Raw genomic sequence first — 144,179 nt, 5'->3', positions numbered from 1 at the left:
TGCTCGGAGAACCTTCAAGGAAGCTGAGTGAGAGGTACACTGTTTCTCCAGACACACTTTCTTTCTCCCTCTCTCTCTCCCTCTCTCTCTCTCTCTCTCTCTCTCTCTCTCTCTCTCTCTCTCTCTCTCTCTCTCTCTCTCTCTCTCTCTCTCTCTCTCTCTCTCTCTCTCTCTCTCTCTCTCTACCTCTCTAACCCTCTCTTCCATTATCTCTTTTATCTCACTATTTCTTTCTTTTTTTCTCTCTCTCATGTACTGTCTCTCACTTGCACTCTTTCTTTCACACACACACACACACACACACACACACACACGCAAACAAAAAAAACACACCCATGCACACACCTACAGTACATGCAGAGTGCACCTGACACCAAATATAGAATGCCATGATGAACTTCACAAAATTAAATCCTCAAAAAGTTCACTGATTGCACAAAATTACTTGAGGTTGTTATTTGGAAAAACTCCTGGGGCTCACAGCTGCTAGATTGTCGTGAGAATCCTGGTTATTTATGCAAATGTATCGCATTTCAAAATGTTTTTACAACATGTAATGTCATTGAGATTGTCAGTCAGTGTTCATGAAATTACAGTTCTTGCCAGTAACATTTAGATCCACAGGAAAAATATAAGTGATTGACAGTAACAACTACTTCAGGACTTCTTTCCATCTTTGAACATAACTTTGAGCATCACACCACTAATGACTTTCAAAACAGGAATGTACAAGTGAAAGCTTCAGAAAAAGTCAAATCGATTAACTCAAATTTGAAGGCGCACCGGTAATGATCTTTCTAAGATTAAAAGCAACGCCGATGTCTCCCTAACTCCGTCAATAAGAAATGGATTTCACATGCTGGTCTCCTGAACTGGAGACAATGATCTGTCAGAACTCAGACCCCAGCTGTACCATCTCCTTCACACTCATTTCATCTGGTCAGTTTCAGGTCTGACTCAGTCTCAGGTTCTCTGCCCACATCATTCTCCACTCCATGGGAAAGAAATGCATGTTTCACATAAGACAGGATTTCAAACTGTATTTGATCTGTTTGTCTTTTTTTCTTTCCCCCGTTCCTAAGTTTGTTGTCCAGATGCATTTCCCCCCAAAAAGTTTGCTGATATCTTAATGAGAAAGTCTTCAAGGATGATGAACAACACGTGTCATTTCCCACTGATAGTGTCACAGCCAAGTGTAAAGACGGACAGTAACGTAACGTTTTACATAACTCGTAAAAAACTAAAAACCTTCCCAGAAGAAGGTGATAAAGGAAAAGAGAACGATGGAGAACAGAATTCATTGAAGAGAATGGGAGTACAACGGTACTTAGGAATGTTTGGCTGGACCTGATGTTAGTTTCCTCCAGGATCACAATGACTCTTATTGAGAGACTTGTTGCTCTTGTTGGTTAGCTGTAACTGACTTACAATGATTGAACTCGCTGTGTAATATATTATTGTTGCTGGCTTTTTCCACAGGTACACTCTTGTACTTTTGAGGTTCATGTTGTTTAATTGTAACTTGTCTAACTACATGCTCTTATGGTTCTTCCTTTGGGACTTATTTGGTTTTCACAATGTATGCTTCATGTTTGGTTACCCACAATGTTTGGGGCTATCTCGTTGTTATGATCAGTGACCTATGCACTTTTGTAAAGCTCTCTCTTGAAAGTCGCTTTGGATAAACTAAATGCATAAATGTAAATGTAGAATGGTGCAAACTAAAACACACCCAAACACACTTTAACAGTTGACTTAAAACTAGACCCAGCTTTTTTTTTGTCTTTTCAATCAAGCACTTAATTTATTTCATATTCATTCAGACATCGTTTCTCCAACACCATCCAACCGTTGGGTTCCTGCATACTGCTCAGACCCAGCATTGTCAGGGGGGCTTAGAAGAGCATCAGATTGATGGCTTTTATATACTGCCTCTAATGGAGTGCGAGATCAGTGTTCAATGAAAGTGACTTATTACAATCAAGTACAGGGCTTTTGAGCAGGATTGCAGGACCTTCAGAACCAGTAAACGCTGTTGTTTAATGTCCTCGACTAGGCCGAGGCTACACCGCCTGGTGTCACTATTGAGTGCGGGGATGGAAGGACGGATGCTGAGTAGGTTGGGGTACGGTGAAGGGAAATTATTACATTGTCAGAAGATTTGTAGGCAGGTAGCTAGCATTAGCCTTACCATTGGCTAAGATAGTTGACAGTGACACCACTGCAGAGATATGGATGAATGTATGTTGGGAGCGGATTGAAGAGGGATTTGATGCTATTTTTAAACAGCTTTATTTAGAGTTTGTTTGATGAGTCAGAATATGAGTACTGGACACACTGGAATAATAGCATGGTTGGTAATCTATAGGTTTTACTCATATTGTTATATTACTCCCTGTTTACTCAGGCCCAGGGAATAAAAAACATACATTGATGTGGTGGTTACCGAATGTCGATCCTTTTGTGAAAGTCTGATAAGGCATCAGTCGGTTGTTATCCTATTTTTCATGACGATTTAGTTTCTTTTTTATCCAGGTCATGCATTACGCCATTTCCCAAAAATCGAATCTGACATGCTATTGGTCTAAATTAATTTAAATAAGGCTCTCTTTCACCTTCTCTTCTTCTATTTCTCTCCCTTGCTTTTAAAGGCAAGTACTACCTGAGGTGAGAGGACTAAAGAGTTCAGGGTGACTAAAGGTTTCAAACTGTCCAGAATGAAACGTTTTGTAAAGGATTACCACATACCTTACAAGGCATTCATTGCACACCATGATTCACTGCTTGTTTTGAGAAACAATACGCTGAATATGGATAAGACCCCCATTAGGGGTCGTATCCAATCCATTAAGAGTTCAAGAAAATCTCCCACTTTTGATTTACCTCTGCCGATAAAAAAAAAGGTATATGTGAATAATTAGAGTGATTAGAAATCAACCAATCTCTCCAGCAGTGTGTTAAATGCAAGAAAATCCCTTCTTGACCTCCAGGCTGTGTGATTGATTGGTTTGCATTGTCACCAGGACTGAACTCATCACAGATTAAACCCACTGTGCATTCTGGTAATTACCTAAAATCCTTAGTTCTCACAATGTGATGCCAGTACATTTGACTTAGTACTTATTTTGTTTGTTTTCCCCATTCAACTTGTGTTCCTCTCTCTGTATAAGTGTTTGTCCTTCTCCTTTACTCTAGCATAACTTTGCAACCCATTAAAGTGTCCTTCCAAGAGATTTTCCACTAAGCTAAATTGTGATTAATGTTATTTAGTTAATGAGTAAATGGTGATAACTTGTGTGAATATGTAAATATGCATGAGAAAAAAATTATGATTAATGTGATATATGTATCTAATAAGGGTTGCACTGCTCTGCAATTTCACCATGTTCATGTGTCTGTATCACAAACAGTCATGTCAATATTCTCAACTGTACATAATTACTTTCATGTCTGCTGTAAGCGTGATGGAAATGGGTTTATTGATGAGCAAAGCCTGCTATCGACTTTTCCAGTAAAGTAAGAATGGAAAAACAGCATTTATTTGTTACAAAGATATGCCTGTATCGGTTACGCTACATTGACTGTTGTGTTCAACCAGTATGAACTAGCAGGTCTCATTACATATTTAAAATGCACTGTTACTGTACCTAACTGACATGCACATATCAAAGTAAACTATAAAGTGTGGTGATTTTGTATGTGCAGGACACACTAGCATATAGTGCTAGTGTAACAGATCCATCATCGTGCTGTTCACTGCTAACAGTAATGTTAGCTATTATGCTAGTGTAAAATATCCATCATCGTGCTGTATGTCATTCCTCCTGTTCTTTCACCTCACTGCCTCTCGATCCCAGGACCTCTGACTCGCAAATTCGACTACAAGCCAGCTACTCCAATGAAAATCCAACCTTTCACAGGCACGGTTGTACTGTATACCTGATGAGTGAGTTTAACCAATTCACATTGGTTAAACTAGCTACTCAAACTTGAAATTAAACTCTGTTCTGATCTATTTAGGTCAGTTTTGTTTAGTCTCATTCAGTTCATTTCAAGTCACTTTTCTAATCCCGAAAGAAAAATTCATTTATTCAGGTAACTACATCTGCAGGACCATATTTACCCAGGAACACACTGGCCCCTTTATCATGTGTGTAGTTATTTGCCTTTCAAGTCAAGCTCCCCATGACAGGTAGGCAGGCAGATATTGTCGACATTGAATAAAACAGGCCACCTGTCTGGGCTGACTCAGCTGTGTTTAGTGTCTGGGCCAGAGGACTAGCTGGACAGACACCCCAGAGAGGTTGTAAAGAGGCAACTGGAACAACTCATTTCATATGCAGTGTATGCAAAGAGAAGGTTGACACCCCATATGTACACCAAGCTGGAGTCATTATGGAAATACATTTTCCACTGGGCGACGTCAGCGCCCAGTGGAACGGTGCAGTGGACGTCCGGGGGTATGCGCAGACATTCGTGAATGTTTCGCTGCACTGTTGCAAAACTGCTGTTTGAAGGTGCGGTCTGATAGATAAGTGGGGGAAGAGAGAGTGCACCATAAGGTTTGATCGGGCCTTATTGGCCCCCCTTGGTCTTTGCTCAGTGGTCCAGCTCTGCTCTGACTCTAGCCTGCTGACCCAACCACATTACACACACATTCGGAACAGTATCTCTCACCTCCACCCCTCTCCCTCCTTACCCTGCATCCCTTTGAGTGATTTGCAAGGCCCTGCTGTCCTTTAAGAATGTGTAGCGTCTGCGACTGGGTATGTTTATTCCCCAGCCTTATCTACCTCCAGCCTAATGCTGCTGACTGTGGAACAAGTGCTGAGGAACACGGACTGGGGGGAAATGTAGTAGAGGAAGATGTCCTGGGTTTCTCAGTGTGGGCGTGGAGACCATGAGGGTTGAAGTCGATGTCTGAAACTGTGGTGGTGAGCTAAACAAGAGAAAATCAAAAGCCCAATCATAGAAGTAATGTAGGACCAAAGATGTTACGGGGAGCAAAGGTCAGCAATAACATCCCAAAACATAAACATTATTGACAACCTGTTAATGGTATATCTATTTTAGATTTTTTTTTAATTATATTTCCGTAAAAATAAAATAATCTTTAGCATAGAATGTGTTTATAAATCGTGTGCAGGACCAGTCCTATAGTTCTACCAGTCTTATTTTCTGCATACTGCACATATGAGCTGCTATACACTTCTATGCACAAATCACATTGCCGCTGCGATGCTGGGTGAGGATAATTGCAGACAAGGGTCTGATAAGCCCCTGAAATGGAACCCTGTCAATCAAGTCACCCCGCCTGTCATCTCCCTCTTCTGTGTTTGCTTCAATTGAATGAAAAAATTCAGAGACCGAGGACACTTTGCTCCACTGTGATTCCAATTGTGGAAAGATTGTTTGGTTTTGATTTCATTACCAGGAGAGTCCTGGTAAATTTGCCGTAAGAAAAGCAATTACTGCTCTGCTGCCCAGCTTTTATGCAACAGGAACAAACCTCCTTCCATTCTTTGCTTTCTAAGCAACGCAGCCTGTCAGGAGTCCCTGGGTAGCTGTTAAGTGTGGGGTAAAGTAGAGGTTTGTAGGTTGAGTAGGCGAAAAAGTTAAAACACGTTTATTCCCGATCGATGATTTCAACTGGTAATCACACATTGAGCAATTCTCCTTAAGTGCTTTGGGTGTCATCTGGTTCCTGGTTGGACAATGAAAATGGGACGAAAGTTGTATTTTGTGGTGAATGTGATTTTAAGTTCATCAGTTTCATAACTTTTCACAGTGACGACATGGTATTAATCCTAACAAAGATTGTAAATATGATCAGGGGTCAGACTATTATTATAAGTGGAGCTGGATATTCCAGCAGGAAAGATTTCTGATTAATGAAGAGTGAAATCTAGTTTGTGTGAAGATTACAAGGATCATGCCTGAGGCTTTACAGTTCATCCACTTTCTACTGCTTTTTAATATCATTTTTCATTCAGTCAGTCAAGAATAATAATGTGTGTAATTCCTAAATCTTTGTGATGATAATTTTGTAGTGTCCCATATGTGGAGAGCTTCAGAGATGGATTAGGGAATTAAAGGTTGTGCGCTCGGAAACAAGGTTGAAGAAGGACAAATGAATAGGTGAGCGGCCTGATGTCTGCCGGTAAAGTCAGTGATATATAGAATGTTTGCTTGCATGAAGGGATCAAAAACAAACAAACAAAAAACGGAGATTTAAACATCCATCAATTCAGTCAGCAGTTGGCGATCGTAATCTCCGAACACTTGTCTGGTCTATGAAGCGTAGTCTGAAGATCATCCTTCGTAAACAAGGTGGTGTGCAGGGCTCGTTGAGGAAAGGCAATCAGTGCTTTGAGTGTTCCTATCAAAGGAGGGCGGGGACCCTGCACCTGACTTTCCCCAGACAACACTGACTACTAATTGAACGATACTCATGTCTGATTGAGAACATTTAAAGGGAGAGAGAGAGAGAGAGAGGGGGGGGGGGAGAGAGAGAGAGAGAGAGAGAGGGGGGGGGGGGGAGAGAGAGAGAGAGAGAGAGAGAGAGAGAGAGAGAGAGAGAGAGAATGTGGCTCAAAATTTCATGAGCCACCAGATACTGTACTTTCCATGAGTATAAAAAATACAGAAGCAAATAACTTAAGAGTAATTGTATAGCAAGCACACCATGTTTTTCATTGAAGGCCATGTTTTTCCAGCGAGTTTGTCAGCGAGTTGAAATGGGCTTCCCAGTCATAGTCTATGCGCAGACCTGTGCATGATACGGTAGGCTACATTCATCGCATAGCTCTGTCCTTCAGGGGATGCTAAACAGTTATGGCCGACTGTAGGAAAAACCTTCTAGTCTTCTAGTCACATCAGCACCGAACAGCACTTCTAATCACTTTGATGCCACCTGATTTAAAACAAAGGTCTTTAAATTTAAATATCCTATTAGAATTCAATAGATGGGGGGGGGGAAAAGTGATAAGTGGTCCAATGAAAGCAATGGATTTGCCGGGAAAAAATGCTAAGCTGATTAAACTATGCGCGGGCGGTTCACCTCCGACGAGAACATGGCAGCATTCACTAGTCCTGGTTGGATCTGTGGCGTCTCAATTCAGACTAAAGCCCCTCTGCCGCCGCCAGTATACAGAGATCTGAGAGAACAACTTCTCTTGATGGATTTGCAACGAAACCAGGAAGTGAAAGAAAAAAAAGAGAAATGAACCAAAGGATTGATCATGGCATTTTTCCACAGTGCCAAATCAAAAAATATCCAACTGCTGTTGTAAAAGAATTCCTGATATACTGACAGAACAAACATGTTCTCCATTCTTCTTCGCTTTGAACCCCTCAGAGGCGGCACAATACTCTAACTACTGGACGCCTCCCCCCCTCAGCCCCCCCCTCATCTGCCCTCAATGGGGCTTTTTAAAAAAGTGTCTCTGTGAGTTTTTATAAGTCTATTTGACCCTAATGGAGCGTGTGGTCCATTGAAATAGCTGGCCTCCATATAGGTCAGACGGAAGACTGAAGTAAGGGGACGGAGGAGAGGAATTGTGGCTGAACAAAGTCTGAATGGAGCCCGCTGGTTGTAAAGTGCCTCAGGAGGTTGTGTGAGGCTGTTCATGCAGCGCTCCTGCCCACAGGGTACGGAGGCTGAAAACAACACACATGCACGACACACATCAAATAAACCTGTCCTCAAGGTGGAACATGAAACAGCGCAAATTCAAAATGGCGTACAGTAGCCCATTGTGTACAGTAGTACGGAAGACCCTCATAGTCACACATAAATACTATCCATTAACCTTTTCATGTTCCTGTTAAATTTGCCTGAAAACGCCTAAACAGCATACCCAAAGTAAATTGGAAGCTGTTCTTGAACCATTTGGAGTACATGCATGTAAATGATCTCTTTTGAAAGCTGACACTCTGAAGTTATGTCCCCTGTTGTCAGGACCCCTGTCAGTCCTTCTAGTGTTGAGTAATAGAAGCTTGAACACAAGGAAAGTGAAAATTTCTATTTCCGCCTAGATTTTGTTTTGAAAACAGAGGCCTGAAGAGGCCTAGAGGTGGTAGGTATTATCTGGAAGACTAAATTGGACCACAGGTTGAAGCCTTACCCAATTCAAATCAAAAGTCAAACATAATACCACAATATATTCATATTTGACACATGTTTTTATAAGAGTACATCCAGGAATTTTCTAAAAGGGTCTTTTGGAGACTCCAAAATGACCCTTTGTAACCAAGGTCAAGGTCAAATAAAAAGGTATTATTTTTCATAATTGTTATCTCTGGCCCATCTCTGGTACTTAGAAATATCATATATAATAGCTAAATCCCTAATTAGTAATACTGAAACACAAAAACTGAAGCATGAACACATTGGAGTGCTTTATCTGATTCCAAGGATTGGCGCACAAAGAACACTGATTCTGTCAACCATATTGCGCAATCGACTGTTATTTTGAAGGCTCCACAGACGCATACAAATGAGGTATTGGCATTTTCAGCTAGCTGTCAGCTACAAGGCTAACGAGCTAATTTCAGAGCCAGTCGAAGCCAGTTCGAGAAATTTGTTTAGAACGAGTGTGGGGGGGGGGGGCGGGGGGGGGCAGGACGCACAGACCTAGTTGGCTTTAGAGGGCTGTCAACGGGGCATGGAAGCTCCTATTGGGTCGAACAAGGTGTCAATCAAAAGGGGAGGGTTCAACGGACATTTTGAGACCTTCATTTTGTAAATACTCCGTTGATAAATCGGAGAAAATAACACTTTTATGTGAACAAGTTGTTTCTTCCGTCGGCTAACTTGCATAATGAAACAAAGGATAATGGCTATTCATGAACGTAAAACATTGTATTTGGACGAATTACTTTACATGGTTAGATACTTTGAACCCTTGGGACTTACGCAGATCAAGTTTTGATGGCATGATTTGCACACCTGGACCTATTTGAACAACTTAGGGTGAGTACAACTTTTTTCTTTGGCATTGTTGAAGGAATGTTCACCGGAAAAAGACGTTGACTTTGCTTGCTATTGCGACTTGATCTTGAATTGGTTTATTTCAATGGAAGCACAAGAATCGTAGCTTTCCAACGATGTATAACATGTGTAGCGTCTAAAAAATATATTTTTTAGAATTTAGTGCGTCGTAACTGAGGAAGGGGGAGGCAGCATTTTTGTCTCGCGGGCGAAACAGGAGCGTAAACAGGTTAAAAAGAAATCCCGGAAACACTTGTGGGGTTGTGGAGAATACTTCAAGCAACCAAAGAAGCGTATTTAATGAGTCTATATGCTTAGCCTTAAATGGAGATTTGCTGTTTTCAGGCCAATGCCACAGAATGTTGCTTAAATTATGAACGACAAGAGTCTCCATGGAAACTGCTTTGGACTGCTGTCAGAGAGGGTTTCCTTTGTCAGTTCCTCAAGACTCACCTGCAGACACAGACACACACATACACACACACACGCACACAACACACAGAGAAACAGCCACACACAAAAAGACAGACAGAAACAGACACACATACACACAAAAAGAGACTCACACACACACACAGCCACCCACAGACACAAGACAGCCACACACACAGACATCCACACATACACACACACATAGACACAGAGAACAGTCAGTTCCCTGCATACAGACACACAGACCACAACATCAAAACCATACAGGTACAAACACACTCTCACGAGTACACCCTTCAAGAGGTGTAGTGTAGTAACAATAGACAGGGCAATAATCTGTCTCCCAAAACCTCTCTAAATTCTCAAAGTGAGCTGTCTAAACCCTTGACATCCATTACTGTCCTGTTTTAGGGCACTTTCGGGCTGGAAGGCTTGTGTGAAAGACACGCCCTGGGCACTTCCATGAGCTACGTTCACCAACTCAGAGTAACCGTTGAGTCACTTTTCTCGTCTCCAGAAGCTCGATTGAGCCCTTATCATCACTCTTCTATTCAAATACACACTCTCTCTCTGTTTCTCTCTCTTACTGAGCCCACTCACAGCGACCACAGCAAAGTCAATCCAATAAGGTATGCATTAGAAATTCAAATGCACTGTTGAATGATCAGCAGTGACGACAAAGGTCATATTCTGACAAGTGATAAGGATGTACTGTTATAAACAGGGAGAAATGATGAGGATTACATTTTCTTTTTTTTATGGTTTTGCAAAGCACTACATTTTGGACACTGTGGAGTTCTGAGAAATCCTAGGGTCAAATTGGACTGTTTGAGATTATCAGGATCTGATACAGGGATGCACCTCATGGTGTGAAAAATGCAGCCTTTTCAATACACTGTCAAGTTTTGTTACTTTATTAAAACTGTAGTTAGCTTTTTAAATGTTTTTTTTTTGCACGATGAGGCATGATAAAGATTAACATACAAAATTACTATTACAAAAACACACTTTCATTTTCACTCACCCACCCTCCTTCATTCCTAACTTTTTTTTTTTTTTTTTTACCAATTTGACTCAAATATATTATAAACTCCGAAGCTTTTCCATGGAAAACGCCTTCCCTACACGCTGCGAGCACCAAGCGCACTTTTAACTTCATCTAATGAAACAGCAGCAGAATATTCAGTGTGTGTGAAGAGGAGGCGGGTGCAGGAGGAGGGCCCCGGGGGCCCAGAGAGGGGGGCCCGGAGAGGGGGCCCGGGGGTCAGCCTGTGCCAGGTTGCTGGCATCAGCCGGAGCCCTCTCCTCCAGCCTGTCTCATTGATAGCGAAGGGGGCCATCACAGGAAGCAGTCCTGGTAACACAGTTTGACCCTGGGTTAGTGGAGGGGACGGTTAGTCCAGTAACAAAGTAATGAGGCATGAGACTTTTCTCACATAATGCTAGAAATGTATTTATTTTTGGCCTTTGAAGGCTGTGGTTGTGTATGTATATTCTCTCTCTCTTTCTCTCTCTCTCTCTCTCTCTCTCTCTCTCTCTCTCTCTCTCTCTCTCTCTCTCTCTCTCTCTCTCTCTCTCTCTCTCTCTCTCTCTCTCTCTCTCTCTCTCTCTCTCTCTCTCTCTCTCTCTCTCTCTCTCTCTCTCTCTCTATGCATATATATATACAGTATGTATACAGTATATAAATGTGTATAGGTGAATCTGTTTTTATTATTCCTTCATGGTGTTACTGTTGAATTAATCAGTATTATATATTTTTTTAATGTTTCACTTCCTGTTGGTTATGATTGGTTAGTTTCTGAACAAGTGGGGACATGTCCCAACACTACTGGGAGATTTACATACCTCCAGTATCTTCGGAAGTCCGCACAAACAAAACTCCTTAAAATATGGTGCCTAGCATAGCATTTCTGTAACAGTAGACGCTGTTTTTGTTGGTCAATGGGAGTTTCAGTTCAAAACAGATTCACGTGATGAGGGTATCAAATGGGAAACATTTGTGTTTGCATGGATGTGTGTTTAGTGATGCGGCGTGCTCTGCACATTCACATGAGTGACATACCTTCTCAGAATGTTCAATTACCGCGCGTGCCACACCATCCGTTGTTGGGACCGGAGACCAAACGGTATCATGTGTTTTAATGCGTTTTACCCCTAAGAGGTACAAAATGAATAAGTCCTTCAGAGAGATGCGAGTGATATTGAATCACTCCGTCTCAGGGTTCTAATTGTGTGTCAGGAAATGGGAGGAGAGGGAGATGAGAATCCGGGGAGGAGCGGGAGGATGATAAGAGGAAGACAGAACGATGCCTCGGTTGTCCTGACAGAGGAATGAAATGAGACACAGAAATCCTCACTCAAGAGCAAGATGATGTAAAAAAACGAAAGAAAAGAAGAAAAGAAAAAAAAAAACGCACCAAGAAAGTTGAATGAATTCCTCGATGGCTGCACACCGCTTACATCCCTCACGTGGCACCACAGTTGATCCTGCCACCTCTTTGAGCGGGCCCAGGGTTCTGTCAGGCCAGGGTGGAACATCAATCCCACTGTATTACAGGATAATACAATTGGAAGACAGGATTGACTTTGTTGCTAAAAGTGACGCCGTTAAAAGCGTTCATTAACTTGTCACTCTGGCTTTGACACTCTCTGCAGGTTAGAAGGAAGGTGTTACTTGGTTGGTCACGTGGTTGCAGCTTGAAACCGAAGCGTCACCAAAAGCTGTCACCGTCAAGTCATTCTGTTCAGCGTATCACAGATTCAAACATAGAATCAAGGGATTTTGGGGGTGACCACAGTCCGAAATATGTTATCTAAAGGCTACGTCACACCATAACGTTCTGGTCAAAGTTCTCTGAACGTTTTAATCGTTCAATTTCGAGCGTTCTAGGGCGAGGTGGACACATCAGGCGTGTGACTAACGCATGACTAGGGTGGGACTGACGCATAACTAGCGAGGGACTTACGCATGAGGAGCGTCTAACAGCGACCAAGTAAGACACCTCTGAAAACTATTAGCGTGTGACCACGTGTCACTGGCGTGTGAATAATGACAGAGTAGCGTTTTGCTACGCGCAACAAACGATTAGTCAACGTTAGACGAGCGTGTTGAGCGTGTGACTAACGTGTGAATAACGACAGAGTAGCGTTTTGCTGGCGTGTGGATTTTATGAACAAACGGGTATAAAACACTGGAAAATCAGTGGATTCATTTGTTCTGAACAGTAAACATCATGCCGCCTAGACGACATAAGGGTGCGAGGGGGGCTTCTGCTACTAGCGATTGAGTTGTTCACTTCAAAGCAAACGATGAATAACAACCAAGTAACGCTAGGGTAACCACTGTGATACATGAACTAACGATAGCCAAACGTATGCAATGTTAGTCAAATGCTCCACAAACGTTCTTCAGTGTTATCCAGCGTTTAAAATTAAACGTTGAAGAACGCTGGTCGCCATGAGAACTTTTGTGCATGTTCAAAATGTTTTTTTTGGACCAGCGTTCTCCGCCGATCACCGACGATTACCGACGATTACCAGCGTCCATACAACGCTCTTCTGGCGCTATACCAGCGACCATGGACGATTATCAATGTTTCCTCTAACGTCATAGAACGTCGACCAGAACGTTATGGTGTGACGGTGCCTTAAATAACACAACTCACAGAGGGTGTTTTCTGCTGAGAAGGAAGAGAATGAACTGTTTTAGAGGGGGAACATTGGAAAACTGGGCCACGTTCCTTTTTATTCGAAAGTTGAGTGGATGGATTCACTTTCATGTCAGGATCTGTGATGCATGTTTGATCCATTTGGCTGCGAGTGGAGCCCTGCTGAGAAGGCCCTGCGGAGCGTGTGGAAGCCACTTCTAGAGGTCAAAACACACAATGAAACATCCCAAATCCTATCAACAAATGGTTGCCGTACAGTCTAAAAAAATATATAAAAAAAAAACGTTCCTAAAAAATCCTCTTAACTCAGGAATCAATGCTAATGTCACGATACACTTCGCTGAACTCACACAACGGGTCATGTTGACTGGTTGAGAACATTTCAGGGGCCTTGCCGAAAGCGGGGTCTGTAGATACATTTACATTTAGTCATTTAGCAGACACTCTTATCCAGAGCGACAGTACAGGGACATTCCCCCGAGGCAAGTAGGGTGAAGTGCCTTGCCCAAGGACACAACACCATTTGGCATGGCCGGGAAACAAACCGCCAACCTTCTGATTAATAGCCTGATTCCCTAACCGCTCAGCCAACTGACCCCTCTAGATATAAACATGTGAGACTGTCGACATGCTGCTCCATGTCTGTATGTTTTAGGAGGAAGGAGAGTGACGATGATGTGTGGAGGATGATTTAGCAGTTCATCAGAGGTATGCCCACCTGTCTGGGCCCTTGGTTGGATATTGGCCATTAATCAAGTTGTAACAACCTTAAGCCTCTGGAAAATTCTAACCCGTCCATAAACATAGACAGTAATTTAATTTGTGGGCACCACAAGTTCGGGGGCCACAAAGTCCACTTGTTGAAATTTAATCATCTTGAATGTCAGATAATAAGGCTTTTACTGTAATTCCTCAAAACCAAAGAAACAGCTTTGTGGCATGGCTTTGGCTTAGGGGAAGATTTAGCTGTAAATCTCTGAATACATTAAAACAATGTTTCAGCAATCTCTGAAATGAAAATGTTACTGCAGGCTATCCTCTCAGTTCTCGGGATGCTGAGAGATTAATTTGGGAGGACGGAAAGATTTCATATCTGACCACTGGCCCAACCCACTGGAACCCACAAACTCCACTGAAGGGCATAAGATAATCGTTTTTATCATGTCTTTTATTCGATAGAAAGCTCACGTGCATGGGATACGCACCTACGTGTATTTTATTTTTCTCGAACTCTTCGGTTTTTTTTCTCTTGAACTATAAATCAGTGAACGGTTGGTGTGTCGGTGCAGGAGCTCTCGGCAGACCCCAGCTTCGCGTGCAGAAACCAGACGTGAAATTCTCTTCAGCCTCTAAAACAAGCCCCAGAGCAGTGTGGAGCTCAGTTCACTTTGATAACCAGGCGAGCAGATTAATTCCTGTGTTAACCACAACCCAAGCCCTGGTCCCCTGACCATGCCAGTCAATTGGTGGTTTATCGCCATGCAATATTTAACAGTCAAGTGAAGACCTAACCCCTTGTGTATTTAAAGTATCCACAAAGGGACCCGACTGTGAAAGTTAATTGTGTATGACAAAACATACAATGCTATTCATAGACGTGATAATGGGATCCCATCTTGATATTTCAACCTACCCTATTTTCTTGTACACAAAGCCAAAGTAATGGCAAGACATGAGACATGAAAATGAAACCACGAGCAAACAAATTCCCTTTCTGGTGTCTTTTGAAACCTTGTTTCATAGCAACAGGTTGGATTCCCCCCCAAAAAAGAAGCTGCCTTTTATAAGTTGTGGCAGTTCTGACCTCTCTCTTTTTTTTCCTCTCTCCGTCCCTCCTCTCTTTCTTCTCTCTCTCCTCCCTCGATGATACGTCCGTCATCTCCTGTCTTATTGTTCTGTATCTGGCATCAGGAAATGATTGCATACTGGCGGTAATATGTAAAAAAGGGTCAACGTAGACTCCATTCTTCAACACGTTTACGCGTGATGAGAGAGAGAGAGAGAGAGAGAGAGAGAGAGAGAGAGAGAGAGAGAGAGAGAACAAAACCTTGGAACTGGGAGATTGGGTTTTACTTTCATAAAACTTTCACTTTCAGCCATTGCCCTTTTGTTTGTATTTCATTCGTCAGAGAGCTAGTTGTTGTGTGAGAGATGCTTCGCCCGCCTCTGCCGAGAGAGGCTGCCTCCAGACCTTTCTGTCCCCAGCCCCGAAGAGACAGAACAAGAAGTGATTATATTTGCCGGAGGATTTCATCCCTTCATTCCTTTGTAAACTCATTTTGAAACCAGATGCTCATGCATCACGCCCCACTCACTAACAGTCAAAGTAGATTACCTTGACTGCAGTTAAAGTGAGGGTCTCAAACTTAGTTTGAGGGCTTCGCCTGAAGCGAACTTTAAGACCGATGGGGAAGCCATGGGGGAGAAAGCGAGGAGGTTGTACATTCAAAGAAAAACCGCACACACTGAATACCAGAGGAATTGGCACATGTACATGATTCTAATGAGCCAAATGAAAGGTTATGCAACGTGCTGCGAGATCGCACTGCAAACAACTAAGAGAACAAGCACATATCAAAACGATTCGCTCCCTTTGTTTGACTTCATCTGGTGACTTTGGGCTGGGGGAAATGTTCTGTCCTTTAATACGGCAAACACGTCCACACGGTTGATCCAGTTCACTCATATTCACCCATTTTGACCTGACAATTATTTCTACTTAACGACTCCCATAGTGGTCATGAGGAACCATGGAGGATGTCTACTGCATGGTGATATGGTTCTGGTGTCGGTGGTTGGCACGTACGACGGAAGGCACTGTGCGTGAGTCTGCAAGGACACCCTTATCCCCAGGACGAAGGCACCCGGAGGGAGAGCTTGTTTCACAGGGCAGGAGGGGGGATGTTGAATAATCAAACACAGTGGTACGTAGTGGTGTTGCGTAACCCGCATGGATCACACCATCGAGGTGGGCAGGGGTGCTGGTGCAAAAGGCCGAACAGATGTGATCGCTTAGGTCGCAGGGAGGAATCAAGACCCGGCCACCAGGAGATCTAAAGCCACTGTGAGTTGATACATCACTCACCAAGTATTTGTCTCCCTCTCTCTCTCTTTCTCTCGTCTCTCTATTTCCTCCTTCTCTTTGCTCCCTCCCAATTTTCAAGTCAGTGGGCAATTTATTGGCATGAAAGAACACACGTTCATATTGCCGAAGGAACGGTGGAATTACAAAACATTTTACTGTCTAAATCAATGACTGATGAGAGTAAAAATACGCTCTCTCTCTCGCCACCCCTCTCCCACCCCTCTCTCTCTCTCTCTCTCTCTCTCTCTCTCTCTCTCTCTCTCTCTCTCTCTCTTGTGCTTCTCCATCTACGTGACTGTCTCTTTTTAGTGTGACAGTTGCCGCCAGCCGGGACACCAGATGCTCCGATGTGTTCTCCTGGGCCATGCAGTTTTAATTTTTTGAAAAGGCACGCAAGCCTCTTCCCTGAGAGACCAGGCATGGTGTGAACATCCCAAAGTTGACACCTACGTTTGCATGTATGATGGGTTGAGGGGAAATCATGGTAGGATGATGGGGAATTCATGAGGGGATGAGGGGCATTCATGATGGGATGATGGATATTTCTGATAGGGAAGACCAGCGATTGAATCATAGACTCTCTGAAAGGGAATGAAACATGGTGAAGATTCAGTCAACCCTTATTACTAACGTGGACAAAAAACGACAGTGATATGGAAGGACAGTTTGGATTTCAGTGTAATGCTGTACCCAAATCCGACCTAGACAAGTTACACAAAGGTTTTGTTTAAAGTTGTCAAGTGGAAACATTGACATTTTCGTGGTCAGGGAAGACTCATCACTAATACAATTTTTTCTCATCATACATTTATAACTTGTAGTCATGATCTGACGTTTGTGTTGAGTGTGGCTGAATAATGTATGAAAATAAATCAAATGGTTTGGACTGCAGTGTAGGCCTCTCTGAGTAGCCATGTTACTGTATGCATTGGACCATCATGACCTTACCATACACAAAGAGAGAGAGAGACAGGATGGGGGGGGGGCAAAGTGGGTTAAATGAAGACATCGCAAGACAGAGAGAAAAAAGAGTGAGAGGTGAAAGAGAGACGTTGAAGAGAGAGGTTAGCAGCTCTCGGTGCCTCATGGAAGATCAAGAGGGAGAGTGTGCGGTGGGGGTGCGGGTCCCAGCGGAGGGGCATCCAGACGCGGACGCAGGGCTGGCAGGGAGGCAGGAGGAACGGGCTGCGATGGGAGAACACCTCCCTGGCCCCCTCCATCCCTCACAAGATGGCGAGCCCAGAGGCCTTTTCCCCCTCACTGTTGGCCTCACGCGCCCCTCTGAACCATCACCGCTGACTTGGGAGGAGAGGGAGGAGGAGGGGAGGATGGAGGAAAGGATGGAGGGAGGAGAGGGAGGAGGCAGGGAGAAAAGAGGTGAGGATTTGAAAGACAAAGGAGGGAAATGATGGAGGGATGTAAGGATGTATAGAATGATGAGGGTTAGGATTACTCTAATACAAATAGAACCAAAGCCTAAGAAAGCAACAACAACAACAAAAACTGAAGTTATATTGTTTGGTTTTTATTTAATTAAACTACCTTGGTAAAATCATTCAAATGTATTATTGTTTTGAGAGATGTTTGATCATGAAATCCCCCCAAAACACCTTACATCCTTTCAAATAGATTCAGCTGAACCCAAGGTGTGTGAATCATTTGATAAATAGTAGTATTTTATAAGTTATGATAAATCACATTTTATAAGTCGATGTGACAGGATATGTGACTTACGGGTAATAGGTACAGTAACAGATGGTTTGGGCGTTGTAATAGGGAACAGGAAGTAGACTGTGTAACGCATGGTAGGGCACAAAGCCCCTTGTGAAAGGCAATGGGGAGCCATTTAAGTGACGGACGCCTATCTGATCTGGTGCTGTATTCTGCATGCATGGCTGGCCTCTGTTAAACAAAGCCAGACTCGCTAACCCCCAGAGACAGAGCAGGTACTGCCACCCTCTTGAACACTCACGCGTACACACACACACACACAGAAAGACAAACACACACACCCGCCTTATCCTCCTTGAGCTGTATTTTAAACGAGTTCTGCTGTTTCTACGGTAACTTTGCCCGTGTTTCAAGGTCACCACTGTTCGGTAGGGGAGAGGTGGAGACCAGCAGGGGACGGACGTGATAGTCGCTGTGGAGTCTCACTTCCTGACTTCCTGACTGGCTGCAAAAGCCCACGGAGAGAGAAAAAAACTGGACACAGTGTTGCCATAAATAAGAGATGATAAATTCATGAAAGATTCAGGGCGTCTCTATATTGAGATTTTAGGTTCTGACTCTGTGTCACTTGTGATGTGGCGAGGCATCGTTGATGGCCTCAAGTCGCTGACATCCAGACAGACTTCTCTTTTGCGCTGTAAGCATGTCGGAAGAGCCTGCCAGGTCTGGTCGCGGGACTGTCCCCACCGCTCACACGACAGCGAGGGACCCACCTAGCGAGGGGGCGAGGCTGGGGGTCAGGGCAGCCAATCCCTGCGTGGCACTCATCACAGTAAATCATGGCCTGTGGTTCATCTTTACAGACCCAGTTTGTTGAAATATTTGTGGTCAACACACATGGTAAGGCTAAATTACAGTAATACATCTTGAAGTGAACACTGAACTCGAATCAGTACAATGAACCCAATGAAACTGTCATGAGCAACTCAAACTAGTTTTTTTTTGTTGGTGTGTTTTTGTTTTTAGTAGGTGGAGAGCCATGCATACCACAACAGACTTTTCTATTCTGTTCTATTAATTAATCAAGATAATATAAATACGGAGTGAAGAGAATTATGCAAACAAAGCTCTGAGCAAAAAGATGGGTTCTATTTACAGTGGATAATTGGTATGGGTTGTCTAGACGCAAGCCTATTAGACACAGCTTAACTGAGAACGCCAGCTCTGATACCATCGCTTGTAATAATCTGGAATAATCTAATTATATTATTTATAATAATAAATAGCAGAGGGAGGATACACCTGAGGCCAAATCTGCTGATTCGCCGAACAAAGAATGAGAGAAAAAAAGAACTGCCACGGACCAAAGCAGTCAGTCTGAGAAGACAGCGATGAGCTTTGAGATTGAACACAATCGCAAAAAAAAAATGATTAGACAGGTGTGCACATTGAACCGACAGTGTGTGCGCGTGAACACGCGTGCATGTGTGCATGCGCGTGCATCGTTGCATTGTTGCTCTCTTCACACTATCAAGGCCCGCTAAACTCTCCTCTCACAGTCTGTCCCTCAGGGTATTGGTTCCTTTTCAACATTGTTTTTGTCCCATCTTCCCCAACAAAGCTGAGAAGTGTGTCAATCTCTTGCGTTTTGAAGGAGGGCCCCATCTCCCACAGGGACTTCTCATTCCCTGGCCGTGACGTCATGTGACCATAAGAGGGACCAGTGCAGGTGACCTCTCTCTGACCTCCATAAAATCCCACTGGGAAGGTCTGGAATATAACACAAGGTCTATTGGAGGGTTACGGCTAACATTCGTCCAATCCTGAGACGGAGACAAACAAATAGTGAAGAGCCAGTTCAGTCATGCTTCTCTCTGGGATGTTTGGAGCATTCAGAGTGTGGGGTCAGCACCTGGGCAGCTGCCCTGGAGTCTGACGTTTAGATTTTCTGACGAGATGGCAGAGATGTTGAGGAGCGTTCTCTTCTCTCTCTGAGGAGGCGTGATACGTCAGAAATGTGTGAATTAAATGACTTCCACCTACTGCAATTCATTTGCATGATATGTGTTTTCACATTTTTTCAAATTGCTATTAGAGTGACAACACATTCATTTACATTATTGTTTTAATCTGTAGGTGAATTTGTTATGATAGTAATATTTTGGTTTACAGTAGATGTACTTATCTACCTATAAAGGTCCAGGTTAGAGATATCTACATACTAGGAACACATTCACAACTTCCCATTGACGCATGTCACACGAACATCTTACTAAGTTAGCTGTGTTCCTCTGCAGGTGGATGAGTCTTTATCAAAGACTCACTCATTCACTCATTCACTCCTTCACACGCCCACAGTCCCACTCACTCACTCACTTACTCACTCACTCACACACCCAGAGCCCCACTCACTCACTCACTCACTCACTCACACACCCGGAGCCCCACTCACTCACTCACTCACTCACTCACACACCCAGAGCCCCACTCACTCACACACCCAGAGCCCCACTCACTCACTCACTCACACACCCAGAGCCCCACTCACTCACTCACACACCCAGAGCCCCACTCACTCACTCACACACCCGGAGCCCCACTCACTCACTCACTCACTCACTCACACACCCAGAGCCCCACTCACTCGCTCACACATCCAGAGCCCCACTCACTCACTCACACACCCAGAGCCCCACTCACTCACTCACACACCCAGAGCCCCACTCACTCACACACCCACAGTCCCTCAAAGACCTGCAGAGCCATGCAATATCAGCAGCACAGCCATACACCAGATAAACAGCAATGGTTGATTTGATTTGCCTTTAGGGGCCACTGCAATATGCAACCACTTGACTGTGACAGAGGGATGGGATGGGATGGAGGGATGCTCTAGAGGGTTAGGAAAAGGGGCGGGACGGAGGGATGGGAAGGAAGGATGAAATAGAGGGATGGGAAGGATGGATGGTTGGAAGGAAAGATGCTTTTAATGACTTGAGAGAACCAAGGGTGTGTTTACCATAATCCTGCGCCGGAGGAAACGTAAACTTCTAATCACCTCCAACTCCTCCCACTGCAGATAAAGATCACATTCTGAAGCTCATGGAGAACCTAACCAAGCTTTCCAGCTACAGGCTGTGTTCTCACTGGTAGTCATCTGAGTTTGTGTCTTCAGCGGTATGTGTATTTACAACGTTCAATAAAGGCTGGTGTGGTAGAATTGTTTGATAGAGATAAGAGAGTGAGAATGTGTAGTGGCACTTTACTGCAACCGACAAAAGAGACATAAGTATCTTGTTTTCCTGTCTTCATATATTACTGTAACAGCTTGATGCAGTTGTGGATATTTAGATAAAGGGGCTGCTTGCTGTTAAAGACGATTGCTAGTGAAAAGATTTCGCTCTAAAATACTGAGTAATTGCTCGCTTGATTTTGAACGTTGTGAGGCTGTCGAACAAGAAACTGCACTTGAACAGGATCTGCTCTGATCCAAACCTGGCCTTGATGAGCTGCCCTCAATCTCAAGTGAGTCATGCAGCCTGAATGATTGTTTGCCTACTTGCAATCAAGTCGTTTCTAAATGGGTGAATTGCGTGGATGATAGTTCAGAGGAAAACCAGGTCTTACCTCCGTGAGGATGTTTTCACAGCCGCCAATGCATTCACAAGCTGTTTCAGTGTGCAGCTTGCTTACACCTACACTACAATTACTCACTTACATGCTCAATTACCACCAGTTGACTCTGTGTAATTACGTGAACTCCATAATTGCTACATCACACACGCACATCAATTACACCATTTACATAATGATACTCTTGAGTGCTCATGCCGTAGTGTCCAAGTGATAAGTAGCGTACCTCGTCAGTTGTTACTCCCTGCTGGAGCAGAGGCTGCACCAACAGGCCGTGAATCCTACCTCGACGTTCACCCCGGAGTCGGGGTCGGCCACCCAAACGTGTCCTGTCCAAATGAAATTTCGAAGACATGAATGATCGGGTTATATTTAGGAATTGTAAAGAGCAAAGGGGACGTTTCAGTTCCTGAGGAGAGGAAGAAAAAATAAATGTTACTCCTCCATATTGGCAGATCGAGAGAAATAATCCCTTCTTTATTTCTAATCCCCCTTCCTTATCATAAGATTATGAAAATCCCGATTCCCCTCCTCTCTCAGATATTAAATTGCGCCCGTAATGCAACCCTGGGCTTAAAGAAATCAATGCCCAGCCCTCCAGTCCAGTGCGGGTGGCTCAAGTGCTCTTTGTTTTGAATTCCTTTCAGTCATTTGTGATTCCACTTCTCTGCGCTGTGCTGCCGTGCAGTGAATAACGTCGGAAAGAGAACGTGGGATTTGGCATTCAAAGGGCGACGATCTGCACAAACAGAGGCAAATTGGAAAAACGCTTTCAGACGCATTTTCATTCATCCACAAAGGTGGTGGACTGGCTGCTGTCAGGGTCCCCTCTGAAAACCCCATCAGACCATGGTGTGCACGCTGCGTGTGTCTGAGGTGTCTGGACGTGTGCGTGCGCACAACATGTGCACGTGTCTCCATGTATGCATGTACGGGTGCTTGCGTGCGTGCGCGCGTGTGTGTGTGTGAGAGAGAGTGAAATGTCATCATTCGGTTTCATAATAAAATTGTCCGTGTTTTTGTAAACTCCGCATGATGTTTCTAACGCGCGTGGGAGTCAGTCCACCAGGGAAGCAGAGGGAGTGGGAAAGTCACGGACGTTATTAAATCTTTCACTTGGCTAATAGATCACCCATGAGGCAGACGCTGGCACCGGTGACTTTTCTAATGGCCGAAGCTGCGGTAGTGAAAAACATTTCTCTTGGCGGAGGAGCTTCAGATGGATGCATTAGAGCTAGCCCTGTATCACCTTGTTGTTTGGAAATTGATTAAAAGGTTTGATTCCGAATGAAGAACAAGGGCATGGGAAGGGAAAACACCTGTGATTGGTGACACGGGGCTGCCCGGTGAAAACACTGCGTCGTTAGTGGATTATTAGTCTCTCTAAATGTCATGCAGTCACTGGGGGGGGGGGGGGGGGGGGGAGGTGACCCCCACCCGGACCACTCCTCCAGACACAAGCAAGCTCTTATTGGGTGTCACATTCCTCTTTGACCTCTCATAAAGTCACACAGGAGATCATTATTAACCTTCTGCTGGATGTGTCAGGCACCGGGAGCCTGTGTTTGTGTGTCCCCGTGTGTGTGTGTGTGTGTGTGAGCGTGTACATGTGTCGGTGTGTTTGTGTGGATGTGTGTGAGTGTGGATGTGTCGGTGTGGATGTGAGTATGTGCGTGTCTGTGTGAGTGTATATGTGTCTACGTGGATGTGCATATGCATGTGTGTGTGTATGCGTGGATGTGTGTGTGTTTGGGTCGATGCGTGTGTGTGGGTGCGCGTGTGTGTTTGTGTGTAGCAGAAAGTCAGCCGCCAGAGTGTCTATCCATCAGGGTTGTACGGGCGGCGACAACGTTTTTTCCCTCTTCCTCTTTATTCCTCCTTGTATTTGTTCCGTGGGCCCATGTCCTCTGCTTTTTAATCTCGTCAACTTCAACAGGTCGGAAGGGGAGTGGGAGGGGGGCGGGAGGGAGGGGAGCGGGGGGGGGGGTGCGTGGTGAGGGTGTCTGAGGTGTGTGATGAGGTCTGTCGATATCTCTCATCAAACAGAAGCTGATCAAAGCCGAGCCAGCGCCCATGCAGAGAGCAGGATTAGGCCGCATCATGCCCAACCTCCTCCTTCCGCCGGAGAAAGAGATTAAATCCAGAGCCAAATCAAATTCAAGGGGAATGACAAGGCCTCCACTTCCTCTACTTCTGGTTAGAACCGGGCTCTTTTCCTCATGAAAGCCTTCTGTTCCACATGTCTTTTAGTTCACATGTGACAGTTGATATGGTAAAATAAATATATACTAGAGAGGGTACAATTTCTGGAGAAATTGTAGGGTGTGCTTGCTTGCATCGGTTGCACAGGGGTCCGTTTTTGAATGACATTTTTACAACTGATTTCTGTATATGTTATATGAAAATGCATACTTATTATTTATAAAGATTAAATAGATTTAAAAGCATTTTGTTTTTGCAAAAATTGTACAAATTGACCTAATCTCTATGACTTAAACGTCATTTTAAGTTTTTCCCTTCTCGTGATATTTTCAGGCATGTAGCCTACTCATTGCATTCATTCATTAATAAAGAACCCCTTTGAAGATTATTCTACGACGTTACCCGGCAGTAGAAGATGGAATCGCGATTCAAACAGTACCATCTGCTAACTGAAAATATGCCCCCCAAAACGTAAATAAGCTTGACATTTATTTAGTGGAAAATCGCTCATTCATAAAAAGCTCACTGGTAGCGATCATTGTCAGTAACAACGCAAAATGCGATATAGCCCTGTGTGGAGAAGCTGCCCCGTTAAACTGTACTACTACGGTACAGTACTAGACTACTGCTGTGTTCGTCTTGGTAGCGATTGCGTTGGTTGAATTGGATTTAACGTTCCGTTGTACGGTTTAGGCTGAAATTAATTATTTTCATGAACAGATTGACAACGTTTAGGCTGTGGCAATGAAGTTCAGGTTAGTAGTTAGATAGACTTTTGATTTAAGTAAGGGGAGTGCCGAACATGTTCTGTCGCCGTTTGACTTCCTAAACAGCTGTGTACTGTAGATGTTTTTGTAGTGTGTCTCGCGTAAGCTACAGCGTTGCAGTGAGCTACACTGGTTTGAAACCACAGGTAATGGTAATTTCACCAACAAATCGTTTACTAATGTCAGAATAAATCCTACAACGAAAATGTACATGTGAGGAATGTTTATTTTAACGATTTAAAACAGATACATCATAGACCACTGTAGTATGTGTTGCCCGGGCAACACAGGCTAATGTCATGATGCTAATACTTCAGTGAAATAGTAGACTACTGTTTCCGAAAGTAGATGTACTTCCTTAATAATATCAGCTTATACTGTACATTACACATCACAATTGTGTGTCATATCACAAAGTAAAATGAGTAAATAGTTATCACCCTAGCCTCTTTGCTTGTGGCGTTTCTGCAGCTGCCTTGCAGTAAAGCTATAGTTAGCCTAGCTATCCCCCAAGTTAACAGATGGGAAACGAATGTTCTGCCAAAGGTAGTCACGCGTGTTTTCGTGACGTTAGTGACGTAGTGACGTTAGTAACGTCAGTGACTGTGGCTAGCAAATTAGCCACCATTATCTTCACTTTTCGCCACAAAAACTTAACTTGAGCCTAAACCATGCAACGGAACGTAAATTCCAATAGAAGCAACTCAATCGCTACGAAGACGAAACTTTTGACACCTACGTTGTCTATGTAGGCCAAATATTGACTGAGTTTTAGGGGGGCAAAAATAAAAAAATATAAAAATAATAATAAATATGTGAGAGAACAAAGGTTGTGCTCTCGCCGAAGGCTTGAGCACACCCAATAAAAGAAATGACAGTCATTTAAATTGACAGGTAACATTTTCTTTGCAATTCTTTCTTAACAATTCACAGTTCACAGCTGTCAGAAGTAAATGGCAGTTACTAGGGGAGTTGGTGTGAGACGTCATGTTGTGAGTGCTTGCTGTCTCCACGGTGACGGGATTGTGTTGTATACAAACGAGGGGGTTCTTGAGTTTAATGTATGTCACATTTATGGCTAAGGCAGTCAAGCTGAAGTCCACAGACAATAGAAAACTAATAACTCACCATTTCTATAAAATGGAAATGATTGTTCGAAACATATACATTCATTTGATTGAACATCCTCACATAAAATGCACATCGATTCATATGAATTAGCAATTTTACGTAATAGCTGTGTATTTATCGCGACACACAATGCCGGTTCATTTTTTACAGTTCGACTTTGATTGCATCCCAATTAAATATTTACACAACAGTTTATCCAATAGAGGTGCATACAGAGGCCCTGCCCACTACCACACAGAAGGCAGATCATGGCTCCCTGGGGACCAATCAAAAGTGTGTGTTACAGAACCAATCAACTGGATGAATTAGTGGGGCTTTGATCAGTGGATATATTACTCCTTGCTCTGCCAACAGGGAGAGAGATTACATTTGTCAATGCTGAGGCATATGGTTTTTCACACACTTATATTGTCCTCTCCAATTTAATTATGGTGAATTAATTTAAGTGAATACACTATATTTTACATGTTACATGTAGAAGACGTGTCTGTCCTATGATTGTCGTGTACATCCAGGTCATCATTTGTAGGGCCTTCTAGAAGTTACTTACAAGGGACATCAGTAATCACAGCACAAGCTGCATAATCATAAACTCGTATTTATTTCACTCATACACAAAAACATGTAACAAAAAACGTACTGGGTTGTGTTGTGAACATGAGTGAGCTGACTGCTGACTGCGTGTGCATTGTCCTGTTCTGTTTCATTGTACTTAAGTTGTTTCAACGAGTGCAATGGATGGACGGTCATCCTGTATCGTTGTCGAAAAGTTTCTATGGTTACGTGGATCTTCATGGGCCCTCCCGTTCTTGAGCGCCTGCTACAAATCATTTATGAGGTCATAAACAAACCAGATCGGAAACGTACAGTCTGGAACATGACCTCACCCCTTCCTCGTCTATCAGACAGTGTTCCCGCCGCAGACCACTTTCAAGATGGTGCCCTTTCATGTGAATAAAGGAGAGATTGAAAACCCAAGACAGGTTCACCTAAGTGGATTACCACAGAGCAGTCAACCGTAAATTGAATTAATATCATGTATGTGTCAGTGCCCGTGACATATCTGTCTTTATTCAATATGTCTTTTGGGGGAAGGGGGGGTGGGCTGGCGGGGGGGGGGGGGGGGTTCAAAGGGTGCCACCGTGAAAGATTACAGGTGATCGGTTTCCCTAGCCTTGGGTTCAGTCTGGTCTGATCTGGTTAGATTACTATTCGAGGAAACAGGATTTGGGTAAAAGCATCAATTTGTGGGGGGATTTGAACCTGAGACCTCTTAATCTGCTGTCAAACCTTCTACCCACTGAGCTGCATCCATCACCTTTAGCTTTTAGTAGCTTTCACACCTGTGTGCCATATGGAGCTCAACTGGAATCTGGTCCCAAAACGTTCCCTCTCATCGCTCGCAGGAGAGAGTGATCTTCTGTGTCTGTGTTTAGGAAAGGTCACACCCTTACAGTAAGAACTGCCTGTTTTGCCACAGCAAAGTCATGAAAAGGTCAGCTTCATGCTGCAATCCTGCCATTGTCCAGGAGATGTGGAGACAAGTGACCAGCACACCATGCCAATCTAACATCAGTGGAGAAACGAACATTTCCAAAAGGACTGTGGGCTTTTCGACCGTGCTGGCGTATGGTGTTTGTGTAAACCAAACACTGTTTCAAATAATACAGCAGAAAAGTATAAACTGCATACAGAATGCTACACGGTAGATTAAGTATTTTTTTCAATACTTTAGTTCAAAAAACACCTCTTAAAACAGTTTACTGTCTTTTTGTCTAGTTTATGAAACTATTTCTTTTGTTAAATATTCAGCAGAAGTCCTTGTTTTCAGGTATAGTTTGGGTACTTTTACCTTTTTTATAGATTTGACTCGTTCTGTTCATCTTTCTATTTCAGTGTGGCAATATTGTGATGATATGGTAATATGGTACAGTATGTATGGTGATATACGATGATATGATATAACATTATTATCTCTATCCTCCATCGTGTCATCTATGAAAATACGTCAAATCAGTGTCAAACAGACCAGAAATGATTAAATAAAGACCTATTGACATCTTATACAACTGCACTGAAGGTTATTCGGTATTTTTGTAGAAATGGTCTGGGGAAGAAAAGCGGACTGTTGCGTTAACATTTTGCACACCATTAAAAGTTCCATGTGGTCATGGCTCGATCTGAGTGCACGGATGCAAAAAAGGTTTCATTAAAAGAAATCAATAATAAGGAAGTACAGCATATTCCATCGTTTCTAATCCACCCCAAACTCACCGTTTCACTGTGCTTCTAACATACAAAAAAAAAAAAACATCACAAATGTATCTTCAACATCAAGTTAGATAACGCTTTCTTCTAGCCTGTTTTCCCTGTACATGAGGATGACCCGTGTGAAGCGTTGCCTGTGTGAACTCAGGGCAGGCATCCATTCAACAATCCTAGGGTCAGTTCATACATCTACAGGCCAACTGTACAGTTGCCCATACACATACAGTACATGCTGTATGAACAGTTTCCTATGAGATGTGAAAAACATTGTATCCTGCAGGATTCCCCGTCAGTCATCGATTTATCTCCAGTCCAAGCTGTCTCTGTTAACCCAGTAAACACGCACACAGTCTCTCTCTCTCACTCACATACACACACACACACATACTGAAGATCCCAGAACCCGCCCAGGTGATTGTGCGACTCCAGGTCACAGCCAGGTGATCATCAGGGTGTGATGTGTGGGCGAGGGGGTTGAACACTGTGTCACTGACAGGCAGTTGTCAAAGTAGCCCCAGCTAGCAGTGATGTACAATCCCAACGCAAGACAACAGAATCATAAAAAAGATCCGCTTCCTTCCTCTTGGCAGTATGTCAAGCTGGGCGGATGCAGACATGGCTCCAGTCTGGGATTACATTAAGAGACTGAGACCCTAGTAAACATGTCACCTTCGCTACAGTCTCCTTAAGGGCTTTGCGGGCTTCGTAGATGTCGGCATATGCAGTGTCGTTCGAGCCCTTTGTGAGGCACAGTTGCTGGTGTTTGTAACGTGAGACCGGATGTGCCTGACACAAGAGTGAACGCGATCGTTACATTTGAACCAGAAATAATCGACACGAGCTCTGGCCTGGACTGAAATATGCAAGTCTGCTTGTTAACTGAATTTTTAATAAGCTGACAGAAGTTTCTAAATACAAGATACTCGGTACAGAACAGGGAGGGTTGCCAGTGTGGCTGGGCAGGAACCAGGGCACCGTCAAAGTTGACGTTTCTCAGTCCCGTCCCTAACGGCAGTGTGACAGGACGGTGACAGAACGCAGTCAGTCACTAATAGAATAAACCACTCTCTTCCTGGACTTTAATTGCATCAACAACTTCCAGAGAGTTCTATATGTCCGCCATAAACCACAGAGCATCCTGGCTGTCCCTGTCAGAGGGTGTTAGCACAATGGCTCCATGTCACTAAGCAGACGCAAGAAGAGCGCAAGGCCAAACTTATTAAGAGACGTAAAAACAAAGTCCTTGACTGAGCAAACTTGGACTCATTGTCCAATCAGATGGCAGGTTTTGTCAGCCATTATATTAAGACTGGCCCAATCAAATCATAGCCTCCAGGAGAGGCCAATCGGAAAGTCTTTTAAAGCATTTGTCCAAGGCAGTTTCCAAGGCAGTTTCAAAGGCAGTTTTAAAGGCAGTTTCAAAGGCTATTGAGATGAAAAATTGAATCAGGTAGATTCAAAGTCTGTTGTGTCAGAAAGGGGTGGTGCAGTGAGCCAGGTCTCCAAGCCATGTTCCAGACAGGAAGTTCAGAATTCTGCAACGCGTGAAATAATCATGTGCTGAAACAGGGTGCATCCAGTAGACATGCAGGTGGCATCCCCTCTCAGGTTGCAAACAGCCTGAACTTTAACGCAAGTGAAAATCTTGCAATTTCCTGCGCACTGCACATTACTCGATAAGTGAATGTGCTTGACTGATCGATGCTCTTCATTCAAATTGTGGTTTCGGAAATCAACGACGTCTCGTGAGAATGCGCTGATGAAGAGACCATTCCTACTCCACTGCAAACCTCTTGGCATCTCTGCAAACTGTAGGTGAGGAGGCATATCAGCAGAAACCAATAGAAATATCACACAACCGGAGTGTGAGCCGTCTGACGGCTGTGTGACCAGAGACAAGCAGCAGCTTCTGGGGCTTTCTGAGCATGGTGAGATGCTGGGTGCTGAGGAGGTGTTAGTGAGGGAATTGATCTGTTTGTGAAACAGACTTAATACCAGATAATATACCACATCATTCCAGATCATTTCAATGGACCAGAAGATTAAAGCTATAGGGAAACGTTAATCTGATTTGACGAGTCACAGGGATGAAGTATGATGAAACTGATTTGATGAAACTGATTTTGTCGAATTGTACTGGACTTATGAGGTGTGTGTGTGCGAGGGGGGGGGGGGGAGGGTAGACTTAACGCTCTCATGTTGCCTCACAGAATCCTACATTGTTTACTATCACATGTGTGCATGTGGTGTGTCAGACTGTACACACACTCAACCACACACTCAACCACACACACATGTTCAGTGCTATGCATAAAGTACTGTGGAAATTGTAGACTGTAGGATCTCTGACTCTATGGAGAATATATTCATGATGAGTAGCCATAACGTCTTCCTGGAGCTATATGGAAATGTATCTGGTGGAGTTTTGTTTTAAGTTCTGAACGAGCTTAGAGTTTAGACAAACGGTCGGAGTTTGGTCGAGGTGCCCAGGGGATTTGATTTCAAACGTAAATCCCACTGAACGCTGGTCTTTCATTGAGCTTTTGTAGACCAACAGATGTTCCCTGAGGTGGGTTTAGGTTCCCCCCACAAAGCTTCTCATGTTATGTTAAACAAATGGAACACTGTTTATTTCCCCCCGACTAACAATGTGATGACTCTCATTACCTGTCATGAATAACTGAGGTTGTTTGCTGTTGGGTGTTTGAGTTCCCTTCCACTTCTGAAGGTCAGAGGAAAACTCCCCGCTGAACTTTGAGAAGTTTTCCTGCAAGACACAAAAAAAAGAAAGAAGACTGCTTTTCTTTTCACCAATCTATTTGTTGATCTTTTTGTGTCCGGCCTAGTGAATCAAATCAGAATGCAAACCCTTAAGCTCTTTGATTCCGCCGACAAAACGTGACAGTGGCCTGGTGTGTAAGCTGTCTATCAGATGATGGTGTCGGGAGGAGGGAGGCTCAGAGCCCCCCCCCCCCTCGCTCCTCAGCAGAGAAGGTGGCCGTGCTGCATTCCCACCTGATGACCCGCCACGCCTTGGCAGCCCTGCACCCCCCACAACCCCCCCCCCCCCCACCCCCCCCGTATACTCAAGGGAAATCTCCCAAGAGCAGCTGTCCTTATCAATGTGACCGCCCCCCCACACACACTCCTCACCCCCCTCCCCTCCCCACACACACACGCACTCCTCCCCGCCCCACCCCACCCGCCCCCGCCCCCCCCCACTCTCCGTGACAGCGCCCGCCTGAGGAGCCGTAATCTGCATGGACTTTAACAAAATGAAACCGTTGTTTGGTCCACCGGGGGGAGATGCATCGGTGGACAGATTTCCTGCCGGCTGTGATTGGCCGTCAGGGGCGAGGACGATAATGTGGCCGTGCATCTGGAAGACGTTATGCTGCAGGAGAGCAGCCGGTCTCCTCTGGGTGTTCAGACCTCAGCTGGAGCAGAGGGGGGTGCTGGGGGCGGCTCACAGGACAGGATAGCGCGGGCGGGTCTTCGCGCTGTCGACCCTCTCCATCATCTTTTAACACCTTCTGTATTTGTTGACATCCTACTTGACACGTGTGGTCGTAAGTTACATTGCCAATCATATTGGACAGAATTGAGCTTGCTTTGTAGCGTATACCTTGAATTAAATGCCTGTTTTGCTGACACAAAATAATGTGTCAGCATGTATAACATAATGTAATCATCCAATATATAACAACTTCAAAAAAAGAATAGTGGATTATTCAAATATTTGAAATATCTGAAGAAATATATTACCTAGTCATCACATGATAAGGTGCAAACAACAATTAACGCATCAGTCTGCAGAAGTGAGAGAATGTGATTTTAGTCTAAAAAAATCTCAATTGCCTAAGGGGATTTCTATTATTAGAGATGAGCCTCCTCCATTTATTCTCTCTCTCTCTCTCTCTCTCTCTCTCTCTCTCTCTCTCTCTCTCTCTCTCTCTCTCTCTCTCTCTCTCTCTCTCTCTCTCTCTCTCTCTCTCTCTCTCAACATCTGCCACTGCCAGGCAGGGTAAAGACAGTGTTCATGACAGGGCTGGTTTGGATAAAAGGCCTCAGCAGTCCTCATACTGTGGAACCTGAAGAGTCTGCAGAAGGAGGGGTCACCAGCACACACTCCAGGATCGCCTCAGGATGCACACACTCCAGGATCGCCTCAGGATGCACACACTCCAGGATCGCCTCAGGATGCACACACTCCAGGATCGCCTCAGGATGCACACACTCCAGGATCACCTCAGGATGCACACACTCCAGGATCACCTCAGGATGCACACACTCCAGGATCGTCTCAGGATGCACACACTCCAGGATCGTCTCAGGATGTTGGGGAAGTTACTGATCCATGACTCTCGGAAAAGAGTTGTTTCATTAGCTGGAAAACATTTTCAATGTTATTGATGAAGCCTCGTATCGGATGGTGACGTTTTCTAAAGGGAGGTCTGTTTTGTTTACTGGTAGAACATTCAACATCTGTTTCAGGGAACTGGAAGGTGTTTCTTGAATCTGTGTCCGTCTCATTTTGGTCTGCATCAAGACCTAAGGTACAGAGGCCACATAATCTGTCTAATGTCTACACAAACGCACGCACACACACACACACACACTTCTTTGTATCCCAGACAGTCACCCACAGTGACGATGTCATAAAGCCCATAAAAATAGCATCACATATCAAAATTCCCATTATCAGTGTTTGTCCTACCTGGTATAGTGTCCCATTTATTCATATGTGTATAAATAAACTCTAATGGTATTTGTGCCCTTTGGAGTCTATATAGGAGCCGTCCTGTCTGGACACAGAGAGACGCTGGGCCAGAGAGCCCACGGCTCCCCAGAACTTAACTAACACACACCGGGTTTTTTCCAAGCTTTCGTCCAGACCCAGGGTGGATACTAAAGTGCACTTTGTTTGATCACCCGTACAACTGGGAAACATAATCTTAACTTGCTGTATCACAAACAAAAAAGAAAAAGGAAAAAAGTTATCGATTCCCCCCTTCTCCTGTTATAATGTGAGCAAGGTGCATTTATTGTAATATGATGCACGCTGAATAGTTTCTGAGGACAGATGTGCGTAGGTGGTATGTGTGGAACGGGCTTTTCTGTGGAGAGGGAGAGAGGAGGGCAGGGACAGGCCAGTCTGGTCCAGAACTCTCGACAGCCGACCCTGACACAAAAACACTGCTCAGACCAAATGTTACATTCACCTATAAAATATATATAGTTTATTTTCAAAACCCCTAGTCCACAAACGTAGAAGGTACAGGAACATTTCCTGAGATCCTTCCGGTAATTACCATAGAAGGGGCTTTTTCAGCAGTGTGAGCTGTTTTTCAGGTCACTGAAGCCGGCACTGCAGCAAGGTGTGCTTTTCTGAGTGAACTACACACACCCTTTTACTCAGGTCAAGTGTGATGTTTTGATGTGACATGTTCAGACACATCTCATGACCCTCACCACTGTCACCCAAGCACTGAGTGCAGCAGTAAAAACACTTGTCATATACTATATGTGTGTGTGCGTGTGCGTGTGTGTTTTCCCACTTACAGACCGTCCAGCATTGGCTTACCATTGCCTTCTGGTTGTCAGATTGATTGACTGAAGTTCAATATGAAATGAACTGCAACATCTTACCTCAGAATGTCAATAAATCATAGCAACAGTTCTCCGCTGGCTTATTCCTGTTCCCTTGCTCACTCACACAAACAGACACAAACACAAAACACACACAAACACACGTACATAAACGAACACCTTAAGCTTCTGATGACATCTGCAACGTTGTTATGGAGCCCTGAAGGTCCTGAATGCTCCACAGACGTATGTAGTATTCTATGGGATGAGCTATACAGGCAGTTGAAGATCCACAAAGACGGGAAACACACACAAAGAAAGCTTGATGTGCCGTGCACAGCGCACATTCATATCTGTTCATTGTTATTGGCAGCATGGAGGTTTATAGAATAATTAATGTCGATTTCACGTCTGTCTTTGCAGAATGCAAAATGCATCCATCCTGTATTCTGCAATTCATTTGACATAGTGTTGAAATCTCGAAAAAGGCTGATCCCCAAAAAAAGGCTGTCAGAAAAGGCCAAAAAAATCATCAAATAGCCTTCGACCGACCACATACAGTGTGACACTAACTAATGCTTACTGCATCCATCAAATGCAACCCATTCATTCAGCAGTGAACCGAAACCCCCTATCTTGACGCTAAGAAGCCTGCCCTATGACAGGTCCTCCCGACCGATGATGGAGTCCTCCTATCACGTCAGGTCTTAAACCGCCCATCAGAGGAGTCTGTATCCTCACCCCCCAGAGGCCACCCTCTGCTCTCCGAGACTCCCCACGGAGCCCCCCGCCCACCCGCCCCCCAGACAGCTTGGCACTCTAATGCCATCTCCCTGTCTGCCTCCCCCCCGCCCACACACACACACTCACATACATACATAAACACACACAAGCACACACACTAGACTCCCATCCATAAGCATATACACACAAACACACACTTTGTAAGGCTAGAGTTGCTCCCACGATGCCCTCTGCATGTCACCCGGGCAGAGCCCTCTCTGTGTAGCAGCTGAGTGGAATACATACCGCTCTGCATTGTGGGAAAGAGCTGTTTACAGACTGTTAATATGTGGTCACTTCCTGATGAAGGATTCGTTACCATGATATCATTTTGCAAGATGGACTTAACACTGTAAGTTAACACTCACAGCTATTCAAGGGATCCTTGGGCGCATCAACAACCGCCTAGCTTATCTCTAGTCAGCGCTAGATTAAAACCTAAAATGGATATTTAGTTAAACCGGCGATGAAACAATTCAAGGAGTACAGAATGAACTCCTTGGTGGAAACCTCTTCAAATGTGCACCAATGAGATTTCCGCCTTAATAGTCTATTCAATGGACTATGGGATGATTACAGTGGCGGCATACCCCTCGCAGCTGAACAGGCCCCGGGAACACTCGCTATGGCTGAAGATGACTCAATCAGACCATGACGTTTTCCTCACTTAGAGCCGCTGTGTTGCCCCAGCACTCTGCATGTAATCAACCCCTGTGAATGGTGAAATATGCTTCCTCTGAAGTGTGCCCCATCTCTGTCCAGACGAGCACAAATTTATCACCAGCCCTGGGTATTTACAACCGTTGAGGACATGATGATGCGACGCCGTCACGCCAGTGTTATTTAACCGGGGACAGCACACAAGCTTGTCGATAACGTCTGACTTTGAATGCGGCACAAGCCGAAAGCGGGTCAGGAGCGTGAAAATAGGAGGCAAAACTCGTTAAGTGTCCATTTTCGTTTTGTCTGGAAAATAAATATTTTAGTACTTTTTGTGATGTAAAAGGATGAGAAATGACGTTGCACTCCGGCGTTCAAAACTGCGTGTGGACATTAGGTTACTGCTCATCCTTTAGATTGGGTGACTTTGCAGGCGAGTCATTATTGTGAAGGAGGCATCAAAATGTTTGACTTAGCAGAGGGTAATCCTGGGATTTGTGTTTTTGTTTCTTATTGCTAAGTCACTAAAGTCAAGCGGTGTCATATTTCCTCAAATAATAATGATTATAATACAACACTAATTAGAGAACCACTCTTAATGAACTCATTTAGTTGAATTCACTGTTGTGAAAGTACGACTTATCAATGGGTTACAAATGTTAGGAAATGGAAATCAACATGAATTAAATACAAATGTTGTTCTTATTAAATTATGCATGGGGTTGATTGCATGCAAGCTTACTGACTATGAGGCGTGAATCCCAATCTCATCCAGGTGTTGATACCTCACAAATGCCATTGTGTACCGAGTACTGGTGTGTTGATGCTGTAGGTGCAGCACAATAATCTGTATAATACACTCTGGTTATCTAAGGAAGAAAGAAATGGAGCAGTTTAACATTTACATTTACATTTTACATTTAGTCATTTAGCAGACGCTCTTATCCAGAGCGACTCACAGTAAGTACAGGGACATTCCCCCGAGGCAAGTAGGGTGAAGTGCCTTGCCCAAGGACACAACGTCAGTTTGCATGACCGGGAATCGAACTGGCAACCTTCGGATTACTAGCCCGATTCCCTCACCGCTCAGCCACCTGATTAACATACACTGTTGGCTATAGCGCAGGTATGTATGGACCCACCAATCCTGCAGAGGTACTGTCCTGCTTGTACTGTCAACACATAGTCACAGTGAAGATGATGTCAGCCTCTTCTACACTCTACACTCCCTCTTCTAGGGAGTCAGGTGGCTGAGCGGTTAGGGTCTCGGGCTAGTAATCTGAAGGTTACCGGTTCGATTCCTGGCTCTGCTAAATGACGTTGTGTCCTTGGGCAAGGCACTTCACCCTACTTGCCTCGGGGGGAATGTCCCTGTACTTACTGTAAGTCGCTCTGGATAAGAGAGTCTGCTAAATGACTAAATGTAAATGTACACACATAGTATCCATTTTCTCCTTTAGCTCGGCCATGCAAACTGGCCATGAGGCACGCACTCTCTTTCTCTCTCTTTAATTCATTCTTTTTTTTTCTCTCACACACACATACACACACACACAGTCTTAACACTCAACTGAACACATCCTGACAGCTGTGGTGTTAAAACATTCAGGTGAATCAGGTAGGATAACTAAAATAAGATCTTGCTAAATGTGCTACACTGCATGTGCTAACAATGTACCGTGAACAACCCGGATAGCATGGAAGTTGATTCCAAGCTGTGGACCAGTTGTTCAGCCAGTCAAGGGCAGTGAGAGAAGCTGAATGGTTATTTGAACAATTCGAGTGAACACATTGTCTGGTTATGAAAAGCCAGACACACAGTTATCCAGGCCCTGTCATCACCACGGCTTATATTTGCACATTATGTAACTCATTATATATTACTTTGAGAATAGTATTGTGTTACTGTAAAAATATGTTTTTAAGTTTGTGACGTATTGTTTGAAACACACACAATGCTTGGTGAATTATTAGTGAAATAAAAATGTATTCACAAGTTTGATTTACTTAATGACTTCAACGCAATGTCCATGCCACAGTGAAAGCATTTGTTAGGGATAATCTTTTATTAGACATTGTGGTGTTATACTTTGAAGTAAGCACACGTTTTAACACCATGAAATCTGGTTACGTTCACAGTAATACCAATGTTGGTATTACTGTAATGTTGCGGAGGATGAAACGATTTCAAATCCTTCTCTGTTAGGTTAAGGGTATTGTGTAATACATTCGTCAGTCCATCCATGTACATCTTCCATATCCAGCCCTCAGCAGTGACTCAACACAACCCTGGAAACGGAAATGGATAAAGAGCTAGATCCTTTGTTCAACAGAACAGTAAAGTCATAGCTTCTACATACAACACCATTTTCCAATCCCACCAACAGACAGTCGGTTTGTTTTCGACTGTGAGTAGGACATCTTTTCGTAATAACTGAGGATGCGGCCTTTAGTAAAAGTATTTTTCTTTGTTAAAAGTGTGTGTGTATGTGTGTGTGTGTGGGGGGGCGTGTGGCAGATTTGTCATTTTCAAGTGTGGGGGGACATGTTGAATGTATAATGAAATCTATTGCCCTGAGTACAGATGTACTGTGTGAGTACTATCAACAACAGTTCTGGTGCGTAGCTGTACGGTACGCGACGCAGTGGTAACGTCGAGTCACGGTAAATCTCCAGCCCATTGCGTGTGAAACGTCTGTGCGGTAACACCCACCGGTGAACGTAATGAGGCAGGGAAGGTTCAAGACTGACACTTAGGAGAGCAGCTGCAGACCTCGGCCAAAATGGTCCACCGCTCGAACCCAACAAGCTTCCCCTTCGGAAAAGGAAAAGAAAAATCAATGTCCAGACCTCAAGTAGAATCTCCCAGAGATGGAACCGGCGCTGTTGACTCTCGCAGCCTCGCACACACGGCTTCTCCCCACGCCCATCGCGGCCCAGCGCAGTATGTCAATACGATTTCCTTCCACCTCTCCTGCCTTGCCGACTTCTATCTCAAAAGTGGCTTATAAATTCTGATTGCATGTTGTACCTTTCCCAGTCACTCCCTCCCACTCACCTACACACTTTTCTTCCACTTCTACCTTCGACAACCCCCCCCCACACACACACACACACACACCAGCAGAAACAACCTTATCCTTGCTTCTCCTCAGTCCTCCATCACTTCAGTGCCTTTGTGATCATAGTGACAGCCTTTACAATATGTCGCAGTGGATCTGCTTCACCTTGAATATTTCACTAAAATGCCAATGAAGGCTGGAGTCAAACCCAGGGGACTGTCCAACCGATGAAAGCTCTCTCTCTCTTTCTCTCTCTCTCTCTCTCTCTCTCTCTCTCTCTCTCTCTCTCTCTCTCTCTCTCTCTCTCTCTCTCTCTCTCTCTCTCTCTCTCTCTCTCTCTCTCTCTTTTTTGTTTTCTCTTTTATTCATTTATTTCTCTTTCTCTCTCTCTCTCTTTGTCTTTTCTCAACCTTTTGCAGCCAGGACACAGCCGCCACGCTTTGGAGCTAAAAACACCAGTGATTATCAGAAGAGCCCAACGCATCCTGGTCCAATCGTGGTTCTGATGCAGTCATTTTACACAGGCTTCATGTCAGAGATGTGAGCAGAATCTGGTGAACATGGCAAGGAACAGTGGATGTGAACAGTACGGAGTTTGTCATGAAACATACTGTATGTGCTCCATGTAAAGACAAGAGACATTAAAGACTCTTTCGTTAAGAGTTCTTTTTTATATTAAGGCATTTTTCAGGTTCAGGGTTCTTCGGCTCGTGATGGGCTACTCTGCTCATCACTTCCATTGGATGTAAATATTATGTGCTGTAATGTCAACAAATACAGTACAGCAGGGGTTCTCAAACTTTTTGGGGCCAGGGAACCCTTACAGGGGAGAATGTTTTCCAAGGGCCCCACCATAATCGTAACACCCATTCAGCATACCCTTTGTGCTCTTAAATGGACACAATATGCTTGTTTTACAGTATTGGTTCAAATGGTCCCCATCTGTAGATTATAATATATGTTTTCACTTTATGATACAGCACAATTTTATAGTTGATGGCAAATTATTTAGCGGACCCCCCTGGCTATGGTGCAGGGACCCCACTTTGAGAACCACTGCATTACAGTACTGTATGGACTCATTCCTGAGGATTCCTCCACTGTGACGGCGCCACAGCGCCATGGTGAAAACTGTGACAGAAATCTAATGTTTGAAAATAGCCTGGTGATCTGGTTGGTACCAGGGTTTCTGGGTTAATGACTGTGAAGACATTTTAACGACAGGTCAAGTAATGTTTGACAGGCATTAGCAAAGTGACGGGTGTTTAACGCTCACGGTAGCGAGTCCATTACAGGCCCAATTTGGGAAAATATTTCCACAGTTTAGCTCAATCCGAAGGTTTGCAAGATTATTTGGATAACATTAAATGTCTTAGACAAGGGATTTATGGGTACTAAAACCAGGCGCAGCCAGCTTAGTCTTGCTCCAGTTGTCATTTTTTCCTTTTCTAAACATGCCTCAGTGCAAACACATTCCTGCTTATTCTCATCAAACAGTTTGTTGGTACAGTCACTACAAACGCAGGTGTCTGGATTAGGAGTACAAGCCTCATCGAAATCCGGGATGAGTTTTCCCCAAAAATCTCCTCTTTTTATATTTGGGAATATTTAACATTGTGTGTCTACACTACAGTGTCAACACCACATCCGTTTACAGATTTGACCGAGGTGAGCGTAAACCACTCCCTGCACAAGACGTTCCACGGGAGTTTCCTCTACGCCGTGGAATTGACTGCGGGGTTCTGAAGTGTAAGGCCAAGCGAGTACCCAAGCCTAGCGGGGGAGGAGGTGAGGGGAAGGAAGAGGCTCCACAGGGGGGCGGAGGGAGACAGACGGCCCTCCGAGGACGAGGGGCGGGGTCGGCCTGTCTCAGAGCGACACCTCCGGGGGCCGGCCTCGGAGCGCACCAGGCCCGGCTGGGCCCTCGCCCCGTCTCCTCTCCCTCAGACGGAGGCAGAGCCAGAGGCGGCCTGGAGCCCTGACACCGGTGCTGCTGTAAGGAGACACCCTCGCCACCTCGGTGGCTCGTTCAGACATGTGTTTGATCAATGTGTCGGCTCTGTATGGACTAGGACTGCTGCCTGGAGGCGTCACTGCTCTCGCTGGTGTAAACTACTCCCCACACTTTCTCTTTTGGAGAGACTCAGTCTCGACCGATTGACTCACTGGATTCTCGGAACGCCAGTTTTCCCCCCTGTTATTTTATTTTTTAAAGTTCCTCTGGTGTTTCGAGTCCCAGACGTGGGGCCCGAGCGATTCGTTTAACGAATCCCACCACGGGGCACCCTACCCTGCTTTGATTCTCTCCCTCCACGACAACACCAGCATCTGCCACCTCGACGAGCGAATTCTCCCGTGATCGAGCATGGCGGCGCTCAGATCCCGACGACCTGAAGTCTCAGCGCAACATGGCTCCGTCCCGTCAATCCCCCCTCCCTCCCCAGTCACCACGTCCTGATCCTTTGTTTTTTTTTTTTTTTTGCATATTCATCAGTCGCCTAATCTCTTTGGCGTGGAGCCTGGGGACTTGGAGAGATAACCTGGAGAGTTCCTCTGAGCTGATGTGGATCTTGGTCGCAGTATGGGGGAGGTGTTAGGCTACCGGGCGGGTGCTGCGGCTCAGCTGGGTGTGTGCATACATGATTTATTTGACTTACACACCCAGGGAGAGATAAGAGGGTGACCTTCCTCCCTCTCCTCAGCGCTCCCTCACAGGAGACGCACGTCGGAGCACATTCGAGTACAGCTGAGGTGGTAGCGTGACCCGGGCCAAATGGACGAGGTGGTTTCGCTGTTGTTCACACACTAGTGGTGGAGTGAGGTACCGGTGTCTGTGTTATGTTGTGCGTGAGGTCAGTTGTCCTTTTTCGATCGTTGTGACTCGTAGCAGCCACAGGTTGCGGACGGGAGCGCGAATATTAAAGTGGTCGTTAGGAGCCGTGACTGCAGCTGTGTTCTGTCAACATCACTCGTTATATTCGAGGTTATTTTCTGCTATTTGTGTATTGTTACATGAGGAAGTGACAGGCAGCTCAAGATATCGCCGGAGGTTTCGGTGTGGGAAGTGATTTAGACCAAATTGAAAGATGAAAAGCTCAATTATATCTCTGCAAGATGACACATTCTAACTATCTCTGCAAGATTCCCCTTCTAACTATCTTGCAATTCCAATAATCGGTTTTGAATTTGTGTGGAGAAATTGGGTCTCCCACAATCTTTTTATCAATGGTTAAGAAATGGATTCTTCTGGTTGCTCCTATTGCCCTTCCCTCAATCCGAAATGAATTGCATTCTTGACCATGAAGAGATTTTAACCTCTGTCAAAACAGAGACATTTGCAATACATATTGTTGGATTCAATGATTGTGGTTGAAACTTTGTACTTGAGTTCAAAGTGTCACGATTGGAGTGAGAACCTTGCATTGATTTGTGTTTCCAATCTCACCCAACCCAGACACGGAACACCCACAGGAAGAAAAAAAAAACCAGCATGGCTTTGAATATGTTTCCTGTGAAACATTTGATTGCTATGATGCTTCAGGATTGTACAGTGCACCATGTAAATCAACACAGGATAATAACCTTGAGAAAGAGCCTCGTGACCGGTGATCTGACACTCTGAGGCGATGATCGTTAGTCGTCTGCTGCGAGGATTGATACTCAGTTTCAGGATCGTGTGTGTGTGTGTATCAGTATCAGGACTGTGGTTGTGTGTGTCAGTATCAGGTCTGTGTGTGTGTGTGTGTCAGTATCAGGACTCTGTGTGTGTCAGTATCAGGACTGTGTGTGTGTGTGTGTGTCAGTATCAGGACTCTGTGTGTGTGTGTCTGTGTGTCAGTATCAGGACTGTGTGCGTGTGTGTGCGTGCGTGTAGGTATCAGGACTGTGTGTGCGTGTGTCGTTATTAGTATGCATAGTGACTTGTCTCTCTGGTGAAGTATCCACACGTGCGTCATATGTGATTGAATGGACAAACACACACAAGCCAACCGTCGCTAGCCCCACCCAGGACTAGCCCTAATCTACTTCACAAGATTAGGTCGCTGTGATGTGATGCCGAGTCATGCTCCCAGAGCCTGGGTGGAGTCTGTGTTGTCTCTTTGCCTTATTTTTACATAGATTCAATTATTGTTAGGATGTCTATTTTTATCCTCAATTCATACCAGAGACCTTTACTTCTGACAGGCACATACGACCTGCTTGAGTCTCTAAAGAGTGGGAATGCAACAAGGCTGCTACGAGTCACAACGATCATGTGTCATGTGATCATCTTAGAGATTTTTTTTTACCTCAGGCTTCGTTCAACATGTCTGCAAATGTTTATGATCAGTTCACTTCCCGCTCATGTCTCATTTGCGCTTGAAAAAGCATCAAGATTAGTATCTGTCTGAAGTCTACAAAGCAGTATTAAACCAATTAGGAGAGGGACTGGTAACATTATTACCACTAGATTTACATGTTCAAGTTTTCTTCTTCACAGCAGCCATGCTCTCTCTCTCTCTCTCTCTCTCTCTCTCTCTCTCTCTCTCTCTCTCTCTCTCTCTCTCTCTCTCTCTCTCTCTCTCTCTCTCTCTCTCTCTTTCTCTCTCTCTCTCTCTCTCTCTCTCTCTCTCTCTCTCTCTCTCTCTCTCTCTCTCTCTCTCCTTCTCTGCAGGAGAGAAGCCGTCGGTGAACAGTTCTTCCAGTCAGGTGAGTGTTGCCCATAGCATCAGGACCTGTGGGCCAGACCATGCAGCAGGATCTCCTCAGAATTAATCACCCACAATCCTTTGCAAACGCGCTGTTAAGCCCTTCATGGGACTACAGGCCACTCATAGTGACATGAGCTCCTTTCTTTAACCCCGTCCCTGACAGTGCCTTAATAAGCCGTAGGCGAACACTCAGAGAGCAGTGAAAAAGGAACTCTGGCGATCCCTCGGAAAACGAGACAACTGTCACCTGCTTCTGCACCAGCTGCCGAAGTCATGAAAGTGAGGCTGCTGCACAGGCTCAGAGGGAAGGTGATATCACAGGATTACTGGGAATGTGAAGATTCCTGGCAGTGTGGTCTGGGGTGGACTCGCGGTTATCAAAGCACTGGCTGTGGAGCAGGATGAGATCAACGCACGACATGCAAACGCATCTCCCGCGAAAGATTGTTTTTCCTTTTCCAAATGTCATATCTGTGTTCGGAGGCATATCTCATAATGCCTGTGTATTCTGACGCTATCAGGGCTGTTTATTTGCACTCAACTCAGGAACGTACCTTCATGACTGTAACGGTAATGTCACATATGTAAGCGAAGCGTCCAGGACGTGTAAAGATATGAATACAATCCAAACAAAGCAGGATGAGATTATACACAATCCTCTGAGCTACGCTGACACGTCAGGAACGTCTTCCTTCTCCAAGATGAGACGATCACAGATTACAGAGACATGGCATTAAGAGAAACGGAAAGTAGTCCCCTACTCCAACCCTCCATGCCTCCCGCCTTCTCCCCCACCCTCCCCACCTCTCCCCTTCTCCCCAACCCTCTCTCCACACCCCTCCATGACAGACTCTCAGTCTATTAAAAGAGGAGCTCAAATCCTACAGGGAAATTACCTGCTCAAGATTCTCTTTATGACTGGGACGTTTTAATATCCTCCCCTAAGCAAGGGAAGGCTGGAATGTCAATGAGTTTATCAACAACAGCCGAACAGACCTTTGTTGCTTATTTACATATTGTACACCTCCTACACCACCATCCCACCCGTCCTACAATGCCCCCCGCATAGAAACGTCAATGTCGCTCGCTGCACGCATCAATGAAAAATAGTGACCAATCACAGCTATCTATCTCAGTTCCGAGACAACTGCTTTGTTATATCGTAGGTCTTAGGCAGGGTTTGCTCTGTAGTTACTATGCCCCCACATCTCCACACCAAACGCACACACATACACTTGTAGCATGATCCACACACACGCATACATGTAAACACGCAGTGTGACCCACACACACACACACACAGCATAAACCACACATACACACACACACACGGACACACGCACACAGTAGGGCACACACAGACACACGCACGCAGTGTGACCCCCCCCACACACACACGCACACACACACACACACACACAGACACCCAGTGATCCAGAAGGCAGGGGCAGGGCTGTGGACGTTGTCTCCAGTGCACCTCCCGTACGCAGAACACCAGAAGAGTTGACTCCACAATCCTCTAAAATTGATTTACTGCCCCAGACCAGTCTCTTTATCCCTGTCCTGATAAACTGTTGTTGCTGTGGCGCCCACCTAGCTGAGGCCCAAATGCCTCCTGTTTTAAAGATAATGCCTATCAGCTTTTTAAGCATTAACAGAGTTCCCTGTTAGAGAAGTCTACAGCGGTGTCCTCAATTACAGCCCTATCTCCCCAGGTCTTCGCTCTGCAGTAAAATGTAATATAGCTACCTGTCAACCGCTGGCACTATCAGGCCTGGCAGCATAGACAGCTCAGAGAAAGAAGAGAGGAATTATTTACTGATGCAGATGTGGTCTTTTTTCTTAGGAAGGTATTTTAGGTAATAAACCTACCATTGCTGTGGTGCTGCGTGATCCAATTATGACCTTGAGGGACAACCTCAATCTGGTAAGCAGGGGTGTGTGTGGATGCGTGTGTGTGTGTCGGGGGGGCGGTGGGAGGGGGGTGAGTAGGAGGGGGTGAGCTACGCAATGACCTATTGTTGTGTCCCAATCCAAATGAACAGCTAAAAAAGCAGTCAGAAGTGACCTATGGGATTTGATTGTCGCCCTCTCACTCTCAGTTTTATTTTTTTCTCTCTTTACCTTACTTAGCTTCTATCTCCCCCGGTCTTTCCTCATGGCTCTGTATGACTTTTACCCCCTCCCTTTTTGTACACCCATCTCCAACCTCGCCCTCTCTCTCTCTCCCTCTCTCTCTCCCTTTCTCACACTCTCTCTCTCTCTCTCTCTCTCTCTCTCTCTCTCTCTCTCTCTCTCTCTCTCTCTCTCTCTCTCTCTCCCTCTCTCTCTCCCTTTCTCACTCTCTCTCTCTCTCTCTCTCTCTCTCTCTCTCTCTCTCTCTCTCTTCTCTCTCTCTCTCTCTCTCTCTCTCTCTCTATAGCAGGCTGTCAGCACCTTAATCCTTGTAAAAGTCAGTCTGTTACCAACAGAAACCCAGAACGCAGTGTGAAAGATTTCCGTGGTTCAGAAAGACCAACGGTCTACTGTCAGCCTTCCTTTTCTAAGGAGTAAAACTTTGACGAAGTTCAAAGTAAAAAAAACATTAAGAAAGAAAACTAATTTTGTATTTTTTTAATGCTAACATCTGCCAAGGCCATGACAAGTCTGAGACTACGATGCTCCAGTGCATTTAATCATGGCACATCAAAATGTACAACATCTTAATAATGACCCCGTCCATGGACAACATTATCACAGTTTTTCTGCAATGAACAGCAAAATGTGAAGTCATTATGCTGTCAACTGAGCCATCATTCACAATTATATCGACAACAGCAATTGGTAGAATGGATGTCGGAAGCTGTGGACGGAAAGCTGCAGGCTTCTCGCTTCTCACCTTTACTTCCCTGCAGCTTTCTGGCTCAACCAAGTCAGTAAACCAGGCCTCTGGCTTCAGCAAGGAAGCGTCTGCACTGGATCAAACAACAGGAAAACCTATCAGCTCAAACAGACATCCAGGAACTGCTAACTTCAGCTTCTCTCTCTAATCTCCTAAACCAATCTCACCCCTCCACTGACCATGTCCTTACACATTTGTCTGTCTTTCTTTATTTACAGTAATACGTTGCCTTTTGTAGGCTACGATACTGAATGTAAAAGAAAAACATTTATGCTAAATACAATGCGTGTTGACGACCTTTGATGTGAACAAGGCGTGATAAAGACAAATGCACGAAAGGCTTTCCACAAAGCGTCTAAGTAATGTGACGTTCGGTTTCCGAGCAGAGGGATTTTTTTTGTTCACAAACCACGGGTGAAATTCAGTCCAGCTGTTTCCTCTCCTTCTGCTAACGCCGGTCACACAAGGATCTCTTTCCAGCTCACTTCACATTTCATTTGAGCTCCAGGAACACAAAGCAAGCCCCTCCTCCTGTTCTGCTTTGCTCCGATAGCTGAGCAAAAGGGACAGGAAATCATTACCGTCAAAACTTCTCAGGCAAAGGTCACTCAAATCGAGAAAATTAAATTAGTCACCTTGAAGGGAGGCATGGAATGGTGGCAGAGGTGGGAGGTACAGACATGAGATGAAACAAAGACCAAAGACCTCCTGTTAAATAATTGAAAGGTGTGTGTGTATGTGTGTGTGTGTGTGTGTGTTTGTGTGTGGGTGTTGTCTTTTATTTATTTGCAATTAAACAAGATAATTGAGTCCTTCCCACTTAATTAAGGAGGAGGAGATGATAAAGCTGCAATTAATGACTGAAATCAGACCTGGTTAACGAGAATGAATGTGCTTTTAAATACTGCTGCTCTCCCTGCCAAGGCACCCAGCGGTGTGGGAGTTGAGAAATCTGAGATGCAAACGCAAATCAACAGATTCAAGAGAAACGCTGTTTAGAAGGTCAGCACAATAGCAATAACGATCCAAAAGCACAGGCATTCGAAATGGAGATGTGCTCATGCACGGCATGCGAGCGCCCCCGCCGCTTGTAAATAAAGACTGAGACTAGGAGGATCTCTGCTCAAGGACTGTGATCAAGTTTGGAATCATTGACTTATTGAGCACATCATCTCCACTTCTTCTGGCCCCGATATCAAACCTGTCTATCTGTCTCCTCTCCTCAGACCCTAACAGGAGGGCTGTGTCTCTGCCAACAAGTACGGAGAACTAATGAGGCCCCAGCCTCCAAGCCCTGAAATCATCATTCCTCAGGTTCTTGTCTAGGTCTTTATCCAGCACGTGAAGAAAGGTTTTAAAGGTCATCTGCAGCAAATGCACAACTATTGTAGGACACAGAGGAACAGAGGCTCGGAACATCTTCATTAGATGATGAAACCACTGGCTGCTAGGGAGAGCTCATTAACAAATGTCAAACGAGTCTCCCATTGTATTTCTGTAAGCAGGGAGCGCATTAGGAGTAGTTACACACCACATATCAAGCCATGTTGATTATGCACAGTATAAGGATGTATTGGAGAATTTGATATGCACTTTATATTTCCCCCTCCGTATCAGCCTTCATCATTATTTTCCCCTTTTTCCACCGTTCTCAATAGGAAAATTAGATGAAGGGAAATGAGGGAGAGCTGGATAAAATAGCTAAGCTCCAGTGAATCTGCAGTTTTATAACCAAGCTGTATTCATGTTCTGATTAGTTTGTCTGGTGTAAAATGGTGCATCGCTGCGAAATACATAAAAGTTTCAAATCCGGGCAACCATGCTGATGTCCCATGAAAGCTTGTCTTCTCTTAGGAATAGACATTTAGTTAGGAATAATTAACTCACGTCAATCTCTGCGTAATTAAATCCTACCGGAGTTTCTTGAAGAACGTGTCTGATTCTACACATCGTACATGCCCGGGAGAAAGATGTCTTCGACTATGGAGTGGGTTGAAAAAACAAGTGCACTCATTACGCAAATCCACTCAGCCATGGAACTGAATACACAGGATGTTCTATTTTAGCCTTGGATTGTTTAAAGGAACCAGGAAGGTTCTATCGGTCTATCAGTGTACTTAATTGAATGAAAGCATCTGTCTTTAGCTCCACTCCTCATCTGAATTCAGTGCAGACATGCTAGGAAACCCGCTGGGACCGTGCATAGGCCCTTCTCCAACACCCTACCCACCAGTTCAACAACCTCAGATCCACAGACTCATCCTCTGGTGAGGGAAACACACTCATCCTCTGGGGCCATCACAGTGTTTTCCGAATCCACACGGTGTTATATCCCACACCTCTCAAAGGTCACTGTGATTCTTGTCTATAGACTAGTAGGGATTCATTAGACTCGCAGTGATTCGTTAGCCACTAATAACCCCTAAGTTATTTTACACCGTGTTCTTGCCGAGTTGCAGTTTAGTTTGAAGGCGTTAAGATCCTGCTTTCAGAGCAGCCAAAAATGGACTCCTCTTGACTTTAGTTTCAGTGGACAAGAGAACACAGTGAGGTTCATTGTGAGTGTTAATGGCCCGTACATCACATACTATCTTCTGAAGCCAGGGTGGACAAGCGTGGTCTGTTACCCCAGGGACCAATCCCAAGAGCCGTTAAAAAAGAGTTGATCCAGCTTAATGTCCCTTTATTAAGGCGCGAGGCTCCCAGAGAAAGAGGAGCGCCCCAGACCCGGGCGATTATTTACATCTTATTAGCCCGAGGCAGCGAGGTATTACTTAGCGCCACGCTGAGATGGCTGCCATCTTGTCTGCGGGCCGTTCCTCATAGCTGAGTTCTGTCACATAAACTGTGCTTCCCCCTGCCTGGACACGTTTCCTTGGACAGAGAGCCAGACTCCTCACCCGGCCTCTGGTGGGGGGGGGGGGGGGGGGGGGGGGGTTTTAACTGAATGCCCTGTGCAGTGGCCCGGAGCTGCCATTTACAGAGGAAGTGTCTCCTCCTGCCCACGCCTCGGCTCCAATTAGATGTCAGGAGCCAGCTGGTGGTGGTGCGGCGGGTTACTTCCTGTGGCTGATGCCGTCGTCGACGGCCGTACGGTGAGGATTTGTGCCGGATTTGAAGGATGCCGCGGTTGCTCTCGTACCCTCGGAGAGAGCGGAGCAAGCACAAATCCTGGTTCTACCCAGGGACCTCTGTTCTGTTTTAGCAAGCACTGCATGTACTGTCCGTGTGGCGCAGATGCTTGTAAAAGCGTTGGGCGGTTAAAAAGCAACCCGAAAACTCTGGATGAGTCGGCCAGTGGACACGCAGGGTTGAGACATTGTTGCAGAGGCATTAAATGAGCATTCTGTTGCCCCCCACACACCCCACACGAGCCTCTGCTCTGCTGTGATGTCTCCTCTAGGTTCGAAAGTTGAGGTTTCTGGACGTGAAGGCCTCGCTTCGCTTCACCGGCGACCGCTGGCTAAAGCAGCCCCGGGCTCGACGTACGCAGTCCTCACAGTGGGGTTACGTGGGGTCATTTGGCGTCATCCCCCGAGGCACTTCTGCTTCTCCTGGAGGACGCTGTGTCTGTAGCGTTTCAGAACAAAGCAAAACCCAGGCCCTCACAGCCGAAACAGACTTTCATTTGAAATGAACAAAACACTGCACGTCGGACCCCCAGTGGAATATAGGTCCCTCTGTGCTAATGTGATTCACGCGTCGGTATAATGGCAATATATCTGAAACGGTGTGTGTGTGTGTCTGTGTGCATTTGTGCTTGTGTGACCATCTTGCATTATTGAAGACGCAGTGGAAAAAAAGGTGCAGGTGGGCAAGTTAATATTTAAGAGGACTGTAGGAGCCATCAACATCATGTCTTGCATACGTAAAGATAATGTTGCTTTAGTCAAGGGAAATCCTGCAAAGTGTCCACGGACAAATTAGTCCAAATTCCCATATTTGAGTTGTTTTGATTTTAACATGCCATCAACACAATGCAAGATGTCAAAGTAATCAAAGGCATAATTGCCCATGAGCGTAAAGGGAAGTCCCATCTGGTAAAACAGAACTCTGTAATCAAGTGGTTATCGTATCACGCACATACCTGGGAGACCTAGAACACAAGCAGACATTACACATGATAAGGAAACCGGCTCCCGTCGAAGGGCATGGGATGTTTTTGAGTGATTCTGAATAAACATCTTTGAGACATGTGGATCCCTGGAGCAACATCAGCTCATATCTCTAGCGGGCACTCACTTAATTCCTGGTAAAACAGCAAACTAACCATCAGCCTGGTGAAATCATGAGTTAGGGTTAACGCTAACGACCGTGGAATAACCGCCAAACAACTGCAAAAAAACTGCGAAACAACTGCAAAACAACTGCAAAACAACTGCATGTGGACAGGACAGGGAGAGGAATATTGTTTTTTGCTGTACACTGTGACAGATTACATATACTGGAAGCTGGTTTGTAAGAAACGTGTGGATTCACTAAGTGCTACGCCATGAGCTAGCAGGAGCTAGCCACTCAGCTTGACTGGATACATCAAATGTGTTTTCATACTTATGGGATTTTAAGTTTTTCATTAGGCATTAATGCAGCAGGGTATAGCTCTCAATTGTGACACGAGCCTTGCATGTGAATGCTGGCCATGAACCAAACCTTTAATTAGACACTTTAATGCAACCTCTCGAGCAACTAAAACATATTTTCTTCAAATCCACTGAATGCATCACATTAGATAGATTTCCGTAGAATTTAATATATATTTTTTTCCCTATACTCATCCGTTTAAAATCCACAATTTCTTAATTTCATTTCAACCGGAGAGGGTTGGCGGAGGAATCAATGTGTGCAATTAGACACACAGAACCCAGCAATTAGCTGCTGTCCTAATGTGCCTCGATAGATTTTTCTAAAAGGATGAGAGAAAGCAATACTGTACGGCTGAATGTCCTGTTCTCGGTGGATCTACTCTGACAGGTCAGTGGCAGGAAGTCTGCAGCACCACCGTTACCTCGGCAGAATGTCATTCCGGGAACTGTCTTCTGTCAAACCTCACCAGTGGTGCAGTCTGATAGGATGCAGTGGGCATGCTGTCACATACAGTTTGCCCTCTACACCCATGAGGGCGTACGCATCACGTGGACGAAAGCACGGAGAGCTACAGCTGAGTGTTCGTGGCAAGAGAGACTATCTTAGCTAAACTCCAAACATATGCTGTCTCCCTTCCTGAATGGGGCTTGACAAGACCCATCACATTTGTCCTGAGGTGGCGTGAAAGTGTAGTTCAAGTGTGATGTGTTTTTTTTTTTTTAAGGTTCTCTGGGTGAACACTGGGTTAGCCTTTTCCTGTCTGTGCGTGTGTATTCCACGGATCGTTCGTTTGCCGTGGGCTTTTTTTCACGGTCGTATTATATTTTTGATATGTATTTGCACAAAGGAGGCAATCTTGGTGGGAATTCTATTTGAACTCCTTCTGGAAACAACATGGCACCTCCAGGCCTGTCCGTCAGGGCCTGTGACGTTGATGAAGCCCCCGTGGCGCCAAACCCCATCACCCAAGACGAGCTGGCGCGATGGTGACCAAGTGTCTTCTTAATCATACTCTTCTGGATAATGGTTTTCATATTTCCTTTTGCTCATTCTTTCATGCGAATGTGTGCAGACCCTTTCGCCATTCTCTCTCTCTCTCTCTCTCTCTCTCTCTCTCTCTCATTCTCTCTCTCTCCTGGAACACACCCTTCCATTTCTCTTCACCTATGCACCTAGATACTGTTCTATGGCTTATTTAGATTAAATATTATTTGTGATGCCAGTGGTTTTGAGAGAGCCTTCCCAAATGAGTCAAAGTCAATGTGTCAAAGTGATTTCTTTTTCACATGCACCGAATAGCATACCGCCATCAGGACAGTGGCATTCTCGTGACCTGGCAAGCAACATCTAAGCAGTGGGATCAAACACTCACAAGAACAAAAAACGAACGTATAGTATACATATACGCATCGGAAATGATACAAACGACTGAAACTTCCGAGCACTTCTCCATGAACACGACCACACCGGGTGTCGTCTGCACCGGAGAGGCGTCCTGGCTGCCGTGTCGACACACCGCTGCAAGTCTCTTTCTCTCCACAAAACCATTGATTTCCGTTTTTTTCCACAGCCTCAAGGTCAGACCTGGAGAGGATGTCTGCAGGAGCTCATCTCGTCAGAAGGACCAAGTCTGCTTCCCTCTTGACTGAGGACGGATAGGACACAAACACATCTGCTTTTCAATCATAAAAGGAGATGAAGGCATGACGGTTGCAAGGAGCTTCATAACAAATACGCCTTTTGGTTTATATAATACAATAAAGTATTCTATAAATATTCATCTTACCTGATCTAAGCAGTGAATTGTGTTTCTGTATTTCGCCACACTGGCAAACAACAACATACTTTTCCCTTAGGCCTATTTCTACTCACAATTTCTACTCACAACACACATAAAATGGAGGCATTTTTCTTTTTTTTTACTCATTGAAAATCCATCTAGATTCCAGAAAGTTGTACAGTAAATGTTCCTTTAGGCTCTCTGAGACAAATGATCGTGCGGCTTCCCTCAGGCTGTCGCCTGCTTTGGTGAATGTCAGTGCGTTTAATGCGTTAGCGTCGGTACACAAGTAATGGGCCTAATCATGGCAGATGACAGCCTTCCCAAATTAATTATTTCCTCATGAATGACTTAGAGCTGGTCCAAGATCCGCAGGCGGAACCAAAGACAAGCAAACAAAGAAGGTGTGCAGTTACATTTCAATCACAGGGATATAAAACGCAGTCCCGGATGGAGAGTTTGAAGCGCATGATGATGATACATACCCACCATTAAGAAATGCAAATGGTCTTAACAATGTACTCAGTCCTCGACAATTTGGGGGTCATTTACCATTGTTTTGATCACAGTGACTGATATAATACTACCAACATGTGCACAGGGAGGAGGAGTTCCCGTGACCAGTGGAGGTGGCGGTGGGAGTGGGGGTGGGGGTGGGTAGGCAGGAGGTGTACCATGCTTACAGCCACACCCATGATGGGGGAGGGGTTCTGACCTGCAAGTAACATCACACCACGGTGCTGGAACCTTCTCTGCGAACTGCAAACGAGCAAGCATTTATGGCAAAGAGCTAGCATAGCTTTCTGTGGAATGGTTTCTTTGAAGGCCACAGGCACATAGATAGGTGGTGTAGGTTTATCTTCATGTATCCAACATACAGACTGCACGTTCTGAAAGCTAGATGTTCAGGCCTGCTTTACTAACATCACCATAGATTCCATGTAATGACCACAAATGGATCAGCAAAAAGACCACAAAATATGGACTGCAACTCAAAACTGTGAATGTCATACATACAGTACATGAACGTGAGAATGAGCATTAAGGTGAGACTGGAGCGCAATACTGACTGAAGAAGAAAGAAAAAAGATGAAAAGGATTTCAAAACTCACGTCATTGTAGGGCTTTGAATTACAGCACATCACACGCTGGGGCAATTAGTGAAGCCCTTGAAGGCCATTTCAACAAACAGTAGCATCTACTTTGTGTTAAAGTGCAACATCATTACATTGTTAGCTCCTGACCACAAACACCGCAGTGCATTTGAAGCACTTTAGAACCAACAGAACCCTTTGCTCCATGACACTGTATGAATTACAACCGCCGGTGAAAACAGATGCAGTGCTCTCAGTGGTTAGGCATGATGGAACCAGACTGCGTTGGCACGCACATCTTGTCAAGTATTTCATTTCATAGACACACGTGATTAACATAACCCCAACGCAGATTACATTACAAGCGTCTCGGAGTCTTGAGAGAACGCAGGCCCGCGTGTGTAGGGCACACGAGTGGCACAGAAAAAGGGGCCCGCTATCAGATAACCAGCATCATCAATACCACATTAATTCCATTCTTACCAATTATACCGTGGAATATTATTATGCAGTCAGCACATAGCTCTACTGGTACCTTCCTGGCTGTCATATTTGCAGGTTGTACTTAGTAATTTAATCTAATTGCAGGATAATGTAACTGATACTTGGGGGGTGGGGGGGGGTGGGGGTGGGAGGGTTTGGTCTTCGGGGAAAGGGATGTAATTATTGAATTGATTACTGGGGCCTGGTTAGACGGGCCAAGATCCTGTCACAGGACTGGCCTGCACAGTAAAGTGAAGCATGGGGGAAAAGGAAGATGGGTGGATGTTGAATTCTTCTCAGGGTAGTCTCGCTGATAAATGTAAAAAAACGGCTCGCAATACAGGGTGCGGCTAAGACTTCCGCTCATCCCCCCTGTTCCAGTTGCTTTCCATCGAATGCTGCTAAGGCAGACATGGTTTCGCGTTGTTCGTGTGGGGCAGGAACCGAGAACGGCATCCCGTGTGTTTGTTTGCTCGACATTTCAATCCGCTCTAGACGACGAATTCTGTTGGGGATGGATATGTATGCAAAGACTGAAGCCATAATCGATGTTTGTTTAAGAGGAGAAAAAAAAATCGGGAACACACCACTGTGCACTAATGCGGCCCATTCTCCGGGAGTAAAATATCAAAGTACTCCTCTATTGATCGCTGGAAACAATCAATACTCAGCCATAGCATCTGAGCATTTGTTGCTCAGCAGTCCTATTTCTCTGGAATGGAAGATCACGACATGGAGACTGATTGCTAGGCCACAGGGCTGGGGTTTGAAGTGTGTGTGTGTGAATGTGTGTGCGTCTATGCGTGCGTGCTCGTGTGCTCTGCACAGGTGTGTGTGTGTGTTTTCAGGGCTGGTGCTGCTACAAAGGCAGGTGGCAGGTGCCGTGCAGCTGACAGGAGGGAGGCGGTTCCCAGGGGGTCCAGAGGACTGACAGCCGCTGCCCAGCCTGAAGACAAACAGCCTGTTTTCCAGCACAAAGAACTCAACACCCTCACCTGTCTACCTCCTTCTTTTACACTCACCGCCCCATTCTCATCAGGCCATTAAAATCCCCTCTGCATCTCTCTTATTTTCTCACTCTCCCACTCTCCACCCCCTACTGTAAACACAAGCCCATTCCACATGTCTTGTTGCACATGCAGTGTTCTCTCAGGGAGAGAGATTGTGTGTTGTGTGAGACATGAGACAGGGAGAGACACAGGGAGAGACAGAGAGAGAGAGAGATAGAGAGAGAGAGAGAGAGAGAGAGAGAGAGAGAGAGAGAGAGAGAGAGAGAGAGAGAGAGAGAGAGAGAGAGAGAGAGAGGGCTTGCTGAATGGTATGCATGAAAACTCACGTTTCTAAAGATGTGCCTCAAATCTTCTTGTCTCTGTCTCCCTTCCTCTGTCTAATGTACACTAAACGGACACAAGTATTGGGACACCTGACCGTCACACATATCAGTTTTTTGAACATGTCATTCCAAAAAACTACTGGCAATAATTTGGAGTTGCCCCCCCCCCCTATGTTGCTATGACAGCTGCTCCTCTTCTGGGAAGGCTGTCCGCAAGATTTAGGAGTGTGTATGTGGTAATTTGCGCCAATTCAGTCACAAGAGCCTTAGGGAGTTTGGCACTGCTCTTGCGTGATTAGACCTGGCTTGCAGATGGCGTTAGAATCAATCCCAAATGTGTTAGATGGCGTTTCTGTCAGGAATTTGTGCATGCCAGTCAAGATTTTTCACACCAAACGTTTCTGCATGGAGTCAGAGGGGGAGGGGTTCCAATTTGGGTAGCCTGTCGGCTTTCCCAAGACACCCCTTATCATCTAAAGTGATTTGGCTTCCCCGAGTCACACTCCTGCTTGGCCAGGCGGTGTCTCCTCATCTCGTCTAGCCCTTCGCCTTTCTTCAGGAGGGTTCCCAGACAAGCCAAACGTGTTCCAGGCTCAAGGCACACACTCCATCCAGCTCCTCCTCACAGTCCATCATATCCCCCAATCAGAAGCGGGCTGTGGTTTAGATGTGCAAACAGAGATGGGCCAGGTTTAATTAAAGGAGATGAGGTGCTCACACCTGCGCAAACACACCATTTTTAATCCTCCAATAACTTCAGCCTGGGAAACGACATTAAAAAGGGATGAAGTTATGCAAAGTGTAGGTTATATCGGATGATGTGTTTTTGACGTGCATTAGTTTTTATTTGCCGGTTTACGTACAACAGCTACGTAAAGAGGCTGTTTTAGAAATTCATCGACTGTGTAAACCATACTGCTATTTCGCTGAATATCGCTTCATATAATCAATTCCTCATAGCATTTTTTAGGCACTGGCTCTGTCCAGACTGCGGGCTTGACTGAAGAGCTGCTCATGTCCGAGGGAGGGCGGTGGGATACGTCACAGAGAGAACCACAGAGGAGGAACAACGGCATAACTACCAGGGCAGAAGGAAGGAAGGAAATGACCTCACGTCAGTGCCGGGGGGGCTTCCTGCCCGGGTGACGCTGATGCACTGTCAGTTTGTTAAGGTTAAAGGCAAATCATGCCATCCATCTCACACCGTGAGATGTGGTGTGGCTGTGATTGGGCTTGGCATGGCTCCAGAGCATACCTGCAGCTGAGGAGGGAGGAGGGGAGGAGAGGGGGGAGAGGGGGGAGGAGGGAGGGAAGGTGGACAGACAGCTGGAACAGCTGCTGGCTCTGTCTGCCAGACACCTACTGCCACGGCCCGTCCCAAACCATTACAGAGTACAGGAACGATACAAATCACAGACGCCTGCCTGTCCTATCACATCTATCCCCATCAACATTCCCCTGGCTCCACAAACTCTGTTTCACCAGTTCAACACACAGTCACAATACACGCAGTGGACTGCTTTCGAATCAATGCTATATTCGCTTTCCCTTTCCATTTTCTCAACTTGAGATACCGCAACCATGTGCTGTTGCATATTCAAAAGCTGTTTTCAAACTAGCTTCTTGAGATGTGTCTACTTTCAGTAAAAACCTCAGACGGAGGTTGTGACAAAGTTGTTTTTCGACAAAAGCCTTTTGCTGTTGCCAAACCACTTACAGACGCAACTGTCCATCATTCTCTCACAGAAAGTATACCAACATATCATCAGCCAATGCAGAATCTATAATCTGACATCATTTCCTGCCACTCTGTTCTGATGGAGTGGATTTAAGTGGGTAGACACACACCTGTGAAACTAAGATGGAAGATTGCTTTGAAACCTTAACATATGCAATGAATGCGGGGTACAGGCACTGAGTCACTGCAGAACACACACACACACACACACAGGGACACACACCCAGGAACACCCACACTGGAATACACACACACAAGAACACGCACACACTCAGTGCCATGTATCCTTCATCCACACACACAGAAATGCTATTCCCCCCTCCTTACACTACTGTGTTCTGACCTCTCAAAATACGTTTTCTAAATGCTTGGAAAAACCAAGAAGTTGTGTGCTCCTTTCTTTTCATCCAGCTGTAATGGAATGCAACGTCTGCTACATGCTCTGCAGGGCTTGGCCGGGGATCTTTGAAGGGAGCTGGAAGACTGACAGAGGATTCACTCAAAGAGGAGACTAAGCATCTGTGTTGTGTTTCGGTATAGAGTGACTAAGTTCAGAAGTATTCTGGGAGGTGTATTCATATTTCAACTGTTATTTTCAAAAAGGATCTATTCATCTTCAATTGAACTATCGCGATCTACAGTGAAACATTTAAGAGTACTGTCTTTCCTGGTGCATTATGCAAATGTTGCTTCAGGGACACACTGGTATTTTAAACAAATTATATATATATATTTTGTTTTTTTTAAATAAAATGTTACTTACTAATTTCCACATATAATTAAGCCAGTCCGCCGTCATTTGACGTTTGTGATTGGATGATTGTGGGAACTGTAGTTTCACATACAAAAAGCTCTCTCCATGTAGAGGAATTCTGCAGCCATTTAAACTTCATATACCATCATGCAACAGTCGGCAAAATGAGGAAGTGATATACAACGTGACATACGAAGAAAAGCTGTGTGTGAGAACAAGGAAAATGTCCAACCAAATAAAGAAAAGGAAATTAGACAAAAACGTACAGGATAACCTGTACTTTGACAGTTATTCAGATGTCACGATTCACGAGGAAATGATCGCAGATCATGCACGTACTAACACGTACAGGACAGGGATATTTGAAAACAGCAGCTCGATTCAAGGCAAAGTTGTGTTGGATGTCGGAGCAGGTACCGGTGTCCTGAGTATATTTTGTGCACAAGCCGGGGCCAAGAGAGTTTACGCGGTTGAAGCTAGTTCAATCGCTGATCAAGCTGTGAAAATCATTAAACACAATCAGATGGAAGACAGAATCGAAGTCATTAAAGGTACTCTGGAGACAATTGATTTGCCCGAGCAGGTGGACGTGATAGTGAGCGAGTGGATGGGCTACGCGCTACTCCACGAATCCATGCTTAACTCTGTTCTGTTTGCCCGCGACAAATGGCTGAAACCCGGCGGTCTCATTTTACCTTCAAAGGCAGAACTTTACATCGCTCCTATCAATGACTTGGTTGTGGAAGACCGCTTGAATTTCTGGTGCACCGTGAAGGAACAGTATGGCGTTGACATGTCCTGCATGTCTGAATTCGCAAGGAAATGCGTAATGAACAATGACATCACCGTGAACTTGGTGACAGTCGAGGACGTGTTGTCCCATCCCTCTAAGTTTGCGGAGCTGGACCTGTATTCCGTGACCGTGGAACAACTGAAATCGGTGAAGGGGCCGTTCAAGTGCGAATGTTTTGGCTCTTCTGCTGTGAACGCCCTTTGCGTGTGGTTCACGGTAACCTTTCCGTGTGGGGACAAACCACTGGTCCTCTCCACGTCTCCGTTCAAACAGGAGACCCACTGGAAACAGGCGGTACTGTACCTAGATGAACCGGTGGATGTGATGCAGGACACTCTGGTCGTTGGAGAAGTCAACATGTATCCTTCTGAAGACAGCTCCAGACATATATGCATCAACGTGGACTACACAATAGGGCAGGACAAAAAACACTCAAAAACCTTCTCCATTCCAGATGGATACTTGGAACCCCAACAGCTGCCTATTGCCACCTAACTTTTTAAAAAACATTGGAGACTCACCTGTGTGTCTGGTGGCTACTTGGTGTCAGTTTCTTGCATTCTGGTGACACTTACGCATAGCTCAAGGCCATGAAACATCTATTATAGAGAGATCCATTTTAATGCTGGCCAGGCTTGAAACTTTAAGTCGTGTTAATATAACAATATTAAATTGAGGATGAATAAATGCCTAAAACATTCATTTGTTTCACTCTTGTTTGACCTTAAGTTACAAAGAGCAATACATGTGTATCAATATTTTATGCTACGATTACATCCCTTATCTTTGGAAATACATTTCTGCTTCAGTCAACAATGAGACAATGAGAAAACAGTCCCTTCCTCAGCCTGCTCTCGCCAATCATACTTCTGAATAATAGTTTGTCAAATGAGTGGGCCCCGAGTTGTATTTGGACATCAGATTGTATTTGCCCCAGCCTTTTCACGTACCAGCTTTTACTTTTGATATTGACAGCAGGTCAGGCCAGGACAGAAAGGCACGCTTTGACATTTCAATTTTCATTGAATGGCTTGAAAATCTAACCTTTCCACTCACAACCCAACTGTCATGTGTGATGGGTTTTATACAGCGGGTTAACAGCATGGCGTACCTGTGCTCAGGGGTACGGAGCGCTGGCTTGGACACACAATAGGGCCCTATGTGAACCACATGATGAAAAGAATGGCACACAGTCCGTTATGCAGTCGTGTTGACTCGTGGTCGAATTGGACCCTTTGGGAGAAGGTTGTGGCTCGTACGCACTCTGTTCACCATAAGGGCCTACTGACCTGAACATGGACGGTGGGACACACAATGACCATAAATGCCTGACTGTGTGAGCAGGCTTCTGGGAGCTTCTGAGAGCTCAGTATGAAACTGTAGGTGGCTAAGCCTCTCTCCTATGCTCGACGCTAAACCAACTGCAACCTCTTCCGGCCTGTAGTCCTTTTGAAAATCCAATAGAAACGGTGTTAAAACTCCAAAATCTGATTATTTGTCTTTTATATGGCGTAGCCATCGAGGGGGGAAGATCGATAGATGTGCTTAATCTGACTGGTTCAGGGCTCCTGGTGAAGTTCGAATGTGTGACAGGAGTACTGATGCACTGATACGTCTCTCCGTGGACGGGGGGTTTGTGTGTTTGCATCCGTCCCCAACGTGCGTGCCGACGTCTTGGCCCAGTCAGACCCTCTCTGACCAAGGGTGTGTATGATTGGAAGCTACTAAAGCTGCTGGACCGTTCATCAATTATTGGAGACTGATATTGAAACCTGCCTGAACTTCCCCCCGCACCATAACTAATCACCAGCTCCCATTGGCTCTTTAAATACATATTAATGATTTACAGTGTACGAGCCAATGGCAACACTTTCCCCCACCAGCCAGTTACAGTAACCCCTATTTCTGTCAGGTTCTCTTGAGAGAACACATTGGAAACATGTTATTGACCAAACCTAATTTAGGAGGCCAATTCCCCAAGCTGTGTCCTGATATCTGCAGAGCGGAGCCACACTATTTGTCCGTATTATCATTTGCACTGAATGGGCCTATATTTAGAACAAAACGGTAAGGGCTGTCTTGCCGGTGACTCATTGCAGACGAGCATAAGAAAAATAATCGAATGTCAAGATGCATCTCCTCTGTGTTAAGCAGTTACAGTAACTTTTAAACACCTTAATTTTTTTTTCTTTTTTTTTTTTTTTTCAAATTACATTTTAATTTTATTTTGCTGTGCTGTAAACTTGAGGCATGGAAGTACATTGATGCTCCATAGGGGTCTTAGAGAAAGATCACCACACACACAACTATAAAGGATATCATGTGGCCGTGTTCGGAATCTACAAACCACGGCACATTCCAAATCCACCCAAGAGAGATGGCCTCTGAGCACAGCAGACGACACTGTTCATAATCCTGCTCAGTGAATTCTACGTCTCTCGTGGGTCATGTAAATCGGAACAGAACACTTGAAATCTCAATCCATCTTGAACAGACTAGGCCTTCTGTGGCATTGTGACTCCACCCAGCTGGACCTGCCCTCTAATCCTTTTCAATCATGCCCTTTCAGGATTATACTCTGTTGTAATTCTCAGGTATTGCCCCCCCCCCTCCCCACACACACACACATATAAACACACACACTTAATTTAGTATTTCTATTTTGATGTTGAGTTGTGGGGTTTAGAACAATGCAGGGCAGACTAGGTAGGAGGCATGTGCTCAGGATTGATGTTGGCGGAATGTGCTCATTTAGAAACCAAAACACCTGGCGCAAACAACTGGATGTTCTGCCTACTTTATACACTTGTGAGACTGAATGCAATGGGGTCATTTACTATAGATGAACATATTCTGGTAGGGGAATTGACAGGTAGTTCATTGTATTTAGGTTGTTGAGAAATACTGCAGTCTATTGGTGCTCTATGTTGATGCTTTTGCAACTCAATGCACCTGCAGTTAATTGTAAACTAAATATGTGAAGTATACCTTTTGTGGTATTTTATCGAGGTTATGAATGGCAACATTCATATTCGCCATCTAATCAATAAACGTTTAAACGTTGTAGCTACTACAATTGGTCATTTTGAGGCCTGTGGGCTAACTGGCCTGCGCATGATGCTTTCATGTGTAGAGTAGACCTCGGCCTCAAGGTAGACTGTTTATCGGATAAAGGCAACATTAGAGAAAAAAATCTAATTGGCTGTGTCCCGTGCCTGACACGGGGATGTACAAGACCATTTTCTAATCACCATCGAAGCCAACAAAGCATAACCGGAAAAGGGAAAATGCACAGACACACACAAGTGAATGACAAATAATAGAGCTTACGTCACGTGATTCCCAGAAATGTCAATAGGTGCCAGTTATCCAACCTCTTGAAATATTTGATGACGCGTGATTGGGCACAACACTACCGGTTTGCGATCACAGCTGCTGCGGATGAAGTGCTTTAATAACAGGAAGAAGAGTCCAGTGGATCGTTTAAAACAAATCCTGTCCGGCAATACACGTAATCATTTGTGTGATAATAAGCCCTTCTTTCTCCTCTTAGTCATTGTCACGAAGATAACTCACATGTAAGTTGTTATATGCAAGCATGTATATGCTAGTGGGAATAAAATATGTTTAATCAAAGTTTACCATACATAATGTGTTACGGAACTGTTTCAAGTTATTTTATGACCCAGAAGTCTATAATTAACGCAGTAGTTATTATTATTGTTCGGCTATTATTATCATCCAGGTTATCCCTTGTTTTACTTTGTTGTACTTTGACGGCCACTTTGTCATATCCAGTCAGGTTTTAAAGCTATGTCTAGGCACAAAAAATCGGGCAATCAGAATATTGGGATGACAATATACATTTTCCCCGAGACATTGTGTTCTTTCGAGTAGACATCCAAAACGTGAAAGCGTTGAGTTCTAGTTTTGTGGCTCTCCTACTAACATGAATATCGTGTGCGTTTCAGGTGTGATAACAGCATTCTTCAACAGAGTGTAGCGTCAGTGGAGTTGGGCTGGAGAGCCGAAGAAGCGACCTACTGCAAAGAGGAGCTGTCCAGGTGCTGAAACAGCGGCAGCTGCCAAGCACTCTCGAGTTTGCACAATTGTAGGAAACGTTAAGTTTTACGTGTCATTGTAAACATAGGTCTACTTTAATTTTGGTAATTTCCTTAATTAAAAAAAAATACACACACAGAAACAAAATATAGTTATATATCATATGTTGTCCTTTAATTTTATACGAAGTTTTCCCAGTGACTCTTGTTCCTACAGGCCTAAATCCCGTGTTTGCCGATTAACGTGAAACAAATAGCCTTGCAGGCACAGTTAAATAAATTATTATAAGACGCAATGTCATGTGCTTATCATATCAATCTTCCCCTGTTATTGCGTAGGAATTGTGAATTGGGCTACAAGTAAGACTTCAGTGAGATTCAATAACACCAACTTCAACCACTCAAGATATGCTCGCATTGGCGTCTATTGATGGACTAGATAACGCACAACATATATCAGTGTCCAGTGAAAGCTGTGCTTCCTATTTGGAAGCAGGCATAATAGCAGCATCGCTTTGACTTTGTTTTACGACACGCATTGTTTCCTGACTTTTGACGGACAACCAAGTTGGATTTTTAAAAACGATTTTCCACAATTTACATGGGCTATTCTCGTGTGCGATTGCTCCTTGGTTTCTCTTGGTGCCCGAGTAGCCCATCTGAAGTGGCATTCTGAGCGGTCGCGCACCACACTCCCATGGAGCCGCGGAGAAAGCGGTCGTCTCGCTGTGAGTCTATCATTTCCGCCGTATCTATGATGTTCCAAACCAAACGTATGCGTGTGCTAAATGTCCATCTTCGTTCATCGTAAAGAAAAGGAATAAAGCTGTGAAAGAGGTGAGCCAAAGCTCTCTTTTTTTTCATTTGTTGGAAGGATATGCGAGCAAACTTTTGATGGTCGACTTTGGATTCAAAATGACCGGATCTCCCCTGATGTCTCAATAGTGAGTGACCTAATATAAAGGTTAAGCCTACATGCTACATATAGGAAGACACATGCACTTAACCAATAAACCATGAAAATCTGCAATTTATATGTTCGTTTTTGTCACATATTTTGTCAAGTGTGCAAACAGATGTTGTTGCACACTTGTTATTACGTACAAGCAAGATAACCTGAGGACATGGTTTTCCGTTCCAATACGCGTTTCTCTGGTTTCTTTGTTATCATCATATTATTCCATATCAACAAGTAACACAATGCAGCATAATCACGTAGCCTACTATTAATTAGTCTGAAAATAACTAATTTGCCGTAAACTGATAAAGTTTGATAATGTGCTCGCGAGAAAGGAATTGCAGTGGGAAATAATGAATCAGTGTCATTACTTCACGTTTCCCGATTATTTTAACTTAACTCAGTTATTTTAATAGAGCAAGTAACTTTTTTGTTTAGTGACAAGGGGATAATGCATTCACTTTTAATGCGTCTCGTGGCTCTATTTATTACTGCTATTATTAAGTTTGGAACCATATAGCCTATAGGCCTACTTGACCTAGTAGATTATAATATATATATATTAGTAGAATATGCGTATCTACTAGCTTACATAGCCTATAGCCTATAAAGTATCTGTACTAGAACTTTAACTCACTACTCTTCTCCATTATTATATTTTTCTTCCAACGGACAGTGAGTTTGGGTCCGGAACCATATGTGTGATTGGCCTTCCCCAAGGCTTTATGATGTTGCATAGGGTTGCTTCGGGCTAAGGTACCCAAAATGAATCCGTTGTTGAGACTCTTTCCCATGTGTTTGGTAAACTGTGAGCAAAGACCGTTATGATGTTGTGGGTGAAATGTAAAAACATGGGCTAAATTCGACGTCAGCTGTGCGTGCGTGTGTGTAGAGAAAGGGAGAGAAATAGATAAATGAGGAGGGAGCGAATGAGTGCGCGCCTAACGTGCGCGTTGTGGGTAAATAGTTAGTGTTAATTATGACAGCCCAGTTGAGCGTGACACGGGTGGACGGTATGCTGACCCCCAGTTTTTACACGTCACACTAAATGGCTTTTCACTTAACAATCCATCAATCCAAGATTGCAGGTGAAGCACCGTTCAAATGTAAGTGAAAACATGAAAGACGGCGCGGCACATACTGTACATTGCCAATCCCTGAGTCCCCACGCGCACAGTGTCAGACAAACACCTACCCCAAAACATTAAGTTATCTTACAGTAATAAACCAAACTCTTAGACGAACGATACATCCTAGAAAAACGATAAATAACTCAAATATTAAACACGATTACTAAGCCTACCTTTAGGACCCAGAGGAGCGCATAAGTACTGTGGCAGAGCCCGGGATACAATCACTATTTGCGCGCATTTGTGCGAGATTGCTTATCTCACACATCTCTGCTCAGTGTATGTGTTCGGCAGTGCAACGGGGCAACAGTAAGAACGTTTCGTGCAGAGATCTCCCAATTTTCCAAGTTGTAGGTATTTTGTCCCTACGGAGTTGCTTAGTGGTCCCGAAGAAGGACGTGTTGGAAAACACAGGTCTCTGGAAGAATATTCTGGCAGAGTGCGGGTTATCAGATGTTCTCAAAAAGTGAGTTATCTCAACCGCCATCTCAGTCTGAGCAGTTACCTCGCACTGTGTATAGGCTATAAAGAAAGCGCGAGGGATGCGTGACGCTGAAACAGAGGAAGATATTCTCGACAGCAAGGCTAATTGGTGTGATTCATGTCCCCTTTGAGTGTCGGTAACGACTTCATACCGAAAGAGAGGGAGCGATTATCAGAGAGAACAGCACACCCGTCCACAGGAGTCAAATATTTTGGCGTCGGGTTTAAGGAATGATACCCAATTTGAAATGGACAATTTCTGAAGACAAGGAACATACGCCTTTCAAAGTTTTGCAGCGGTCTTTTTCTGAGGACACCGTTATAAAGCTTGAAGCGATTTAATAATGGGATGGCAGGTGGGAGAATGATGTTCCGGGAAATTTTGGCAAAATCCTCACCTTTATCTATGGTTGTGCTGACCGAGCACTCCGGACACTGATCGGTCATTTGTTCAATAGTGGGAGAAATTTCCTCCGATCTCGTCCCCTAGCCAAAGATATGTTGCACAGCAATTCCACAAAGATTGACGTGCGTATTGGGGTGCTGTTCAATCGCATTGTTGGGCTAAGTCAGCTTCTTTTAACTATTGGGTCATCAACTTTTTTTCCTCCGAACTCATCACATTAAGATTAACACGCGCATCTTAAAGGGGCTCCAGTGGTCATTTCTGAACTTAACAGTTACTAAGACTGGACTGTGCTCCTTGATTTGAAGAAATCCCCCAAAATGTAAGTAGACTACAATATTGTTTGCAAAAAGTTATACATTTCTTTGGTAACGTACAAGCCACGCCTGTCTGCTTTAAATGTAATTGAACCCAATGTCTTGCTGTCGAACGTATTAAAATTGCCACATTAGAATGCTCAAACGCGTGTAAAGATATCCGAGGAAAGACATACTTTGTAGACATTCTGCACCATTTGTTGTGAACAAGGCTATTCACCTGATACATTTGGATTAATGGGACAATACTAACCACTCTGAAAGAGACGTAAAGATTTTTTTACTGACCTTTAATTTAATCAGAACCTATTTAATTTGACAGCAGTGAGTGCACCTTTGGTAGGGCGATTTATGAAGCGCCCCCTTGTGGAATTGATCCATGCCAAACAAAATACAAATTTACGTACAGTATTTGATTACAATTAATGTAGTTTTTTTGATAGTATTTCTCATGGACAGTACATCTGAACCAATTTTTTCAGTAAAAACTTATAGTGGACATTAATGGAGTTTAATTTTCATAAACTTGTTAAGCAGTACAGTACATGTGTTTTAAATGTATATATTATTTATTTTAATTGTTTTAATTTTTAAAGCTTTTTGTTTTTGTGCATCAGTGGTGGATACCCTATTGGAGTTTAATAGAACAAGGCCTAGATGGCATTTATATGATTATAAATGTAAATTTGTATCAATAGATTCTATAATTACTGTTGCCATTGACAAATTATCTCATAGAAACATGGCCTTAAAAATAATTGAAACTCTGACTTAGTTAACATGTATTTTTATACAGAAAAACATATATTAAATCAGTAGATTCATCACGTCAGTCATATTGGATTATATTGTTCAATTTATTACAACATCAACATACTAAGTTAGCCCACGACTAATTGCGACTAACAGACCACATCTTGGCGTCATCACATGATTCATGATTGGAGATGATTTGTTAGGCTAGTTGACTAGACGTGCATCTGGATCTGGGGTTATATCAGTGTGTGTACAGTAATGTATCACTACTGTCGGCTGACGGCGTAGGGCAATGACTCTGGGTGGACATTTTGAGAATCCAGGCCAGCCATGTCACTGTGGAAGCTGAATAATATGGTGGTAGCCTTTTAGGAAAAGTGTCTTTAATAATGCAGAAGGTGTTCCTATGTCACAATGAAGATTGTGTCCGGTAGCAGAAGAGAGAGAGAGAGGGTCATTGGTGGTATGGATGTTGTTGGGTGAGGCCGGGTGCTTCAGTACTTTGCGCTGGAGTAGCCAACACCAAAGCTAAGCCAAAGCTACTCAGTGTCAGCGGAAGGGTCACCCTGTCAAAAGTGCCCGTCCCTCACACATATGTGTCACTTTCCCCAGTTTACGAAAGGGGAGGAGGGGGGGGGTGTAGTGTGAAGGAAAGAGAGAAACAGAAAGTCGAGAGAAAACAAGAGGAGAGAAGGAAGGAGAGAGGGCGAAGCAGAGAGAGAGAGAGAGAGAGAGAGAGAGAGAGAGAGAGAAGGAGAGAGAGAGTGTATTGTGCAGCCGTGGGGTGAGTCAAGCGTGTCCTGGCAGCTGTGTTCGGGGACTTTTCCTTCCTTGGGAGGACAGGGACCAGTCAGGCACAGCCAATCCCGCTCTAGGAGACGAGTAAGGGGGGAGGGGGGGGGGGGAGGGGCAGCTGCCATGTCAGAACAGTGTTCTCACGCTGAGACCTGAACCTCTGCTCTGATTTCCTTTGGCCCGCCCCCGTCCCCCCCTCCCGCCCCCCGTCCCTTTCTGCTCCCCGTCCCCTCGTCCGGTGGCACACTCCGTCACTGACACACCCATTAGCTACCTGTGTGTCCTGTCTGGATTGGCACAGATCCAGGGCCTGCTGATTTGGTGTGTTAGGTGATGACGTATTGAGGACAGTGGAGGATTGGGTGTTGTGTGTTGGGGGGGACCGTGTGTTGATGACTAGGTGGTGTTGGTGATTAGGTGGTGTTGGTGATTAGGTGGTGTTGGTGAGAAGGTGGTGTTGGTGATTAGGTGGTGTTGGTGATTAAGTGGTGTTGGTGAGAAGGTGGTGTTGGTGATTAGGTGGTGTTGGTGAGAAGGTGGTGTTGGTGATTAGGTGGTGTTGGTGAGAAGGTGGTGTTGGTGATTAGGTGGTGTTGGTGATTAGGTGGTGTTGGTGAGAAGGTGGTGTTGGTGAGAAGGTGGTGTTGGTGAGAAGGTGGTGTTGGTGATTAGGTGGTGTTGGTGATTAGGTGGTGTTGGTGAGAAGGTGGTGTTGGTGAGAAGGTGGTGTTGGTGATTAGGTGGTTTGGTGATTAGGTGGTGTTGGTGAGAAGGTGGTGTTGGTGAGAAGGTGGTGTTGGTGAGAAGGTGGTGTTGGTGATTAGGTGGTGTTGGTGAGAAGGTGGTGTTGGTGAGAAGGTGGTGTTGTGGGGGACCGTGTGTTGGGTGACCAGGCAGGGTGGCGGGGTCGCGGGTGGCCTGTTTCCCGTCCTGTAAGCATGGCGGGTGTCGTGTTTGCAGGGGCGTGCTTCATTCCTCACATGTTTATTTATGAAGACTGTCGAATTGGCAGCTTGTTCAACGGGGAAGATTAGGGATTTCTGGGAAAGCAATCCGAGAAGAAGAGAGGTTTCGTCTGATGCCCGTCCAGCCTTTTCTCTTTCCCTTTCTCTCTCTCTCTCTCGAGGCTGGCCAAGAGAGGGGCAGATGAAAAACAGGGGCCATGGAAGAAGGCATTCCTCCATCTGTCAGGATCTCTTTCGGTCGTTGTAGCCAACGAGGCGTCCGGGTCTGCATATCCAACCATTAACTCTGCAACACTCCACCAACGCTCCACCGACCCTGGGGATGGGATGGAGACAGACTCGGGGGGGGGGGGGGGGTTTCACAGTTAAGAAAGCCTCACCCAGCCCGTGGCTCTTAACCAGGTCATGCGGACCCTTGTGAAACATTCATAGGTTTACATAGAAAAAGCAGCCCCACAATGCCCTCCTTGGTGAGATTGTACATCCTCAAAATAAACCTCCGCCAGAGCGCCGTCTGAGACCTGGTTCCCGCTCACCTGCGGGGTCGAACAACTTCACAGTCATACGGAGGGTGTTCGATGCTGTTTGTGTCGCAGGGCAAAACATCCCATTGTACAATACCTATCGGTTAAACAACAGTATTTACAATTAACAGTGGAATTGAACAATCGCCGTTGTGGATTTCGCTTTAATGTTGGACCTGGGTTTTATGTAACCATTCTGTAAAAATCAATCCAGCGAGCAGTTTAATCCAATGGTGTCTACTCTAGATTATAGATCCCATGCATAACATGCGGCGACATTCAATATGTTGCCGTGTATTAAGCTGAAATATCTCTCACTTCCTGCCCGCTCGGCATCTCAGGTGTCCCCGCGTTAGCCTTGATCGATGGGAGAGGAAGAAACCTGCCCCAAATAGCCCAGACCTCGCTTAAAATGCACGCCACGCGCCCCTCGCTCCTCTCCCCTGCCCTGTCGGTGGGACTCGGGCTTCTAAGTGGCGGGTAATGAGTGGACAGACCAGAGTCTGGATTGTGGAGAGTGATAATGACCTTGCTCTTGTGATCTTTAATGTGCCGGCTCCTTATCCAGCACCGCTTTCACTGTTCTCTCATTAGCCCTGGTTTCTGGACTCGTCTCTGTGCACCTGCCTCCCCTCCCCCTCCCCCCCCCCCCCCTTCCCTTCTCTCCCTGACATGGTAACACCATGTCTGTGGATCGAAGCAGGGCGCCAGAGTGCTGCAGGTTGTTGATTGGCTGCTTTCTCACCTGCCCGTGGCTGATCCGGTGACATGCCTTCGTTTGAAACGGAGTGTTATTTCTTGCTTTTCTCTCAGTCTCTCTCTACCTTGAAAAAAAAACCGGGGCCTCTCTTACCGCCTCCGCCCTTTCGTCTTTGTCCATTCCATCACTCCTTATCCCTCCTTCGTTATTCTCTGTGGTAGGTAAATTCAGGGCCTGCCAGCATAACTGTGGATGATAGTCGTCCGGATTGAAGGGGTGGATTTTAAAAGAGCAATTTTAGGCTTTTGGATCGAGGAAAAAGGAGCAGTTATCTATGTTGAGGTATATTAGGAAAGATCCTGTATACCTGTGGTAGTTTGATCAATCTTCTCTGCACCTCGCTGACTGCTGCTTACCCCTTACAAACAATACAGGGCTCTCATGAGAATTAGACGACATCATAATAGCATCACCCATCCAACGAGGGATTCATTCATCTTCAGTAACGTGCAGTACAGGCGGAATACTGCTTCTTCATTTTAAAGAGCAGAATCAATGTGGTCTGCGACAGTTCAAACAGAGCGTTCTTATTTCCTCCACACGGCACCTAAAACACAGTAGCCAAAGAGAAGGACATGCTGGGTAAGTGAAGCGAAACTGCTTACCAAAGACAGTCCTGCCAGCACAACGGCAGATTAACAGGGGAGAGTTTAGCCCGCATCTCTCCAGACGATAGGAGCTGAACAGTGCCTGTGGCCAGGCAGGACTAATTGATCACAGAGGAGTAAGAGGTGTGTTGGGTCAGCAGCTCCATTGACTCGGCTGAATGATTAACCAGCGATAAAGCGTCCACATCTCAATCCCTCAGACGCCTGGCTAAAGTCTCTATCAATTACCTACCTGGAAGGCCACTGTTGGGGGAGGAAAGGCCGGGCTGAGTCTGTCTCTATTAGGGTACGACTCAGCCTCTTCCCAGCCTGGTCGCTGGATGAGGACCACTCTCACACTAGGAACGAGCCGGATGCAATCCTAAGCTTTTCGCGACCGTTTGAAGGTTAAACTCCAGTGCTGATTGGCCCGTCCAGCTTGGATGATTCATCAGGAGGAGGGCAAAGCTCGGAATACAGACGGCGTGTTTAACAATCAAGAGGTTGATGTCTGGAAGGCGTACTGGCCAGACTGTTGACAGGGTCGCCCTGGCATGGTTACAGTGCGTGAGTGGAACCTTGTCGCGAATGCTGTTCACATTCAACGTGTGCTATGACGTCAGAAGCACCACCTTCTGAGCCGGGTCATGGCACCTCCTATAGAAGGCTTTCTCGTGAGTCATTTCAGCCTTGAATGGAGACTGTAATTTAGTTCGAAAGAGCTCGGGCTGTGAACATTCATGTTCTTTCAATAGCTACATTGTTAGGGCTGCCGACACCTTACTCTGCCTGTACTTTCAGACACATGACTGTGCCTGTACTCTCACTGGAATTGTGAACAGACGCTCAACTCTGCACTCGGTTAAAACATGTCGATCTTAGTGCGTGTGCCGGTCGAGGTTGCCTGTGGTAGAACTGATTAGATGTGATAAACAAATGTGCCCTGATGTCAGTTGGGGGGCGGAGGGTGGGGATGGAGGGTGTAGGCCCGGTGTGAGAACAGTGGGATCTAGTTTGCCTCGGTTATCCAATCCTCCTGTTGTGATCAACACCTCACACCATCCTGGCAGCTTTGTTAGGGAGGGGGGATCTGTGTGCCCCCCCCGCCACACACACACGTTCCATCCCCTTGCCTGTGCTAATGCTCAGTCGCTGTCGAAACTCGATCCCCTCGCGAAGGTATTCAACCTCTCCCCCTCTTGTTTCCCCACAGACGCCGGCTGCAGGGAGGACGAGGCCATGATTGACAGCGGACGAGGCTGAGAGCACCTGTCACTCATCCCTCCGTCAGCGTGTCAGAACGCCCGTCTCCGTCAGGGGTCAGCTCCTGCCCCCCCCTCCTCCTCCGTCCTCCATCCTCTCCTCCTATTATCTGCTCTTCGGGCCAGTGACAACCACCCCCCACCCCCCCCCCCTCCACCCCCCGACCCGGTCCGGCAGCGACCCGCCCACAAGGTAACCGCCCGGGCGACCCCGAGATCCAAAACAACAAACGCCCCGCTCTCCGCCGCCCGCAAGCCGCTAACAGGAAGCCGGCATGCTCCCATCGTTCCCTGGCACCCCTCTCGGCGAAGCTTGGATTACATCCTAAAAAACCTGCTCCGCGTCTCTGTGCGTGTGCGGCGTGTTTTTCCCCCGCGGACCTTTCCGCAGAAGAGCCCGCCCTTTTCGCCCCCCCCCCCCCCCCCGGCGCGAGCGCCCCGCTCGCCGACAGGAAGCGGAGATGCGCTTCTTCCCCCTGGCGCTGGCGCTGCAGGCGGCGTGGGCCAGCCTCTGCCAGGCGGCCATGCAGCACTACCCGGCGGCGTGGGGCCACTACGACGTGTGTAAGTCGCAGGTGTACACGGACGAAGGCCTCACCTGGGACTACATGGCCTGCCAGCCGGAGGCGGCCGACATGACCAAGTACTTGAAAGTGAGCGTGGACCCCCCCAACGTCACCTGCGGGGACCCCCCGGAGACCTACTGCGCCCTGGTGAGTGGGGGTCCGGAGCGGTCGGGTTGTTGTCACCGGGCGACCCCTTCCGGTTGCCGCTTCTGTTTTGTTTTGAGGGGTAGAGTGCCACTTGAGATGCACACAAACACACACCGCTGTCGGCGTGTGTTTGTGTGATTCTACACATTCAACACATTCAGGGTATCCTCCTTTCAAGTGGTGCTTCACTCTTAGTGACAGATGAATATGACATTGATATTCCTGTAATCGGCTCTTAAAAGTCATTGAGATTTCTCTCTGGGCCAGAGGTTATTTTATATAGTTCATACCTTGTTTCCGATGAAAAAACATCAAAGCATTTCTCACTCAGTATTCCAAATGTCATTGTTAAACTAAAAAGGATTCTCTTTCATACTCATTCTGCCCTATTGTGTGTTTTTTCCCCCATAAACCATGTGTATTTTCCAGTTTAAGACTCAATTAACGGAATCCTGATGTTCAAAAACACAGTATGTCATTATCAAATTAGAGGCACACGAGTGGAAAACCCTTGAAAGTTAAGCTTTCTTTGTGGAGTAAAGCTGCGTGCCTTTGTGAAGACAAGAGGGTGTAGCCTATAGGGTGAAGCATTTCATTAGAAAAGGTATTCCTACTCATTTAGGCTCTTCACTTTGAAAATCCCAGCTGGTTGCCTTCATTTAGTGCCATGCAGTTGCCAAAAGATGAATTCATTTTGGGCTGGTGTGTGTACCAGCCCCTCAAAGATTCTATCAGAACAAATACGCTCTTCAAAATTTCAAGAGCTCTTTAAATAAACAGGGAGAATTTCCAAGAAAGTAGTAACTTGCCGAATAAAACCAGTCACCACCAGCTGAGAGAGAGAGAGACAGAGAGACAAAGAGAGAGAGAGAGAGAGAGAGACAGAGAGACAAAGAGAGAGAGAGAGAGAGAGAGAGAGAGAGAGAGAGAGAGAGAGAGAGAGAGAGAGAGAGAGAGAGAGAGAGAGAGACAAAGAGACAAAGAGAGAGACAGAGCAACAGATCCAAAAAAAAGAGGGTAAGAAAGAGGCTATGAAAACCATGCAGTGACTCTAGACCTAATATCTTGTGTGCGGGAGGTTTTTTCGAAAAGTGAATTATTCAATATGTTTTGTAGCTAATGTGTTTTATTCATATGATACATTATTCAACCCGACATCTCAGAGGCACTTTTGAAAACGCTGACTCTGTGATTGACTCCCGAGGTTGGCTTGAGACGACTAGCCACCATTTCCGGGAGGTCATCATCCAAATAAGGTCATTTTCCCTCTCCCGAGGGGTATCGAGCACCCTGATTGATTCAATTTGACCCCACTGTGTAGTTCTGATTGGTTCAGGCCAGGAGACAGATATTGCAGTTGTTCTGCTGCTTTCTAAATGAATGATTTCTGTCTCCTGTGCTGTAGCACTCATCCATACCTAATTTCATAGCCAGTGGTTCAATAATCATATTCTATTTAAGGAAGCGAAAAGCAGGGGGAAGATGAAACCAAGTTGATTATTATTATGGCCCGTATTATAAACAGTCCAATGATCTCACCGTGGGTTGGCAGCACAATTCCTTCTCAAAGTATCTTTCCAGTTATACTCACATCGCTGCCCATGTCGGATTATGGAATTTCTTCAATTAAAACAAACGTTTTGTTCCTCATTAGCTAACAGTGGCCTTGTTAAGACTCGGGCTTAACAGGCATAAATCAACAAGATGATTACGGCAAATGATGTTGTTGCCTTCCCTTCAGTGCCAGCTGGACAATCGGTTTGCATTTGCTCTGCAGTATCAGGACTCTGTAAATCAATGTTTGAGCAATTAACGTTGAAATGGCAAGCAAGCTAGCTGCCGATAACACCGCTCATGCCTGTAGCAGCTTGCATTATGAGTATGATCATTCAGTATTCAGGCAATTAGCATCAGCCTGGGTCATGAGAGGATCCAATCTCTGTTAATTGATTTGTGCTCATGTTCGTGGCCTAGGGTCCAAGGCTGGTGGGATCAGACTGTAGATGTCTGCTTCCTGTGATTGGGAAGGTATCGCACGACACAGAGAAAGAGGGGGAAGGGGGAGAAGGAAAGAGAGGGGGGAGGGTGGAGGCGGAAAGAGAGAGGAAGAGATAGAAAGAGAGGGGGAGAGATGGAGAGAGAAGGAAAGATAGGAACAGAGAGACAGGGGATACAGAGGGGGGAAAGGGAAAGAGAGACGGAAACAAAGACAGGATAAAGATTAAAAAAATGGATAAAAAAAACACAGAGAACAGAGAGAGGGGGGGGGGAACAGACAGATCTAGCGTGTCAGGGTCTGGTGCCCGTGAGAGGGTAATAATCTCAGGTTCCTTCTTCATCTCACGGCCCGCCGGGCACCCAGACGCCCCTAAACCCCCCCCCCCCCCCGCCCCATCCCTCCTTCCCCACCCCCCCCCCCCCCCACCCCCCAGGTTTTTTTTATTTATATATTTATTCTTGCTCCCAGCCCAGTGGCCTTTGCCTTTGCAATAACTTGACCCCTCGTGAACTCTGGAGCGCTCATCCCCCCCCCCCTCGTTGTTATTAGATTCCTCCGTCCCCCTGTAGTTATACGAGTTATCTCGGAGGACTGGGAAATGCCAAGGAGTTTGGGGGAAGTGGCCCCGCTGGGCTCGGGTCCTCTGAGGTGAGCTGCGTCAACAGAGGTCTCGGGGTCTGATGGAGATCAGGCTCGATCAAATTGTCTAGTCAGGGGGATGTGGAAAAAGGTGTCATGGCTGTGGTTTCCTCAAGCGTATTGGGTTCTGAGAGTGCTCTTCCACATCTGGGAGTGTTCTCTGTGTGAGTGTGTGTGTGTGAGAGAGTGGGTGTGTGTGTCTGTGTGTGTCTGTGTGTGTGGGGGTGTGTATCCTCTCACATAATAACCAGGAAGGACCGACTCCCGTAGCACCGTGATGAGCTTAACAGCCAATCAAATCTAACATAGGAAATTAACAGACTATTTATCAGTTCTGCCAAGCAAAATACTGTCCTAGTATAATGAGACAAGCCCTCCTTCAGTAATTTAAAGGTAATGGTGTATCTCAATTATGGTCATTATAAACTGACAATGGGGAAGCATGCTTTATCTTTCCTGAATGCTACATAATTTAGCCAATAGAGATGGACACTTTTATAAAACAGGGGTACTTATTTTCAAGCACACCCACATTATCAAAATCCAGACAGGGTGTGGGAATACTGCATTATACGTTATAAAAACCCATGTGATCCCAGACAGCAAAAATGTCTAGACAACACTCCGTCGTCTGTGAATGATTTTTTTTCTCATGATACATTAAAAAGGGGGAAGATCACTGAACTAGGGGTGTATTTTGATGTACAATTCTGACCTTTCTCTAAGCTGATCCTGATTACGGCGCTTTTCGTCAGGCAGGAGGCGTTTTAACTCGCAGCCCCCCCGCCGTGTAGCGCCATCCCTCAAGAGCTCTGAGATGACATTTGTTGAGAAACGAGCACACTGTCAGCAACAATACGGCTTGTTTTCATATTTAAATTCGCAGCCCGCTCGATGAACATAGCAGAGAGTTTTGCCCGGGATCTAGTGTTTTGTGAGACAAACGTTGACATTCCATTTAATCGAATAGTTTATTCATGCTATTTTCATGAGGATCGAGATTGGAAAACAGGGCACAAAGCGGCTTTTCAAAAATGCTGACATACTTAAACGATGTTGGAATCAGGTTGGAAATATTAGCATTTTAACAGTATTGAAAAAACGAATTACTTATTCAATGGGCCTGTTGAACATCAGAGGGGTAGCCTACTAAGTAGACTTTATCCATTTATGAATTGGCTTTCATCTTTGTCAGACTGAATAGAATCGAGGCGGATTGAAGTGCTCACCAGAAACGCAAATTGTGTATTGGAACCCAGAGAGCTTCAAAGTTAACATATTTGTGTAATTTCCCAAGCTAGAAGTGTAAGTGATTGTTTCCTCTGATTCTTGATCACATTCGGGATAAACAAGTAACATGCCTCCATCTAGTTTGTTTCTATGAATAATTTGTTCTTTCATAATTCTCACAAAAAAATGGTGTTCCAGTCTTGATTGAATTTATCAAACACGATCTTAATCTGCTCTCAAGGATATTTTCCCCTTTGACTGATTTAATTTCCCAGCAAGCCACACTTGAACCTAACCAACAAGTGTGGCTTGCTGGGAAATTAAATCAGTCAAAGGGGAAAATATCCTTGAGAGCAGTGTAACACAGGGAGTTATTGTCCGTAGATAATTTTTTTGTGTCAGGAGCTAAAATGCAGAATCTCAGCTAAGGCTACACTCAGAGCAGTAGGCCGCCTCTCCACATTTCCCTGGCGAAGCTCGGACATCAAGTTTGCATGAGCTCAGCGGCGGTCAGGGATTTTTTTTCATTATCCTCTAACTCTCTCCCGATCCCTAGACCTGCCTCTTATCTGCCTGCCTTGGGCTGCCACAAGAGAAACCCATTAAACAAGTAACTGCAGAGAGTTCCACATTCCCAGGCTTCATGTCACCACCTAGCCCTGCGTGGCTATCGTCCGCGAACTCCCGTGCAGATGAGACTCGGCTGTACCAATACCCCTGCTGTTCTACATGCTAACACCCCTGCTGTTCTACATGCTAACACCCCTGCTGCTCTACATGCTAACACCCCTGCTGTTCTACATGCTAACACCCCTGCTGTTCTACATGCTAACACCCCTGCTGCTCTACATGCTAACACCCCTGCTGTTCTACATGCTAACACCCCTGCTGTTCTACATGCTAACACCCCTGCTGCTCTACATGCTAACACCTCTGCTGCTCTACATGCTAACACCTCTGCTGTTCTACATACTCTGCTGATGTTGTGAGCAAGAAGGCTAGTCAGGTGTTCCTGTCATCAGACAGTGGTAGATCACCATCATCATCGTCCTCCTCATCTTTGGCGTCATCGTCGTCATTCACTTGGAGCAGTCAAACAGATCAAACTATCTAGGCTGCATCAGAACGGTTACAGAAGGGAGCTAGCAGCGTTGGGGATGTTCCTGTCTGTGAACTCCAGTAAGGGCATTCGACGGGCGCCACAGCGTGCGTGCTGTCAAAAAAAGATAAGAGAGTGCTTCCTCAATTTAACCCTCCCGCTATGTGCTGTGTCAAGCTTATATCACCCTTTGCTGTCCTTGTGGTAAAATGAGCGGTGTGTCGGAAACAGGGAATCAAACAGCGGAAATTTCCCATTATCGTGAATGGCTTGTCTTTGTTTCCAACGTTAAGCGATGTGTTTGAATAAGATAAATGTGAGTAGGGCCTAGGTCGACTACTGTATCGCATGCCATAGATGTCAGACATATTGTATTCATATTTTTTTGTAGACATGAATAGTCCCACTGATAAGAAGCCGTTATCAATCTCGGATAGCATGGAGACAGCAACATTCAATTTATTTAGTGGTAAAATTGACTCCAAATCATATAAAATCATATCCTCATAAATGACATGAATTTCGGGAAATCATCGGTTTCCATTGGATTAGTCTCATAATTATCATAATGCTTTAAAGAGGCCTAGCTGTCAAGGCCTTGTATATCGACTTCCAGTCACACCAAAAAATCACATTGTTTACATGCTAATATTCCCAGAATACCCATTCCAACCATTTGGAGCTTGCATGAATGTCTATGACACAGGGATTTAAAAAAAAATGTATTATGACTAAGGATTTTTCCTCTTTCTCTTCCTCTAATGCGGGGCGAGTGCCAAATCCCTCTCATGGTAATAGGGTTTTTTTTGTTGCGTTTCACAGTTCATAGCGCATGGAAAATTATCGTCTCAAACCCCCTCTGTGTATGCGGTTTCTAATAATAGCCGTTTTACAGTGTTCGCCCATCAGAATGAGGGTTTAGGGATCCATTGACTTTTAATTGCTGTTAGTGCCTCGGGGGTGGCTGTCCCCTTAGCGTTCACGGCGCCGCCACGCTTCGGTGTGTCGCACGACGCAGCAGTGACTTTCAGATGCCTTCTTTTACCGCTGATAACATACGCTAGACCTGGCCGCAGACATGTTCCATAAGAGCTGGAGCGCAGTTGGAATCGTCTTAACAGAAGATGACGTGCTGATATGCACACACGGGTGGTAACGCTATGATTTACTTTATGAGGATTGGGGGAACGGAGAAAGATAAAAACGTGTCTGGAATGTTTAAGAGCGCGTGATCCCATCCCTCATTAGGATCAATAGTAGGGGGTCGCAGAAGGCTGTGTTCAGAGACACAGGGCGTGCAGTCTGGGAGACGATTCTGCTGCCGACGAGCCTATTAACAACCTATTTGAGGGGACATTTGTGTGCGTGTGCGTGTGTGTGTTTGAAGGGTCCAACGAGGTAGAAGATGAATGCTAGTATGTGGTTTTTTGGATGTCAAAACAACCCCATTTGTGAAACAGAAGCAGAGATAAACAGCCAGTCACTTTGGAATGCTAAGTAGCCTATAGGTAAAATAAACAAATCCAAAAAGATTTACAATCAATAACAAAGCATGCTTGACAATGACCACTGAGAGAGAAAAGGAAAATAAACGTAAACCTTACAAATGAACATGATACTAAGTCTCTCATTTAGAGGGAAAAAAGAAAAGAAAAAAATCTGAAGACTTTTTTTTTTTAAGAAGAAGAAATGTGAAGAATGTGCTTTCACAAGGGCTGAGGAAAGCTTTCTTTTTTCTTCCCCTGGCTTCCTTCTAAGATGTTTCCCCCTCTCGGGTTGGCCTTGAGGTCCTCTCCTCCTTCTCTGCAGCGTGTGAGGAGTGGCAGGGGCTGGCCGGCTCACCCCGACTGGGCCTAGACAGCCCCTCAGATTACCATGATTGACAGATAAAAAATCCAATGATCTGTTGTGTCTGGCCCAATGGTGAGCAGGGAGCACATTCTAAATCGATAGCAATGCTATCAGAACTGGAAATCAAATACAGAGTGCTTCCCTGAGAAGCATGTGTATAATGACATTTTGTGCTGAATGTGATCGATTTGTGATGTGTTTTTCCGTCTCTATTGACAAAGCCTTTTCATATATTAGCGAATTGTTGTGAGTGGGACTTTTTTTTGTCTTTTGGACCATCAAAAGATAAAGTTGCACTGGAAGAAAGGACACACACTGAGTAGGTGAACGGTTTTCTTATTTTTTATTTATTTATTTTTTTACAGCTGAAGGATTGTTCAAATCAGACAGAAAACAGCCTATCCCATATGCTTCTCTGGGTTTAGGCTAAATATATACAGTTGCCCTTTCCGTGAGCACAGTTTTACACATATGGTAAATATGCTGGTATCAGAAAAGCAAGTTGCCCCGTAAGCGAGCATCTGTCCCGCGGAGGATATCGCTCAGTGAGAAGGACAGTGTAGAATATGTGCTTGCTTAATTAAAGACCAGAAACCAGGGCAGCTATTTACTGTTAATTCGGACATAAATCTGCAGTTATCGCGCAAGCGAGATCGTCTCCAGCAATTTAGGAGAGACCCAGGAGTCTCCCTTCAGTGACTCGTCTCTGATTAAACCGAAGAGGAGAGCTGCGGTCTCTTTCCCGGAGGAAAGAGGACTAAAAAGCTGAATCAAACTGAAGGTGGTGATGTTGTTACTAGGCTGGATATTGAGATGGTTAGCATTTTATTACCCAGCTCAGGACAGGAGTCTAATCGGTAAATTGAGTCTGGACTTGCAGTGTCTGCAGGTCCTGTGGCCTCCGGGCAGGAGAGATACAGGGGCTGGCATTTAAACCTCTCCATAGAGACTTCCTGACACTGGGTTTTTCTCCCTAATTAGCTATTGGTTGGACTTGTGGTGGATTGTCACCGCACGCCAAACAGCGTTTGTCCATCGCTCCTGTGTGACGACCTTGTAAATAGAATCTGTAAACGTGACTATCTACGGAAAGTCTTGGCTGGATTTGTAGGGGAAATGACATGTCTGTGATTTGTACATTAATTGATTCAGATAGTTGTGCGTGTCAGATGTGTGGACGAGCACTATATTTGCCCTCTACACATTGTTCTTGCTCTGATAGCTCTGTTTTAATGACGCGAAATGAACTTTCTTGGCATAAACGTCATTTGACTGTGACAAACGACCAGACACCAGGACATTAGGTGTCGTCCACGGTTGATATGACCACTCCCTCACGGGACGGATCCCTCTCATAACCTCGAGAGCTTTTACCCAGTTAGAGAATGGGCCAGCTCGCTCACGTCCTGCTATCAGCATGTGCTTTCATAGACGGAATAAAGACAGGGTTTTGATCTTTCAAATACTGTCATGAAAGCCAGTCCATGCCTTTTTGATATCCTTTTCAGGCTACAGTTGATATTACCCTGGAAATGCATTGCAAGGGCGCATCATCACATCCCGGGTCCATAAACGGCACACTCTGTTTCACGTTTTAAAATCGAATCACAGATCTTTTCTTTTACAAGTCATAATCCTTCTTTGGATGAGATTTTGTTTTAGTCTAGTAGTTTCAAATCTCTCCGTGATGTGAGTGGAGTCGGTGAATCTCACAGCCGCACATTCCTTTGCTCTCTTTCCTCGTTGGAGGTTCCCTCCCTATTCTATCCCAAGCTTGTATCACGAATGCAACTGGCATAAAATCCCCTTTGCTGAGACAGCCACTAATTCTGTTCTCGTTTTCGATTTGGCTTTGGTACAACTAAGCAATTTGTTCTATTCCCTGTTGGATAAATTACACCCCACTAATAATCCTAATTAGTTCTTGTAAGTATGTTTTCCCTACAAAAACATTCCCTGTGGTGAAGAGAGAAGTTACAATGGGTGCATGTTCGAATCCTCCCCTTGTTTATTTTTAGGTAATCAGTCCCAGTGTGACCTTCGAGATAGATGTAGGCCTAATGTAAATGAGTGTGTATTGCAGATTTGTATATAAATAGAATAAACCCAGAAGGCCTACCTCATTGGCCACGTCATTGCAAAACCCCCAGTCTTTTCCAAATCATAACACATGTTCTAAGCAAATGATTACCATTAGTCTCAAAATCCTATCAGGCCGGGTTCTCCAGAGTTTTCACCCCTATGGAGGTAGGATTACATAAACCGTGTCTAAAGATATTGAATAACTCTAGTTTTCCTCTCTCCACGTATGAGAAGCAAATCCCTTTTTCCTCATGGAGACATGGTTGATAACGGCTGCACGGAAGCTCTCGTTTGCGGTATTGATGGCAACTCTTTTCAGCTCAGGGGACTGATCTTGGAGAATGGATCATGAAAGTGTGTGTGTGTGTGAGAGTGTGTGTGTGTGCGCGCATGTGTGTGTATGTGTGTGTGAGTGAATGAGTGTTTGTGAGTCTGTGTGTGTGTGTGTGTGTGTGTGTGTGTGAGTGTGTGCTCGTAGGAGCACCATGTGGCAGAGCAATGGTGTCTTGACTCTGCCAGGAGATGAAAACAGCCCGTGAGTCGGGTCTCCGTGCCAACCCACAGGATTTACCACAAAACAGTCTTGGTTGGAAGTTGTTGGGTTTCTGTTTCGCAACTGCTGTTTTTTCCCCACGTTGAATTGATTCCATATGCCGCAAAAGGTGAATGCAAAATCAATTTAGAAGAAAAAGGTTTGACAGCAGTTGCAAAGACGAGGACCTTTGGACTGAGGATGCAGGAAGAGGTTTCTCAGAATACCAACCCTGTTTTCAAACGATGCAAGACACACAGAACCGTTTTGCTGAAAACTGTTGCGGTATAATCACATGAAGTGTGTCAGTGTTAACAGGTAACTCTGCTAGATAAGGTTACTGGGGGTGGGTGCTGATAATTTGAGCATTTCAAAGGAAGGAAGAGTGAAAGGAGGAAGGAAGGAAGGTAAGAAGAGGAAGGAAGGAAGTAGAGAAGGAAGGATGTTATCTTTGTGTGATCATCAATCGACACAATATTGGTTTAATTTGGACTAAGTGCGGTTGGCTGCTCAAATTGGGTGTCAGACCATTGTGCTGACTGGATGCCTGCCTTGCGAGAAGCTCTCAGCCAGTGAAACGTTGGCAGCAGGCAAGCAGCAAGCAGGCTTGCTGCGACAGGGCAATGCCTGCTGGGAAGTGTAGGTGGAGGGAAGCATATGGCGGGCTCTGTGTTTACAGGGAAATCATTAGCATAGCAGCCATCCTTTGGAAAGTAGCTGTTTGACTTGGCAGTAGTCTTCCGATTTCTGCTTTTGGACTCACTTAGCGGATGCCGATCTCTAGAAGGAGAGGTCAACTCACCTAGATTATGTAAGGGTGTCGACAGAGTATCCGCTATGTATCATTCATAGTAACTTATTTACATGTCATCAGAGCGTGTCTGTGAATGTCCAGCTTAGGGAGCACATTAATACCACAGCAGGCGCCCAGACGTAGTATTTTAAATGTAGTTTTTTCCCCCCATCTCCGTCCCACGTCGAAGCCGTTTCTGGGGTTTTCGGTGTGAATGATGCAACAGCTATGCTATTTCTAGCTGACTCACGCCAGGCAGACGGAGTTGTGTTGAAAACAAGGCGCACTGTCATTCCGTCGTGAACCAGGGGACGGCGGTGAGTTACCTGGCGGAGGGGGAAGCGGAAGGTATGAATAATGAATCCAATCTCTGGAGGGGTGAGAAGAAAGGATTCATAATTGCATGTTGTCAGAGCCTCAGCCAAGAGGACACTTCACACAAAGAGAGACCCGGGCTAGGACTGTTATTAAGGAAGCGGACCATTTATCTCCCTTCATCGGGCGTGATTGGTGTCCTTCCTGCTCTTGCGCTCGTCCGCCACACTTAAAGGAGGCCTGATTAGACTCCTGACCCAGACAGACGGTGTCTACACATCCAGCCGCCGTTTTATTTGCGGCAATTTTGAACACGAGTTGGTCCGGGGCTTGTGAAAAATACACTCTTATCGCTTCGGACGTTTTCGAGATGTCGTCCCTGCCCCGAAAGGGCTGCCCTTGCTTTCTGCCATGGATCTGCTCCCACGAAGGCAGTGCAGTTCTCCCAGGTACACAGCACTGATGTCTGTGTTACCTTTGTTAAAAAACTGCACAAGCCCTGGGCATTGTCTTTTCTCTCTTTAGCTACAAGTGCAACTTATGAATATTCATCAGAGAGCTTTCAGCGAGGGCCCAGTGAAAACAACAGGAAGATATACGTACGTGTGACTGGCAGCCACATAACATCTCCTCCAGCCCTTCTGGATGTCTGGCTGCCTCCAGCATAACAATTAAAAACCCACCTGATAATACCTCTGTCACGGAGACAGCTGTCACCCAGTCAGCCATGTTTTTCCTTTGTTGTGCGGTCTCAAATGAACAAATGGGTATTCTCAGAGTGCAAAGATTTGATCCTTTCCCTCTCTTTTTCTTTCCACTGGGAAGGAGAATATCACATTGGGGATACTTTCGCTTTTTGCTGTCGAAGTAGCAGATGGTTGATGTTCTGTGGACAGTTTTGAAGGTCTTAAACCCCATGAATTTGCCGGAAAATGTAGGCTGCCTTCATTAGGGTTATTCCAACACTGTATTTATCTTGAGCTTTGGAACTTGTAATTGAGCACTGTAAGTTAGCAACACAAGTAGAGCGTCATGATTATTACTGATTGGTGGTGTCGGCTATATTAAACTTTACACTGTTTCCTCCATTGGGAAATGCTAATGTTTGCAAGCTTTAACTCATACGTTTAAATTACTGGAAGCACAATCATTACATTAAATTACAGCAACATTATGACAATACATCACGTTTATCACCGCACTGTCATGAAGCACGCCTCTACACCCTTGTAAATGGAGTGCGTAGATCAATCAGCTAATGTTGAGAAGGTAAAAGACAACGATATTTAATCAGCCTACAGCAGAAGAAACCTGCGCGCAACACCATAATCCTTCCCCACTGCAACACACACAAAAGCCGACCATCAATTCTGTTAAGCGGGGTGACCTGAGGGTTAGAGAAGGGGGGTTGGGGGGGTTGTTGTGTGTGTCTGTGTGTGTGTGTGTGTGTGTGTTGGGGGATGGTTAACAGCAGTCAACACCTTTGCCCTCCTGTGACAACGGGAGGGCTGGCTGGAGGGTTCTGCTAAGTGGAGAGACGTCGGCGCATGCTGGGGATGGATGTGTGAGTGACACGACTCTGGCCAATCACAGGCTGAGGCCAGGGGGAGGAGCTAACCAGAGCCCTAGTTAATGACCGTATCTGCTCAACACATGAAGTGAGGGTGCTGGTTAGGAGGAGTCACCTCATATTTCACTCTCTCTTTCTCCCCCCCCCCCTCCTCCCTCCTGCGTTCAGACGACGACAAGAAAAACTCTCTCCGGGTGTCACCTCTAACCTCCCTCCCTCACTTCCTCCCTGGCTCAGCCTCTTTAAATTCTCTGGAGCATGCGGCACCTTTGTGACATGGGTGAACAACACAGCTCGCAGGAGATCGGAGCCTTTTGAATCCAATCAAACGGCAGCCCTCGTATCAACCGGAGGGCTCCAGACTCACAGCTCACAATCAGACCAAAACAGGGGCTGAGTTTCACACGATTTCTTTCATCTATGCTAATAGATGAATCAAATGCTAATAATTTGGTTAATACTTCAGACCCAGGTGTTGGTAATGAGCGTTAGTTAATAGGTAGCAAGACCCTTATAAGATGCTTATTAACATTCATATTTGTTAATAAGAATATACTGTGTGTTAATAATACAAGTAAGGGTTAGGGCTTGGGTTAGGGTTATTGTAAGATGAGATCCATGTTAATTAATCGTCAAAAGCCCCTTATAAGATGTTTATTAACAAAAATATGTTAATTAGACTAACTTACTTAACTTACTAAGGCTTTGTTACCTATTAATGAATGCTTATCACAAGCGCCTGAATCTAAAGTGCCACTAATATTTGATATGTACTCAACTATGTCAAAACTGTTTTCTTTGTATGTTCAATAATATTGTAATTTTTTCATTCTAATTGACAAGGGGCTCTGTTTTGATGGTTAAATGTTGCGGTGTTCTTTTATGTTGGACATCATGCGCTTGTCCCTGCAGCAAGAATGGCGTTCGAAAGTGTGTGGATCATCGAAACACACCACAGTCTAGTGAAGTGAACAGGCCGATGTGTGATTGTCTGTGTGTGTATCGGCCATAGTTGTACCCTTCGGTACATCGCTGGTGTGTGCTTGTGATGCATCCACCCGGACGTCATGCTAGTGCTCTGTAAAGACAAGCCGGGGCCAGATCCATGTGGCTGTGCTGGCCATTTCAATACATGACCAGCAGAGACAAATTGATTTCCTCAGTCTCGCTTTTTGAAAGGACAAAGTGCTTTGTGTTAAAACATTCGCTTCCACGGTCAGTGTGTGTGTGTTCTGTGTGTGGCAGTGTGTCTGTGTGATGGGGGTCTGGTGGGAGGGGGGGTGGGGGTGGTGAGTGTGTGTGTGTGTGTGTGTATGTAGCACAGACAGACACGTCTCTGGGTATTTGGTTGGATAAATATATTTTACTTTAGCGTATACATTTGGAAAGTTAATGCCGTAGAAAGCATATTCATCGTGTATTATGTTTCGGTCATGTTCACATGCATTTTTTAAGGGAGTTTGGACAAAATCTTTCTTGGAAATCTGTCTTGGAAATATTACCTACTTACCTTGACCCTGTATGTCGAGTTGAACGAACATGTATTTGTCACGTAGCCCAGCAGTGCTTATGTGCTGGTATTGCAGTTCAGTAACCTGATTTAATTATCTGTATTGGCAGTCTTATATCCATTAAAAAGTGAAGACAGGGTGGAAGTTTGGCAGGGCTGCCTCACATCTCTGCCAAAACACGCTCTCTCCGGGTCTCCATGTGAAGCCTCTCTCTCCGTCACACACACACACACACGTGTGCACGTACGCACGCACGCCAGTCTTGCTCCACACACACTGCCGCAAACGTGGGTCTCCAGTCTTCCATGTTGATAATAGTGGAAGTATGCTGTGTGCGTGTGCGTGTATGTGTATGTGTGTGTGTGTGTGTGTGTGTGTGTGTAGAAAGTGGGGGGGGGGTTGGTAGTGAAACACTCAATCCCCTAACCTGCGCCCTGAACATGTATTGATTCACTCTGTGTGATGGGGAGACATGCGCGTTGTGCGGCCCTGCTGAGTGTGAAGTGTGTGAGTGAGTGCGCACGCACGTCCCTGGGCCTGCTGGGACTGACGGGCGGCCCCGGCCGCAGCCTGCAGACTGTGGGAGGGGTCGACCTTCGACCCGCGAGCGACAGGGGAGGTCAGAGGAGGGACCGGAGACACGTGACTGCTCTCCTCTCAGCCGGGGAGAGATGACACTCGCGCCGCAACGCGCTCGCGCCACACGCACAAACACACACACGCACGCACACAGTCTCGCTCACACCGCAAGCTCTCACCCCACACACAGTCTCACACGCCATGGACCCCGCCTCCGGGCTCCTAGTTCAGCAGAGATAGCATCTGTGGTATTGAGCAGTGTGCATTACAGCCGGCCCTCTCTCCTGGTGCCGCTGCAAAGTCAGAGGTAACCCGAGACACGACCCTCCTGAATTATTCTTATGAAGATGCTTTTACTGATGTGGAGGAGTCTGTTCAGGGACTACTCCCTTACTGAGGAAAGGAAATAGACATTCGAGGACTGTTGGCGTTGTTGCGGAGTAGCCGGTTCTTGCCGGTGTTGTATGTTTACACGAAATACCCGTTTGACTGACTTTGACTGCGCTGTACATCACGTTAATAATCCCCTTACGTTTGCCCCGAAGTATTCCATACCGCGCTCGAGTGTTGTGCCACGAGCATTTGTCTTACCAGCACCTGGCATTTCACACTCCTTCAGTGGCCCTGTCTTCCCGGAACGTTCCAGGATGGGCTGAAATGTGGGCCAGCCAGGCGGGCTGTCGCTGGGCCAGGTGGTGAGGTGTGCGATGCGGAGGGGGGAGGACGCGGCGCCGGGGAGAAGATGCTGCCTGGGCTCCTGCTGGAGCGTCGCGGAAGTGCTCGCATTGGCCACCTTACCTCTCTGACTGATTGGAACGGAAATGTTGAAAGACATAAGACGGGAAGACAGAGGAAGGAAGAGAGAAAGAAAGAGAGAGAGAGAGAGAGAGAGAGAGAGAGAGAGAGAGAGAGAGAGAGAGAGAGAGAGAGAGAGAGAGAGAGAGAAAGACAGAGAGAGAAAGAGAGAGAGAAAGAGACATAGAAAGAGAGCAAGAGAGAGACTGGAAGACCCTGGATATGTGGTTAGCACCAGAACACCAAGAAGGGCTTTAAGATGTTCCAGCTCCGAGAAATACAATCCCTGCTCCTCATCTCTGCCTGCAATGTCATGTCTGTCAATCCCGAGTACAGAGGTATGAGCAGGGGCACCGTGGAGACAGGCAGGTATGGGGGTGGAACAGAACAAGCCAACAGGAAACGAGAAATAGTTTGACAATGAATTGGAAATTGAATAAGTGTACACATCAGTAGGAGGGAACATCGCACAGAGATGAGAGGGGAAGGAGCAAAGGCGGAGGCTTCTGGAAGCATGGGAGATGACATGTTCTGACTGTACAAATGTAAGCTTTTGCGAGGAGACGCTCCAAAACAAAGCTGTTGGGGAATTTGTGACATCAGTGTCACCAGAAAAAGGATTTCCGGGGGATATTTCAGGATTGCCTACTTCTAAACTGACGGAAAAGTTTTTCTTTTTTTCTCTCTCTCTAGTAGTTGGTGAGACTTTTGCAAGTGCTCATTGTAATGGGTGGGGATTGTAGATACGTATCAATCTGTCAGAATGTCTGACTAAGCAAGCATGATTCACAGTAGGAACTTTGACAGTGTAGCTGACGGATGAGCAAATCCACTGAATCTCAAAAGATTGAATAAATACCACAGTATATTCTCAGTTTGCATGCTACTATGTTACTATGAGAAGATAACTATTTGAACCACACCAACCGACATTCCCTTGATCTACAATATTCGCAAAGCTTCAGTTTAACCGTCTGTGCTGTGGTGGTGGTTAGGAAACAACCATGGCATCTACTATGTCTTTACTGTAAAATGGATCACACGGCAGAGGTAATGCTAATTCGGCTGCGCCTTCAGTGTTTTACCCTCATCCTTACCAGAATACGGACTCCTTAGGACCCCCCCAGCCCTGCCTCCCATATTTTGTCAGTGTGGTTTCATTAGTTTGAGTTGCTTGGTTTAATTAATCAGTAACAGAGTGTTTAATTCATCTTTCATTTCAGCGGAGTGAAGTTGATTAGAGGAGCTGTTCCCTGTGGCCATTTGAGAGTTTTTTATTTTATTTCTGTCCGTCTTTCTCTCTTTTGTTTGTTGCTTTTTTAAGGGCAGCTCGTCAAGAGCCCAGAAACGGTCCTCATGGTGAGCCTGTGCTCTCAGTGTGAGGGCTGGGAGTTTGGAATTGAACATCTGCATTTTGTGACAGAATCAAGTGGATCCTCTTGAATGTTTCATCGTTCGAGCGGTTGCGATGTATTACTTGTGGATTGTCACTTTTGACAAGACCCATAGGGACACGTTTTGAAACGGCGTTGCATTGTTAATAGGATATTGAACGATACTTTCTATGTGCATGGGATGTTGTTGTGGACAGGACTCAGAGTCCAGGAGGCGAAATGGCAAGCTACTACCGTATGTGTCCGTGTGTCTGCAGTGACACGTGATTCTTCATGTGCTTATGTGTCCGGTGTGTAAAGTCTGTGTGTGGCAGTGTGTGCGTGCTTTCCTGCCTTTCCATGTGTGTCTGTCTGTGTGTGTGTGTGTGTGTGTGTATGTTTGTGTCTGTGTCTGTCTATCTGTGTGTATGTGTGCGTGCGTGTGTGTGTGTGCGTGCGTGAGCCCGCAGAAAGGAAAAGAACTGAGCTCTTTTTCCCCAGAGTCATGTGTCAATCATCTCCTCCGATCCCGAGGTGAAAAAAGTAGTAGAAGAAGAAGGAGGAGGAGGAGGCCTCCCAGTAGAATGACTAAGGAGCCCTTCCCTGATCTAAGGAGGAGCCTAGAGCTGAATATAAAGCAACACCAAAAGCAGTTAGATATCCTCACTGGGAATGCCAACGTTTACAACCGTATCGATTTTAATCATCCCTAAAAAGCCATGGCTTTTCGAAAAAAAAAGAAGAAAAAAAAAAATATCTGAAATCTCCTGCCCGAGACGCCTTGCACCGCAGAACTAAAAACGTTATGAATCACAGAGGAGTTACCGGCAGAAAACGGCGTGGACGTCGACTGATTGGAATTTTTTCCCTAATGCCCCTGATACCCCACCTCCAACCCCCCACCCCCAACCCCCACACGCCTCTCCCACACACACCTTCCCCTCGGTGGTCCCGAGGTAATTATATTGTGCTAACTGTACGCCCTGGTCTGGAAAACAGAGAGCCCAGACACGCACGGCTCTCCTTAATTAAGGGAGATTCTCCATCTCTGTGTGGGCTGCTAATGAGTGCCGGGGTGTTTGACAGGGTCTGATTGAGATCCCCATGTCTGTGTGAGGAGGTGAGGCCGCTTGCCAGTCTAACAGCAGCCCGGTGTTATTGTCAGCTAACAGGACCTGGTCCGCCGCACGTCACCTGCATGACGCCGTTCCAAGCGTGTGACACCTGCCGATAGCTCGTACATATTTAAATGGCGTGATCATCGGGGGGGGGGGGGGGGGGATAAACATCCATGTGTGGATGCTTAGGGCTCAGTATTGATCCTTGTATGTCGGTAAAACTGATCCTCTGTATCCTTTCACATAATTTCTTTCTTATGGGAATCTCTCTCTTTCTCTCTCTCTCTCTGTCTGTCTCTCTCCCTCTCTCACTTTCTATATATCTATATATACTCTACTACAGTATCTACTGTGTATATATATATATATATATATATATATATATATATATATATATATATATATATACTGTAGATACTGTATATACAGAATAAACAGTATACAGTATATATTCTTGTATTAAGGGAAACAGCTGTCCTTGAAAACCCGCCGTCTCCCCTGACATTGAAAGGTATACAAACCATTTCAACAGGAATCAAACGTATCCACGTAAGTCCCGTGTTTCCGTGAAAATCTCAAACCCCCAGTACTGACAATCACCCGTCCTACAGGCCTGACCTCTCTCTCTCTCTCTCGCTGATCCCTCCCTAATTACACCCCACCGCTGCTCCTCCGCTCTGATCCACCTCAGCCCCCGGGTACGGCTCCAGGAGGCTGTGCTCTCCCCCCCCCCCCCCCCCCGAGGAAGGGGCTCTCTCGGTGGCTCTCCCTGGTTCTTTGTACACCTGGGTTATGGCGTCTTTACCTCTGCCAAGGGGACAGGGATTCTCATCTGTCGGGCGAGCTCATGCAGGACAGCAGCGCTGTTGTTGTTGGGGTTATCCGTCAGGGGAGGGGAGAGGGGCGACTGGTGGAGTGGGTGAGACAGGGGAGAGGGGTGACTGGTGGAGGGTGTGAGACAGGGGAGAGGGGTGACTGGTGGAGGGTGTGAGACAGGGGGAGATGGGAGAGATGGGTGGAGCCTGTGTAAGAATAAGAAAATGAGAGACAGACAGATTAAACAGACGGACAGAGATAGAGAGATAGACAGATACATAGAGAGTAAGATGGATAGATATATTGAGAGAGAGATATACAGAGATATACGGAGATATACAGAGATACAGAGAGATAGAGAGAGAGATCGTTTCCCTCTCAGCCAGTGTCAGACCACAAGGGATGTCTATGTGGCCAGACCCCGTGACCCAGGCTAGCCTCTGAGCTGAGCAGCCATGGTGCGGCTCTATAAATCTGCTTCCAGAAGCATCTCCAGCAGGCAGCCTTGCTCAGTCCCCAGCACGGCTGATGGGACTATTAAGAAACCTGGCAGGTTGTTAGCTGGTGAGTTGATCCTGCTACAGCTACCAAGCATGCTGTCTGAACAACACCTCAATAATAGTACATGCAGTGTCTTCTTCTGTGAAACACAAAAGGATCTGTTTAGGGAGGATTTATTCATGCTGTAGTTCAAGTCAAGAATGCAGCTCGGTTTTCTTCGTTCTGTCTGAAGATTCTGCGGTGACTTTGTTTGCACGGGTTTAAGGTTCAGAAAAAAAAGGGTTCAAAAAAGGTTCAGGTTTGCAGAATATTTGATTGATCTTTCTCCCATCGATGTATGAGTCACGGAAATAGGTTGAGAAAGAAAAAAAGAAAACACTGCTTTGCTCTCAGGAATGACCGAGGCTTTGAAACATCTACGCCCAGACAAAAGAACAGAGTGAGAGAGAGAGAAAGTTACCTGGGAATAAGTTATTAAGCTAAAGTCGTATTTTCACCGGCTGACTAACAGAGACTTTGAGGACAGAGTTCCTAATTCAGAGGGTCAAGGCTTCAGACTCGCAGCTAGCTAGTTTTAGTTAGCTTCCGTTACAACCTAGCATAATATTCGTAGCAATGCTACTACCTGCTAGTGTTACTTGTTAGCCTCCTAATTGTAAATTTTGAAGCCATACTATAGCGTTTGTCATATAGTTTTTGTCTATCGGAAAATAGTCGGTTGGAATGTTCAGAATCACATATGTGTGACGCTACTCCTTAACGGGTTAAAGTAATCGGAGCTGGGAGAGCAGCGATTCAACTGCTGACTATGTTATTGCAAACAAAAACCACCTCGGCAAGATGAGGAACGCTTTGGACCATTCTGAGAGGTCGAATCTTTGACTCATGTCAGTTTTTCTCGTGGGATCAACCCAAAGCAACATCCTATGATGGCATGACGTGCCTGCTTTTAGCATACAATAGCCGCACCTTCTAAACAAATTCAACGGGAAATAAAAAAGAAAAAAATACACTAAAAATAATAATCTGCAGATTTGAGAATAAACGTTCCAAGTGTTTGCATGCGTGCGTCGTTTGCAATCGCTCCAGTCTACCTGCGATGCATAATTCATCCCGACATTAGCGACCATGCATAAAACATCGGCAGGTGCTTAGCGTTCCGCGCAGATATACGTAAAACAAGGTGCAGTTCGACGCATCGACGCGCTCCGAAGACCCACCCGAGTCTGAGAGGAGCGCGTCGGATCTGCCGAGCGAGGCTTACAGCGGGGCCCTCAGCGCCGTGTAAAAGATAATAGAATATAAATTTGTTTTTATACGCCGTGAACACAGCGAAGGGGGGGGTCAGATCCCCAGCCATTGTTTCAGGCCTCATGAATCTCCTAAACGGCGTCGGGGTGGTGCGGTGGGCGTGACAGCGAGACGTTTACCCATCGTCTCGCCTCATAAGCTCCCAGCCGCCAGGACCCCCCCCCCCCCCCCCCGCCGTGAGGACTGGCACCGTGCCAACACCGCTCGCATCAGCGTTTGACTCCCCACCCGCCCTCCCACCCTTCCTCCCTATCCTATCTTCCCTTCCACCCCTACACCCTCCCACCCCCCTCCCATCCCGTATACCCCCTCCCACCCCTATATCCCCCCCCCCGCCCCTCCCCGTCCTCCAGGGTGAGCATGCCCTTTCATCCGCGCCCCTCCTCCCCCAGGGCGGTGGTCCGTAGTCAGGTGGTCACAGTAGGTCACTTTCATGGCTTCAGTACAAAGAGACATTTCGAGATGTGCTAGAAGATGATGACCATTAACTTGGTAAGTGTGTGTGTGTGTGTGTGTGTGGAGTGACAGACAGGGGGAGGGGAGTTAGCATCGCTGCTGTCAGTTCCTTACAGTTCCACTCACCCAATCCCGGTGACCTCTGACTGACCCTGGGCTGTTCTCTAAATGTAATTGTAATCCTTGACAGGATTCCACTGGGTCTCCATTACCCTACCCTCACCGTAATCTGCACTGCACATCCACAATTCACACCACGCAGAGGCTACGCCTAGCTGTCTGTGTCACCCATCACCCTGGGATATACGCTCCCACAAAGGGGTTAGCATAGCCAGCAGCAGAGTGAGAAGGGAGAGATAGGTGGAGAGAAAGACAGAGACCGAGAGAGAGAGAGAGAGAGAGAGAGAGAGAGAGAGGGGGAGATTGAAAATGAGAGAGCACGGCTTCAATCAAGCCTCTGGGCGATGGAGAAATCTCTCCTCTCACACAAGGTCTCATTAACGCGCGAGGGATCGGCTTAACCCCCACCTGGCGGAGGAGGGGAGGATGAGATGGGGGGAGAGGTTGGCGGAGGAAGAGGGGAGGTGAGGGAAAGGTGGAGAGGAGGAAGTGAAGCGGTTGCTAGCATGAGAGAGAGAGGGAGAGAGGGAGAGAGAGACAGAGAGAGGGAGAGAGAGAGAGAAAGAGAGGGAGAGGATGAAAGGGAGAAGGAGAGGGACGTGTGTGTGTGTGTGTGTGTGTGTGTGTGGAGGACGAGGGGTGGCGTGGCGTCTTCCCTCAGACTCGGGGACCTTGGGCGTTTTTTTTAATAAAGCCTCATCGTCAGCAGGGGCACCTGGAGACCAGGAGATGTGACCATGTGGCCGGGCGCAGGATTTTGTTTTCTCATCAGGATTTCCTGGGCTGAGGCATCTGGATATGTTTGCTGATAAACTCTGCAAACACTTTAATCGCTCTCGGTGTCTGGGTGTGTGTGTACGAGTGCGTGCGTGCGTGTGTGTGTGCATGGCATGCGTCTCTGTATTTTTCTGTGCGTGGGTGTACTGTACTAAACACACAGAGAGGATACAAAAAGGATAAGGTCTGCATGAGCTCTTAAACTCCCACGACTCCCCCAGAACAATGGCCACATGTTATCTTATGAACAGCTCGTGCTGTATTACTTTTGCAGACGTTTATGCAAAATCATGTGCGAACCATAAAAACCACGCCGGTGGTGTTTTAGACCTGCATTCACATGTATTTGTCTCACTAACCATGTCATGTCATTCACAAAAGCACTGTATCGCATGGAACTATATTGCGAGGAATGACTGTTTGTAGTCCTGTAATATAAACTCTGGTTGCTGTTGAGGAAGGACCCGAACCTCCCTCCACAACGTAGCACAAAAACAAGGATTAGATAGAAAGAGAGAGGGAGAGACGCGGGCAAGAAGGAGGGGGTAAGGGAGGGGTGGATGATAGAGAGAGGAGTGGCGGGAGGGAGAGAGAAAGAGAGTGAGAGAGAGATAGAGCGAGAGGGAGAGAGAGAGAGAGAGAGAGAGAGGGAGAGAGAGAGAGAGAGAGAGAGAGGGGGAGGGAGATGAGTGGAGGGAGGGAAAGAGAGAGAGGGAGGGAGGGAGGGAGCAAGGGAAGGAGCGAGGACTCAATCTGTGATCTGGGTTACAAGTCCGAAACATCTGTCACACAAAAGGATTTGTTTGATTGGTGGGATCCGATACATCCAGCCTTGCTGTCAGCGGCCAGTAAATTTATATTCCCTCAAGTCTCGTCCTCCATCAGTGATGCTGGAGCCTAGTTTGTCACGCTGCACCAACCCATCTCACTCACCTGACAAAGCTCCGCTCCCAGACACCGGCTCACAGCAGACACAGCCAGCAAGCCGGGCCTTGGCATGATCGCCTTTATCAGCAACGTTTGTGTTCATATACTTCCTGCATCTTCGACTTAGTACAGTTTCTTAATCGTCGTTCCCACGTTTTGTTTTCGCGTCGTTCTCTTCAATATTGGAGATGCGGTCGTTTCAGTGTGGCTCGGTGCCAATGGAACAGGATGTTGTTTGAGCTAGATATATGTGCGGGATACCGCCTAGCTGTTTGTCAGCGGAACGTTGGTGTCGGGGGGGGGGGGAGAAACAGAGGCTAACGGTGATAACTTGATTGTTATGGACAAAAGCAATAAAGCGTTTCGGATAGCGTAACCCTCCTCCTCCATCTCTCGCCGGTGTGGCCGCGGAGATTGTGCTATCCGTTATGTGTCTGCCCCGGAAAGCCTCGGCCGGCCAACCGTGAGGCGAGCGCTTCCCCGCGACCCCCAAGCACACAAAGAACATTTGTCTATTGACGAGGAGAATGGAAATGTTTGTGGAAGTGATTCATTCTTTAGTTTTCACTTTATTTCATCTTTCCCCCTCTGTGAGGAGGTGAAATGAGCCAGAAACATTTTAATGTGAGCGATAAAAAATCGGAATTCGGGGACGCATTTGGGTCACATGCACATGCACAAACACACGTACATACATGCATTCACACACACACACACACACACACACACACACACACACACACTCACACACACACACACACACACACACACACACACACACACTCACTTCATCACAGACAGCAGGGATTGGATTAACCTAAAGTGTTTAGTGGGGGGGTTGACCACAACGTTCGAACCAATTTAATTCTGCTCCATTGGGTCCAGTCATCTGGATAATCTAGGATCTGTCCTCCCTCTCTGGTCTAGCGATACTCAGACTGGGATTAATAGAAGCATCTGCAGCAATTACATATCTGTTTCTGTGTAGTTGCGACGTCAATGATCATAACGTGCGCCAAGCCATTAATACGCTAATAGAGTTCTCAGAACCGTAAAATAAAACACAAGTCGGACATTGATTTTCATTGGTTGTGGTCAGCACTTTATCTTTTCTCCTTTCCTGTCGGTAGCTGCAACTGTTCTAAAGGACCAGTGAGGATATCGATCTTCATAAGGCAGTATTTTGTTGTTAAGTGAGTGCTGGAGGGGGGTGGTAATGAAAGCTTTTTAACCTGTGTGTTCCCAAAGCTCTCCATGGCAAGACAGGTGCTACACAGCACATTTCCGTCTGGCAAAATAAATCGATAAGGCTACATCTGTGTCTGATTAGTATAATGCACGGGGGAAGCATGTGTGTGCGGGCGGGCGTGTGTGTGTGTGGGTGTGTGTTGGCGTGAGTGTGATGGCATGCACGTGCATGCGCGTGTGTGTGTGCTTGCCGTACTGTGCTGTAATGTGCTGTCAGCGACGCATGACGAGACAACTCAAGAAGGCCTTCTTCGCGTCCGCACGCCCTCCACCCTCCCGTCGACTGGCACAGTTCTTCCTCCCCCTGACCGCTACAACCAGAGTGAGCTACTTTCAAACAGACCGCAGACCTGAGGCATGTGAGCCGTTCCTTTATGGGGCTCCCCTAATCCCCTAAGCTTAGGTATACCTCAGCAAATGAGCCCCCTCCATATCTGTCTGCGGGCACCGGAGCACCAGATGGTAGTTAATGGCACTCCTAACCTCTCGACGGCTCCCGTACACCCGAGCCCAAGTGGAAATTTCCGCTGCCAGCCCATCCCCGTTCCGTTCCGCTCGCTGCCACCATTGTCCGGCGCTCCACGAGGACTGTGGGGGATAGAGCAGACAGGATATTAATGGGACCCTCTGCCATTAGAGGGCTAAATGTCTGGCAGGTATCCCTGCTTCTCAGTCACCTTGCCTTGGAGGACAAGGGACAACGTGAAGAGCTTATTAGCAGGGCTGAAAACGCCGACCCCCCCCCCCCCTCCCTGCCTTCTCCATCACATCCCCCTCTCTGTCTCCCTCTCTTTTCTTCGAACTCCCCCCCCCATATCTCTGTATTCCTGTCTCCTTCTCCTGTCTCACATCAGGAATTGCTCTCCTTCCTGTCACCTCCGCCAGCGAGCCACAGAGAGTGACATATCCCACCTAATCAAGTGGCGGATTATCTTGTCCTGATAAATTGGAGGCCGTATCGCTTGAAAGGACCTTTCTCGAAGTACTTCCTCCCCCAGCTCGTGAGCGGTCTCTCCGCAGACAGATACATCAGCCTTAGGGAGAGGAGAACGTGGGCTGAAACGATTCGTGGCAAAGTGGACAAATGTTTTCAAGAGGGCCCTCTGTAGCTCAAAAAGGGGGTTCGATGATTTCGAGGCGCTCCAAGATCGAGAGCTCCTCTGTTGTAGATATGCCGGTCAACTTCTTCGACGCATGGGAACCGAAGGGGCTTGTGGGTAAAAAGCAAAAGCCATTAAGTTAGTAATAGTCCTCTGCATCAGCCCACTCCTAACCCGGGTGGTATTCGCTTCCCGAAGGCGATCCTTCACAAACTCACACCCCTTGGTCATTAGCCGTAGTCCCTGGCATGAAATTCCGATTGTGCCACTTTTTTCGACACAAAGAGGATTGTGACGAGGCAGTTGATTGTCCGACCCTTAATTAGACGGAGCTTCCGTCTCCACCCTCCCAGTGACGCTGTCAGGACACCCCAGGACTTCCTGTTCATAACCGGTCCGAGATCGGCCATCGGGAGAGACAGACCTCAAAACAGGGACGAGGGTGTCATAAATCACGCTGCGGCCAGTTGGATAATCTAAGACCATATCGGGTTTTACAGGGGGCAAGGGGAGGGGTTAGAGGTGAGGAGGAGAGGAGGCTTGTAACGACTCGATAAAAAGATAGCTCTTTTGGTGTTTTATATGACTCCCCAAACACACGCGCACACACACACACACCTCATCTCAGTTCAGCAGTGCAGAGCCAGAGCCGAGGGCTTAGCGATTATACCCTGCCTCACATTAAACATCTCTGTTGTTACACTCGCACTCCAGTCTCTTTTGAGGGGCGACAACATAAATCACTGGATGTTTATTTGCGCCAACCAACAACACTCTCTCTCTCTCTCTCTCTCTCTCTCTCCTTTCTCTGTTCCTTCCTCAGGAGAACCCGTACATGTGCAACAACGAATGCGACGCCGCCACAGAGGAGCTGGCCCACCCCCCCAGGCTCATGTTCGACTTCGAGGGCCGCAACCCCACCACCTTCTGGCAGTCCACCTCCTGGAAGAAGTACCCCAAGGCCCTGCTCGTCAACATCACCCTGTCCTGGAACAAAACCATTGAGCTGACGGACGACATCGTGGTCACCTTCGAGTCCGGTCGCCCGGAGCAGATGGTCCTGGAGAAGTCTCTGGACTACGGCCGAAGCTGGCAGCCCTACCAGTTCTACGCCACCGACTGCCTGGACGCCTTCACCATGGAGCCCAAGACGGTGCAGGATCTGACCCAGCACACCCTGCTGGACATCATCTGCACGGAGGACTACTCGCGGGGCTACGTGTGGAAGTACGACAAGACGGTGCGCTTCGAGATCAAGGACCGCTTCGCCCTGTTCGCCGGGCCCCGGCTGCACAACATGGCGTCGCTGTACGGCCAGCTGGACACCACCAAGAACCTGCGCGACTTCTTCACCGTCACCGACCTCAGGGTGCGTCTGCTGCGCCCGGCCACGGGGGCCACCATAGTGGACGAGAACAACCTGTCCCGCTACTTCTACGCCATCTCCGACATCAAGGTCCAGGGAAGGTAGGTGACTCCCCCCCCTTTCACCCCCCAACCCCCCCCCCCCCCCCCCCCCCCCCGGGTGCCACACCTTCTCCGTCTGGTGTCTCGGTGACGTCGTGTTTGTTGTGTTCCGTCGTCGGGGACGCCGGTGGTGGGGGGGGGGGGTTTGGTTGAGGTCCGACGTTCGATGGCGCCCCAGTTACCGGCACCTTCTAGCAAATTAGGCCAGCTGTTCTCTAATGATGCGCTCAGCTGTCGTACGCAGCCTTAATTAACGATGTTCTTCGGTTGCACTTTGATTTGATTCGGAGTGCAACTTCTTAAGGTCTGCATAGTAGCTGTTAAATTGTATTGAATGCGTCAGGGCACGACACCAGTCCTAATTAGAGTTTGATATGCAGCGTCTCTGAAGGGACATGGAGGGTGTCGCTGACATGATAATGTTAGGGTTACTGGATGTTTCCGTCGCTCCTTGGTAACAAGTGTCACCGAAGTGCTGACACACGCGGAGCAGTTTTACACTTGTGTGATTTTCAATTCATCGTCCCCGGATCTGGTTAAAGGGGAGGAATTTAATTGCTCTTGTTTTGTTCTTCACGCATGGGCAATCGCAGAACAATGGGGTGCAGTTTAGTCACTGACTGTTTTGGAATACGTGAAAGCGTGTTAATCCTGTCATCCCTGCTGTGTTCCTGGTGGTTCTGGCGGTTTGTTTCGACCGAGAGGTAGGATTCCAGAGAGGTGGTAGTTCTGGGTACTTTGCAAACAGGTGCCATTACAAATAGTACCCCCAGCTTGCTGAATCCACACCCCCTTCACTGTGCGGCAGAAGGGGCCATGTTGGATATGAATCTGCACGTCTTATTTCAACAACTGATTCATAACTTGTGGATTTCTTAATAACCACCCATAGTCCAGCACAGCACATCTCACTACAGGATTGATAAGGTCATATAGCCTTGTGCTGAGGGGATTCAAATAATGAATGTCTCTCTCAGAAATTGAATTCTTGACTTTTTCTCCTGACCAAGAAGGTCATTTGAGAAAATAACCACTGGGAATTGAGCCATGTATAAGAATGGGCGGAAACTTAAATATCCCCCCCCCCCCCCATTGTGTAAAATGGAGGGTATATCAGGAGTTCAACCTTCCTGTTCTCGTGCCGTGGTCATGGCCGGACGCAGGCATCTCCGTGGGGGGGGGGTGGGGGGGGGGGGAGGCGTCCCACGTGAATGTCTGACGTGCCGTCGCCGAGTGACGCCAGTGTGAGAACAAATGTTCCCTGATGTTTACCGAAAAGGTAACACACAGTTCAGGCGTAATGACATACGCTCAGCAAACAAGGGGGGGGTTCCCTCTCCCCGCCATCCTCCTCCCACGGCGAACCTCGCCTCTGCTCTCCTCCGCGAGGCGATACGACAACACGCGTAAGCTCCTTAACCCCCCGCGATACGATTCCGCGGGGCTCCGCGGGAGAGGGCTCGCAAGGCCGCGGAGGTCCGATCCGGCATCATTCACCACGCTGGACGTCCACATCTCCTCCTGGATCAGGGCAGCGACCGGCAAGCTCTCCCGATCCCCTCTCCCTCTCCTCGCCACGGCAGGGCGGGGGAGAGACAAAGGAAACGAGGCTTTGCGACGGGAGCAAAGTAGGTCAGAGAAGACAACAGAGAGGGGATAGAGGATGGAAGAGGTTGTTGTCTTGTGAAAGTTATTTTGTGAAAACAGAATGCATTATTCATGCTGCTTTCATTAAAGTTAATTATGGATGATGCGCAGACCAAAGGCGGTAGAGGTGAAAGGGATCGATAACACAGCATTAAGAATCAGACGAAAGCGTGAAGTGAAGAGATAATGTGAATATATTGCATTCCGGGGCGATTGAGCAAAATGAATTTGTCACCCTTCAATGTCTTACTGTATCAGCAGGTCTGAAGGGGTGGTGGGGGAGGGAGGGAGGGAGGGAGGGAGGAGGTGAGATGCCATTTTCTAATTACGTTCTGTCTGACTCGGGCACACTAGCGATTTTTCTTGCTCTCTAAAAACGCTCCATCTCTCACCTACTGTATATTTGTTTGAGCGTCCTCTCTCCTTCTCTCTCCCCCCCCTCTCTCTCTCTCTCTCTCTCTCTCTCTCTCTCTCTCTCTCTCTCTCTCTCTCTCTCTCTCTCTCTCTCTTTCTCTCTCAAACTCTCCTTCTCTGTCTTTCTGCACCACACCCTCTCAGCTTTTTCCCTCCCTCCCTCCCTCCCTCCCCTCCCTCCCTCCCTCCCTCCCTCCCTCCCCTCCCTCCCTCCCTCCCTCCCTCCCTCCCTCCCTCCCCTCCCCTCCCCTCCCCTCCCCTCCCGTGATGTGATCAATAGAGTGTAATTCAAGCGGGGGAAGGATTTGGGCTCCTGAAGGATCTCTCTCTGATGGTCCCTCGTTCCTCGCCTTGAATTATACATCGAGAAGGAACCCCACCTCATCCATCCCCCAGGCCTGGGACTCCAGGACTGAACCCCGTCTCCATCTCAGATCCCCCCCCCCCCCCCCCACCCCCGGCTGGGAGAGGGGCTGATGGCCTCCAGCCATGGAGTGGAGACAGAGCCAGCACAAGCTCAGAGAAAGCACAGTCTTCGGTTTGGTAAGACGCCAGTCCGTCCTACCTCCAGCCCCTCTGCGGCCGCGCCGCGCTTTCGGCCTGTGCGATATGGAACTGCCAGCCCACCACCCGCCACCTCTCTCACCTCGACTATTTTGTTATGTTTTTGTGTTGTTGTCGTTCGCTCCCCCACCCCCCCTCTCCCTTCTCGACCGGTACCATTCGCTTCAACAACAAAAAAAGAGATGAGATCGTCGGCGAAAGAAAGTTTGTTCCCCCAATTTGCCACATCGCCCCTGGGAGCCTGCGATTCAATTTCCCAAGCAGACGTGGGCTACAGTCGAGCAGAGCAAGGTCACAAAGCACCCGGAGGGCTCACGGCCATCTTGACTGCCAGGGTAGACAGGTAATTCACTTGAATGGGAGAATTGATTACTGGCCGTTGCGTTTTCCTGCCCTGGAAATCCGGGGTTGCATTAAAGATGTGTACCCCTGTGAGCTCGTGCCTTCTGGCCTATCACTTTCTTAACCCTGGTATCTCCTAAAAAGCACATTGCTCGGTACACTTCCAAGGGACTTCCCGGAGAGTCAGGACTAGCCATGAGCCAGTCAGGCGTGCACACCGGGACCCTGTCGACCTCGGTCGGAACGTTCTAGATGGGACGGGCAAGCATCGCACGACTCGGTTAATCGCTGGTATATCGAAGCCAGCTTTTTTCCGACATTGTTATAAAAACCTACGTCTCACACTGGTTTGATAACACTACGAGACTTGATACTTTGGAGTCTCTCGTTCGTACTCGTTAATTGAACCTGATCCCACTGCGCTGCACTTTTCACAGCGTGCGGCGCTCTCGTTACAAAATGCCTCTTATGACCTCTCCCCACACCTTTTACACCAAGTCATTCTCAGAAAAATGGTCTCCAGCTTTACCTACGAACACCCACGGCGAATTATTGATTCGTATTTCGTGGTTCACCAATGATTAAGAATTACCCGTGGCTCCTGAAAAAGTCCTAACGACTTCAAAACACTCGCTGAGCTGAAGCGAAAGCAATGGGTCTAAACGTCCCGGCCCAGCAGCAGGACGCAGGCGTGAAGGTGGTGGTTCTCCTCCGATGTGACGGTGGGGATATTAACATGCAGTGTGGCGCGTGGTGTCACTGCTTGGGTGGAGCCATTCAACCCATAGATCAGTTCTGTAGAGAGTGATGGCTCAATGGCACTTCCCTTGAGGAAGCAGAGATTGAGTCTCTCTCTCTCTCTTTCGCTCTCTCTGTCTCCTTCACTCTTCCCTCTCTTTCTCTCACTCTCTCTCTACCTCTCTTTCACCCCCCCCCCTCTTTCTCTCTCTCTCATTGTCTCTCTTCCTCACTCCCTCTCGTTGTCTCTCTCCCCGTATGCGTGACTCTCTCCCAGGTCTCTCCATGGAAGACAGATCATCTATTTGTGCTCATTTCATGTTTCATCCTGCCCACTTCCTCCCTTGAATAAGTCATTCAGCATCTGCCCCTCCTCAGTCTCTCCCCCCTCTCTCTCCCTCCCCCTCTCCCTCTCTCTCTCCCCTCTCTCCCTCTCTCTCCCCCCCCTCTCTCTCCCCCATCTCTCTCTTTCTCACTGTCTCCGCCGTCCCCTCTCTCTCTCTCTCTCTCTCTCTCTCTCTCTCTCTCTCTCTCTCTTTATTCATTTATCTCCCTCTCTCTGTCTTTCTGTTACTCCAAAAGCATGTGTGTCTCCTTGTGCTGTGGTCTGCACTTCATCTGCTCAGAGTCAGCAGTTCTCCTTGACCGGTACGTCTCAACTTCAAGCCCATGGAAGGCTTCATCAGTGCTGGACAGGTGACCAGGCGTTGGGTCCTGCAGATGCAAAACTTAGACAGTAAACAACGGAAATGTCACCCTGTGCGTTTGAGTGAACAGTCGGTAAAACATCTGTGGCGAGGTGTTGCGGTGAGTGTTAGCACTTGTGTGTCATTATCACTTTTCGAAATGACCTCTGCGTAGTGCTGACAGTAAGGAGGTGTGGTGGTGGGGGGAGGGAGGGGGGGGAGCTATTTCCTGCGTGTCTGAGGTGACTCATCAAGGAGCATTGTGGGTAAGGGAAGCTCTAATGTGTAATCACACACCCAATTGATTCTGGCACCTCATTCATCATCCAGTCATCTCGTTATCCACAAACACTATTTCCATATGTCAGCTCGGCTAAAGAAACAGTTTAGTATGTAAAAATATACACTTAGGCCGCCTGATGTCTTTAGCTGTGACTGAAAGCAACGCTATCAGTCACAGTAGCCGGGAGGAGGGAACAAGGAAAGACTGCCGGGGTCAGAAATGACATCACTTCCTGTACGACCTGGTTTAACCCCGCCCCTCCCCTATCACCAGGCAGCTCACACGACATGTTTCAAACTCAGCCTTCTTCAAAGGGCACTGGGCTTTGTGTGTGTCTGTGTGTATATTTGAAGAATATGGAGACCTGAAGGATTGACCTTCCTTCCTGCGGTGGTGTGGTGGTCGGCCTGCAGGGTGGATTAGGACATCCTAGCCCGGTGATTGATGGCCTTCAGTGGCTAGTCAGCCCGTGAGATCTCAGGAGCCACAAATCTCCGAGTCCGGGCGTCGACCTCCTTCCTGTCCCTGTGCCTGCATCCAGGGCCCAGCACCAACCTTGACTCCCCCAAACCCCGCCCCCCCCCAAGACTCTCTTTGATCTCGTGTCCCGCCAGCCTAGTTTAGGAAGGTTCCGGAGCTCCAAACAGAAAATTCTTCTTTCTTTTGTACCGTGCACCGTTTACTATATTTTTGGTGCATCTGGCTCTCCTGACTCCTGTATTGAAATGACCACAGCTAAAACAACCCTCTTCAACCCTGGGCCCACATTGTCTTGTATGTTTCCCTGCCCCAACACACCTGATTCAGACGAACGGGTCTTCATCAAGCTCTGCTCTCGGACGACAGCAGGACGTGGAAAACAACAGGCGTACCTGTGTGTTTGCAGCGTGAGGGGAGGTTGACGCGAAAATCGTTGCAACTCAGGAACGTCGAGAGTTCGTTTTTCTTTTTTTGAATTCACGCGTTCAGTTTCTCCTCGTCCTCTCACCTCTGTTTTTAGCTGTGCTGCTGGAATCGTAGTGCCGAGCCCAGAGATGGAGTCACGCTGAGAACATCACTCTCTGAGATGGAGGCTGACGTGTGGATACTCAGACATGTTACCTGGCCCCCGTCTTCAAGGAAGGTTATATTACCGGCTTTCACAAGTGGGAAAGCGATCTGTCGCCCCGAACGCCGGCTCTCTCCTTCTCCAGCCCACTCTACAGCTTCAGTCATCCATCTCCCCTCACCCCCCCCCCCCTGCCTGTCTCTCCTTCTCCCTGCTCCCCCCTCTGTCTCTCTCTCTCTCTCTCTCTCTCTCTCTCTCTCTCTCTCTGTCTCTCTCTCTCAGTCTGTCTGTCTCTCCATCTCTCCATCTCTCCATCTCTCTCTCTCTCTCTCTCTCTCTCTCTCTCTCTCTCTCTCTCTCAGTCTGTCTCTCCATATCTCTCTCTCTCTCTCTCTCTCTCTCTGTCTCTCAGTCTGTCTGTCTCTCCGTCTCTCTCTTTCTCTCTCGCTCTTGTCATTTATCTCTCTCTCTCCCTCTCTTTGTCTCCTTCTCTCCCCCCCTTCCCCCGCCCACTCCTGTCTCTCCACGCAGCAACGGAATAACCGAGCAATCGCCCTCCGCCACTGCTTCTCTAATAACACTGCGTCCTCGCCACCCCAGGCCTTGCTATTTACCACTGTTGGCTCAGCGCGTCCTGGATATCAATACCCAGACAGCAGGGCTGGATCTCTGGGACGGCAGCGCTAATGCCGCTGTCGTCACACGCCAGGCCCACACGACTAATGACACGAAAACACCCTGAAGCTCCACACCCGTGAACTGTGTCGGTAAAAAATGGGAGAACGAGGGAGTCGAACGGAGGGGGGGGGGGGGGGGGGGGGGGGAGGATGTGGAGGGGAGGAGGAGGGGGAGGGTAACAGGAGGTCGGCGGTGTGTTGGCAGCGTCGGAGCACGGCTCGCCATATCAGGAGGTCCCAGCTGCCCGCGCTGAGTCACCATGGCTGTCGGCGAGGCCAGAGCACAGGAGTGTCACATGACGACACGGCACCTGCCAATCATCTCTCGGTTCTCGTGGTTAATTAGCCCCTCGTTGAAGGAGACAGTGTGCGCTCCCAGGCTTCTCCCCTGCAGTCTGGTACGCCCTCCATGAGATACTGTGGCAAAAACACGGATGCTAACCATGCAAGGGGGTTATAAATATCAACACGTCATCAGCAACCAAAACACATGACCGTGAAACACGGCTCAATAGAGTGCCGCTTAGACAGCTTCTTACGTCCTTACCCGCAGAGGACCAAACTTGAGTTTGGACAGAATACCGGAAAGTATTTCAACTCTAAGGGCATGAATCATTTCGGAATTATCGTACGTAGTGTTGTTATGAATAAATGGAAGCAACATCAACAGTTTCCAAGAAGCAACCCTCCTCAGGGGATAAGCCTGTCACACGGGTCTGTACCCTGCCTCCCCTATATTAGCTGGGACTGAGCTCAGCAGGAGCTAAACAAAGTCTCTTTGTGATTTCTTTTGCAACTGGTCCTAAACGCTTGTCAGAGCCCAGTCCCTAATCCTAATCACAATTTAAAGTTGTAATCATAATCACAGATTTGGAAACCCCGACATGGAGCGGCTCATTGCCAGACCCATCACATCATACCGCCCCGTGAGGGGAAGAAAAAAAAATATATAAGAAAGGGTAAAACGATGACAGATGAATCTTTACTCGCTACACGTACTGCTGTCACACAATCACACATTTGATGTCGTCCCCACCCCTCCGCCCTCTGCACCCCCCCCACCCCCCCACCGCTGAAGAATGGCTGAGATGGAGTGCGAATGTGATTGTGTACAGTAAGTGCCGGGTATCTCCGAGAGAGGCATGGCTAATGCGTGCCACCTGGCTCGTAAATAAACATTTTCCTCCGAGGTAGCTGCTGGAGAAAGGGACCTCAAACAGAGATTATTGACTGCCAGCCAAATGGGGAGAGGAAGAATAAAGCGAGAGAAGAAGAGGGAATAAAACGAGCCGTGCGGAGCGGTGACTTTGTGTTTACAGAGCCGTGCGAGCGAGCCGGTTTGATATCCTGTCAGTTGACAAATACATGATCACCTCCATCTCCTCTCGTTCTTCACAGAATCAAATGGGAGCTAACGGCGGGACCCCATCGACGTGTGTGTCGTGTCGCAGACAGGCAACGCTCTGTTAATCGGTTTGAGACGTTTGACAGATCAGAAAGCCGCAGAGAAAGGGTGTAGGAATGTCTTTGTTGACGTGGCTTCGTGGAGACCTAGGCCCACTGCCACTACAGGTGACCAAAACCTCTCTGTTTCCTGAAGGGCATACACACTTCTTAGTTTCAACTGCAAGGAAATCATTTCTTTTGAAAAAGATCATCCATTCCGCAGTGGCGAGACCCATCAGAAATACTGCAAATTATCTCGGTTGAGGTGACAGCGATATTCAGATTTTTCTCAGATTGATTTCTCCTCTATCTGCTACGGCAGTGTTAAAATAGCATTGCACATAGACAATATAATTACATTTTATGTCTCGGGCTGGTGACCGGGCAGAGACTAGGGCTATGTGCCTCGAATCTCAAGTTGTTCCACACGCGCTTGACAACACCATATGTTGCTTCGTAAACAGAGTTGTGGCACAGTGTGTGTGCGTGTGCGTGCTAGCATACAGTACACCCCAAGCTCATCTCTAACTGAGATCAGAGAAGCTCTTCACATACCAAGAGACACACAGTCTGGAACAAGGCCATCCCCACACTCGCTCTTACTGAATAAGCGCGCTTAGCGATTGTTACACAAGTGAGTTCCGACCAAGTAATTTGATTGGACAAGTGTCCTTCCATGAGTGCTGATGCAGAGTGTAACAGCACTGGAATTTGAACCCTTGTGTTATCTTCGGGTCATTCTGACCCATCAGTCATTGTGACCCACCGTCGTATTGCGACAAATTTACCTCATACAAAAACAAAGTGAAGCATTTTCTTTTAACTGTCGGGCTGTCTCAGACCCCCCACATTGGAATGGTTAAAAGAAAATTATTTTTATTTGTTTTTGTATTGGGTAAAATTGGGTAAACACAACGATGGTTCGTTATGAACCTTTGCGTCATGTGACCCGAAAGCAGCACAAGGGTTAAACCATACATGTATCACTCCGCTTCCAGTAATCGTTTATGACAATAACTATTGTTATCTATCTTAGATTGTAACAAACTTTGTTCCCCAAAGATAAACATACGTTCACTGGTGTGTGTCAGAAAGTTGCTGGCCCATGTTTACATGCAGATCTGCACAATAGAAAGCTTGTGTGCCTGGATTTTTTTTGTTGCTTGCCATTTTTATTGATTATTGAATATTACTAAGCCTGCTTAACTACTCTGGAGAATATTTTTTATTAAATTCTTCCCTTCAATAGTCTGCCATTTGCCACCCTCATTTCACATAATGCTCTTTTATCCTCGCATTAAACTAGTCAATTTCCTCCATTGTGCTCTTTGGGAATAGTGGAAGGAGAGGCAAACCCTATCTAAGGCATTTTTTCTATTCTTCCCCCAGTCAGCATTCATGTGGTGACCCATTTCATTAATGGAGAGGCCTTTCAGACATGTGCTCCTGCAGTCTATCTCTGGTCTTCCCGCTCTGCCCTGCCGTCATAATGGGCCCAGCTGTCAGGAGTTCAGGAGTAATCACCTCGTTGACTTCTCCTTCACTTCCCTCATCCGTCCCCTCCCCCTGCCAATAACTGGCACATCACTAGCTAGTCACGTTGTGTATGTGTGTGTGTGTCTGTATGTGTATGTGCCTGTGTGTGTCTCTGTGTATGTACATACTGTATGTGTGTGTGTGCCTGTGTATGTCTCTGTGTATGCACATACTGTATGTGTGTGTGTGTGTGTGTGTGTGTGTGTGTGTGTGTGTGTGTGTGTGTGTGTGTGTGTGTGTGTGTGTGAATGTGTGTGCGTCTGTCTGTGCCTATGTGTGTGTATGTGTGTGTGTGCGCCTGCATGTACAGTGGTCATGCACCAGAAACCCACATTGCTATTCAGTTCATTCATCGCAGCCTAACAGCGCTAGCTAGGCCATTTCTCAGTTCCAACACCTCTGTCAGCCTGTCTAAACTCGGATATCATCAGCCTCTGCGTTTAGGATAGTGAGGCTGATAGCCTCTGCATTTAGGGTAGTGAGGCTGATAGCCTCTGCGTTTAGGATAGTGAGGCTGATAGCCTCTGCGTTTAGGATAGTGAGGCTGATAGCCTCTGCGTTTAGGATAGTGAGGCTGATAGCCTCTGCGTTTAGGGTAATAAGGCTGATAGCCTCTGTGTTTAGGGTAATAAGGCTGATAGCCTCTGCGTTTAGGATAGTGAGGCTGATAGCCTCTGCGTTTAGGATAGTGAGGCTGATAGCCTCTGCGTTTAGGATAGTGAGGCTGATAGCCTCTGCGTTTAGGGTAATAAGGCTGATAGCCTCTGCGTTTAGGATAGTGAGGATAAATGAGGTCTCCTCCACACAGACAGCGCCTGCTGGCACCGCTAGGCCCGTCTCCAGACTCGGACCATAGATCTGATAGCTTCTCATCGTCTAATCCAGAAAAGCTTGGCTGCTTTCCCGGCAACCGGCTCGTTATCTGGACGCATGATGAGGCTTATAGGAGAGGATCTGTTGGACGTGAGAGAAGAAACAGCCATATGCCTGCTGTATTTCACTCCCAAACTGAAATCATTTCTCTGTCTTTATCCCAAATTAACAGACAGAATCAACCTTATTGTCCATTCAGGACTGTCTTTTTTCCCCTGTGGCCTCACCTTCCATTGAAAAGGTGACAGGGAGGTAGCCTGGCTCTGCCCTCTTACGTACTTCCGCTCTATTTTATTTTTGCTTCTGTACATAGGTCTGGCCATGAGGTACGTAAGTCAGATTTTTCAGGTTGATTTTCTACCGGCGAATCAGCGAACAGAGGGAGTGGCTGAGAACGATGACGTTGATGTCGTGCGCTAGTTTGTGTTGTAGTTCCGTAATGGCGGTGGAGAGAGATCCGAGCAAAGCCATTCGGTCCGTTGTGGCAACGCTGCCGAATATCCAACAGCTAAAGCCGGAGCAAGAACAATCCTTGCTGAGTTTTGTTGGTGGCCATGATGTTGTGGCCCTCCTCCCCACGGGGTTCGGGAACAGTTTGATTTTCCAGCTACGGCAGCTAGCTCTGTTACAGTAGTGGTGAAGGAATTGGCTAAGGCGAACGCTAGCAATTGGTTATGGCAGATCAGAGTGGCTCTGGGCAGATCCAATAGTTTTAAACTTCAATAGAGTAACCGCCTACAAGGAAGTCAACGCTTGTCAATGGACCGAGGCCAGACTCTCTGTACAAATGCAATGTACGAGAGTCTGGTTAGGGACCAGGCTAACAGAGAGGTACTTTGTGTATATTATTCAGGCAGAGTAAGGGGTGTGTCAGCAGATTTGGGAAGGACCGGTGAACAATAGGTCTGGATTAGGTCAGGTTGCCTCGACATAACGGTCAAAGCAAACGAGTCAATGTTACAAAGCAGGCAAGTGCAAGCAGAGCTGCAGTGCATTCTACTGCTGTATGTGTCCTATCACCCCAGCACACAGGGACTCCGGCAGGCACTGAGATTCAAAACGAGTTGCTCCCCCCGTCAGATACGTCATTTAGATCGCCCAACTTGGCCACGCCGCGGAGGGAGAAGCGCAGAGCTGCTTAATAACGTGATCGGCGGGTCATGAACAGCGAGTGATCGTTATGGAGGTAGATAAATGCTCACTGTTATGATGTGGGATCATTCAATGGGCGCTTTAGCCTTCCAGCAGAACAGTCACATAATAGGTCTGGATCTCACAAGAGCTGAACAAAAAAAGGATGTTCTATTGAATTCCGCCCAACCTGCCCCCCCCCACCCACCCCCGCACAAGGTTGTTGTGTCTGAACAGTGACGATGACCATGGTTATCTGAAGAGGATGGTGAGCACAGGTCAGTGGCATCATCAAAACTTGTCTGCCAGCTGAAACCAGCTTGAAACTCAGACATTGTGATTGCGTGCATTCACAGATTATATATACACGCACACTTGCTTGGACATCCTGTCCGCGCAGGGATCAGTCCCTGTCTCAGACAGACTACCATCCTCCCCCTGAGTCATGCTGATCCGCTGGGCCTCCTGCTGTGACGGGCGGGTTGGGAGCTGGGCTCGTTGGCGTGTTCATGACAGGGCGACACGCTGCAGTTCCGGACGAGCTGCGAGACACATAACTTAGGTCCTAATGCTCAATGACAGCGGATGGAAACGTCGATAGGTTTTAGTATCAGTATTGAGTTGAATGTTAGGACAGGGCGAGTGCTTTGGCAGGGAGCTGGGTCAAGTGCTGTGGTTACACACGCACGCACACACGCGTGCATGCACACACACGCACAGGCACACAAACGCACACGCAGGCACACACGCGCGCGTGAACACACGCAGGCACACACACACGCAGGCACACACGCACACAGGCACGCAAATGCACACAGACACATGCACAAGCACAAAAAGCACGTGCGCACACACACACACACACACACGTTGCCACGCAAACACACCAACACACGGGGATCAAGTGGATCCCATGTCTGCAGATCCACACCAATCAATACCCATCACTCTCCCAGTGCCTGTCCTTAAGGAGACCCATCATCAACGTTGCTTACGACACGACACCGATCGCTGATGTCTCTCCCCCACCAGGGCTCCCTCAAAACCCGGCCACCTGACCCCAGTGGTCTAGGCCCTTACCTCTCTGGTGGGCCTAGACAGTATCACTGAGGCAGTATCAGCGTAGCCACCGCATCGATTGTATTGAACTGGGTTGACGCGTCAGCAGGGTAAAGACCTCCTGATTGACTCCTGCTTGGGTAGCATGACCACCGCCATACATAAGTAATGCCGCGGATCTCGTAGCGTTTGGAGAAGGCAGATGCAGGCAGGGAGGCGGGTGGGCGGGCGGGGGGTGCTAGCATGCAGCTAGCGCCCCCGCTAACCGTCCCCGTTCTTCACCGGCGCTTTATGTGGAAGGTTTCCAACTGACCCGTGTTAGCCGGGACGTCCCTTCCATTGGGTCGAATTGATTCGTCCCATAGGTGACCTCCCTTGTCCTATCATTGACGGCTACGCTGATCCAACCACTGACTGATACAGCAGCAGGAGGGGCAGTGCTGATCACGACACTTGAGAACAGCTCCCCCTCACGCGCATCAGTAGACGTGAAGTAAATGTGCCAATTAGCCATCATTATGACGACAAATGGCTTAAAGCAATACACTGTGTATTCACTCAAAACCATGCCAGCACTGTTGCGGCAGGCCACCTTCTGGTCCGTATTCCACAGTGACAAAGTTAGAAACCCTATTTAAGTATCACATTAGGATCCGAACCAAGTTTTTTTTTAAGGAGTGCTGCTGGGGGGGGGGGGGGGGGGGTCTGAGGGAACAAGCCACTGCTCGACCGCTCTCCGGAACGTTCATTAAAACTCATTTGGGGACTCGTCTCTGAGAGGAAGTTCAACTGTGGGGTCACTTACCTGCACTGCTCTTCGTGTTCTAATTGGTTCTGCTAAAAGCGCCTCGCTTTAGCAACGCAGTAAGTGAGGCAGACCTTACATGAGGCGGACAGGCGTCTAATTCTGGTTCGTTTGTGGAATGCGCAGCTGTGGAGAGGTTTGAGCTTTTGTTTATTATCAATATACCCTGGCTGTCAGCCAATCAGATTTCAAGGTCGGAATTTGATTACCCGTTTTGTAAACAGAGAACAACACAATTGCCACTTGCGACTAGGGATTAATAAAGAAAAGAGTGAAAGAAGAATGTTATTCAAATTGAACCTTTGCTACCATTATTTTGAGTAACTGTGTTCAGCTCTGTTCCCACACATCAACGCTGCTAAGATGTGTGAAGTCACAGGAATAACAAGTCCTGTTCAAGTCTATGTTCTTCAGACTAGAGTTGAGCACAGGAGGAACATTATCTACGTCTGTCTGTCTGTCTGTCTGTCTGTCTGTCTCTCTGCCTTCCTGCATGTCTGTCTGTGTGTCTGTCTGTCTGTCTGTCCAGTACCACCCCAGCTGAGGTTGTTGAAGGCTTGTGGTGGTGAGCCGTTCCTGCAGAGGATCCCTGGAGACCCAGAGGAAGTTCAGACCTCCCCAGAACTCTGGCTTTTCTCCCTGTCAAAGCCTGTTACTTTCGCAGTGTGTATGTGTGTGTGTGAAAACGCGTGTGTTTGTGAGGGGGTCGGTTCGGAGAGGGTCGTTTTGCTAAGGGCTGTCTCTGGAGGACGAACAAGTCTGACTTGGACTTCCCACAATGCACTGTGGGCCAGAGGAAAAAACATCTCAGGATGCAATTAGCGGCTAGCTCGCTAGCAGAGAGCGAGAGCAGTTTTATCGCCGGCGCAGGCTGAGGTGGAGGAGCCGGGCTGGAGGAAGAAGAGAGGGTCGAAACAGACTTCCACAGCTGCATTGTGGGGGCTGTTTTTTCTTTTCTTTTCGTTTGTTGTGGCGTTCATCTATGTTCTGAATAACTGTGGCCTGATTAAGCGAAAACATTCTCGCCGTAATTGTGTCTGTATTGTGTCTGCCCCCACCGAATCACCTGGGCAAACCTCAAGGCGTCAACACTCAGCCCTGCGACTGGATATCCCCGCCCCCCTGCCCCCCCCACCCCCTGCACCCCCCACCCCCCCCACCCCCTGCCCCCCCCCACCCAATCTCTGGTGCTCCTTTACAAACAGCCACGAGAAAAACATGCACCCGGACAGCCTGGCCCCACCACACGTCATTAAAACTACACCTGCGTATTACATTGGGTGCAATTGCTTCTCTTGCTTAACCCACTTAGAAAGCGTGTCGCGGCTATTCTCCCCTGCTCCTCCTGCACTGCTTCCTGGACACGTCGGCTCCATTTACTGGTAATTAGGATTCATCACGAGTAGATACATATGGCAAACCAGCCGCGGAGAGAGAATCCGTGGGTTGCTTTGCGAGAGAGTGTGAGGAGACCACGGTGAGATGACCTTTGTGTCTTACGAGAGATGAGGTGAAACCGTGAGGAGGGTGGGCTATTTCCCTCGATATGTTTTTTTTTTTTTTTTTGGGGGGGGGCGTCTCGTCGCATGTTTTCACGAAAGCGTTAGTGAAGTGGAAAGCGACAACATACCCCCTCCTTCTCAGGTCCAGTTCCGTTACCTTGGAGGCTGTAGGAAACCTGCTCCAGTTGGCTGGGTATAGATCCAGCACCGTCTTCTTTCAAGAAAAAGATAAATAAATAAATCCCAAACCATGTACACTGTCTACCACATTTCAAGATCCGTAAAGTTTCTGGCAGTTCTAAGTAAGTGTTGGGCTGCAGTCTTAGAGAAGCATAAGGAACTCATCCAGTGTAACCTGTCTGAGCAATTTGAGCTCATAGCCTCATGGGTAATTTATGAATACATATCGTGACCTCTAGCTAGCAGACAGTGGTTGGCACTCGGAATAGTGCCTTGAGCACAATCCTTTTGAAAAGACTACATAAAAACACAACGCCTAACCTCGATGAATATTTATTTTCAGGGAAGACAGAGGAACAGAGTGAGAAGAAATCGGCTGAGAAAAAGGCAAAGAGACCAAAAGAAAGAGATAAAGAGAGAGAGAGAGAGAAACTGATAGACTTTCGTCCCAATGTCATAGACGTTGCTATCACCTGCATTAAATGAAGACAGGCATTAAAGTGAGATGGCTTTGGGGAGTAGTTTTGCCATTAAAACCTGATTAAATACGCGCTTACAGCGTCACACTCTAAGCTTCTACAGCCCCAACAGGCATCCCTCCCCAGCATCAACTGCCACACACACACACACAGACACACTGGCACACACACATCCACACCCTGGCACACACACAGACACACAGGCACACACACACCTCCGGCCACCATAATAAAGGAGGAGCTGTCGGTGGGCCCACAGGGTTTTTCCGCCTACGGCGGTTATGAGTGTGTGGGTGTGGTTTGTGTGTGTGTGTGTGTCTATGTATGTGTGTGTGTGTGTGTTATGGCAGCCGGGGGTATCTAGCGCTGGCGTGGCGTCGCTGCCTGATGATTAAAACGTTGGCGGCGTTAAGAGAAGCTGAAGGTTAAACCACAAAGGAGCTCACTGTGGAGCCTCAGAACCCCCCCCCCGTCACTGTCGAGGGAGGGATGGAGGGAGGGAGGGAGGGAGGGAGGGAGGGAGGGGAAGTGGGAGAGGGATTAAAGAAGGAAGAGATGGAAGTAAAGATGGAGAGAAGGAAAGGAGAGAGTGGTTGAGGTTGATTCTTAGAAAGCCAGGCATCTGTCTGAAGCAGCAGCCAGACCCTGTGTTAGACTTGTGTTGATTTTTTACGATTATAATTTTGTACATCGTGTATAACTCTTATGTGCACTGGCCAACAGAAAATAGAGCCCAAAAACTATATACCTGAGCAATTCACAGGTATCAAATGCATGAGGTCTAACAGTACATCTAGTATAGGGTTGTGTATGGAAACTCCCATACTCCCATGTACACATCAGGCAGGTGACTTCCTGTTGACGCTGGGTTGTGAAGGCAGTCATAGCCCCTCCCCCTGCCTCAACAGGCTTCTGGTAAAAGATATGCAAATCTCAGAGGAAGGAGGGAGGGGGAGGCTGTAGTAAAAAAATAATGACCCATCATTTATGCGCCGCATGTACACCTGCAGGGGTGACCACCCCGTCTCTCACCCAGAAGCACTTTGTGTGTGCGTTTGTATGTGTGTGTGCGTGTATTTGTACGTGTGTTTACGTGTGTGTCAGAGAGGAGAGGAGAGGGGGGGAGGAGATGAAAGGACAGGAGAGGTGAGGAGAAGAGAAGAGGATGTAGGGCAGTCCAGAGAGCAGGGGGAGAGGAGGGTGATGGAGGGGGAGAGGGAGAAGGAGTGGAGAGGAGGTAGGGCAGTCTAGAGAGCAGGGGGAGAGGAGGGTGATGGAGGGGGAGAGGGAGAAGGAGAGGAGAGGAGGTAGGGCAGTCCAGAGAGCAGGGGGAGAGGAGGGTGATGGAGGGGGAGAGGGAGAAGGAGAGGAGAGGAGGTAGGGCAGTCTAGAGAGCAGGGGGAGAGGAGGGTGATGGAGGGGGAGAGGGAGAAGGAGAGGAGAGGAGGTAGGGCAGTCCAGAGAGCAGGGGGAGAGGAGGGTGATGGAGGGGGAGAGGGAGAAGGAGAGGAGGTAGGGCAGTCCAGAGAGCAGGGGGAGAGGAGGGTGATGGAGGGGGAGAGGGAGGAGGAGAAGGCGACTTCTATAATCTGCAGACCAGACCTCGAGACAGGCGCTGTGCGGATAAGTCTGATGGCGAGATCAAAAGTCCTCTGATTGGTTTAGGAGTAGGCTGGTTATATCTATCTGCTTAGAGCTGCCATGGGGGAGAGCGATATGGGGGGGCTGGGGATAAGGGGGAGACATGGGGGGGGGGGCGGAATCAGGGAGGCCAGCTGTCACTGCTGTTTGTCACTCAGACATTAGCAAGCACCACGGCAAGGCACTGTCTGTGTCATCGCATTCTGAGACCGAGAGAGGAAGAGGCAGAGAGAGAGAGGAAAAGAGGACGAGAGTAAGAAGAGAGAGAGAGAGAGAGAGAGAGAGAGAGAGAGAGAGAGAGAGAGAGAGACAGAGAGAGAGAGAGAGAGAGGAAAAGAGAGTAAGAGGGAGGGAGAGAAAGGAAGAGAGAGCCAGGTGTGTGTATTGCTGTTGATGGATCATGTGGTTGTGTTTCAGGTAGTCAGGTGTTGTCATGGTGACAAACCACTCCATCGCCCTGTCATGTGACATGATGAGTCATTAACAGCACGTATCTCACCCTGACGTCTGTCTGCCTGAAGACATTGGAATATGTTAACAAAACACAAGCATGTAGTTTCTCTCTCTCTCTCTCTCTCTCTCTCTCTCTCTCTCTCTCTCTCTCTCTCTCTCTCTCTCTCTCTCTCTCTCTCTCTCTCTCTCTCTCTCTCTCTCTCTCTCTCTCTCACACACACACACACACACTGTGTGAAACCAGCACAACTTTATTTATAAATGTAAAAAATGCTGTTCAAATTACAGCCAAATTAAAGTTTGATCCGTGGACCGCTGTGAGAAGGAGAATCTCAGTGTGACTTTTGAGAGTTGCTCTCCGCTTCGAGTCCTCGTTTCGTTTTGATTTATCATAACAAACACGACCTGACCCCTGCCCCCTCGCTCAGAGAGACGCTATCCGTCAACCAAGAGTCACGAAGCTCTCTCTCTCTCATGAGATGCCCCCCCCATCTTCCTTGTTCTGCAATTCCACTTCCGCTTGTTTCCTTTAGTCACTCTCCCTTCTCTCCCTCTCTCCCTCCCTCTATCGCCCCGTCTCACACTAAATGCAACCCCACCGCAATTACCCTTCCTCCTCCGCGGGGACCATGATAAATAAGCCACCGTCCCGAACGTAGAACCGCCCAAAACAAACGTAAACACTCGCCAAGGACGCTCGGCCCTTGGTCTGCTGGCGTCCCCCTCCCTTCTCCCCGCCCTCGACCCGCTCGCCCCCGAGAAATCTCCCCCCCCCCCCCCGCTCTGAGGTTTTGCGTGCCCTGTGCTTATATTTCGTCTCCCCCCCCCCTCCCCCCCCCCCCCCCCCCCCTCCGACAGGTGCAAGTGCAACCTCCACGCCAACAGCTGTAAGTTTGACGAGGAGAAGCTGGGATGCGAGTGCGAGCACAACACCACGGGGCCGGACTGCGGACGCTGCAAGAGGAACTACCAGGGCAGGGCCTGGAGCGCCGGCTCCTACCTGCCCATCCCCAAGGGCACGGCAAATATCTGTGAGTAGCTCCGCGCACACGCTCCCTTTGACGGACACGCACGCGCCCGGAGACGGGTACAGGTGTGCGCAGACGGGCAGACGCGCACACGCGCGGGCACACCCGCACAGACGGAGGTACCCACACACACACGCCCGCACGGACAGACACACACATACACCCACCCACACAGACACGCACGCAGACAGATGTTGACAGACACACACACACACACACACATCTAACACACACATAGGCGGACATGCTCACACTTGCCCCCATAGTAGAAACACGAACATCTCTTAGGAGTGAACTGATAACCAACCATGTTCTCCTTCATTCTCCGATTCACACCCTCCCCATCTCTCTGTGATAGAATGGCAGTAGTGGGTTTGTGTGTGCATGTGTGTGTGTGCGTGTGTGTGTGTGCGTGTGTGTGTGTGTGTGTGTGTGTGCGTGCGTGTGTGTGTCTGATCTTTTCTCCGTTGGTTTCTGGTCAGTGAATCTGTGTTCTGTATTTGTCTGAGTGCTTAAAGAAAAAGTGTCATGCACTTATTGTTTTAGGTGTATATTCTATCTACGTATATATCTATATGTACGCCTCTATGTGAGGCTCTGTACAGACATTTCCTTGGAAAAGGACAATAATGAATCTATGTGTCTAACAGAGGCGAAAACAAACCCTGGTTCTTCTTAGTGTTGTGGAACCAGGTGACTTACATTCAGTCTTAGTCTGAGGAAGAAAGGCTTTAAAACCATGACAGAATCCAGCTGGTCATTCTGAATGTGCTCTTATTATAGAACACCTCTGTGGTGGGGTGGCAGGTGTTCCACACTCACACACACACACACACACACACACATACTGTCTATACACATACACGCACCCAAAACACACACACACATACACACACATATTCTGTCTATACCCATACACACCGAACACATTCACACACACCCACACACGTATACTACAGCATACCATACACACACCAAACACACACACCAAACAAACATATACTGTACATACACGCACACCAAACACACAGACACAAGCATGCACACTCCAAAACGTGCGCACATTACTGAATTGAACGCGCTTCTGGGATACGAATTTCGGGGCAAATCATCGATTTCCCGCACGCAGGAAACCAACTCTCCCAAGGAGAAAAAGAGAATCAGTCCGTTTGTTAGAGGGTGATGACGATGGCCGGGTGTGTCAACAGCTCTGATCCAGGGTTTATCTCAGGCGTGGCTGTTATTGCGTCCAGCGAGGTTCCTCTGAGCGACGGAGACCAGACCAGTTTCCTCCCCCCGGGTGCAGAAACACGGGCTTAGAGAGGGTTAGGAGAACGAGCGAGCACAGGTCTTGGATTGACAGCCCGTTATGAAAAACAAGGCGGTCGACACACTCATGAACTCAATCACCCATAATCCCCCACTCCACGCACACGCTCAGTTTTAGACACAAACACATTCAACCACTTGGGTCTTCCCCTCTGGTAGTGATGAAGAGCCGGATGACCGCAAACAGCACAGTTCGATTCTGTCTCGGAGAAGAAAGAATATAAATAATATAGAAATAAAATAATCAACGCATTAAAGGCATGAGAAATCACATTGAGATCTTCTCTCCTGGGGTTAAGAACAGAGGAGGAAGCCTGGCTTCTGTCATTCCAGACCCAGTCATGACAGACTCCCCCCCACTTCCCCTACCTTCCCACAATCCTCTGAGCATATGGTGGCTCAGTAGAGACAAATTCGTCAATGATGAAAATTTAATTAACATTTAATTTCTTTTTACGACGCGCGTTAAGCCGTCAGATCTTTTAACAAGATGGATGGATAGCATGGGAGAGGGCAGCATGCTGCTCTGTACGTTTGCGCGTCCTATCTGTTCGTCGGTGAGGCTGGGAGGAGGAGAGAGAAGAGGGGAGAGGGGGGGGGGGTCGAGTGATGGAGAAAGAAAGGGAAGGCTGAGACAGAAGGAGGGGCAGAAGCATCACTCTCTGTCAAGGAGAACTCTGCCTCCTGGGCTCTCCTCTGTTTCTCTCTTTTTCTCTCTCTCTCTCGTTCTCTTTCTCTCTCTCTCTTTTCTCTCTCTTTCTCTCTCTCTCTCTTTCTCTCTCTTTCTCTCTTTCTCTCTTTCTCTCTCTCTCTCTCTCTCTCTCTCTCTCTCTCTCTCTCTCTCTCACTCTCTTTCTCTCTCTCTCCCTGTCTCTCCCCCTCTCCCTCTCTCTTGCGTCAGAGGGGCACTGTAGGAGAGGGATCAGTCAGAATCCCCCATGGCAGTTCATTTCCCCAGGCCAGGGGTGCAGGAGGCTGGAGGAGAGGGCCAGAGCCTCTCTGTCCTCTGAGGGGAGGGGATCAGGACGGGGGAGAGTTGACGACCTGCTGGATCCACTCCATGTGGCTAAGAGCGTCTTCTCTGACGCTGGCTGCAAACGTCACGTCAGCAAAGCTACTTATCTTACCCATGGCTTTTTGTTTGTTTGTTTGTTTGTTTGTTTTCCCGGAGTCTGGCATCTGGGTTATTTAGAACGAGAGGGTTCTGTTGTTGTGAGTGTTGAAAGAGCCCAGTGTGTGTGTTCAAGTGTGACCACACACCGTGCACGCCGATAAGAACGAGGCGAAAAGCGTTGTCATGGAAACACTGTCCGTCGGCAGGCAGATGAGAGGGAAGAACTCCTGATGACCCTGGAGGGCTGAGGTCATCGTCCCAATAGTGTGTGTGTGTGTATGTGTGGCATGGTAGTTCTGTGTGTGTGTGTGTGTGTGCGTGGGACTATATTGTGTGTGTGTGTGTGTGTATGTGATGGCAGTTCTGCAGTCCGAGACACTAGGGTATCGAACGCTCCTGTTTTCCTAATCCCACCTCGTCCAATCAGGATCAGAGGCAGAATGTAAAACAGTCCAATCTCCAAACTTCCCCAGATCAAAGGGGCGTTAGCAGACATGTCCCTTGGCAGAGTTAGTGTGTGTGTGTGTGTGTGTGTGTGTTGTGGGTACTGACAGAGTGTCCTCCCTCCAGACCCAGACCTCAGCCTCCACAGGAAGTGGAAACCCAAATACTTCAGTGTTTATGTGACTTGTTCTTCTCCAACAGCACTTTTTTTGAATTGTTGATGAATTGTTCTCAGTGACAGTGCTGCCTCTAGGCAGAGTTAAGCTGTCAGGATCCAGAGGCGATCTCACGGAAGCCAGATCAGGAACAGGGAGATTAGATGTGAAAGAGGAGAAAGAATATCTTTGTCGGTTCTTCATCATCTTAGAGACCGGGAATGGTACTCCTCTGTTAAAACTCCACCCCGCTAATCTGGCCTGAAAATATGCGCGTCATACAGAGGAGTAAATCATAACAACAACAGATCATTATCAGCACGCAGGATTGAGACTCACTAATGGCCTTCTCTCATGCTGCTTCTCTAATTAGCGTGTATTAGCGAGTAACAAACAGATGTTTGAGCTTGGTTGCTCGCCCTTGATTCCCCATTCTGATGAGGCAAAAATAAGTGTGTGCACATGTGCAAACACGCACTCTCTCTCACCCACACACAAACACACACACGGTCTCACACACCAACCCACACTCTCTCAACCCCCCCACACACTCTCTCTCACCCCAACCCCACACACACTCTCTCACCACACACACACACACTCTCTCTCGCCCACACACAAATAAACAAGCACAGATTTTTGTTCATTCGGTTAGTGTTTATGCAGTACAAGTCAACCCAAAACATAGACCACAGACACAACTAGAGAGGGTACAATTTCTGGGGAAATTGTAGGGTGTGCTTGCTTGCGTCGGTTGCACAGGGGTCCGTTTTTGAATGACATTTTTACAACTGATATATCTGTATATTTTATATTAAAATGCATACTTATTATTTATAAACATTAAATAGATTTAAAAGCATTTTTTGGTGCTGCTCATTTACAACTGAAAATACGAGTGAAGTGTAGAATTAAATATGATGTCTTCTCATTTCCCCTGCAAGAGGTAGCCTCATAGCTGAATCAAAACGAATAAATTTGGCAGACCGGTGTAAAAATGGACCTAATCTCTATGACTTAAATGTCCTTTTAAGTTTTCCCTTCTCGTGATATTTTCAGGCATTTAGCCTACTCATATTGCATTCATTCATTAATAAAGAACCCCCTTTGAAGATTATTCTACGACGTTACCGGCAGTAGAAGATGGAATCGCGATTCAAACAGTACCATCTGCTAACTGAAAATATGCCCCCAAAAACGTAAATAAGCTTGACATTTATTTAGTGGAAAATCGCTCATTCATAAAAAGCTCACTGGTAGCGATCATTGTCAGTAACAACGCAAAATGCGATATAGCCCTGTGTGGAGAAGCTGCCCCGGTAAATTCTACTACTACAGTACAGTACTAGACTACTGCTGTGTTTGTCTTGGTAGCGATTGTGTTGGTTGAATTGGATTTAACGTTCCGTTGTACGGTTTAGGCTGAAATTAATTATTTTCATGAACAGATTGACAAAGTTTAGGCTGTGGCAATGAAGTTCAGGTTAGTAGTTAGACTTTTGATTTAAGTAAGGGGAGTGCCGAACATGTTGTGTAGATGTTTTTGTAGTGTCTCGCGTAGGCTACAGCGTTGCAGTGAGCTACACTGGTTTGAAACCACAGGTAATGATAATTTCACCCACAAATCGTTTACTTGTAATGTAATGTCATAATAAATCCTACAACGAAAATGTATTTGTGAGGAATGTTTATTTTAAAGATTGAAAACAGATGCATCATAGACCACTGTAGTATGTGTTGCCCGGGCAACAGAGGCTAATGTCATGATGCTAATGCTTCAGTGAAATAGTAGACTACCGTTTCCAAAAGTAGATGTGGGCCCCTTCCTTAATAATATCAGCTAATATTGTACATTACATTTCATAATTGTGTTTCACATCACAAAGTAAAATGAGTAAATAGTTATCACCCTGGCCTCTTTGCTTGTGGCGTTCCTGCAGCTGCCTTGCAGTAAAGCTATAGTTAGCCTAGCTATCCCCCATGTTAACAGACGTGAAACGAATGTTCTGCTACAGGTAGTCACGTGTGTTTTCGTGACGTTAGTGACGTAGTGACGTTAGTAACGTCAGTGACTGTGGCTAGCAAATTAGCCACCGTTAGCTTCACTTTTCACCACAAAAACGCAATTTCTACTTAAACCATGCAACGGAACGTAAATAAAATACAACCAACGCAATCGCTACCAAGACGAACCTTTTGACACCGCCGTTGTGTATGTAGTCCAAATATTGACTGATCCTTAGGGGGGCGAAAATAAACAATAATAAATAAATAAATAAATATATATGTGAGAGAACAAAGGTTGTGCTCTCGCCGAAGGCTTGAGCACATCCAATAAAAGCCCTGTTTTGCGTGTGCCCCCTGTACATTTTACATTTACATTTAGTCATTTAGCAGACGCTCTTATCCAGAGCGACTTACAGTAAGTACAGGGACATTCCCCCCGAGGCAAGTAGGGTAAAGTGCCTTGCCCAAGGACACAACGTCAATTTACACGGCCGGGAATCGAACTGGCAACCTTGAGATTACTAGCCCGATTCTCTAACCGCTCAGCCACCTGACTCCCTGTTTTTACATGTATGAACTTCCTCTGCTCATGTCAGAACAAGACTATCACTTTCTTAACTTCCTCAATATTTGAATCTTCGAAATTGCTGACAGAGTGTGCTCTAACATGCATTTACCGTAACGTTTTGCCCAGTGTTCCCTGAAAGCTGCAGAGGAGCAGACAGGTGACCCTGTTTAAACAGCGTCTGGATATGTGGTGTAATTAGGATATCCTCCAGTGTCTCCTGGGTGCTGTGTAGAGAGACTGCAGTGAGTTATACCTCTGCCTGCTTTAGTTTGTTACTCATGTGTAATCACATGAGTTTAACCCATTCATTTCCACAGAGCCACACACTGTCACATACACACAGGCACACACAGACACACACGCACACGCACACACTCGTGCGCTCACGTGCACGCGGACACAGCCTCCATTCTCTCTGTCTTTCACATGTTTATGGCTTGTTTATATTTTCTCTGTCTCTGGCTCGATTTGCAACTTCTCCTCATGCCATTGAAGTGTTGCTCACTCCTATTTCATCCCGTTCTCTCTCTCTCTCTCTCTCTCTCTCTCTGTTTCTCTCTCACACACTATCTCGTTATCGCTCTCTTTATGTATATCTCAATTTCTACCCTTGTTCTCTCCATCCCCTCTCTCTATTTAACTTCTGCTCTTCTAACACCCTCCCTCCCTCCCTCTCTGTTCTTGCTCTATCTCTCGGTTTTGTTTCATGCTCTCCTTCTTCCCTCAGGAGACCATCTTGTTTACTTTGCCTCCTCCACGCCGCGGCTCTATGCAGCTGCCACCGTAATCTCTCTTTCAAATATTTGTTTCTTCCGTCTCTGGATTTTTCCACCGCCCGCCCCATTCCTCCGGAATCTTAACTGTGACTCCAAACTCGGCACACGAGCACTTTAACACTTGCCACCTTCAATACAAATCTATCCTCCCTCCTCCTCCCGCCCCCCAAGACATTTAGATAGAGTAGTCAAGCAGTCAGGCAGGGGCATGCGGTAATGTCGCTCCCGAGGAATTCAATCACGTTGTGGGTGGTCGTTTCCCCGGCACGGATGGGCAAACCTCCTCCATAACTGGTTAGCGGGGCTTGTCGCCATCGCAGGCCGGCTGTACCAGAGGACCGGACGATGATGGATAGCCATAAAATGACGGCGGCCAGGGAAAGTAATTACCAACTTAGCCTGCGGTGGAAATTTAGCAGATAAGCTTCTCCTGGAAGGCCCAGGTGGACGCTAGGCAAATACACAAATCCAGCTGAAGGTCATAATGAGAGGAAACCCAGTGCTGAGGCTTCCGGGCATGTCTCTCCATGACAGACAGACACACACACACACGCTTGCACGCTCGCTCGGTCTTACGAAATCCTAAAAACACGTTCATTCTGTCCAAACGCACAGCGGGTTGCTAATTATCAGATGGGTCTTCCAATGGAGGTCGGGGAACTGTTGACGGCTGGCCCAATCCGAAGCTGTTGCCTGGAGCCTCCTTGGGGGTGGGGGGTGGGGGGGGGGGCTTCTTAACCAGGTGGGGTTAATAACATCCGATCAGGAGCTCCGTCGAACGGCAGAGAGCTTGTCAGAGCACCAAGGAGAACGGATTACGAATGTGTTCTTCGGCGTCGGGTTCGAACGCGTGTCTGTCTTTCTCCCAGGGCCTGTGCGCGTGCGTGGACGGTTGTGCTTCTGTGTGTGTGTGTCTGTGTACATCTACGGACACACGCCACCCCACGCCCTCAGAGATCAAGTTCACCATCAAGCGACCAGCGACCTTAGAGACACCAAGAAACTCAGCCCATAAAAATCAATGGAGCGTGCCATAAACATAAGAACCCCTGATGCCTTCCCTGTGTGAACCCTGCACGAGTAGATCTGGGCTCCGCTCCGTAATGGGCAACTTGGGCAGTTGAAGAGGATTCGAAACGACGGTGATTGAAAATTAATCTAATGGTACGACATACGATCTTTAGCATCTGCGCGCGCCTGTAGGTAGTTGATAAAGAGGGTAATGGCTTTGTTCCTGACTGCAGGCATAGACGACCAGAATCCTGACCTCCTGCTACGATACTCTGACTGTGTGGGTTGGACTGACAAGCTTGAATTCATGAAACAAATGCGATTTTTTTCCCCACGATATACACCTGTTTACACACTTGTATTTTTCACGAGATAGAAAATAACGTGCTACGGTTTTACTGGTTTAGCAGGAGTCAAGCGTTGTGTCTGATGTAACGCGGTTGCGTTCTGAAGCGTCCCCTGCTGAATGAGAAGCAGCCGGGAAGGAAGCACAGAAGTGCTGGATTTGTGATCTCGCCGCTTTATCAGATTTTGCGGCTGTTGTTTCAACTAATACTTAGGACGTTAGGGGAATATATCGACCTCTAGATAACCTCACAAGCTTTGCACGGCTCCCCTGACAGTAAGAACAGTTAGAAACCGACCTGGCTTCTCCTGAAACTTCACTGGCTCCTGTTTTCGGGCCGGGTGGAGATTTCCACCGTCGATGCTCTTTAACGAGTACTTACAGACGACTGGTACCTATTACTGCACGGTCAGCACGAAAGGCTGTCATATCGTCACCGTAGGATCGCTTTTTTGTTATAAGACTGATAACTGTGCAATCTCCGAACGGGGTTCTATTTCCTTGGGGGGGTGTTCGGAAGGATGCCGTCACCAAGAATGGATATGGAGGAGGTCGTAGATAAGAATCGGGAAATGCTAGTTCATCCTCCAGTCTCGCACGTGGTGAGCACTCGCAGCTGCCGGCCGGAGGCCGTGTCGGTGAACACCTTTTTTTGGTTCTCTGTGAAGGCGACATCTGTCACCGCAAACGCTCAGAATAGGCCTGTGGACTGTCCATGCTGTGTGTGTGTGTGTGTGTATGTTTGTGTGTGTGCACTGCATGTATATGTGTGTGTGTGTACTGTATGTATGTGTAGAAGGCGCCAGGGCGTGGCATGCATGTATGAGATTATGTCCACAGCAGCATACAGTGAGCGTGTGTTTACTGTGTGTGTGTGTGGGGGGGGGGGGGGGGGGGGGGCGTATGTGTGTAGAGGCCGCCAGGGCGTGAAAAGTGCATGCAAGTGTGAGATTAGTCAGGTCCACAGCAGCATGTGTATAGTGAGTGTGTGTGTAGACACAGGTATAGATGTGGATGAGCAGATGTGTGTGTGGGAGGGATGTGTGTGTCATGTCCTTCCTGCTCTGGTGTGATCTCGCCTTCCAGGCCCCGCCCCCAGGCCCACAGCTCCCCTCCGGTTGCTCGCTTTTCAGCCCTCCTGTCAGCCACACACACACACACACACATCCGTCCCATAGGTCATACATTTGGCTCCCTAACTATGTCTGTCAAGCAGGGATCAGAGAAAGAGAGATTAGATGATGCGGGGTGGATCGATGGCTTGTGGCCTGTGTGCATGCACACGCTTGCACACACGTAAACACACACCCACACGTGGAAACACACACAATTGGAAACACACCCATAACGACACCCCCCTCCCTCCCACACACACACACACACACATAGGAGTAAATCTACTGGGGTGCCCCCAGCACTGTCTACCAAACGACCGAGAGCCCTCATTTGATGAAAGAGACAGAGAGAGAGAAACAGAGCACAGATGTCTCTGACTCTCCTCTGCGTTTGTGTGTGTGTGTGTGTGTGTGTGTGGTGGGGACAGGGGGGTTGGGGGGAAGCCAGAGAGAGAGATCCAGTTTATTTATTTATCCCCTTTTTTTATATATATATATTTGTTTTCCCTCCATTTGTAATACCCCGCATGCCTGCTCTTCCTGTTGTCGCTGACGGGGTGTTGGTGTGCCAGATGCCTTCATCGGGGGGTGGGAGGGGGGGGGGGGGGGGGGGGTAGGCGCTAGCTAGCTAGCGAGGCGCCGACAAACACAGACTTTATCTAACGAGTACGTCTGCTGCCCCTAACTTGGACAGCGTGCTCACGCTCAGGGGCCGGTCGCTCTCTGATCGAGAGCCTCGCTACTCCCAGAACAGCACCTCCGTTTTCCCTCCAAGATGAATTCCACACCTTTCGTTTTTAGGATGCCGAAGCGAATGACAGGGGGGAGGGTTTCTTTTTTTTTTTTACGAGTCCGGTTCTGAGGCTCGGTTTCTAAGAGCCGTTCGAACGGTCCGTGTCCTGGCGATGAAAGATCTGGTCGCCATGGGGACGGTCGGGAGTGTATTATCTCCTCAGTGGTGGTTTGGCACATCTGATTGGAGAAAGAATCGACTGGCAGACTGGAGTCAGGATAAGACACGTCTGTGCTCCGCTGTAGAGCCTGCAGTTGTACGGTGTGTGTGCGTGTGTGTGTGTGTGCGTGTGTGTGTGTGTGTATGCGTGTGTGTGTGTGTGTGTGTGTGTGTGTGTGTGTGTATGCGTGTCTACACTGTGTAGGGAGACTGTGTGTTCAAAGTGGAAGATTGTTGTCTCATCCTTATTATATACTAATGCCAGTTCCTCTCTCTCTCTGTCCTCCTCTCTCCTTCTCTTCTAGGTATCCCCAATAACATTGGTCCAGTTAGTAAGTAAATTAATTCAAAGCAGCAGCAGCGAAAAAAAAAAAAAAAAAATGCTTGACGCTTTGCTTCGCTCTCCACCCCTCTACAGTCCACTTGGTGAGCGATGTTCATTTCTGATCCGCCGGTTCTACATTATTCATGAGCGAGGGATTGATCCTAATTGGCTGAGCAGCGTTCATTATGCCAGGGCTGGTTTAATTTTCTATTTTCGGCCAGTGGAAATAAGCAATAGCCCTCAGCCATACTGTCTCAACACGCTTCTATTAATTCACCTTCACCAAGACCCAAGACTCAATAACAGCTGGGTCGTCTGCACACGAACCACCATTCCCCCCGTCCCCCTCCCCCGATGCATTATAAATAAATGCCATCTCCAGTTTATTAAAAGTGAGAGGACCTCTATGGGGGTCTAATGTCAGGCCGGTGGTATTAATATGAAGCACCAGGCGGAGGGTGTGTATTATCTGCTCCACACAGAGCCTATCTCCTGCTGGCCCACCACCCGGTCTGGAGCCTCTTCCCCGCTCCCCAGAACACCCTGCCACCCTGCCCAAACCCCCACCCCACCCCCCGGTCTGTCGGCCTGGCCGCGTCTCCACGCTGGGTCCTATCTCTCCTCGGAGGACCCACCGTCAGTGGGACGTGTGCCGATCCTCTGACCCGGCTTCCTTTTGCCTGGTCCTCTCCTCCCCCTTGGCCGGGGGGTCGTGGGTAGGGAGAGGAGAGACCTCAAAGAGGAGGGAGAGAGGGAACCAGTGCATTGTTACTGGGACCAAGGCTGATGATACAGTAGGTCATGGGCGATACAGGACATACATCTTTGATATGGCGGAGGTGTTGTTGATATGGCAAGGTGCTAGTCAGGTGACAGTTGGTGATCAGAAATGAGCATGAAGCCAAGTGGACACCGGCCCCCTCCCTCTCCCCATCTCGGAGAGATGACCGCGTGTCCGGTTCTCCTCCCACGCATGGCCTGTGCCCTCCACAGCACATGTGCATGTCCTCCATCACGGCATATACATACACACCCTTCACCCATCGACCAAACCCCCGAATCGCCCAGACAGAACGCACCCCGGAGTCCCAGTGTCCATGCGTGTGTGAGTGCGCGTGCGCGTGCGTGTGTGCACAGACGACACGCCGATGGTCCGTTCTCCGTGTCACATCCCGACACGTCTGTAGGAAGGTTAGCACCCACAAAAAGCTGTCACACAACACAAACATTCGTGGACAGCTGTGTCACAACACCACAACATGAAATACGAGCCACACAAGGGAGGCAGGCTTTTTTTTCTTTTATGTTTTTTTGTTTTTGTTTCAGGAAACCCAATAGTCATGAAAATCTGAAATTGTGTGTACAGTGTGTCCTCTAAAACCAAACTAGAAGCAATCAGAGAAGAGCTAAACGTCCTTGAGGAACCCAAAATAGGCTCTCTGTGTGAAGCGCTAAACTCTGCAGTTTTCATAGTTGTTTGACGGTAATTGAATTCTTTATTGACTTTCTCTCAATTCTATTCCAAGTGTATTTAGCCACGCTGAGCGGCCTAACGCAGCCATTAAAGAACAATTAATATTTTAAAATGCGATTTCGTCTTTGCAAGATTGCATTTCGTTATGGGAATGGCATTGATTAAAATCTGTCAGTTCTTATTCAGCTTGGCTCACCTGAATTTTGCTCCAAAGACTCATTGATAAGAGACAGATGGGGTGGATATTTGGGCTAATAAATCTCTTATTAAGAATGATTAATAACTCTCATTTTTCTAATCGCACCCCTCCTATTATGTCAAGGTGAGGAAAGAACTGAACATGACAGCTCTTTAATTTCACGTGTGAAAGAAGTATTTACATTGTCAGTTTGAATTTAGTTTACAGACTTCAATGTGAGAATGGAAAGCTGCTTTCTAAACACAGCATTGCTTCGGTCATTGTAGAGTGTGTACGCCATAGAAAACATGCAGCCGCACGACATCCGATGACCGCTAAGCAAGAGCGCCACCTTAAACGTAGCATTCTTCACTAGAGAATGGGCACTGACGTTCACACACCTGCCTCAGCATCACCTGACACAAAACCAACCCTGAGCCCAGTCACATGACCCTCCGGAACACCGAAACACACAGTGATGCTGTGGGCTTAGTCTGTGGGAGGTTTGGGGGAGGTCTGTTATCTTAATTCTGCCTTACATTAGGTGTCTCCCATCTCCAACCTCCAAACACCACCTGTATTTCCCCAACAAGGAAATACCGACTTGTATGTAATTATGAGGTTACAATGCCGCACCACAATCAGTCATTCCAACTCCTGACACAACTCATCACTTATTCATTGTTATTTCTCCTCCAGAAATACACTATAATTAGATATTGATTGAATAGTCAATTTGATGAATTAAACAAAACGTATCCCCACCACTTTGTTCCCTATACATTGTTAAAACGTGCCTGCATTAGTTATGAGCCTGCAACGTATCAGAGAGATTCTGGTTGCTGTTATTTCACCTTTTGGTTATCTTTAAGTTCCCTCATCATCGCCATCCGTACATAAAAACACAGTGGAACTGCACAATTACATACAACGCCAGAGGAACACATATGTCTGCCCGTTCCTGTGTGACGTCACGGTCATAATGTTGTTTTGTCGTTTCCCGGTTGAGCCCCGAGGGACATCTATGTGTAGTTGTCTGTGTCCACAGCCACTGGTCAACCCCCTGTAGAACCCCTGTTAGTGCATCTACTGTCCACAAACACCTAATACACCTAATAACTCCTGGTTTCTCTCGATTGCATGCAGTACGGCCGAATGTCTCATCTCTAGGGGTTGCTAACCGAAATCAAGGTAGGCTACCGACGTAAGACTATCAGTCTCTCTTCTAACATCTCTTATAGATCTACCTCAGACTGTGTATGCAGTTCCTGTCACCAGGTGACTTGACAACAATAAAACCGAATTCTGGATTTTTCACACCCTCAAATGTATCTGTGTTTTAAATGATACTCTGTATGATTGAAATGTATTTTTGGTTTATTTCGAAACGGACAAAAAGCGATTTTGTCCCCTTCCACTCCTTCACAATCTCGTTAGTGACAGAGGGCTTTGGCACCTTGATATGAGAATTTGAAATCCCAGCGTAGGCTACACTCGGCAACCGTCCTGTGACGACTTTCAAATCGCAGGCACGCACACACACACACAAATGCTGAATCTCTCGACAGCAGCGAATCATTCACTTCCACACTCCTTCTTATCCTTTGACTATCGCTCCTCGCTCCAACTAGCCAGAATTATCGCACCCCGCGCAACTTTACATGACTATTGCTCCCCGCTCTAACTAGCCAGAATTATCGCACCACGTGCAAATTTACATGACTATCGCTCCCCGCTCTAACTAGACAGAATTATCGCTCCCCGCGCAACTTTCCATGACTATTGCTCCCCGCTCTAACTAGCCTGGATGTTCCCAGCGATCCTCCATCCCTGGCCTGGTTAAAGGAAAGAGGGACGGTTTCATGGCAGCTTCACGTAGATTGATTTCAGGGGATCTCGAGTTAATCTGGTGCGCTGAGTCGCTGGTGTGCCTACTCCTTGCGATCGGCGCGGCCTGTTTCCGTTAGTGTCTCCAACTCAGGGGATTTAGGGCATGCGTTGTTGGTGTGTGCCAGCATCAGGCGGCGAGCAACCGTGATCTTTCCCAGACTTTGTAGGACTGCGGGGGAGTGCAGGACGAAGGAATGTTTGGCTGTTTCAGATGGTCTGTTCGGTAAACAAGCAATGGTTTGATGTTGAGTCTAGAACACCATAGAGAACGGATAATAAAAACAGAGATCTCTGCTCACCTTTAAGATCTTCCAGCGTCAACTAGTAGGCCTACCATTTTTTGTGGTTGAGTCACCAACAAGTTACAGGAAAGGATGTTTGATTTAGTTACAGCTACATGTTTCTACAAGATTTACATCACATCAATGTACAGCACACAACAAGTCCCTGTTTACAGTTAAATTAAGATGTTATGAGCATCCCTTAAACAATTGTTCCTTGTTATCTGACACTGCACACTTCAACATTGAGTGAACATTTTCTATTGCTATTTTCACCCCTGATTTTACAATCCATTCATCATCCTTATAGTGTTAATTTCAGCGTTTTGGAAAGAAATCGTGATATGAATGCTTAGGTCTTTTGCCATTTATTACGCTTAATTTTATGTTTAACCAAACTATCATGTTTTTTTTTTTTTGTTTGTTTTTGTTTTGTTGGTCCGTAGCTCCTCAAGTTGCTTTGTCCACTGTCTCTTCTGTTCAAGTTGCAAACAGCAAGCGAGGTAGGAGCTCTCAGATTCATACAGCGCCCCCCTGTGTCTGACGATGACTAAAGCCATCCCACTGTATGAATCTAGATGGAGCTGTGTCTGTGCTACCATGGCAACCCCCCCCCCCCCCCCCCGAACGACACACACAATCACTGACACACACACAAACCCACCAGTTCTAATCCCCAACACTACCCCTTCCACTACACCCACCCACCACACACACACACAAACCCCCCTCACACAAAGACTCCACACAAACCCCCCCCCCCCCCCCCCCCCCCAGCCCGGAGGCATGACCGATGCATAAGAGGACTGTACACTGTACACACGACCTGTGTGGAATGTCTGGGCTTCCAAACCCGGCGTCACCATGGGAAACATTGAGAGAGGTTCTCCAAAACACAAACTAGTTTCAAAGTCCAATGAGATGCTCTTCTGTGGATCTCAACCCCCTTCCTGGTTGATTCATCGTTTTAACCTATTTTTGAAAATAGACGATTGTTTGTCTTCCAACTCTAGGGTTTATGTGTAGCTACGGAATCACGCTGCGGCAAAAACGTAACCTTGCTTCTTAGAAACCTTAGTCCTTTTTCATCCAGAGCGTCCTAGACTAGTCTCTAGTCCTGCTTTTACAAAGCACGCATCTCACTTCCGTCCGACAGGGAGACCTGACCTCAATCCAGCCCTCAATAATTACAATCCCTTCTAGAAAGCCCCTTCAGCTCTCTGAGCTGTCTGTCCAACCGCCTGTCTGGAAAGGCTTAAGGACCCCCATCTGGCCTCGCGGTGACAGCAGTGGCGACAGCGGTCGCTCGGCGAGACGGATTGATCTGAACTCGGGGGCGGCGCTGAGCCGGCCAGGTGTCACGCGACAGCGCTGTCGGCGCGACGCCAGCTTTAGGGGACCGTCACGCCGCGTTGAGACCGGACACGGGGACATGTCCTCCGTCTGGGCTGGGAGTTAGCGAAGGCACGGCAGGACCCGGTGCGGCGGCGGCATCCTGACACGGTGTCGCGGTCGCAGCTCTCCATAACCCCACCTGCATCCCATGCTAACACGTCACTTTGTGAGGAAAACGTGTCTCTTGGATGTAGTTGGCAGCGAGGAAGGCGGGGGGTTATTTATGGGGTGTGTTATCTGGCTCCTCAGGAGCAGTTGTTACCCAAATACCAGATTTGCTTGGAAAGCCATCAAATTTGGATCTGTTTTCGGAGATCGCACACATAGGAGATCTATGTGTGTGTAAAAAGGGTTAGTGGACAACAAAAGTGCTGTCAAGGCTCCATATTTCCTTTTGTCCTTTCACCAACGGCTGTTTACCTAGTCGGTTTATCTAGGTTGTTTACCTACTACAGGTTGTTTACCTGGGCTGTTTACCTTGTTTACTTAGGTAGTTTACCTTGACCTTGTTTACAACCTAAGCTGGTTACTAGGTGGGTTTATGTAGGTAGTTGGTTACTAGGTGGGTTTATGTAGTTCACCAAGGCTGACCATGACATCCTGCTCATCATTTGTGGTGTCTGGTGTTGTGTGCTGCTCATGCGACGCTCAGTGTATCCCTCCGGCCCCTTCCTCATCCTCCGTGTCTCTGTGCTTGAGTTGACCCCCCCCCCCCAGCCAGCCCTGAGGGGATCTGACGTCTCGTGTCTCCGGCTGTGTCCATACCAGCTTCATCCTCCTCTCATCCATCAGCCTCATCCCTCCATCCAGACCTCGCGCATGTGATGGTGCCTCTCGTCCCTGCGTCTACCTCCGCCGTAGCACACAGCCGCAGCCAACTCCACCCCTCTCAACCCGGGCCTCCTCTGCCTCTTCCCCCCCCCCCCTTTACCTCCTCCCCCTTTCCCTCTCTCTCCTCCCCCTCTCCCCTTTCCTTCCTCCCCCCTCTTTCTCCCTCTCCCCCCACCCTCTTTCCCCTCTCATTCCCCCCCGTCTCTCTCCCCCCTCCCCTCTCCTCCCCTCTCCCTCCTCCCCTTCTCTCTCCCTACCCCCTCCCGTTTCCCTCTCCCTCTTCCTCCCCCCCCCTCTCTCTCTCTCTCCCCCTCTCCCCATCTTCTCTGCAAGACTGCGAATGCTTTGGCCACTCCAACCGCTGCATCTACATCGACTCGATAAACACCGTCATTTGCGTGAGCTGTAAGCACAACACTAGGGGGCAGCACTGCCAGCTGTGCAAGCTGGGCTACTACCGAAATGCCTCCGCAGAGCCGAACGATGTGAATGGGTGCATAGGTCAGTTCCCCCTTCACCGTCACCAGCACCACTTCATTCCGCTTCCTGTCCACCTTTTGACCTCTCAGCCTCACCTCCACCCTCCCCACACCACCACCACCCCCCCCCCCCTCCCCTCCCCCCAAGCGGGGTCACGTCATGTCTTTCTGTGTTGTCGTTTCGTTCTTTTATTATGATCTACTTTTAACAATCCCATGTTTTCTCTGTTCCATCCTCCTCACTTGCTCACTTTTATCCATGTGACGTGACACTCACATGCACAACACACACACATGCACAACACAACAAACACACGGACTTCTTCCACTTCTCTCCACAACATGATTGTAACAAGAGTCACAGAATCACCCCTTTCTCTAAAAGAAAATCTAGATGTTTTAGGGTTCTAGGTTGTTTTTTTTTTAAAACCCTTTATTACAACTTGTTAAAACTGAATGAATAACCGATTACATTGTGACACACATAATGGCCTCGAAAAAAACTTTCTAATCAAAAGGTTTGTTACATAAGGTGTTAAATATAATCAAGACACAATGGGGAAATCAACAGACTTCTTGTCGAACAAAGTACTACCACAAAAAATCTTACGAGGCACATCATGCCAAAACATAACAAGAGAAAGGTCATGTGTCGTATCGTCTGATAACAATCAGCAACGTTGTCATGTCATCTGTGATGCTGTGTTGGGATTTTCTCCAAGTTCATACGTGAACTCCCCATAGCGATTCAGACCGCACTTGTTGCTTCTCTCTTGGCTGTCTGGACAGGTGGGTGCTGGAGGGGGTGGGGGGTGGGGGCTTCGGAGAGCTAGCCAAGACGTGCCAGGTGGGGGGTGGCTGGGGGGGGGGGGCAGGGGAGAAGCACAGTCTCTAGGTGTCAGAGACAAGCCACAACAACAGACGAGGGTGAGACGCTAGTGCATATGTTACCGCAGGAATCGGCCTGCCCGGGAAAAGCAGTGAAAGGTCGCCACAAACTGTTAAGAGTCGCTGGTGCGTTAAACCTGTATGGCGCATGCCCCCTCCTCCCACCCTCCTCCCTCCCTCCCCCCTCCCTCCCACCCTCCTCCCTCCCTCCCTCCCTCCCTCTCACCCGACCCCTCTTCATCCCTCTCCCGTCTCTCCCCACCGCCCTCCCCCCCCCCCCCGACTGCCTCCCTTCCTTCCACCCTCTCCTCCCTCCCTTCCCCTCCGCACGCCCTCACTCCTCCGCCTATCACGCCAGCCCTGGGGAAGAGCCCCGCTTCTGGGTTTCTCACAGTGGCCGTCATCTCGGCCCTCAGAGGTGAGGTGTGACGGAGGCCCAGAGACCGCCGACCGAGGGGCCCCGCAGGACCGGAGCAGTGCCCCTGGACAGGACAGCTGTCTCTGGAACCATGTTTGGGCTTCTTACTGCTCTGTAAACCGACGGCATAGCCGCCGGCCGTAGACTCAAACAATCGGTTTTGCCTCGAAAAGGTCACCTGAAGGTCACCCTAAACACAGTGGGTCGCTTTTCACCGATTGGTTTGTGAAGCCGTTGCGGTATACACCTTGTGTCGCCCCGGGAGATTTGGAAAATGTTACAGCAATGCCCATTTCAATGTTCAACTCTGATCTCATCACTTCTCCGACTACCAATCGTAGCCATGGTGTCTCTACAGCAGACAGACCAGTCATTAGCTCTGTCTCATTTCATGACATCACGGCATCTCTTCAACCCCCTGCTGTCTCTGTCTCCCTGTCCTCATGGTTTTCCTTGACCAGAACTGTGTAACTTTACTCTATTTGTATAGTCATCAACTGTATAACCTTCTTCCTGGTTTGCTTGTTAAGGTGCTGCATTTGCTTATTGCTCATTGCACTGTAAAAGCATCTTGTTATAAATACTATAAGTAATATTTAAGGACAAGATTACAATTTTCCATAAGATGTTTACGGTTCTCAATGTGTTAGAATCCATTTTCGGTCACTTACTTCATATTTCATCACATTATTGTTGAAAGGTAGCATTCTAGTGCATTTACTGTGTCTGAGGCTTCGGGCGATAGCAACATTTTCTAGATGGTTCTTCGATGAATATGATGGATGAGCTGATGCCAGACATTCTGATGAGCCATGGCACACCTTGTCCCCCATGTGTGTGTGTGTGTCTTGTTTTTTCAGACTGTAGTTGTAATCCGTATGGCTCAGACAGTGGTCGCTGTAATGACACAGGATTTTGTAACTGTAAGGAGGGAACAACTGGCCCTAAGTGCCATGATTGTCTACCTGGATATTTGTGGGACAATGGCTGCAAATGTAAGTAGAACCACAATTCTCCCTCTGCAGCTTCAAAACTCCAGGTCTCTCTCTCTCTCTCTCTCTCTCTCTCTTGTGCTCACTCGCTCTTCCTCTCCCTCTATTTCCGACGTTTTTCCATCTCTCTCTTGTTCTCCCACCACATCCTTTCTCTCTCAAAAATCTATCCCAAGGTCATTCCTGTTTCCCCTCCACCCCTCGCCCTCTCTCTCTCTCTCTCTCTCTCTCTCTCTCTCTCTCTCTCTCTCTTACTCTCTCTCTCAATCTCTCTCTCTATCTACTTGGTGCCACAGCTTGACCTTGCAAGCATGAAGCTCTTTGAATGCTCTGGCCCTCCGAGTCAGAATGTTTGAACCCTGACATGGACTAACCGGGCCGCTAACCCAGATCTGGCCTTCACATCCCGGCTACGAGCATCCAACTAAAACACAGTGCTGCTTGTGCTTCGATATATATTATTACTCTGTTAGTTTTACTAACGGTTAACAATTGGAGGGTTTTTTTCCAGCTCCTTCTCAGAGGAGAGATGCATCAGCAACTTAGCATGCAGAAACGTATTATTCAGTTATTCCACGGTGTCATGGTGCCCTGGACCTGACAGCTGAGTAAATATACCCTGCTTGCAGCCCAACAGAGAGCAGGATCTGTTCCATGAGCTGTCATCTCTCCCTGGTCTACACTAACCTCCACTGAATGGTGGTCAGCGGCCAGCGTTTAGCGCTTTGCACCGCTCGAAATCGTTAAAAAGTGCCATTTTAGAGGGTTTTTTCCATCTTTCTGTTAGATAGCACATACAAACAAAAGAGTCCACCTCAGCGTGATTTATCAAGCTCATTCCTCCAAGAGTCTAATGCGGAGAGAGCTGTTGAAGACGTTAACTTTACCCAGAAAGCTTCAAGGGGCATGTGGATGCTCAATGACGTGCACTGTTGAAGGGTTCACTTTAGATGGAGATCGCTGACAGGATTCACACCTGTGTGACAGCCGAGTGCCTCAAAAACCACAGAAGAAGAAGCAGCTTCTCACGGTGGAGGTGAATGTCTCACCGAGGTGACAGGGAGATGAGACAGACTTCCGCAACTTTGGTTTTATCGATTCCAAGTTTGTCCGTGAACACTTGATCAACGTTAACGGCTAGCATCGTGTTATCTGTAATAATAACTCATGAATAACCACCATCCATGAAACTGTACAAACCCAGCCGTGCAGAGAAACCGAACATATTTAGTCATAATACAGTACGTTGTTATACGAGAGCACCCATTGTTCTAACCCTACAACTTTTCTAGACATGCTATTCTCAACTTCAGGTTAGTTCCTTGGATCAACACCTATCTGTATGCAGATTGCAAGATGCAATTAAAACTCAAATCTCTTGTCAAACAGACGGCATCCTCACTCAGGCACTCATAGTTCATCACTTTTCTCTCCAAATATTATCCCTCAAATCGAAAGTAAACCCAATAAATCTTACTATGTCTGTCCTAGCCTGGCTCTGTTTACCTGAGTGGGGCTGGTGAACGTGCAAGGAGGAATGGAGAGTTCCTGCGGATTGTAATTATCAACCCTAATCCCAGTTGAGATTAGAGCTCTATCTCTTCTAAGAATGCCATCTCGGTCTCCATAAGGCCTTTTCCCACAGGGTTCAGACATTAAGGGTAGGGTTATTGATGTTCTGATCAAATCAAATGTAAATCATTTAAATGATCACACCCGTGCATGCTTTCATTTTGTTTTAGAGTATCTCCAATCGGGGACAAATACTAAATGGTGTATCAATAACTCCTTCACAGAACCCTCATCCCATCAATAGCAGCGTGCTTACCGTAGAGGTGAACGAAAACCTTCGGATAGCCCTTCCCTGCCCCGAGCCATGCTGTTCCTCCTAACCCCCGGTCCGTACCCGGGACTGGGGGGCGCTGAGTGATGAGAGTGGGCTGAGAGAGACAGGGAAGGTGACTGAGACACACCCTGCTGTGTGTCCACACACCCACCTGGATGGACCCAGCCAGCCCAGGGACGTGTCCCCAGGGTCGTTCATCTCTCCTGGGCCACAGCCCTGAGGCTCAGCCCTCCCCGGGGGGGAGCAGCTGGAGGCTCAGCGCTGACAGAGAGAGAGGGGCGAGAGGGGGGGGGGAGGGGGCGAGAGGGGGGGGGGGGGGGGGGGAGGGGGGGGGGCGAGAGGGGGGGGGGGGAGAGGGGGGGGGGGGCGAGAGGGGGGGGGGGCGAGAGGGGGAGGGGGGGGGGGCGAGAGGGGGGGGGGAGGGGTGGAGTGAGAAAGAGAGAGGAGAAGGGGGACCGAGGGAGAGACAGAGGGGACAGAGATGGAGCGAGAGAGAGGGAGGAAGGAAGGACGGAGGGAAGGGGTGAGGGGAACAGAGGGAGGGGCGAGGGAGAGATGGAGGGATCGAAAGAGAGGGACGAAGAATTATAGAGAGGAAAAAAGAACGTGGGAGTGGACAAAGAAGACAAGCTCCGAAAAGTAGCACTTTAAAACCCCGAATAAAACACAGCGTGCTCGATCGTGCTTCTCCTTGATGTACTACCAAAACCAATAGTGTCAGGGACGTTACGATCGATCTAGTCCTGGTTTTGGGAACTGTGCTGGCAGAACATCTTAGCAGATATACTGTCTCTGCAGTTACCTTGATTTCCCCATATCCCTGGATGGCTAATGTATGGGTAGGACATGACAGAGTGTACTGTACTATATATATACTACAGCACTCCCTTCCATACTGGCTCTCCTGGTAACTGTCTGAAGAGCAGCTTAATATTTAAAGAAAATGTAGACATACCCTATTTAGAAATGAAGTATTCCATTCTTGTTCAGTGTCAGTTAATATGGGTCTATCTTCTAGTCTGGGCAGAACCAATAAGGTGAAATAATACTGCTTTGGAAAAGGGCACTGGAAGATGAAAATGTATGGCCAAAATAAAAGATGTCTAATTAATAGAGTCTTGTCCATGTCGTAATTACACCAAGGACCGTAGGGGGAAAACATGTCGTTTTAATTAATTCGCTTGATTGCTCTCGACTAGATCTTGGAGGACACACATTAGGCTGAAACTTGCGGCTCCGTTCCCTAGACAGCTCTCCCGCACCCGCACGTTTTCTCAATCTGCACCTGGAGGGAAGGTGTTGAGAAGGTCTCCATGGCTGAACACGTCCACACCTCTTTCTACACACCGCAGACCAAGCCTGATCACCGCCCATGGGCCATGAGACAGGGCTCCGTGTTGGGGTGCCGCTAGCGGTTAGGGCTCCCTTCTAATCGAAGGTGGACCAGAGGATAAACCTCTAGTAGCTTCTCTGTTAAGGAAAAGGGGAGCCTCTAGGGTTTCTGGGGCACCTGGCTCATTTGTGCTCCGGGCCCCAGAATCAAAATCATCGGGGAAAGTATGGGCTTCTACTGGGCTACCTGTCTGACCAGGGCCCTTAGAATCATCCTAATCTCCCCCCCCCCCCCCCCCCCGAACCAGTGACCATTCGGTGTTAACTGTAACCAACATCTTAATCACCAGCTGCATCATGGGCACTGCGCTAGTCTGGGCCATGCAGAGTATCATCTCGGTATCGTTTCTCCCAGAAATATGTTGTCTTCTCTGAGTGTCCCGTCTCAGTGCGACCTCTACGTGTACATCACTCATTCGTGCCTGTCGGTTTGTTCGTTTGACAGGTTGCTCGCTTGCCGTTTGCCCAAACGCTCCTTCCAATGTAGAACAGGCTGTCCTTAGCGTCCGTCTCTGACCTCAGATGAGGTCACAGTCAAGTTTGTCGTTGTGGCGGAGGGGCCGGGGAAGTCCACGATCTGCGAGAGAAACCTTCGTGCCGAGATTTCGATTCATCACCACTGCCGCAAGAACACCGCAAAATAACGCGTGACAAATGGGACTTCCTCCATTTTGATAATTACGTGATAGAGATGATGAAAGAGAGCTTGTTCACATGAGAGTGGGGAAATTAGAAAGAGAGAATGATCAAGTGTGTTATGCAAACCAGATGAATGAATTTTGGAAATTGATTCTCCTGGCGAGGGCTTTGGATAGATAAATTCGCCATTGTTGTGGAACACAAAGCCAGATGGGTGTTGTTTACTTTGGATTGTTTAGGCCCATCTATAACATTACTGAGAAGTAATGTGTGTGATCAACACAAAAACTATGCATTTTGGTATATACTGTAAACCAATACCTAGGCCTGCATGTTACACCCCAATTTATTCAAATAATTTTACCTGTTGCAGTCACAAATGTGTAAAAATGGTTATTTAAGGGAATAAGATACATCTTTTATCGAACCCATTTATTGCGCTACTGAGTCGGGTGCTTTTCTAAATTTAAAAACCCGATAAAGGCTTGTCTTCCTCTCTCCTTCCGTCCTCAATAATGAAGAACTGTAAAAGGGGCTCTTACACATTAATTTATTTCTTAGTTCAAGAAGTGGGCCCAAAGTTTTTACATTTACATTTAGTCATTTAGCAGACGCTCTTATCCAGAGAGACTTACAGTAAGTACAGGGACATTCCCCCGAGGCAAGTAGGGTGAAGTGCCTTGCCCAAGGACACAACGTCAGTTGGCATGACCGGGAATCGAACTGGCAACCTTCGGATTACTAGTCCGACTCCCTCACCGCTCAGCCACCTGACTCCCGTTTTTGCCTATATACTGTATATTAGTAGGCCTGTGTATAGTAAAATAATTGCATGTTTTTTTTTTTACTCTCTCAAATGACTAGCATTAATGGCTTGTACTTTACATTTACAGTATGTCTTCATATAATTCCAATAAAATTGTGTTTTCTGTGAAAGTTTATTTTAAAGTGACCTGTATTGTCAGTTAAGACATGCACAGTAGGCAGTAATCAACAGGCACTGTACTGCACAGGATATGGATCATGTTCTCTTGTGTTCTCAGTGTGTATGAACAGCTCATTTCTCTCCTTCTGTTGTCTGTCGCCACAGCCCGCGTGTGCGACAACGAGCTCCTGCGTTGTCAGAACGGCGGTGTGTGCCACAACAACCTCCGCTGCCACTGCACCCCCGACTTCACGGGTCTCCTGTGTGAGAAACGGCGCTGCGAGAACGAGCTAGGGGGCTGCGGCGGCCTGGACTCAGGCCAAGCCGCCCTCTCGCCTCCATCGCTACCCGGGCTTCTGCTGCTCCTGCTGGGCATGGCCCTGAGAGAGGCTCCCTGGGCTGGCATGCTCTGAGATCCACAGGCCCGTAGCTGGAACTGGTGACACCTACACACCCAATAATCAACTACTGTACAAAGACTGAGAGAAAACACCACAAGCTTACTCTACCGTAGGTCCTGCCCACCAGACCCAACAGACACTCGCTGACAAGAAGGGAATGTGCCAGAATTAAAGCAAAACTTTAATTTGGCGTAAAAAAAAATATAAAAATAAAAGAATATATAGACATGAGATAAATGAATAATGAAAAATACCAGATATTTAAAGAGTTTAAACTGAGAATTTGCTTTAACTAAAAAGTCTACAAGTCCACAGAGACCAGTTACTTGATGAGCCATGACGCCAGAGACTTTCCCTCCCGTTGAAAAAAAAATAAAGGAGGATGACTGGAAATGACGGCTCGCTCGCTCACTTCCTCTCTATCGCCACGGCAACGGCCGCTGCGACCAATCAGCGGTGATCTCAAGCGAAGCCTGCTGCGGCTGCCCCTCCCCCTAGAGGTGCTTCTGAGATCGACACTGGCTGGAGCGCTTCCGGGCTGAACTGATACAGATGCCTCGTGATCTGTTCTGCTTCGTGGAGCCTTTCAAGCAAGTCAATGAAGTAAAAAAAAAAAAAGAAAAGAAGAAAAAAAAAAATCGAAGTAAACTATGAAATGTAAGCATTCTTTGCTGTCAGTGCATTGTGGATATAGGGAAATCTATCTGGACTGCCAAGTTTGACCTGCGTCCCAAAAAATTATCCCAAGATCATTCCTGTTTCCCCTCCACCCCCACCCCCTTTCTTACTCTCTCTCTCTTTCTCTCTCTCTGTTGCTTTCTGTCCAAATATTTCTCTTCGTCGTTCCACCCTGTCCATCCTAACCCTCCCACCTCTACCCTCCCACTGACCTGTGCTTTTGTAACGTTAACCAGTAACCGTTGTCGGTTGAAAGATTCTTTGTCCAATGTTAGTGACGCACATGTGTAATAGCCCCCCCCCTCCCCCGCCTCAAACAAAAATCAACCTACAGTACCTGTATATTTATTATTTTCTCTTAAAGTCACTGTTTTCCCTGAGGTCATGGTCCAAAACACCAGAGTTCACGTAAGCAGGTGGGAGATTATTAGCAAGCCAAGCTACCAGTGTATCCGACTTTGTTTCTTGAGTAGAAAACACGTCATTCTTTTTTTTGTATCATCAACCAAGCTTGTTTGAAGGAAAACTGTTACTGTACCTTTCCCAGATGACAAATGCAGAATGAAAATGGTTTAATTTCAGTATTATTCAATTTAGCTTAACTTGTTTTGGTGCAGTTAATTTTCCTTAGTATTGGCAACGTGCTGGCATCAAAGAATATCAGTTTACATACAGTATTATAACGTGTTATAAGATCCCACCAAAGGACATTATCAATGTTTTCTTGTTGCTTTAACACTTGAAAATTTAAGTGAATAAAAGTTTAAAAATTTAATCGGCCTAGGTGTGTGGATCATTTGCTTCTTGAAGTGACATTGTTTTTGAGTCATGGAGTGGTTTTGATGAAACTGTATGTCTGAATAATAAAACAAATACATAGAAATGTATGTATGCACTTTATATAAAACATGTGTGCTGCTTTTTATTGTTTCATGCTAAGACGTACATATGACAAACAGGGAGTGTGCTATACACTTTGGTGTTATTCTTCTGCAGTTTATTTCCAATTCACTTTCAATGAAACCCATTGTCAGAAGAGGTGAATTAAATATGAACTATTGACGTTTCCCTGAGAGACGATGTTTAAAGTTTATGTAGCACATCTTGACAAACTGTAGACAGTTAGTCCATAACCTGAAATATTTAAACCCCAGCTTGTGCTGCGTATAGATTCTGGAACTTGAATCCGGCATATCATTTGTTGAGTGTTTTTTTTACTAAATGGTTTCATGCTAGTAATATACTGTACATTTGCTCACTTAGAAATACCCATTATTGTGAGGTGCCAGTTGATGTCTTTTATTGTCGTTTTTACTTCCAAGGACAGTTGCTGTTGAATAGCTGAAACTCACTGACACATTAGAAGGTTCTCCAACAAGCAGTGAGATTGATAAAATAACCATTCTCATATAATATCACAAATTATATCTTAATTTGCAGACGAGAACAGCCTTTTTTTATTTAGGGGGTATATCGGAGTGGGGCAGCTGAGACAGAGGTAATGTATGAAAAAACAAGATAATGGGCATTGTGCAGAAGTCCAGGGTGTTACTGATTAACTCACGTATCTGTGGGAGCTTGCGTTATGATTGGCTGTCAACAAATCCTCCCCAGATTCCAGTCAGGGGTTGAGCACAGACAAAATCCCATCATGCATCACTCTCACAGGTGGCATATGGTGTGAGAGATTGCTGTTCACACAATCAAACCATCCAGTAGAGACCTGATCTGATTTATCTCTCTTTGGGTACCAGGTTCTGTCTGCAAAAATAAACAGGGGTGGTAGAGCAGAAATGTGTGTTTTCTATTCTTCAAATCTATTCTTATAGTTAAGACATTGCAAATAAACAAACACACAGTATAATCTTAGATTTAATTATTCTCTTGACAGTTTACAATGACTTCGGAGAGAGCTTAGTCATCAGGGTAGAAACCTCCCAGAGGATCTTTCTGTCCCAGAAGATTCACACCAGTGGGATGTGTTGATGAACTCAGTCAAAGTCACTGTTCGTCAAGGTCCCCTACAGTGGCACTAATTTTAACCATACGTTCAGCCAAGGTGTCAGCGTGCATGCTGTGTGGAGAATTAAAATAGGCCTTTGTTGTTCAGGGAAAAGGATTCATCCTAGATAGCTCACCTTCAACAGCTGCTCCCTGACCTAAACACAGAGCTTCTCTCCAACACAATCTCAGTTGGAAAACAATGCTCATAAATAAACAACTTGTGCTTCAGGGAACAAACAGTATGTATTACCCGTTATATTAAAAGTCTACATTTCTTGTTAATCCACAAAGTAAAAAATACACAGTATAGTATACCATTTATATGTTGAATGCCTTTATAATGTTACTTGTCACTTGATAGTACTATCAAGTGACAAGTAGTATTTTCTATATTCTTTGTCCAAAAACCAAATGCTCATTGTATAACCAAACTGTATGTTGCTGGACTCACACAAACATACATCCAGCCAGTCTGGTCTTATTGTAGTATTACTGACCTTGAATCAACACTCTATTTCCTAGCATGGGGTCCTTTGTGTGGTGATCAATGCGGACATTGAACCAGACACAGCAACTATCGATCAGTGTTTATTTTGGAGAGGTGTGTTTTGGGGCTTTCCGACAGCCCGGTGTTGCTTCCATTTTGTTATACTGTCCAGAATGTGTTACCAAAGCGCCAAAATAAAGGGCTAAACCTAACCTTGTTGTGCCCAAGCACAGGACCTAATGGTTGCACGTTCTTTAGGGCTGGAGAAAATCACCGGTGTTCTGTCGATTTGTCCTAGCGCAAAACT

General features: G+C 46.9%; 2 protein-coding genes and 1 long non-coding RNA gene across 10 annotated transcripts; 2 read left to right on the top strand and 1 right to left on the bottom strand.

The window, feature by feature from the left end:
• Positions 1 to 45,355: 45,355 nt before the first annotated feature.
• On the bottom strand, positions 45,356 to 46,262 carry LOC134035410 (uncharacterized). The gene is made up of 3 exons (XR_009932361.1): positions 46,151 to 46,262; positions 45,813 to 46,068; positions 45,356 to 45,583 (listed from the first exon to the last, which is right to left on the bottom strand). It is a non-coding gene; the product is annotated as an uncharacterized LOC134035410 (long non-coding RNA).
• Positions 46,263 to 57,447: 11,185 nt separating this feature from the next.
• prmt6 (protein arginine methyltransferase 6) lies at positions 57,448 to 58,774 on the top strand. Its single transcript, XM_062479497.1, has one exon. It carries the CDS (start codon positions 57,505 to 57,507, stop codon positions 58,567 to 58,569), a length of 1,065 nt encoding a protein of 354 aa, XP_062335481.1. The 5' UTR covers positions 57,448 to 57,504; the 3' UTR covers positions 58,570 to 58,774.
• A 3,806-nt stretch (positions 58,775 to 62,580) lies between these two features.
• ntng1a (netrin g1a) lies at positions 62,581 to 141,341 on the top strand. Of its 8 annotated transcripts, XM_062479866.1 has the most exons (8): positions 62,584 to 63,079; positions 71,030 to 71,791; positions 97,357 to 98,000; positions 116,363 to 116,535; positions 126,655 to 126,681; positions 129,473 to 129,517; positions 130,944 to 131,000; positions 140,468 to 141,341. In XM_062479866.1, exons 2-8 carry the CDS (start codon positions 71,540 to 71,542, stop codon positions 140,713 to 140,715), a joined length of 1,446 nt encoding a protein of 481 aa, XP_062335850.1. In that variant the 5' UTR covers positions 62,584 to 63,079; positions 71,030 to 71,539; the 3' UTR covers positions 140,716 to 141,341. The 8 variants fall into 8 exon arrangements, with proteins under 8 accessions (XP_062335847.1, XP_062335845.1, XP_062335849.1 ...); XM_062479863.1 differs by lacking the exons at positions 129,473 to 129,517; positions 130,944 to 131,000 and adding an exon at positions 133,057 to 133,224 and having other exon boundaries at positions 62,581 to 62,972; XM_062479861.1 differs by lacking the exons at positions 129,473 to 129,517; positions 130,944 to 131,000 and adding an exon at positions 133,057 to 133,224 and having other exon boundaries at positions 62,581 to 63,079.
• The last annotated feature ends 2,838 nt before the right edge of the window (positions 141,342 to 144,179 follow it).

The sequence above is a fragment of the Osmerus eperlanus genome, chromosome 15 (assembly GCF_963692335.1).
Source record: "Osmerus eperlanus chromosome 15, fOsmEpe2.1, whole genome shotgun sequence".
In the NCBI taxonomy this organism is placed as follows: Eukaryota; Metazoa; Chordata; class Actinopteri; order Osmeriformes; family Osmeridae; genus Osmerus; species Osmerus eperlanus.
Note: the sequence above shows the minus strand (reverse complement) of the source record. Positions and strands in the feature narration are given on the sequence as shown.

Excerpts from the sequence above, each read along its gene's own strand:
- ntng1a (XM_062479863.1), top strand. The coding sequence starts at position 71,540 with ATGCGCTTCTTCCCCCTGGCGCTGGCGCTGCAGGCGGCGTGGGCCAGC. Across the intron at positions 98,001-116,362 it reads GACATCAAGGTCCAGGGAAG|GTGCAAGTGCAACCTCCACG; the intron begins GTAGGTGACTCC and ends CCCCTCCGACAG. Across the intron at positions 133,225-140,467 it reads CGATGTGAATGGGTGCATAG|CCCGCGTGTGCGACAACGAG; the intron begins GTCAGTTCCCCC and ends CTGTCGCCACAG.
- prmt6 (XM_062479497.1), top strand. The coding sequence starts at position 57,505 with ATGTCCAACCAAATAAAGAAAAGGAAATTAGACAAAAACGTACAGGAT.